We start from the raw sequence: 102,018 nt of genomic DNA on the forward strand, positions 1-102,018 counted from the left end.
GTTTTGACTTTATAATTGGTTTCAAATGAGTGTAGAGTAATAAATCATGAAGTGTCATAAAATTTGCCTGAATTTCGGTGTCGTCATGGGCGTAGGCAAATGGACGGATGTCAACTTCGTCGTCAAAAATTGATGTACCTCAAAATATCATATTTTGGATATTTTGTTATAACCAATTTTATTTAATTTTTCGATAGCCGTAGTAAAACAACATAAATCTCGCTTCATAAAATATGCCGTAGAAGATGTAGCAGAAAAGTATAAAGTAACTGTGCTACGCCTACCGCCATATCATTGCGAATTAAATCCAATAGAACTTATATGGGCACAAGTTAAAGGATATGTTGCAAGGCACAATACCACATTTAAAATGAAAGATGTCAAGGTATTGTTTGATCAAGCCATTATGGAAATCACATCAGAAAACTGGCAAAAAGCAATCCAGCATGTTTTAAAAGAGGAAGATAAAATGTGGGAACTGGACAACTTGGTCGATCAGGTGGTTGACCCTATAATTATAACACCAGGGGATGATGACAGTTCTTCGGATGAAGACTATAGTGATGTAGAATTGTAATAACGTATCCAGTAAAGTTTTTGTAGTTTTTGTGAATAAATTGATTTAAACTCCCCACAAGTGTTTCAATATGTAAAGTTCATTCGTGTGTGTTTGTGAGTATTTCCCGATTTCGGTTCGTATATATTTTATTGTTACATTTTATATTTTTTTAATAACACTGTTCTGCTGTATTACATTTTTAGTTCCTTTAATATGATTTTTAAAAATGCATATTCTTTTGTCAAATAACCCACTAGCGCGCCTCTGGCTCAGTGTTTATCTGTCGATAACAATGGACTAATCCCTTAAAACAGGGTGATACCTACCTGCTCTTTATGAAACGACAGAATTTTGCAATGCGGACGGAATTTATTGACGGATTATTGACGGATTACCCTGTAGCGCTTTTGAATACTTCATGAGATTTTATTACTCTACACTCATTAGAAATAGATTATAACTTTTGTTTGTATTGTGTATTCATTGTTTGTTTGGTGTTATTTTTAGCTTTTGGATTTTATTAAAACTAAGACCTTTGCACTGTGCCCTGATGATGGGACAGATATTGTAAGCCTTACAACCAATAACCTACAATTTAGTACAATAAAAACTACCTAATATTGTGAGAATTCTATACACTATTATTATGGACTCACATTGGCACCTTTTTACCATTCATAAAATTATATTCTAAATCTTCAGGTTTTTGCAGAAGAAAAATTTTTGAATTAGTAGATATTTGTACATACGGCGAATGCCCGTATGAATAATATCTTAATTATACGGATGTGATAAATAAAGTTAAGATACTCCAAAGTTAATTTATCAACAACAAAATTTAAATTACTTTACTAATTTAAATTACGAACTAAACCGTACAACACTCAAAATTTACTCACATTGTCACAAGTTGGTCTCTGTCCATTGTAGGTACTTTTCTCGGGCACTTTCTTTGTTAGATTCACATTGAGATAATTACTCACCCAATATCGGAAATAGGAATTAACACTTGATTTCTTCGTAATATTTTTATTTTATAGTAACATTAAACTAACCTAAGCAAACGGTTTCTGTTTATATAACATTGAATTACAAACCGAATTTTACAATTTTGCCGATCCATTGATTTATATCATGCATTGAAATAATTATGGACAATTAGCCCAGTCTGGTTAAAAAAAAAAGATGGAAAAATGTTTCGCAGATATCTGAAGCTTTTAAGACATAGGTGGGGGATACTAGATGATGAATAGATGAAAAGATACTCCTAGTTTTACCTTGAGTTTTTTTAAGCAATAATTTATGGTCACAATTTGATTTTTTGTCTATAAATTTTTTCCTGTATATTTTAATTTTTTTATTAACTAAATAAAATGGTATTAATACATTTAAACATCAAGGAATTACCATCTTTTAGATTTGTGCGAAATTTGCCCCCGATCAGTCAAATATTTTATAAGTTATTTAATTTGTTTATCCCTGAGGCTAGTTATTTAAACTATTGGGCTTGCCCTATGCATGATGCTAGACACATTCAGCAAATTTCATAGGATTCTTTAAGACTTAGACTATCTCAGAAGTTAAATGTATATTGAGTTTTCTTCGAAATTATTTACAAAATAAACGTTTGAAAAAGGGGTATGTTTTTTACTTATAAACAATTGTAATAACTTCTATATTTTTCAAGCTACAGACTTGTACGTACAACCATTGGATAGCTGGTAAAAAAGCTCACATTAAAAAATAAAAAACCTTCTATGACCAATAGGAACGAAGTTAGTGACTATTTTTAAAAAAATCATATCTCCATTGTTTATAAACATTAAGAAGTAAAATTTGCACAAATTTTAAATGAAAATCTAAACTTTATATTAAAACTTATAGCTATAAAATTTATGTAATTTTTCGAAACGACGGTACTTTCAGATCGACATAGGAAAGTGGAGAGGATATCTGTTTCAGCTCCATTTTTTTTTTCGGCATCGGATCTTCAAATTGCAACACGTAGGAAAAATTTACATTATCTCGGCTTCCTTTGCAGCTGCAAGCCTCTTTTTTTTTATTCTGGGCTCTATATAAATAACTACATAGATTTCACTGGCCGGAAAATATGGGAAAACTCGGAAAAATTGAGTCCATTTGAAATTCACCCTAAATACTTACTTTTTTTTAATTTGCTCGAATAGTCTGTCGCAGTATTAATAATGATGACATAATTTTCACCCCCCATAAATCTCGGAAAATCCAGGAAAATCAACATGTTTTTTCATTTTATATCAATGATGTAATAATACTTATATATTTTATAAATTAAATTGCAGGTAATTTTTTACACATTATATTATATTATAATTATATTATAATTAACAATATTGATTTTTATTATATTTTTCTTACAAATATGATATACAATATTAATCTAATCTGCCTTACTGCTTCGATAAAATAAGTCGATTTTTTCATCACTTGCCTTATTAAATTTTGCAATGTTTATTGAACTTTACTTTTTTTATTTTCTTTACATACATTGCTTTAAAAGTTAAAATTTGGTTCATTTATTCGACTTCACTGTCAGGTCTGAACCTTTTTGTTGCAGGTTGTTTGTCTTCACTTATTAAGTCAGTCTTTCCATACATTAACATATTAATGGGCGATCTTAATGTCAAGGTGGGTAAAGGTAATGTAGGAGAACAAGTAGGAAAATATGGGCTTGGAAACAGAAATGACAGAGGAGATCGATTGATTCAATTTTGCCAAAGTGAAGACTTCGTAATAACAAATACCTTTTTCAAATTATCTCCTCGGCGGTTATATACATGGACATCTCCACAACATACCAAAGAAAAAATAGTGAGAAATCAAATAGACTACATTATGATAGCAAGGAGGTATCATAATGCTGTTAAATGTACTAAGACGTACCCAGGAGCTGATATAGGCTCAGATCATAACCCGGTAGAGGCGAGACCAAAAAAGATTAGAAGACCACACAGAAAGGCACTAGATTTAAATAAACTTAGAAACAAAAATATACGACAAGAAACAGGAGAAGAAATAAATGAAAACCTCCGTTCAGTGCAGCAACAAATTAACGATACAAACAACGTTAAACAAAAATTAAAGTACATAAATACAGCTATACAAACAGCAGAAAAGAAACATCTTACAAAAACAACAACAAAGAATAAGGGCTGGATGACACAAGATATACTAGACTTGATAGAACAAAGAAGAAAGATGAAGAATTACCCAGACAAATACAAAGAAAGAAATAAACACATAAAAACGAGAATAAAAGAAGCCAAAGAGAAGTGGATTAAAGAACAATGTGAAGAAATGGAAACCTATGAGAAAAAGTACGATGCGTTCAATATGCACAAAAAAGTTAAAGAGATAACAGGAAGCATAAAGAAATGCCAAATAGGTAAACTTAAAGACAAAGATGGAAATCTTATTGTAGATCTAGAGAATAAAATAAAAAAAGGACAGAATACCTGAATAAATTATTTGAAGATGATAGAAACAACTTAACTCAGATAATCAATGCAACTGGGCCAGACATATTGAAAGAAGAAGTAGAATACGCAATAAGAAACGCTAAAAATGGAAAAGCAAATGGACCTGATGAAATTCCTACAGAACTGTTGAAGCTTTTGAATGATAAATCCGTAACCATAATATTAAATTTTGCAACGAGGAGCTAAAACAGTTTCCCCTCCACTTTCCTATGTCGATCTTTCGAAAGTAACTTCGTTTCGAAAGGTTTTAAGTTTCGAAAAATTGGATGAATTTTATAGCTATAAAATTCAATATCAAGTTTAGATTTTCATTCAAAATTTGTGCAAATTTTACTTCTTAATGTTTATAAACAATGGAGATATAATTAACAAAAAAAAATGTCGCTAACTTCGTTCCTATTGTTCATAGTAGGTTTACTTTTTTTGTTAAATGTGAGTTTTTTTACCAGCTATTCAATGGTTGTACGTACAAGTCTGTAGCTTGAAAAATATAGAAGTTATTACAATTGTTTATAAGTACAAAACATACCCCTTTTTCAAACGTTTATTTTGTAAATAATTTCGATGAAAACTCAATATTCATTTAACTTCTGAGATAGTATAAGTCTTAAAGAATCCTATGCAATTTGTTAAATGAGTCTAGCATCATTCATAGGGCAAGTTCAATGGTTTAAATAATTAGTCCCAGCGATAAACAAATTGAATTACTCACGCACAAATTTAAAGGACGGTAATTCCTCAATGTTGAAATGTATTAATAACATTTTTTTTTTGTTAATAAAAAAATTAATTAAATTTATAAATTAGTGCAAAAAAACTGCCTTTTTTTGCAAATATCTCCGTAAATTATTTATCAATTTTAATTGAAAAAACCGGAAAATTAAGATATTCTTGATATAAAAAAATGGTATAAATATTGTTTATTTAAATTATAAGGGAAAAAACTTATAGATAAAAAATCAAATTCTGACCATACATTATTGTTTAAAAAAAACGCAAGGTAAAAATAGGAGTATCTTTTTATCTATTCGTCATCTAGTAACCCCCACCTATGTCTTAAAAGCTTCAGATATCTGCGAAACATTTTGCGGTGACATCGATGATTTTTGTATAACCAGACTGGGCTAAATATAATATTTACAATTATTATCAAACATTTTTACTGACCCAAATTGTCTCTTTACCCGATATTACACTCTGATTGTAAATATACAGGGATGAGTGCCTTAAGAACCGGCAAAATAACGCAAAAGATAGAAAACATAATACGTTGTGAAATAAAAAGAGATGCAAGTAGTAGAGGTGAGAAATTATCGATATAAACCTATAATTTACTTTACATTACATTAGATCTATCGAAAGTTTCCCACCTTTAGACGTTAGCTTATGAGCTGATTGACTTCAGTCATAGTAATACGTATCACGTAATGTAAGTAAAAACAGTTCAAGTACGAGTATGTTTTTATCCAAAATTAAAGTATTGATCAATAATAAACTGTGATTTGAGACGTCGCATACACTCTTCTCAATACAGAATTATCATAGCTTGTTATTATGTATTTATCAAATTACTACTAATTAAACTGTTTACTTACATTTGCTTTATTGCCTTCAATCAGTTTTTACTTAATACGAAATTTAAAAAATGTTAATGTTCGACGTCATACTTATAATATTATGACTGAAGTCAACTAGCTAATAAGCTAACGTCTAAAGGTGGGAAACTATCGATAGTGCTAATGTAATGTAATGTAAATTAGAGGTTTCTATCGATAATTTCCCACCTCTACTATTTTCATCTCTTTTTATTTCACAACGTATTATGTTTTCTATCTTTTGCGTTATGTTGCCGGTTCTTAAGGCACTCATCACTGTATGTAAGAGTGTCTATCTACATCCGGCGACATACAACTCTCAGGATAATATGAAAATGCTAGGAAATTAAATTAAACTGGCTAATCCAAACTTGGAAGGTTGATTGCCAAATATATTTCATTTCTTATGTAGTTTCTATAGTAACGTGACAATGATAGTTGAAATATTTTAAACACAAAGAGTGGGTACTATTGGATATTCGTAAACTATATCTACCAGATTTGTTGTTGTTCTCTCAAAAAAAGTCAATAAATTAAAGTTGTTTATTTAATACCTATTATATACGTGACTTGTCTTAAAATCTACTGTTGCGTAGGGTTTAAAATGTTCAAAAATTATAATGCTATTGATCCCTGATTTTAAAAAAGGAGCTGGTAAATATAATGTCTGTACGGGGCCCATTCTTGCATATCTCCCAAGTACGAAGCCGTTTATGATTACAATGCCTTTCTTCCAGTTTTCCATGTACACAAAAGTGTCTTCTGGAGTACCATTAATTGTTAAAGTACCCCTGTACATAGCAGGACCTATGGAGTTTGTTAGTACATTTTTCCAGTTTGATAAATTGTTCGTCCAAGAACTTTTAAATTCTAAAGGATAGATAGTCCAGTCGTATATGTAGTTATTATTAAGTTTAATTCCATTACCTTGCCAAATACCTTTAAACTGTCTATACACACCAACGTTAACTCTGCCCCAATTTTCCACAACTATATCTAAAGTAGCGCCTGTTAAACCTTTAGATGTGAGAGTAATAGTAGAATCTAGTATCCTAGATGTTCCAAAGCCATTTAAATCTGCAGATTTTTGCAACCAAGGGGATACCAGTATCCCGTTCACTAGTACCATTGCTGTGTCACAAATTCTACCTTCTATTTTAAGGACTGCGTTTGCCGGTATATTTAAATTCGTTTTACGATATACTATGTACCCATAACTTTGACCATTACCGTTGTTGATATCAAGTTTTTCCATGGGAATGACGTTTTTTGAATAAGTAGGAGTAATCGACTGAAGCATGTCATATAAAAACATTTCTTGTTCTATTTTTACACTTGCATACGCTGATTTCTTGGGCGCAGCTGGTACGGCAGGAAGAGCAGTTTTAATACGATTATACTGTTCTAGCAACTGTTTCGCTGCCCAATATTTTTCTGTGTAGTCGCCAGATTCATCCAGGGGAGAAACATATTCGTAACTGGATACGATTGAATGGTAATCTAAAATTAAAAAATATATATATATATATATATATATATATACATATATATATATATATATATATATATATTTATAAAATATACTTGTATTTTTACAAAAGTACGTAATAATACGCGAACATTGCTAAACTACCTTAATTTGGATCAAATGATATTCCTAGGGTATGTGGGAAACTTTAAGAGGTACAGCACTAGGTTGGCTTACGGGTGCTTAATATATCCTGATCATATAGTATTAGTAGGAAATACTGAAAGAGATTTAGAACAGTAGTAGCTTTAGGTGCCTAAGATCGGTATTATAGAGTAATCAGGAAATAGATGGAGATTTATGCACTATGTAGAGTTAGAGTGATAGAAAGATTCCCATGCTACTAAAAGGAAAATTCTATAAAACCCCATAATACCTGCTATGATATACGTAACTCAATGTTAAATAGCTAGAAAGAAAAAGGAATAATGAGTGCGTGTGGAGAGAATAACAACACTAAGATGGATAAGTAGAGAGACAACAAATAAAGGCAAAATTAAGAATGAGTATGTTAGAAAAAGAAGGTCAAGAAAGAAGACCTAGTGGAAAAAGCTTAAGTAGGACATGTTGGTAAAATGGATTGATATTGATATATATATATATATATATATATATATATATATATATATATATATATATATTATATATATATATTTATATATATATATATATATATATATATATATATATATGTATATATATACATATATGTATATATATATATACATATATATGTATATATACATATTATAAATATATATGTATATATATATATATATAAATATATATACAGGAAGCAAAAAAAATCGGCATATGAGCATATCATAAGGATACTATTTGATATAGAAAGTAATACTTATTGCAGCGCAGTTTAACTTATTGATAGAAAGAATGGAAGTTGCGGCACAAGAATACGGGAAGAAGAATATATATTAACTCCAAATTCAATAGGGTTTTACCTTCCAAAGAGTATCCTATGTAACAGAATTAAGACTTAATATGTTCGAAATTGTTCATTCAAGAGTTATTGAAAAGACTATGGTCGAAACATCTTGTTTTAGTAAAAATCTATGGGTTTCTTAATAATAACTATAAAATATGAAAGAGGTAATTAAATAAATAGGTAATTTATTTTTCTAATTAAATAATCATTGGGTTACACGATCTGCGCCAAATGTGTACAATTTACATTATTTTAACCGGTTTTTTGCTGACGTCAAGTCAATCTTTCTGTCCTACTTAAGATAGGTATGTTTTTCTCAAGGATACTGGCAAAAATTTTTACTTCAAAAATATATGCCAGAAGTATTTAACTGGCATAGAATTGTTAGAGGTATCTCACTAAAAAAATTTGAAGATCTGTTATTAACAAATTAATAGTATATCAAATAGTCCAAGCAATGAAACTATAGTTCACTCTGAGAAATAAACTAAGAATACAAATATCATCCAATTAATAAAAGATACACGGCAGAAACAACACAATACAAAATCACATAATTTATCTCAAACGAGTTTGAAGTAAAATAACACGCCTGAGGCAAATGATTCTTCTGTATACAGTATTCTTTAATGTCACAATTAGCAGTTGCAAAATAAATAAAAAAAATTAAATCGAATATCATTTAGTAGAAAGCAAAAAATGTGAGTTCTGTATTTCAAGCAAGAAATAACTTTTTTCTATTAATTATACTATGAAACGGTGGATATAAATTTTATAATATTATTTTCCCTTATCTTTAAAATTTACCTGTTTCCCATTCGTCAAATTTTAAATTCTCAGCCCCATTCAAAAATGCAAAATTGGTACCGCCGTGGAACATATAAATGTTAACAGAAGAAGGATATTTTAAGATCTCCTCATAGTTATATCTGAAATTTTCAACACTTTTGTTAGTAGTGTGAGAATCACCCCAGTAGTCGAACCATCCTCCCCAATACTCCATCGTCATCACTGGACGATTAGGTTGGTATGATTTAAGTGTATCTAAGTTTTTCCTAATATCCTGATCAAAGTTTCCAGTCATTAGGAAATTGTTTGGCAACGTCCCGTAGGTACCATGCTGTGGATTGTCCGATGTGACCAACAATTCCACAATACCTGTAAGAAGTAAATAATATTTATACTTAAATAAATATAATAGTATGTTGGCAAGATTATTATACTGGATTAGTACTCTACTAAACTAATATACAACTGATACACCTGGTATCACAGCAAATTTACATAGTCTACTCTTACTTCTTGACATAAGAAGATCACTAATGTATTCTTTAGTGAGTTAAGTATTAATTTCGCTTAAAATAAATATATTTGTATACTATAATTTAAACAAATAACATAACACTAGCGGACCAACTCGACATCGAGTTTTTTAAATGGAATTTTTATTTTGCGAGAAAAATTAAGAGATCAATACAAACAATATAAGCAAGAATATACATAACATTCATCAATAATAATGCAAGTAAAAAGTGTATTAAATATCACGAAATATTTCGTCGAAAACAATGTTTTTTGTTACAATGTTATCATCCAGCAGTTAATTTTGCATGCTGATCACGAATCCGGTGTCAGATTTGCTCTATCTTGACGTTTTATGCGCGTTTCGGGTCACTTCCGGTGTCGAATCGCAACCGGAAGTACATATTTAGATTCGTCTCGACGAGACCTTTCGATCCATATATACATTGTGGGGTCTAAAACTTAAAGTAAATTTTAACTTCGGGTCATCTCAAAACCGGAAGTGAATTTTTGTACCAAAAGTATATCTTGACAATCTCATACGTAATACTAATAATATTCCGAAAAAATATTTTAATTATCTAATATGGTTTTTGAGTACAGTGGTGGACAAGAAAAGGGCTTAGCGTTTTAGTATTTAAGATATTACATTGCTTTAATTTGCCAAATTTTATCGAGACTATCGATAAATGATAGAAACTACAGAAGATTATGTTCGGTTCAACCTCTTGAATACTCGGTTTACTAATCCCAGTCCAAATTGTCTAGTAAATTAAGTAAACTTTCTTTGCTACATTAATTGATTAATTAAATTTTAACCGACTGTAATTGCCCAAGTTGTAGAAAAAAGAAATGTGCATTAATTAATGAATTTTTGGATCCCACAGAGCGTTATGTAGAGCAATGACTGAAGTAACCTCCAATTGATTGCAATTCCAAACTGTTGGTTATAATTTTGAATAGTACTTTTAAGGTGCAGAAAACAGGTGCAGTTTTTCAATTATTTATATTTTTATTGTATCAATTCAATATTTTAGAGTACAAGAGTGAAATATTATGAAAGTATGTACATATAAAAAACTTTTATTATAAGCTATGTTGCATTAAATTTGACCCAGTTTATGCAAAATTGACAATTGAAAGTACAAAAATGTCAATTTTTCGCCATAAAAAAAGTAACTTTTATAAACATTCTTTTTTTGTGCGAAAAGCATTATATTGTAGCTCTTTTAATTATAAATCGAACGAGACTCGTAAGATACGATCGGTCAATCCCTTTTTGAGATACGTTTAATCGATTATAAAAATTCTTAAATATTTATAAATATTGTAGGGCCAGAACTTTTGTTTTTTACGATCTAATTCTAAACGGATTCTTCTTCTTGGTCGATTATATTTTTGTGTAGGAATAAAAATATTTGCTCAAACAATTTTTCTTTTCTTATTTATTGCTTTGAAATAGGGGTGACTTTTTCGTTGTAAATTACCCTACAGCGCTCCCTACACGTTACACACATTTTTAACTTCTTGATTCTTATAGATTAAGTCAAGACAAAGATTAAAAAAACAATTGTTGTTTTTCCATTATTTATTTTGCTTATTATTTCATTACCAAATGCTGACTTATAAGTTTGAATTTGTAAATCTGATCTTTTGAGTTTCTGATACAATTTTTTTTAATTGTTACATTAAATTCATTTAGTCTTTACAAAAAGTATGCCAATATTATTTATAAAATTAGATTACAATATTCATTTAAATATTCAATTACTATATCAGTCTTTTTGGTTTACTTCACACATCATATAGTTGGTTAACCCTATTTAGAGTACTAAAAAAAAAAGATGAACTGTCACACTTTAACCTACAACTACTTGAAGAAGAAAAACAACTATGCCAATTTTACTTCTCAAAAATTTATTAGACACTAAAAAACTATTCCTGTTTGCCAGTTCCTCCTGATTACAAGTGGTGTAGTGCTACACAATACCCCCTTTTAAAGTCAATATCTGTTTTGTCTTTTGAATGTGTTCTGTTTGTCCTTAAGTGGTTTTAATTTAATTGACATCACTATAATTTCTTTTCTGCTCAAATACAGACCAAAATTGGTTTATCTTTAATGAAATAATTACAAGTTGGATTTATTGCACACCAAAATTCTATCTTTAAAAATAAAACATCTATCTTTTAACAGTAATATATACCTCTTGAATAAATATTAATTTAAATAATATAACACATCACACTTAATTTTTAACAAACAATTTACACAATAACTACATTCCTAGTTTAGTTGTTAATATATTTTTCCCCTCAACCACTTTCCCTTAATTCTTTAAGAGTTGCAGTAAAGCCGATGATCACCTGTCACCAGTTTACCATAACAGTTTTTTTAAGTATGTTTTCTCAAACATTTAATAACAATCCGTGTATCGGCATGTAAGTAATATTTATTTATTTAATTTTAATTTTACTAAATTGTTTTTTCACTTAAGTTTTATTTTGTTTTATTTGATCAATTTTAAAGTCATATTTAATAATCACACACATATATTATTGGCATAACTGCTGCATATTCTGTACCATATAGCACCCTGATATTGGTTATTATATTTTCAGCATTTAATTTACCATGTACCGTTGACCTGAAAAGGCGTAGCAAATTATTATAGTATGCGAAACCGGTCGTTGGTTGTAGAATAAATTGATTGTGAGTAAGTTTTATTCTTATTTATTTATTTGAAATGGCCTAATAATATACGGTGGACCACTTAATATACTCCATTCCACGAATATACGACTGTTTTAAATTCGCTTTAAGGTATCGATTTAAATGGTCCAATGTGCTGAATTGTACAAAAGTAAATTCTCCCCATTTTTAAAATACTGTTATGACAAATATAAACCTTAGATTTAAATATGAAGTTATGATATAAATATAGAGTTAATAGTTTATAGAACAGTAATTCAGATTTTGAAGTATATAATTACTATCATTAAGTTTAGTATTGTAAACAATTTTGTTTTTGAACTGAGTTATTTAAACGAAGTGTAACAATACTTAAGTGATCAAATAGTGTAATTTATTTAGTCGAATATTCAATTAGTATTAAAAAAAACAAAAAAACTTACTTATTCTCTTATTCTCCTAATCTCCTAAAACTATCATCAACGATCAGATTCACAGCCATAATCAGTCGGCGATATATGAAACTGTATATAAATTTTCGTTACTTTTTAATACCTGTAACGACTTGTTACTTTAGCTACCAATAGCCGGTATATTATACCCGTTACTTTCGGAACTTTTAAGAGTACATCCCCTCAAAGCAAACAAATTTTTAAAACTAATAAAGTAAAATATTAAATCCTTTTTCTGGTTTCTGAACCATCGTTCTGCCAATTTCTTTTCATTTATATTAAAAATAGTATATTTCTTTTTATTACAGTTGTAGTACCTAATAAAGTAATAAAAGAGTGTAATATCAAAGAAACCCGGCGGCACGCCTCTTTGGTGTTTACATTTCAGGGAAAGATTACCCAAATGTCTGTCATTATATTTATTTATAGTAGCGTTTATGTAAAAATTTTTGTTATTTTAGGATTAAATTTCACAATAAACTGTGCGTCTATCTGAACATCTATTAACTGAAATAATTTTAGTTTAGATGTCATACTAGTAGATCCTTTTTATTGGAATAATGATTAGACCAATTTACCTTCATACTTCTACTTGCACAGTAAAATATTCGTTGTCGAAGTAATCCAAAACAGTCGTATATTCGTGGAATACCCTATAACAGAGGAATGAACACAAACAGAAAAAGTATGGCTTTGAACGTTTAAAAGAAAACAGAGATGTAGGAGAAAGCTACAGATGACAGTCAGAGGAAAACTTATATTAAACAATGACCATCAAAAAGTAAATCAAAGGGGAGCAAAAATAAAAGCAGTAATTTTAAATGGTCAATATATTTGGAAGATAATGAATAAAAAAAACGGGTGTGGCAGTCCAGTGGGACTGCCGGTGGAAGTTACACTTCTATACACGCATTCGCCATTACAATTTTATTTAGGAGTCAATCTGCACAATCATTACATATGTAATTCTATAGGTAAGACATAGCAGAAAGAGAAACATAATTAATAACAACTTATTAACAATGAAGGATTGAATCAATATTTTGATGAAAATGTATATTTTGATTTTCATATATGTATGAAAGAAGTTGAATGCAAAATTTTTTTACACATACTCTGCAGTAAAATTCATTGTTTATTTTGTTATTAATATAATAATACAATACAAATTAAACTGCAATATTCATAAGTATTTAAAAATGACAATAATATACATAAAAAAATATACTACAATACAGTGCAACATAATTCCATATATAATAATACAATACAAATTAAAATGCAATATCCATAAGTATTTAAAAATGACAATAATGTAATAATATTAATAAAAAAGTCCTCCCCGACTGGGAATCGAACCCCGGTCTCCCGCGTGACAGGCGGGGATACTGGCTACTACACTACCGAGGACATGACACAAATGTATTTCAAAATTGACAGTTCTGGATTATACAGTGATTTATTGAGATTATTATTTTGAAATACAAAAGAATAATATAATTATGAACATTTAATAAATAATACAAAACATATCACATAAATAATAATATTAATAAATATATATTTTTATATAACATATATAATATTAAATTATATATACAAAAGGAACATTTTTATATTCGAGAGAGGAAGAGAGAGAAAATATATCTTCTGTCTCTCTCTTACTCATTATCTTACATGTAATGATTTCACAGATTCACTCCCATACAAATTTCCAACGTGGAGCGCGCGTATAGAAGTATAACTTCAAAAGTCAATGAAGAATTTAAAACAATATTAAAGCTAATAATAGAGATAAGATTAAAAATAATAATAAATCCAAGTGAATGCTTAATATTTAAATGGATTTAAAAATAGGAATTCACAAAAACTTTAAAGGGAAATTTAAGACTAAAATAGGAAATATCAGACAAAACCAATATTTATAGAGGGAGAAGATGAAAATATAAATAGATGTTCAACCACAAAAATAAAGGTGAAAAAATAGTTTTAAGAACGAAACAGAAGAAATGGAAGAAGAAACAAATATAGCCAAACAAAGTTACGAGGCCATAATGCCCAAAAACCAAGAAAAGATAAACACCCAGGGGAAAATGTAATTTGTCGTGAAATACTGCAACATGAAAAACAGTTACACGAACAAATTATAGAACTAATTAAAGAAATTTGAATAAAATTAGAAATGGTACACACTTTTTTTTTAAACATTCTATTTTTATACATCGATTATATTGTGACCAATTGACTTATGGTATATATGAATATGATACACCATTGGTAAGCTGTGATTCGTCATATGAAGAAAAAAAAAACAATTAAAAAAGCTATACCTACCTAGGCATTAGGTATACTGTGATATATAGTATAAAAGCCAGAATAATTAAATACCGCTAGCACAATTTGCAAACATTTCAAATTATTGAAAACAAAGCATTACGACAAGGACATCCTATATTCATATTACTTTTCAATTAAGGGAAGAACTTATTCTTGAATACACCAGTAATAATACTGATAAACTATACAAATATAATTTTAAGGGAGGCTTCTCTGCATATGGAAAATACACACCAACTTTTGCCAGCGGGACCTGAACTTTAACAAAATTAATAGAGAAAGAAATGAATATACAAGAACACAAAATGTTAAGAATTTGTAGCAGAAACAAAATACACGGTGTTTGGGGAAGAATTAATACTGATGAATTCCAGAACTTCAGATCTTGTTAAACTAAAGAAAAAAATACTTTACTTATAACAATTATTACTATAAGTGATGGATTCGACCGTTACTTGACGAAAATTTATTTTATATAACAATAAAACACTGAAAACTTTGTTTTCACACTTCCACAAAATTTATAACAATATTTTATCACTACAGCTATTTCGGCAGAGTGGCTTTCTCAAGTGAAGAAAAAGCACTCCAGAAAGGCACTCTGCCGAAACAGCTGGAGTGATAAAATAATATAATAAATTTTGTGGAAGTTTGAAAACAAAGTTTTCAGTGTTTTATTCTTATATAATTATTACTACCAGTCTTGAAATCACAAATAAGTTTTATTGAAACATTAGAGGTAAAAAACTAAAGTAAATGGATGGAATATATTCTCTGCAGATAGTAAAGCAAAACCACTATATATACCAAAAGCCAAAAATTACAAGACGTATTAGAGCGCAAAGAATAATATAATAAGTCATATTTGGAGATACATGGACAATAACATGATAAAAGTAATTTAAGATATGAGATTGTTAAATACTAGATGAACAGAAAGACCAAGAATTAGATGGAAAATAAAATAGACCAGTATCTAAGAAACTGAATTAAAATTTGTACAAATAGTGTCAGAGAGAAGAAAAGATGGAGAGACATTATACACCATTTTCTAACCTGGATCATAAAATATAAATTAATAAAATGTATACCGTAACTAATTCAAATGTATATTGTTTTTATGATTTTTTTATATTTTTATATAACTTCTATAATTTTCTAAGATTCTTAAAAAAGATAACCGTTAAAATGTGGAATATTATAATTTGGTACTCTGCTCCTGTATGGAAAAAGTAGGAACATCAAACTCATCAATCATGTTTATGCCTATTGATCCAATTTATTAAAAGACAAGTTTGCTTACCATTTTTAATCATCAAGTCCTTCAATGTTAACAAATACTGCAGGTCGTGTCGTCCAGAAATAGAATATTCGTTTTCAACTTGAAACATAATAATTGGACCTCCCCTGGTAAATTGAAAAGCAGCCAATATCGGTAAAAGTATATTGAACCATCTTGCCACAAAATTCACATAAGTCGGGTTAGTAGTTCTCATGTCAATATCGTCGTGTCTTAGTAGCCAACTGGGATGTCCACCAAATTCGTACTCAGCGCAAATAAATGGGCCAGATCGAATAATAGTAAACAGATCTTCTTCTTGAGCTGTTTTGAGAAACTCCTGAAGGTGAAGAAAATCTGACATGTCATTACCACTGTCTCCAAAATCAAATTCTCCTAAAATATGCCAATATTGTTTAATAGAGTATTTATTGCTTATAAGGAAAAGCACTTTATTACACAAGATGTAGCTTACATCGAAATAAGCGAAACAGATACGAGGCCTAGAATTAATTGCTCCGAGTTTTTATGTATATATATATATATATATATATATATATATATATATATATATATATATATATATATATATATACTGATTTATAGTATCAGCAATCGGTCAGGAAATAAAACTCTATTTGTTCAGTCTCAATATTTCGTCACGATTTTGTGACTTCTTCAGGAGAAAACTGTAAATTTATTAGAATTATTGATTATTATATGTAAACAAAGTGAATATTTTAATACTTACAACTATAAGAATAAAAATTTAAATTTTTTTAGCATATCTAAATAAATGACATATTTGTTTGATTTTATTTAGGAGTTATGGTAACCGCAATATTTTATAGAGTGAATTCCCATTGTACAATTTGTAGTGAGTCGGTTAAAATAAACAATTACTATGACACTATTATCCATATTATAAAGTGGAAAGATGGAATTAATAGTACAGAATTGAGAAAGAATCAGGAACACCATAAATTGATCTATAAAATGTAATTGATGGTATGTAGTCAGTTAGTGCAATACTGATATTTAGGAATGTAATAAAATTATAGGTACAGTTACTAGAGAATTACTAAGTTTGTGTTTAAATATGATAGATCTTAACATTTAATCGCTCAGAGCTTGAATAGTGACTGCAATCCAGATCGACAAACTTTAAAGAAGTGTGAATATGAAAAAAACGGGTGTGGTAGTCCAGTGGGACTGCCGGTAGAAGTTATACCTCTAAACACGCGTTCGCCGTTAAAAATTTATATAGGAGTCAATCTGCCCAATCATTACATATGTAATGCTATAGGTAAGAGAGAGCAGAAAGAGAAAAAGAATTAGTTATATAGGTATATGGTGCATCGTTTGCTGTATATAAACATTTGACCTGTAATAGGAGTATAGTAAATGAAGGATTGTATCAATATTTTAATGAAAATATATATTTTTATTTTTATATATGTATAAAAGGAGTTGAATGCAAAAAAAAAATTACACATACTCTGCAGTAAAATTCATTGTTTATTTTGTTATTAATATAAAAATTACAATACAATAAATACACTGCAACATAATTCAATATAATAATACAATATAAATTAAAATATAATATTCATAAGTATTTAAAACTGCCAATATACATAACTTACTTTACGAAGATAAAAATAAAAAACGAACAACTCGGATTATGTTGTAAATTTTCATTTTATTTTAAAATTTATGTTTTTTGCTTATACTACATATATATAATAAGATTAACGTGAGGTTTTTAAATATTTCAAAAATAAAAAAGGAAATTCATAATTGGGATTCGAACTCACAACCACCAGCGTATGAACCAAACACGTAAAGGATTTGCCAATTAGATATGACACTAACGGATTTCAAAATTGACAGTTCTTGGTAAAACAGTGATTATTTTGAAATACAAAAGCCTGAAATAATTATAAACGTTTAATTTTAAATAATACAAAACATATCACATAAATAATAATACATATTATATTATATGTAATATTATATATATATATATAATATATATATATAATATATATATATATATATATATATATATATATATATATAATATATATATATATATATATATATATAATATTAAATATATATACAAAAGGAAGATTCTTCTGTCTCTCTCTTACTCATTACATATGTAATGGTTTCACAGATTCACTCTCATGAAAATTTCCAACGCCGACCGTGCGTATAGAAGTATAACTTATATATATATATATATATATATATATATATATATATATATATATATATATATATATATATATATATATATATATATATATATATATATATATATATATATATATATATATATATATATATATATATATATATATATATATATATATATATATATATATATATATAATATTAAATATATATACAAAAGGAACATTTTTATTCTCGAGAGAGGAAGAGAGAGATTCTTCTGTCTCTCTCTTACTCATTACATATGTAATGGTTTCACAGATTCACTCTCATGAAAATTTCCAACGCCGACCGTGCGTATAGAAGTATAACTTCAAAAACTTCTGAGTCATTATTCATATGGTTTTCGGAAATGAGAAGTAAGGGCAGTCCAATGAACCGACCTATTTTACAGGCAAAAGCGCTAGCTTTTCAAAAAAGGTTTGGCGATGGTGATGAACCCTTTACCGCTAGTTCTGGATGGTTAATGCGATGGAAGAACCGATATGGAATTCGACAACTTACTATATCTGGAGAAAAACTTTCAGCAAATGTAACTGAAGTGCCTATTTTTCAAGAAAAAATTTCTAAATTGATTTTGAATGAGGGCCTTTCATCGGATCAAGTCTTTAACTGTGACGAAACAGGCCTGAATTTCAGAATGTTGCTGAGTAAAACCTTAGCTAGTCGGCAGGAAACATTAGCTCCTGGTTATAAGAAATGTAAAGATCGAGTTACAGTTCTAGCATGTGCTAATTCTGCAGGAAGTTTGAAATTAAAACCAGTCGTAATCGGTAAGCCTAAAAAGCCACGTGCTTTCAAAAACACTAATGTGGACACCTTCCCCAGCATATATAGGAATCAGAAAAACGCATGGATGGACTCGCATATTTTCAAAAATTGGTTTTTTGATGATTTTGTTCCGATTGTTGAAGCTTTTCTGAAGAAAAAAAATTTTCTCCCCAAGGCCATTCTTGTTCTTGACAACGCTCGATCTTATCCAGATGATGATGAACTAGTGAGCAATGGTATTAGAGCCATATTTTTACCACCTAATGTTACTTCCCTTATCCAGCCGCTTGATCAAGGTGTACTTGAAACTTTTAAACGAAATTACAAAAAGATACTGCTAAAAATGATACTGGAGAAATTAGAGGAAGGTCTAAGTGTCACTAATGCTCTAAAACTCATCACACTGAAAGATGTTGTTTACTGGTGCTCAGAGGTCTAGGATAACGTTAGAGATGACACGATCAGAAGGTCATGGCGCAAACTTTTTGGTATTGATGAACGGGCAGCTGCTCTCAGAAAGCAACCGAGTTCTGAAATCGAAGAGCTTGTGGTTCTTGGCAGTCAACTCCCAGTGCCTGAGCTCATTAACGCAGCCGACATTGCAGAATGGATCAACGGAGATGAGGAGCAAGCGCTGACTGATGACGTAATTATTGAAATCCTGAATACGCCAGAAAATGATGACAAGTAAGTTTTTTATTTTATTGTCTCCCAAATTAATAACCATTGTACTGTAAAATTAATCTGTCGAATATTTTTTACAGAGTTATTGTACACATTTTACACTTCATTAAACTTTAAATTCACAAACCAAAACTTATTTTATACACGTGATAAACTGCTGAAAGCGCTAAAAGCTAAATTATTTTTACAGTGAGGAATGTGATGAGCTCAGTGATCGGATCTCTCACTCAGACGGCCTACGCTCTATCGATGCAGCACTGGCCTATATTGAGCAGCAAGATGATGCTACAACAAATGATTTATTATGGCTGCGGCGCTGGCGTAACAAGGCAGCCAGCAGAAGAAGCAATAACCTTACGCAAAAAACAATCAAAGACTTCTTTGTTAAAAATGATAAATGTTAAAAATGATAATTGATTCACATGTAGTATATTTGAGATTAAAGTGTTTTAAGGTTATGTATTATTAAATGTGTTTTATACCAAAACAATGTGTGTTTGTCCCAATTTTTATGTTAACCTAACAATCGACTTTCGTTATTGTTTTGCAACATTTCTGAACGTACTGTATATGGTATGGTAATATAAATACATTTATTTGTTTCTTACAATTTTTAAAATGTTTCTTGTATTTATAAACTGTATTGTATATATATATATATATATATATATATATATATATATATATATTGTTGTGGTATTCAAAATTGAAGGGTAAAAATATTAAATGTACGATGAAATCAATATTTCAGAGATTATAGAAAATAAAAAAATACTCCGAGCTGCCTGGAATTAACCAAAGGTAATCTTAGTCATAAATAATCTTTTGTATAAATATAACAATGAATAGAAGTTAACGATGGTTTTTCCCCATAAGCCGGATTTGCGCCATTGCATTCGAAGAAGAGCATTGAAGACACTAAATTGCAATATCTTGTTTAATATTGCCAATTACATAGGAGGCTGCTGAGAACTGATAGTTCATTTTGCATGGAACAAGGAATTGGACAACTCAAGGCAGAGGAAGCGTTTCAACGGGAGAAACATTCATAATAATATATTAAATTTGAGAATTTTGGGTAAAAAAATATTATATCATATTAGTAACGTGTGAATAAGTTGTCGATAGTCGAAGGAGATCAAATTTGTTCTGAGAGGGGACACGGAGCTGTGGAGAGAATTGGATAATTCATACAAATTTTTCTTGGTACAATCGTTATATCAAAATTGCATTAGGAAGGACACTGAATACTATTTGATTTGTTTATGTAGAATAATAAGCTATATCTTAGATTGAAGTTGTGTTATATTATCCATGCATTATTGAAGGTTCACGTACGTAGAACGAATTTTGTTTGATAAACATTGTATGCTAATAATTTTTGGAGGTATTTTAATCAGTTTATTTACATCAGCTGTATAGATATTGAAGCACGAGTAAAACCTGAGATAACAAAATTGAAAGGTGTGATATAAATCATCAATCAAAAATTTTAATAATGTTTTATATATATATATATATATATATATATATATATATATATATATATATATATATATATATATAATAAGTTTTAAAATTAAAATTCTAGATATCACAATAATATATATATATATATATATATATATATATATATATATATATATATATATATATATATATATATATATACATTTATATAAATATATATATATATATATATATATATATATATATATATGTATATGTATATATACATAATATATATAAATACATATATATATATATATATATATATATATATATATATATATATATATATATATATAGGTATATAAGAAAAAAGAAGTACTTGTGACTCGTTTGGAAAAAATATATAAATATGTTTTTTATGGGTTGGAGTCAATAAAAGGACTATTGGTAAACTATTCTTTATGTCAAGCTTTCAATTGTGTTTACAATCTTTATCAAGAGCTTCTAAAAAAAATACAAATAATCTTACAAAGTGAAACTAGAAAAATAAATTTTAACTCACCAAATAAAATTAGTTTTGTTAGTAAATCTAAACTGCTAAACATCTTAAAAACTATGTTAAAAAATATCTAATGAATGTTTCTCTAAATTTAGTAATTTTAAAAACTTTTTTAACAAAAATAGTTGAATTTATAAATAAGTTAGAATAGTGACCAATTACAAATAAGCCTCAATGTCATGAATGCCAACTTACAATTTTCATTTTTGACAATTATATTGCCAAAAATAAAATTTTGTTTAAAAAATTCTTTTTTATTTAGTAATAAAAAAGAAGATTTATTCATCATTGATAGATGTCTAAATGTAACAAGTAACAAATGTAATGAATAAACTATAGAGAAATAATATAATTATAAATTTTGCTTAGATTTTGAATTTCCTAGCTTTTGTTTAAATTATTATCACTTCTGCTAATACAAACCATTTCTAAAAAAGTCCTTTTGAATTTATTACTTTCATTACATATGTAATGACAGGTTAATTTTTTGATTGAAGGTGGAATTTTTGACATTTTTATGGTATTGTCGAATATTTTACTTTCACTCCTAAGCATTTTTTAATAGCAATAAGGGTCAAATAAAATATCGTTTGAAAGCCCTTGCAATTTCTAGTACACTAGTCTTTCAGTTTTTAAATTTCGTCCAGTATTTTATTTAATTTATTAAAAACAATAATAATTTTGAAAATTATTATTTTTAACTAGTTACATACTTCTTAGTTGATCAAATGTACAAACTGATGACCTCCGGCTTCCATACAATGATAAAGGTTTTGTTCGAAACCTTCTCTCACATTCCGAAGCATTTATGGAGTGATTCGTCGGCATTCGTTGATAATGCGTTGACGTTAATAATTTTAAAAATGCGGGTGGTGATTTATAGATTTGACTTTTTAGGTATCCCCACAAAAAGAAATCTGGGGGAGGTAAATCTAGTAACCAAGGAGCCCATTCGATGCTGCCTCTCCTCCCAATCCAATGGCGTTGAAAATTTTCGTCCAAATATTGACGAACAAGTAAAGCATAATACGGTGGTACACCGTCCTGTTGAAAAGTCAAACGATCTTTATTATATTGTTGATCACTTTTAATAATTTCAGTTAAGACAGGAGTAATTATTTTTTCCAGTAATTGTAAATACATTTTGCCAGTCAAATTGTTAGGTATAAAGAACGGCCCCACTAGTTGATCACCCAAAATACCAGTCCATTCATTTAATTTTTGCGGTTACTGTGTATGCACCTCGTGGAAAATCCTGGGGTTAAATCAGAGCAATACGAACAATAACGGTAATTGTAACTATTTACAGTTCCGTTTAATAAAAAAAGTGCATTCATCGGAGAAGCAAATACTAAAGAGAAACTGACGATCGGTCACGGCTCGCTCACTCATTATTATTTCACAAAACTGTAAACGGCGGCGGCGGTCTTAATCAATCTCATTAAAAATTCTGCATTAAGCCATTGATTATAAACCACCCAATGGGTGGTTTATAATCAATGATTAAGCGTATTTGATATGGACGGAATTTGTTCTTCTTCAAAATGTTTTGGATGCTAATTCGTTTGATTCTATATATAGCTGTTAGTTGCCTCGTACTTAACATGGGGTCTAGGTGAACATGTCCTAACACTGCTACTTCACTAGCTAGCTTCGTTAACTGATGTTTATCTTGATCTCGTTTATTAACTTGCTGAGCGGTCATATTGGCAGATGTATTGTTATAAATGATAATAAACCATGGTAATAAACTTTCAAATACTACAACTGATATCACAAGAGAATCCTATAATTTCACGTTGTTTATCAGTTCGTATCATATCATTTACGTAGTGCGACAAAAAAAACAGAACAAAAATTACGAAAAGAAAGAAATTAAAAGCTAAAGAATTGGCGTACGTAATTAACTTATTAAGCAGGTATATACAATTAAAAGTTTAAATTTTTTTTATTTTTAAATAGATAAGTATTACACCGAATTGAAAAATTTAAAGACTAATATATAGGGAATTGCATAAACTTCTAAAATATATCTTATTTAACCCTTATTGCCATTAACAAATGTTCGGTTGATTTTTACCCCGTCTTAAGGGTGAAAGTAAAATAATCGAAATTACTTTCGACTTAACTGATAATACCCTTGTTTCGTTTTTGTTTGGGAACCCTGTATATGTGTATATATATATATATATATATATATATATATATATATATATATATATATATATATATATATATATGTATATTTCACTATTTAAATTTATTATTTATAGGCAAAAGACGGTCCTGCAATGACACAGTAGTTTCGTTGATTTTCGCTTCGTAATAAACTTTAAATAATTGGGAAATTACAAGTTAGAAAATTCAACAAAGTTCAAAAATAAGAGTTAAAAGTTAAGTGCATACAGGTGATAGTAGTGAATAAAAGAAATACCATCAGACAAGTAAGATATAACCATTTTAAATAATTTTAACAAGTTTTGAGTAAATAAATAATTGTGTGGGTCCGAGGGGTCGACCCGCTTGAGCATTCCTACGCGTTTTTTTGGTTTCTGGGCAGATAAAAAAGTAATTAGTGCCGACAAAAATTAAATATTAAAATAAAAGCCTCATAAGTTTATTACAAAAATCCAGATCCGGCCTTAGAATAAATCAGTTTAACGTTAAGATTAGAATTAAATTAAATTAAAAGAATAAATATTAATTGTTATTGTAATAAAAAAGTTTAATTAATATAGGAAAATACTATATTGGTGTATATTAATATAGAAAATATATATTAATATAGAAGGTAACAAAATCGAATGAACAGCAAAAGAAATAAACCAGAACACGATAACTCATCCGACGAGGAGGAAGCCTTCAAAAGAAGCAAAGCTACGGTAAGAACACCTCCAAAGGATAACATAAAAAATCGCGAAATGGAAGAACTAAAGAAACTACTAGAAGAAATAAATAAGGAGATTAAAACGGAAATAAAAGAGCTGAAAACAGAAATGAAGGAAGAAAATAAGGAGATTAGAAGATATATAAATGAAGTTAAAGAAGAGATAAAACTAAATAATGAAGAAATAAAAATCATAAAGCTGGAAATAGAAAGGGTGAAGGAAGAATGGACAAAAGAGAAAGAAGAACTGAAAAGAGAAAACGAACTAACCAAAACCGATAACAAAAAGATAACGGAAGAATTAAATGATCTAAAACACTCATTGGAAAGATTAGACAAAGAAAGAAAGAAGAATATAATCATTAGTGGAGCAATAATAGACTCTGAAGACCCAAAAACATTAAAAGAAGGAATGACTACTATGTTAGAAAATCATCTTGAAGTCAAAACTAATATTAAAAGAGCACAAAAAATAGGCACAAAAACATGCTTAATTGAACTAGAAAGCGAAGAAGAAAAAACAACAATCTTAAGAAACAAATACAAACTTAAGAATGTGAAGACCAAAAAATATGGATTACAGAGGATCTCACAAAAGGAGAGAGAGAGAAAATGAAAGCTTTAAGAGATAAAGCAAGAGAAATGAGGGAAAATGGTCAAAATAGGATACAATAAAATCACAGTAGACGGCAAGGAATGGAGATGGTGCTATAAAGAAGAAAAAGTAGTGGAAATAGAGAGTTCAAAAAACTACCAGAGCAACATAAAAAGAACCAAGGAGAGGTCAAGCAACGAATAGAGAAAGAAGAATTACAAAATAAACCGGACAATGATGATAAATGTTTAGTTTTAAGTAGTAATAGGAATAGGATTAGAAATGTAAATGATAAGTATGCCATTAGAAATATGACTTGTGATAGGAATATGGGTATTAGGCTTACTAACAGTAGTGATAATATTATAGCTAGGGGGAATATCAAAAATGGGCATAGCATTAGTAATGAAGGTAGGGAAAAATTAAATATTAGCATTAGAAATAAAAACGGTAATAAAATAAATAACGGATATAATGTTAATACAAAAACCAGGAAGCATGAAATCAACGTTAACACCAATAATGGAGAAGAAGAATACAGTAATAAGGAAATACATCTTAACAAGACAAATCATATAGGAATAGCGACATTGAATGTGACATCTCTGACCGGCAAGGAAATAGAAGCTACGGAAGAAATGGAAAAAATGAACGTACAAATAATGGGAAAGGGAGAGAAAAAAAAGATAGGGAAAGGACACATCAATATCAATGAGAAATATAGTCTTTATTATTCCGGAGTACCACAGGGTCATAGAGCAAAAGAAGGAGTCGGTATAATAGTTAATAAAAGAATAGAATCAAGAATAACAAACTACGAAGCAGTATCATCTAGAATAATCACAGCCCAAATAGAACTAAAAGACAAGATAGGAATAATACAAATATACGGACCAACAGAAGATAATGAAGAAGAGATAATGATAGAATTCTACAACGAACTCCAAAACGGATTAGACAAATTAAGAGAGACAAGAGAAAAAATAATAATCTTAGGCGATTGGAATTCAAGAGTAGGTAAGGATATTAACAGGGGATTAGGATGCATTGTACAATATGGGGAAGACACATTAAATAGAAATGGAATTAAAATGCTGGAATTCTCCCAAACCAATGACCTGATAATAGGAAACACATTCAATGAACAAACCATTAACGACAAATATACATTTGTGGCTGAAGAGAGAAATGCGAAAAGCTTAATCGACTATATAGTCTATACGAGAAACCTAGAACAAAATATAAAAACATCTTAACGGAAAAGGAACCCAAACTGTCTACACAACACAGGATGGTCACTGCAAAACTGGAGGATGAAAAAATGGAGGAAGTGGAAGGAGAAGAGTAGAAGAAAGTAAATGTAAACAAACTAAAGATAAAAAGTGTGCGAGAATTTTACACGGAGGAAACTAACAAAAGACTGAGACAAATAGAGTGCCAAAAAGAAACATGGACAATGGAAGAAAGATGGAATACATACAGTGAAGTATTAAAGACAACAGCAACTGAAGTGTGTGGAATCAAAAAATATAATAAACAGTTAAATAGGACAAGATGGTCGAATAAAGAAGTGAAGACAGAAATAAAAAAGAAGAAAATAGCATGGAAAAAATACATCGAAACGGGATTAGAAGAAGATAAAGAAAAATACTATAGGCAGAGACGATTGGCAAAAAAGACAGTCACACAAGCAAAAGCAAAAACATGAAAAGAATTTGGAGAAGAACTTCAGGAAGAATATATAACAAATAATAGAAACTTTTGGACGACAATACGACACATAAGGCAGGGAAAACGAAAGGAAATAAACGCAGTAAGAGATACTTCAAACCAAATACAAATAAGCCCAGAACAAATAGCTAGGGTATGGAAAGAATATTATGAGAAAAAATTTGATACCGAAGTGATAAAGGAAGACAATATAATCTATGAAGGCGTAGAAAACACAGAGCCAGAGCAAATAAGTAGAGAAGAAGTAATAGAAGGATTATCAAATATAAAAATAGGCAAGGCAGGTGGAGATGATGAAATTGAACCGAAAATGGTAAAATACATGGGAGAAGAAGGAATAAACTGGCTATGGAAAATATATAAAGAGGCGTGGGAAACAAAAAAGAATTTTTAAACAAAATTTTATTTTTGGTAATATAATTGTCAAAAGTAAAAATTTTAACTTGGCATTTATGACATTGACGCTTATTTGTAATTGGTCGCTACTTTTATTTATAAATTCAATTGTTTTTGTGTTAAGAAAATGTTTTCAAAATTATATTAAAATTTCAGAGAAGCATTTATTAGATAAGGACATTTTTGTATAAATTCTTTTTGAAATGTATTTGCAGCAATTTTGTTAACCAAACTAATTTTATTTGGTGAGTTAACAAAAAATTTTTCTTTCTAGTTCAACCTTGTAAGATATTTTGTTTTTTTTTAGCAGCTCTTGATAATAATTGTAAACACAATTGAAAGCTCGAGATAATAAATAGTTAACCAATAGCCCCTTTTATTGACTCCAACCCATCCAAAACATTTATATATATATATATATATATATATATATATATATATATATATATATATATATATATATATATATATATAAATATATATATATTTATTTATATATATATATTTTCTCCCAGCGTATGAAGTGAGCCACATATCAAAAGAAACTGCGGTTGAAGTGAGGTCCTGTACAAAGTGAGGTCCAGTATATGGACCTCACTTGGTCAATCAATGTAAGACTTTTTCGTAGACATGTACTGATGGCAAAAACTGTTTTTTTACAAAAAAAAGTGGGACCTCATTTTGTATGGTCCACATCAATTTTTAGTTCAGAGATTTTCCGCATAGAGGCGCTGACTTTGGCGTATATTTTCTAACCATGTATATTCTATGCCCTGTTGAATAACATACGATACACATAGTGAGGACCATACAACTGGCAACATCTGTTCAACCTATTTTAAAACAGTGGACCGTCGAATAAATTCAAATAGTACAAAAATGTATAATACTTTAATCCTTTTTGAGAGCGTAGGCGCAAAATTTCGGTCGAATTATTTTTAACCGCATTTATTTTTTTCGAATCGTGAGAAAACTAATAAGTAGATATTTTAAAAAAATTTAAACTCAGAATAAAAGACTACAGTATTGCCGAGGGCAGAAAGTCCCTTATAATAAACAAAAAGTTTCTTTTGAATGATATATTTAAAATAAAAAATCAGACTAAAATTTTTTTCACCTCTGTGACTTATTAAAATAAATATTATAGAAGTTCTCAGGGACTTTCGATCATAGATAATACAGTAATATTTCATTCTGCGTTTAAATTTTTCAAAAATACTTAATAGTTTCCTCAGGATTCGAAAAAAATGAACGCATTTAAAAACATTTCGAGCGAAATTTTGCGCCTGTGTTCTCAGAAAGGCTTAAAATAATATACATTCTTGTAATCTTGTAATCAAAAGCTTTTAAATAAGGTGTCACATGATGTACTTTCCTATTTAGAAAATCAAAGTTATGGCTGTCACCTGAAATTTTCTTTTATAGAAACCTTTACAAAATTTGCAAGGTAAATAGGATGATATTGTTGCTGGTTCTAGTTCTCCCAATAAAGGTTTTCGCACAGGGACAACACGATCATTGGTACAACTTTTTAGAAAATTTCCCTTGCTTCTGAGTTTATTAAAAAGTATTTTTCTTTTTTTATTACCAACTGAACATGACAAAATTTCTTGAACTTCAATCTCGGCTTCATGATGTCTGGTAATATGTCGAGAAAATTTAAGAACTTCTGTATCGCAAAGAAATCAATAGTCTTTTTTATTACATAATCTTTTTTCTTTTGATCTCATTACCTAAAAAAATGGTAAAAACAGAAAATGTTTTTGATAAATAATAAACATTAAGCATTTCAGAAACTTTAAAATATTTATGCAAAAAGTTAATTGTATTGTACAGGGTGAGTCAAATTAGATGCAAAGTATGGGGATCTCGTAAACGGTAAAACATAGGGAGAAGGGTAAACTGGGGCAAAGTTGCGTAATCAAAAGCGCAATAATTTGACACTAAAAAATCAAGGATATCTTAAGCCGTTTTGAAAAAATTCGCAAAAAACCAAAATTTTGCAATTCGGTTTTTATTTATTTTTGGAGTTATTAACAGACTAAGAACAAAACACTTTTTCATTGTCGCTTCTAATGCTCTATTAAACCGTTATAAAAATTTTTATATTCGACGTTTCGTCTTTTTGGAACCATCATCAACTTCATTTTTTCCCATAGTACTAAATTCAGTTTTCTGCAGATTTGATATTATCTTTTTATTAGAAATTCAACGATATATAAAACTTTATTGCTAGAAAACGTTTCGATGCCATAACACTTTATGACTATAAGGACTTTATAGTAGACCTTATTTAGTGAAAAAAAGTTTATATAAACATAGGTTGTATAATGCTTTTTTTCTGAGATACAGGGTCATAAAGTATAAATATTTTTTTAGTTTTTTGCATATATCTCAAAAATGGTATCTACAATTGACCAATTTTACAATTATTAAAGCGGCATCCAAACTTGTCTAAAATACAAATAAACTCATCTTATTATCAATCAGTGGTGTACATTGGGGTTACTAGTTGCACAATTTTAAATAGAACTTCTACGCCACTGCATATTTGGCAACATTTCTAAATTTTATTAAATTCTCAATCAATTTTACATAAAAAATGCCTGTTGTAAAAATGTCGTATCTCTTTTAGTTTTTGAGAAAAACAGCAGTTAATCGTTCTTTGCAGATATTTTTTTAAATGTAAAAATTCATCAATAAGAATATTATGATTTTTACTATTAACTTCTATGAACAGCCAATATTAAAAACGATAAATTTTAGCATTAAAAAAAACACTGCAAAGAATGATTAACTGCTGTTTTTCTCAAAAACTAAAAAGATACGATATTTAAACAACAGGAACTTTTCATGGAGATTTATAGAAATATTGCCAAATATGCAGTGGCCTAGGAGTTCTATTTAAAATAGTGCAACTATTAACCTCAGTGCACGTCACTGATTGATAATGTTATGAGTTTATTTATGTTTTCGATAAGTTTGAATGGCCCTTTAATAACTGTAAAATTAGAAGTCAATTGTAAATACTATTTTTGAGATATTTGCGAAAAACTAAAAAATGATTTATATGTTATCACCCCGTATCTCAGAAACAAAGCATTATACGACCTTTGTTTATATGAAATTTTTTTCACTAAATGAGGTCTAGTGTAAAATCATACTTCAAAAAAACAGACTCACCCTGTGTATTATTTTTCCATTTAATTTCACTGAAGATGGTTTTATGAAGTCGAAACGTTGTCTAACAATAAAGTTGATGATGGTTTCAAAAAGACGAAAGGTCGAATATAAAATTTTTTATAACGGTTTAATAGAGCATTAAAAGCGACAATGAAAAAGTGTACAAAAGCAAATGCAGACAACCCCTATTCCCTATTTAAAAATAAGAGGAGAGGGAAGTGGAACGGTGGGGTTTCGTTATTTCCTTAAAATATAATAAATACTGCCAAATATCGAAGTGGACTGTTTTCCTTGGCCCACATTGTAACACATAATATTGCAATATAAATTTCGCATTCCTGAACTATCACTGTATCCTCCATTTTGATTATTATTTTTCTCAACTAATGCCATTTTCAAAATTCTTGATTTCCTATCCATCTTTAATGTAAATTATTGAAAAATATAAAACTATTTCTTTGAGCTAGTCTCCGACAAGTCTACCGTGATTTGATGCTTAGGTACTAAAATGTTATAAAATTAACAAACACTACGAGCAAGAACAAAGCGAAATCCTTCTTATAACTACAAGTTATACTGAAACATCTAAACAATCATTCTTACTGTGTTATACAGAAAAAGGCGGTAGAAACCACTAATCTCATATTTATCGACAACACTGTAGGGTCCTCACTTGATGAGCTGTAAGGAAATATACACGTAAAGTTGTCCTCTCTTTGTGTGCATAACTAAAAAATATATACAGTCTCACTTTAACAGCTGCATATAATGGCCTCACTTGGGTGGCAATATACTTGAACAATACGGGACACATACACGTAATTTTTTTTGTGTATATTGCTCATTTTTCAATTGCTATTTACTTGTCAAGGTCACTATGAAGAGTTGAATCGATTATGTCTACGTTTTCTACCGGTCCTCACTAAGTGCGTGTATTGTCAGGACCTCACTTTGATATCTGTGCATAATTATATATATATATATATATATATATATATATATATATTTAAATATATATATATATATATATATATATATATATAAATATATATAAATATATATAAATATATATAAATATATTAAGGAGGGAACTTTGTTGGAAACATTTAGTTCTAGTTTTAAATATAGAGTTTAAATTGTAAGCCGGAAATAAATATAAATAAATATTGTGAAATAAATTAGTGAATATCGTAATAAAGACTTTAATACACTTGTAAGTGTTATAAATGTAAAACATTTGATAATAAATAAAGACAATAAATTAGATTAATAAAAATACTACAGTGGTGTCCAGAAGTGAATATATAAAATAAATTGTGAAAATGACTACGATTTATGAGCTCACAGTTACGAATTTAAGAAGACATCTCGAGGATAGAGAATTAGTTTCTACCGGAAAAAAGGCTGATTTAGTCCAACGACTAAAGCACGCTTTGGAGGAAGAGGGTTTAGACCCGGAAACTTATATATTAAAAGATAAGCATTCAACTGTCATCTCGTCGATTTCGAAAGTTTCTAGTGACATCGCATCATTAGAGAACAAAGTTTTCGGCGACATCGCCGGAAACCGTCCATACTGTTATAGTTGCTGACATCAAAGAGGATGTTATATTAGGGATGGACGTAATGAATATGCATGGATTCCAATTGGATTTTAAGAATAAGGTAATCAAAGTTGGCAACGAGGAGGTATTTCCTCATCCATATGATGACAGCACTATGCAAGCAGCCATTAAAGAAGATACAGTCGTGCCTGCGAGAAGTGAAACGATCATAGTAGCGCGGCTACAAGGAATTGTGGACGAAGAAACACCTGTTATTATGGAGCCTTGGAACCATGACGACGAGGTTGGCCGTGGAATCATAATTGGAGAGGAATTGGTGACTTCGGCTAAAGAAATTCCTGTGAGACTTATTAATGTCAATGACTACCCAGTGACCATCAAGAAAGAGACAAAAGTAGAAGCTTGTGTACCTGTGACATCCATAATCCGTCAGGCGACAACATCTGATAATTCCAACGACAAATTCGACCAAATGGTTGCAGTTGCGGGACGGTCTCTAAATCAGATGAAAGGAAATTAAGGAATTTATTCGGCAGTACCGTGATATTTTCGTACCGAAAGGAGAAAAGACAAAAAGAACAACTTAAGCGGTAAGAACAACTACGGTTTAGCATAAAATTGATACTAGTAATGCTAAGCTAATTCGTCAAACAGCCCGACGATTACCACAGGCGAAAAGAGAGGAAGCTAAAACAATTGTTCAGGAAATAAAGAAAAACGGGGTGATAGAACCTTCTACGAGCCCATGGGTCTCTTCGGTGATCCTGGTTAAGAAGAAAGAGGGAACGACGAGGTTCTGTGTGGATTACCGTTTGCTGAACAACGTTACCAAGAAAGATAGTTATCCTCTGCCTCCGATCGACGACACATTGGACACATTGGCTGGAAGTAAATTGTTTTCTACTTTGGATTTAAAGTCTGGATACTGGCAGGTAGAAACGGACCCAGTAGATAAAGAGAAGATAGCCTTTACCACAGAATCTTGATTGTGGCAATTTAACGTTAAGCCATTTGAACTCTGTAATGCTCCTGCGACATTTTGGAGGCTTATGGAAAATGTATTGAGGGGGTTATCTTGGAAAACATGCCTGGTTTATCTAGATGACATTATCGTCTTGTGGGACATATTTGAAAAACATCTGAAGAATTTAGAAAAAGTTTTTAATCGACTTAAAGCTGCCCAGTTGATGTTAAACCCCAAGAAGTGCCAGCTATTTCACGGTAAAGTCAATTATTTGGGTCATACAGTTAGTAAAGAAGGAGTGGCCGTGGATAAGGGAAAAATCGATTCCATTAAGGAATGGCCAGAACCAACGGACAAACATCAAGTGAGAAGTTTTCTTGGACCATGTACTTACTACCGGAGGTTTATTAACAAGTTTGCAGATATCGGTAAGCCATTAACGCGACTTATAGAGGAAGCAGGAGATTACCGCTGGGATACAGACTGCCAAAATGCCTTTGAGACCTTACAAAAGCATTTAATCACAGCACCAATTTTAGGTTATCCACTGCCAGAAGGAGAGTTCTTCTTGTGTGTACAGATGAAAGTAATTTGGGAATAGGAGGAGTGCTATTTCAGATTCAAGGAGAACAGGAACGAGTCCTTGGATATTTTAGTAAAGTTCTTTCAAAACATGAGCGGAAATATTGCGTTACAAGAAGAGAACTTCTAGCAGTAGTGAAATCAGTAGAGCACTTCTATCAATACTTCTATGGAAGGAAGTTTTTAATCCGAACCGACCATGCCGCCCTTAAGTGGTTGATCCAGTATAAGAATCTAGAGGGTCAGATAGGGAGATGGATCGAACGACTCCAAGAATAGGATTTCAAGATTGAGCATCGGGCCGGAGTTAGCCACAGAAACGCTGATTCTCTTTCCAGAAGGCCATGCCCAGCACAGTATTCCCACTGCAACAAAATGGAATCCAAGGAAGCAGCAGTGCTAAGAACAACGATGGTCAACGACGATTGGGCGCCTACTAATATAAGGGAAGAACAAGATAGAGATCCAGTTATACAGAAAATTCTAAAATGGAAAGAGGAAAATCGTCGACCACCTTGGAAAGAAATATCAAATTTTTTTACAACTGGAAGTAGTAAAAGAGGGCCCAGTTGCCGATACCAGCATACCGTTCCATTTCCAGTCCCGACAAGGTTCCAGGAGGAACCATTTTTTAAGAGGGGGGCAATGTTACGATAAATGTGAGTCATACCCTAAGCTGTAAATTGGGTCCCCGGTTATACCTGCTATTGGAACTTTCCAAATAAGGATCGAATAATGCACCGGCGTTCCGATCGAAGCCGGCAGAAACTTCTAGATAAACAAATCAGGTGTAAAACGGACGATTTGAGATTTAAAAAGGACAGTCGAAAACAAGTGTCGATTAATAAATTGTTCGCGCGTCTATTTAAATTGTAATCGGTGTAAATGTTTTAAATAAATTATATAAGTGTAAATAAATTCATATTTAAGTGTTTCTATGTAGAATAAATAAATAAATGTATGTAAATAAACTCATAAAGTGTTGTAAAGTGTAGAACATTTTTGTAATAAATAAAGTTAAAAAATTAAATTTATAAAAACAGTTCAATATACTAATATAATTATTACTAAATAAAATAAAAAAAGTGTATGCATATACACATAAGTAGACTTCGGCAAATATGCAAATAAAAATGTAGAAAATATGCGCATAAATATGCACGTGTTTACCCGAAAATATGCAAATATTTTACAAAATATGCATACAAATAAATAAAAAAATCGTAAAATAGTAACAATTTTATTTAAAAAAAAAGTATACATAAAAAAAAGTGTACATAACTAAATATTTCCTACTATTCATTAAGATTTACATTTATTTTAAGTAACTACATCATTTTTAAGTATGAATAAACTTATTTAGAATTATGGTAACAATAAATGACCAAGTGGTGTTCAAAATTTTCTAACAAAAACTTGTGGCTTCTGTCTGAGTACATATATTTATATATGGAAAAACTTCGTTCAACATCAACTGATGTAACGGGAGCATTTTTCAAACTAACCAAAACATTTGGTTCTAAATTAATTGTTTCCGAAATATTTCCAGCTAGAACACTGACTACTTCAGAAAGAATATGGTAACCTTTATTTTTTTCCATAGTAGCTTCAAATTTTTTTAAAATATCTTTTCCAATATTACCTCTAACGTTCCGACAACATGACGCAAATTCTTTTATTAATGCTGTACTTTCTAACAATGACAGTTTTGGTGATTCTAACTGAGTAATTGTTTTTTGAACAAAACTAAAATTTGATTTTATAAATGAAAGTTCTTGTTGAAGCAAGTTACTCTGAAAAGTTTGTTTAGAATCCAAAAGAGATTGGGAACTTTCATCTGTTAACGTATCAATTATGTTCGTTATTTTAACAAAATGATCTGCATAAAAATTAGCTGCTTCTAACCATGTTCCCCATCGCGTTAAAATAGGTTGTGGTGGAAGAGGAATGTTAGGTAGCATTTCTTTATAAAGTTGAATTCTTATAGGAGATTTAAGAAATACTTTTTTGACACTGGATATCATGGTATTTACAAGAGGAAACTTTTTTCGTATTTCCTCTGCAACTCTGTTTAATCCATGCGCTACACAAGTAACATGTATTAAATCTGGGAAAAATATTTTTAAATTTTGTCCTGCTTTCACCATATAAGGAGCAGCATCCGATAAAATAAGCAGTAATTTATTAGAAGGAATAGTTGTCGGAAGAAAAAAAGTTGCTAATGTTTCTTGTATAAAACGCGAAATTGTTAAAGCATTTGTTTTCTCAAGTTGCTGGCATGAAATAAGATGAGATTTTGGTAAGGTATCTTCTTTAAGAACACCAATCAATAAATGAGCAATATACTTTCCTGAGGAATCAGTGGTTTCGTCTACAGATATGTAAAAATAATTATCTGCAATTTCTTCCTTAATATTAATTAACACCGCCGAGTATAGCCCGTTCACATTATTTCTTCTTAGAGACCGATCACTTGGAACATTAAGTTTGCAATATTTTTTTAGAATCGAACTAAAATTTACATTTGCTAATTTTGAAAGCGGTATGTTTGCAGACACTAATGCGCTACACAAGTCTTCATTAAAAGTTTCTTGCTCATCTAATTTTTTTGAAGTAGATTGGAAACATTTAGCCATTGAAGTTTGATGTTTTCCTCCTATTTTTCCTTTTTTTGCAATGTGTGAAGCAGTTCTCACATGTTGGTCTATCTGAAATTTCTTCTCACATGCTCTCTATAAATAAAAATAAAAACCTTTATTTTAACCCAACCTTTAAAATATAAAAATATACAAGGTGTTTTTGGTTAATCAAATAACTGGTTTGGAAAAAAAAACACTCGCTAAGTGTTTTAAATGCAGTATTAATCCACAAATTAGTTTTTGTTACTAACCATTAGTACATCATATAACTTATTTTAAAATTCAACAAAAGTTTTTTTTTGTTAATTCAATTACAATAAAAATAATTGTGTTTTAGAATAGCTGACTTCATAAAAAAAAGTAAAGGTGAAAAATTTTTCTAAATACACACCATTGTATTGTACCATGGACAATTTTTTCTCACTAAAGGAAGCTATCTTTCATTTAAAAACAACCTACGAGTACTAAATTTAAAGTAAATACGTTTATTGGTTTTAAAGTTATTGTTGTTATTAACTAAAAGAATTTAATTTTTTTTAATTTTAACACCCTGTATCTCGAAAAGTAAATAAGTTTAACCCCTCATTAACTATATCGTTTTGTTCAATTTTTCGAGAAGTATCTACAGTCAAACGTTGTAAGTGTCATTTGGAAACACCCTGTATGTATGAAATATTAGATATTTAATAGAAAATATTAGATACTTACAATTTTGCCACAGACTGAACAGTAGATTTTTCCCATATCCATAGACAGCTCTTTATAAGGTTTAATCCAAGTTGAAGCACTGGTTGTTTTAGGCATTATAAAATCACAATCTTCCTTTTTGTTACGCACAACGAGTGTTTACGCTTTGAATATCAAAACAAAAATGATTTACAAATCTGAGCATCAAATTAGAAATGTTTAGGTACCTAATTCAATAAACTGGGAGATTTTGGAAAATCCCTAAATTAGGAACAAAACTATTAGCCGTTTACCTGCTGTTAAGATACAATAAATTGTAGATAGATTTGGGGATTAGATCATAAAATGCAAATGAGAGAACCCTTAGCGATTATCCAATAACTGAATACCTCAGTGACCGAGACTTTCTAAGAATGTTAAGGGCTACTTAAATTGATCTTCTTTGAAATTGTAAATGTTTTGTACCTGTAGAGATTACGTACTTAGATCATTTCTTGATTAAAATGACTACAAAATTTTATACAAGAATTGAAATAAATTGGTATGTTTAAAAATTTTCAAATACAGTATAAAAATCTGAACTTTTATGCACTTTATGCAAACTTTTATACAAATATGCCAAAATATGAAATATTTGCATAAAATATGCACAATATGCAAAATATGCAATATGCATATTTGCCTACATATAAGTCTACACGTAAGTGTACATATACAAGTGTACACATACATAAGTGTATAATCTACACTAATAATTGCTAGTACAAAACTGTTTTTTTTTTTAGAAAAACCTCATAAAATCCCTATAACTGAATCAAACAGAAAAAGAACATTATAGCAAGCAAAAACAAATATCAGGAAAAACAGGGATACTCACTTCTCGTCCAGGGACCCATCAGGACATTTTGTTTAAGACATTACTATTTTAGCAATAGGTCACGGAAAGAAAAGTGAATAACAATTGGGTTAAAACAAAGGTTAACGAGCTTAGCTAAGATTGACTACAGACACACATTTGCACTATATATAAATTTAATCAGACAATCATAGACTTTTTTATTGTTAGTAGCCATTAGGTTATTTTTATTTGATGTAGAGGAAATATTTACAGAGTTTGCAAGTTGTTTAAAAGAGTTCCTGAATGCTGAAGATATTTGGAACACTTAAAAAAGATGTGGTTAAGATCTTGCTCTTGACAAGTTTCGCATAAGTCTGAATTGTATATTTTGATTTGAGCAAGATGAGCAGGATAACAAGCGTGGCCAAATCTTAATCTTAATAAAGTTGTTGTATATTTACGGGCGGTATTGAAATTTTTAAACCATCTGAAATTAGGAATGTGTGGTTGTATATACACGTATTGTGTTGTTGAGCGGTCGCAAAAAGTTTGCCAGGAAGTATTCCAACGATCTGTTTAATTTCTTTTAGAGATAAAAAAAGCATCAAGAACACAAATTATCTCATCTGATAAAATTTCAGCTGTCTAGGTTATTACGGCAATGGAATCAACATACTCATTATGTTTTATACCAACATGAGCTTTTACCCAAATAAAATTCGTAGTTTTATTTTTATTTTTAAGGTTGACAAGCATGTTCTTAATTTGGTAAATGAAAGGATTAGAATTATAATTGGGTAACTTTGTATTTTTAAGAGATAATAAGACTGACAATGAATCGGATATTATTAAAACTGCATTATTGTTTAAACATGTCGAAATATTTCAATGCTTCAAGAATTGTAAGTGCTTCAGCACTAAAAATTGAGCAATTGAGGGGTAGTTTGAACATTTTTTCTGTTGATTTGGATGGAATGTAGAAAGCACATCCGGTCCCTTCCGATATTTTGGATTCATCTGTATAGATTACAGTTGCTTTGGACCATTTTTTATATAAGAATTTAAGATGCATGAATCTAATAATGGATTACTATTATAATATGTTGGTATGTGTATATCAGCTTCATTAAAAAATGCGAAATAGTCGTTAATATCAAAGTTGCTAATACTGTTGCTATACTTATTGTTACACATGGCTCTAAAGGCCGTGCAAAGGGTTGGTGAATTTTTTTGAGTCTAGTAACTGTTTGTTAGATCATCTGTATTTAGTGAGCTTATGCCAGAATATAAGGAATTGTTGATATATGAAATTTTAACTACAAATTTTTCACTTAGATAATCTCGTCTAAAATTTAAAGAACGTTCTAAAGCTTCAACATGCAATGGAGCTATTGGAGTAGACTTCATTGCTCCCATACAGGTACGTAGAACAGTCCGTTGAAATACATCAATTTTATTTAAAATTTGTTTATTTGCTGATCCATAAAGTATACATCCATAGTCCAGAATGGATCTGATATAAGATTTGTAAAAATACAAAGCTGTTTCTACGTCAGCACCCCACAAAGTCTTAGAAATTGATTTTAAAAAATTGAGACCTTTATTGCTTTTGTCAAGCATGTACTCGATTTGTATTTTCCATGTTAACTTTTGATCTAGAAACATACCTAGATATTTTATTGACTTACAGAAATTTAAACTTTGGTCATTTAATAAAATCGTATTTATTTTAGGAATATTATGTCGTGAAAAAATATACACATTTGATTTATTCGTGGATAAATTAAAACCATTTTCACAAAACCAGTTTGAGAAATGTTCATGTAATTTTCTTAAGATTGTAAGGAAGGGTTCATATTTAGTCCTTTCTGTATAGACTAGGAAGTCATCAGCATATTGGATTGTTTTATACTTGTATATACATTGTGATACTTGGTATATTAAGGCTATGAAAATCAGCAGTTTAAAGATTAAAAAGAAAAGGGCTTAAGACTGATCCCTGGGGTAATCCCCAACTATTATAACGTGGTCCAAGAAATTAATTTTATAGTTTCTAACGTATAAGCGTCTATTAGTGTAGAAATTAATTATAGTTTGCGCCAGATTTGTGGGTATTTGAAATTGATTTGATCATTTTGTCTATTAATCGAGGTAAACACACACTGTCATAAGCACCTTCTACATCTAGAGATAAGGTATTCAAATAGTTATTTCTTTTAAAAAGTCGAAGAGTAGAGGAGCAGAAAATGTTTTGCTACTTGAACGTAATTTTCAAAATTATTGTTTTTTTTTTGTAATTTATTAAAGTTAATTTTTGTTGTTTGACAATATTGTCACAATCAATATTTCACCAAGCAGGTGGGTGCCGTTTACATTTATAAGGTTTATATTGGGGTATAGCTGCTACTGCGACCGTATTATTAATGAAGGAGGAGTACTGTTCAGTTAGATTATCCGAGTGAATGTTGTTCGTATCGTGCAAAGTCTGAATAGTCGAGGTATATAACGCCCAATTGGCTTTTTTAATATTCCATTTATTTTTAGGTGATATTTCATTTTCAATAATTGCAAAAATAAATTCTATAAAGATGATATAGTGATTTTATCCTAGGGTATCAGAGATGACATTCCAAGATGTCTTGTTAACTAGTTCAGGTGAACAAAAGGTTACATCAATAGCTGAACCCCGTTGATCAGGACGTCTTAAAATTGTAGGTTCTCCATTGTTTAAAACAGTTAAATTTAAATCATCTGCGACATTTATTAGTTGTGATCCTGTGGTATCATTATTATGACAGCCCCATATAGAGTGGTGTGCATTAAAGTCACCACCTATAATTAAAGGCCTATCAAACTGTTCAAAAATTTTTACCCAATCGTCATATATTGTTTGTATTTTTGGAGGTTTATAGATACAAAATACAGTTCCGTCTAAGCTTTTAACGAGAGTAGACGTATTTACGATAAGTATAGTGGTGAAGACAAAGTTTATTTTGTGAAATGGAAGTAGTTAGAAAGGAGATTGATGATCCTGGTGGAACAACTATATCATTATCTGGTGAGTCGTTTCCAATAACAAACAATTATAAAAATGATAATGAAGTTACGCCACTGGATTCCACAGAATCTGCACATTATAGGAGAATAGAAACGACGCAATACAATATTATAAATAGAGGGACTTTTCAATTAATATAACTTTTGCTTCATATATTTTGCTAGTAAACTTTTGCTACTTAACTTTTGCTTCATAGTTTTTGTTTCATAACTTTTGTTTGTTAATTTTTGTAAATTTGTAAATAAAATAATTTTTAAAAACTCCGTTTCAAAACACAAAGTTATAATTGGCGCAGTCAGTAGGATACGTGCGGATCGGGAAAGAACATTTTACACATCAAGTGATAAAACTTTTTCGGTTTTTGGTGTTTCAACATCGTAGTGCGTATCCAAATCGAACCTCTACCCTACAGTGGTATCAACGAGAAGAAGCAGAGTTCCAGAGTTAGCAAAAGTTCGGAGAAGAGAAGCAGGTGCTCCAGATAACTGTAAGTGCCTTTCCTTTTCGCCTTTCCTTTCATACATTTGTGAGGATAGATAGATTAATTTTTGAATTTTTGAATACGAATTTGAATTTTTTGAATAAGAATACTGATATTTTTTATCCATTTTAATACATATTTATGTTATTGAAAATATTTATTTTTATTGAATAATTTTTTGAAATATTTAAAATCTTTGAAACATATTTATATTGCGTATATATATTTTTTTTATAAAACATAATTTTATACAATTTTGTGAGATATTTTGACAAATAATTTTGTCTGAAAATATGGCTACTGCAACTCAAACTCAAACTCCCCTTAACTGGGACTTTCTCAAATCAAAATTAAAAAATATTAAACCCTATGACGGAGATTCCAATACTCTCAACAAATTTATCTTTAGATGCAACGAACTAATACAAACATATTCTACATATAACGATCCAGATTTAAATAAACACATTTTGGAATGCATACAAGATAAACTAGTTGGAAAAGCAGAAGCACTAGTAGGAAATCGTATGGAACTAACGACATGGAGTAGTATAAAGAGAGCATTAGAACAATGCTTCGCAGATAGACGTGATTTAGACTGCTTAATGCAAGAACTAACACGAAATAAACCATTTAAAAATGAAACACTCCATAATTTTGGAACAAGAATACAATTATTAAAAAGCAATGTAGCTCAAAGAATAAGTAACGATACTAGTATAGAGCATGCAGATAAACTATGCCAAATTAACCATTGTGTAAAATCGCACTGAACACTTTTATTGCAGGATGTACAGGTGTTCTTAAAAATAATATGCACCCTAAGAAACCCAGTTCTCTTGAAGATGCCATTGCATATGTCGACGAGTTTCATAATTTTGAAAATTTATATGGACATTCTAGTAATAATTTTCCAAAAAACAATCATAATTTTAAGTCACACAATTCCTTTAATCCATCTTGCAGGCCAAATCAACCTAGCAACCATTATCGTCCCCAAAATTCTAACCCCACACATCAATATCAAACAAATCCAAATTTTACTTATCAAAATCAAAACCCTTTAAATTCTAACTTTTTATATCGAAGTTAAGGTTATCAAAACCAAAATTCTCTAGCACCCCAACATTCTCAGAATCATTTCACATCTCAGAATCGTTCCACAAACTTCCGACCAGAAAGTAATGTATTCAGGCCCAACCGAATTCCTAATGATCGGTTACCTAAGCCACAACCTATGTCAATAGCATCCAGAAACACATTAAATTCAAACGCTAGATCAAATCCCAATAAATACAATAATTATCGGAGAAATTATTTCCCTAGACGAATTCCTGATACTATAGCTGAGGAGCTATACACAAATAATTATCAAAACGAAAATAATAATCCAAGAGAACCACAACATGAACGAGTAAATAGCTATTTTAGAAATTCTGAGTACGATTTACCACAAAACGGTCAAGGTGACCAAAATTTTCAGATAGATGCCTCGGAAAGGAAACAGTCAATATAGAAATAAATTCGAATAATCCCCTACCATATATTGAAGTAGGAAATTCAAAAATAAAATTGCTAATTGATACCGGTAGTGCCAGGTCTTTGCTACGACCAAGTATCGCCGAAAAATGTTTTCCTTATTGCATATACCAGTTAAATGTAGATATTATAACTGCTCTTTATACTAAGACTATTAAATATCAAGCTGAAATACCAGCATTTCCAGAATTCAGAAGTAACTTTTATATTCATTATATCTTACATGATTTTCACGAATATTTTGATGGAATCTTAGGATTAGAAGATATGATGAGAATGAACTTAGTTATAGATTTTACTAATAAACGACTGTATAATAACAATGTTACGATACCGATTAAATTTAGAGGACCAATGGATATTAAATTTGAATTTAATATAGGTGCACAAGAAAGAATGCTTTATCCTCTTCCTGTCAGTATACCTAATGGAGAAATAATGATTGAAGAAACATATTTAGAAGAAGTTTATGTACCTGAAACATTAACAGTAGCAAAAAATGGCTATGCTATAATGGAAATAATAAACACAAAAGACAAACCTTTGAAGATAACTTTACTAAGACCAATAGACGTATACCCCTTTGAAAACGCAAATTATGAATTATACAACTTCAATTATTTTAACAAAAAACCTAATGAGAAATGTAATAAGAGAAACAAAATAGACTTAGGAAACCTTATAAGGACAGACCACATGAATTCAGAAGAAAGAGAAAATATAATTAAGCTATGTAGAGAATTTTCAGATATATTCCTAAAAGCAGGAGATCCCTTGACATTTACTTCCAATGTCAGACACATCATAAAAACTACAGACGAAGTTCCTATACATTGTAGATCTTATAGATATCCTTACTGCCACAAAGAAGAAGTTCGAAGGCAAATTCAAGAAATGTTAGAAAAAGGAATCATAAGGTCATCATGTTCACCTTGGAGTTCACCCATATGGATAGTGAATAAGAAATTAGATGCATCAGGCAAGAAAAAATACCGTCTAGTCATAGATTATCGAAAGCTTAATGAAAAAACAATTTCTGATAGGTATCCAATTCCACATATTACAGAAATTTTGGATAAATTAGGAAGAGCACAATATTTTAGCACATTAGATTTGGCCAGCGGATTCCACCAAATCGAAATGGATCCAAAATCTGTAGAAAAAACAGCATTCAGCGTAGACAACGGTCATTATGAATTTCTAAGAATGCCTTTTGGTCTCAAAAATTCGCCGTCAACATTCCAACGGGTAATGGACGAAGTACTAAAAGATTTGCAAAACAAAATATGCATGGTCTACATGGATGATATAATTATATTTAGTACTAGCTTACAAGAACATATTCAAAATTTAAAACTAGTATTTCATAAACTACGAGAAGCACGTTTAAAAATTCAACTAGATAAATGTGAGTTTCTACAGAAAGAAGTTGAATTTCTTGGTCACGTTGTTACACCAGAAGGAATTAAACCCAATAAAAACAAAATACTAGCTATACAGAATTTTCCAATTCCAAGAACACAAAAACAAATTAAATCTTTTCTAGGTCTTTTAGGATATTATCGCAAATTTATAAAGAACTTCGCTAAAATAACAAAACCGTTAACAGTTTGCCTGAAGAAAGACCATAAAATAGAACACACAAAAGAATTTATCGATTGCTTTAATACTTGCAAAAATTTGTTAATATCAGAACCAATTCTGGCCTACCCAGATTTTAACAAAAAATTTGAAATAATGACAGACGCATCCAAATATGCCAATGGGGCAGTATTATCACAGGATGGACATCCTATTTCATATGCGTCAAGGACCCTAAATTCAGCAGAGATAAACTATTCTACTATAGAGAAAGAGTTATTAGCTATAGTATGGAGTTGCAAATACTTTAGACCATACTTATTTGGAAGAGAATTTATAATTTTTACAGACCATAAACCACTGCAATGGTTGTTTTCATTGAAAGAACCTAATTCACGACTAGTGAGATGGCGGTTACAACTCGAAGAATTTGATTATAAAATTAAGTACCAAAAAGGAACCCTTAATAAAGTTGCGGATTGTCTTTCACGAATAGACACCGATAATGAAATAAATGTACTAGAATCTGAATCTTTGTGTGTAAATCTTGATGACATAGATGATGTAATACAAAAAGAAATAGAAAATTTATCAGTTCCAAATCAAGAAATTACAGATCAATTGTTTGATCGAAATGACTTTTATCTTCCTGAGTTAAGCAATGAAGAAATTTCTGAAACGTTAGATGACAAGAATAAACAAGAAAAAAGAATAAACATAATATCGGATATACAAATCAGACCCCCAAATGTTAACCCAAGTGGAAATGAAGATACTGATGAAAATACAGTACATACTTCAGCTGAAAATCCAATTCTTAGTATACCAATCACAGACCGAGCCTTGAATTTATACAAAAATCAAATATTATTAACTTGTGGAGAAATCAATGAAATAAAAACTAAAACACAAAAGATATTTGAGAACACAAGACTATTTGCTATTTTACCTCAAAGAGATATGCAAAAAGGAATCATAAATTTTGTTAAAGATTATATAGACCCAAGAAAATTATATGCCTTGTATTTTAGACCACCACTATCACCTGAAACATTTGTAGTTGCATTGCAAAATTACTTCAAAAATTCTGCATTTAAATTTGTGCACTGTACAAAAATATTAGATGATATTGAGACTACCGATGAACAAAAAGAAAAACTTAACTATTATCATGTTTACAAAAAAGGACATCGTGGTATAAATGAGCTAAAAATGTCAATGAGTTCACGATACTACTGGCCTAATATGTCAGAAGATATAGAACAGTATGTCAACAATTGTCAAGTTTGTTTAAAAAATAAATATGATAGAGACCCACCAGTCATTAAATTTAATCTTACACCAACAACCTTACACCAATTGATGCATTTTCTCGATACGGACAAGCATATCAAATTCCTAGTATTAGTGGAATTTCAATAGTCGATGGTTTGTTAAACAATATCACACATCATGGATTACCCTATAAAATAACAACTGACTCCGGTACTGAATTCACAAACTATGACTTAGAAGATTTTTGTAAATTACATAAAATAGAATTACATTTTACTACTCCTAAGAACAGCAATTCGAATTCTCCGGTAGAACGTTTTCATTCTTCTTTAATAGAACATTTTAGATGCCTTAGAGAAACAAATAAAGACATGTCAGTGGAACAATTAATGAAACATTGCATATTATCATATAATAATTCAATTCATTCTGTTACTAAATTTAAGCCATTTGAAATGATTAAAGGACATATAAATAATCCAGACCCATTCGACAATAATGATCATTTAATTTTATCACAATATGTGCAGAATCATAAAATATCTTGTAAAATATTATACGATAAAATACATGAACGAAATGCAAACGTAAAATACCAACAAATAGAAAAACGCAATTTAACGAGGTCAGACCCACACGATTACACAAATGAAAACAAAGCATACATTAAAAGTGGGAGTCGCAACAAAGCACTTCCTAAGTTTAAAGAGACAACTATTGTCAACGATCGTGGCTTGTTGTTGGAAACAGATAAAGGATTGTATCATAAAAGCACAGTTCGCAAACCCAGATCTAATAAAAGAAACTTTTTGTAGGTTCAACAAAATGAAGAAAATAATCGTCTTGATTCTGATACAGATGATATACCAGACGTCCCACCAGGTTAGAGTTGACATCGACATTAATATAACACCTCTTGAAAACCTTTTACTCCCAATTAAATTAGGCACGTGTAGATTAATTTATAGTAAACATACATTTATCCATTATATAAACTTAACAGAAATAGTTAGACAAGTAGAATCTCTTAAAGTTAATTTTCAAATAATAAAAACTAATGTAGTGAAAGTTAATGCCTCAAATCCTATTTCATATCATGGATTGGCAGAAAACATGTTAGAAAGAACAGAAGTTTTAATTAATACATTAGAGAAAAAATTAGAAAACATCTATCCCCATATTCGATCAAAAAGAGGCCTAATTGATGGCCTAGGTAAAGTTAATAAATACTTATTTGGAAATTTAGATTCAGAAGACGGAGATAGATATGATAAAGCAATAGAATTACTGGAAAATAATCAGAAACAAATTATTCATGAAACGAACTTACAAATATCTTTATACAAAAAACTAATTGATCATTATAACAAATCTCTAGAAATACTTTGGCAAAACCAAGAAAAACTGCAACATAACTTACAGAAGTTCCAATTAGAAATTCAAAGTACTATAAACAGTTTGGGAAATTATATTACTTTTCAAGGTACCATAAGTCAGATAAATTTAGATTGTCAGAATATGATAGATTTTATTGAAAATATAGCAAATGGAATTATGTTTTCAAAATTAAACACATTACATAGTTCAATTATTTCGAGTCAGGAAATTCAGGATATGATTAAATATTTGCACAGTATTTACCAACCTTCTCAAATTCCAAAATTTATAAATATTTTAACGTATTACATGCTATTAGGGACACAAGTAACTTTTTCAAGTTCAAAATTGATCTTTGCTACTCACATTCCTATCCTAAAACCAACTGTCCTTGATTTTTACCATATTTACCCAATAATTCAAAAGAACAAGATGTTCACTCCCACATACCCTTATTTGGCACGAACCTCTGACGAGACGTACCTACAGAAAGAAGAATGTCCCATTTTAGAAGAAACATACTATTTCAAAGAAGATACCATACTACAAGACAATTGCACCTTGCGTTTCCTCAATGGTCAAAGTTCAACCCAATGCTTTACCACAGAAGTCACTCTCCAAGAATCCATTATCGAACAAGTAACTAATAATGAAGTATTGATAATGCCATCGACATCAGAACGAGTCCAATCAAAGTGCAAGAGAGACCAAATTTTCGAAGTACACAGTCCATCTCTCATCAGTATACCAGAAGATGGTGAAGTGATAATCAATCAACTGAAATTCAATAATAATATCAAAATTCATAGAGGGAAAGCTCTAATTTTACCAAAAATAAAATATTTTTCGACAGAAAATATACAAAAATTCCAGAGCCATAATATTACCAAAATTGAATTTGAAAATCTTTACGCAATTAATAATATGGCCAAACAATTAGTACCAATTAGAGGAACAAATATTCCTTCGCATACGACTCCATTGGTGACCATCTCAGTCATAGCAGTTATTCTAATCTTGATCATTCTGTATATTATTAAACAAAGAAGATCAAAGCAACGGAACGAGCGTGATATAGAATTACAAGAAGATTCCGGCATTGAAGAAGATTCCACAAACCAGCATCCCAAAAATAACTCCGTTATTTTTCGGACTCAGTGAGGGAGGAGTTACGCCACTGGATTCCACAGAATCTGCACATTATAGGAGAATAGAAACGACGCAATACAATATTATAAATAGAGGGACTTTTCAATTAATATAACTTTTTTTTTTTTTTATTTAGAAATTACAGCCGCATCCACCATAATGGTTATTAGCGGCGGCTACAGAATTACAAAATTAGAGTTTATAAAATATTCCTATAGATTTTAAGAAATTTACGATATTAATGACAGAAAAATTAGTGCCTAATAAATTACTTAAACTGTTAGGTATGTTAAATGTAAGACGAAAATGGGCAAATCTATGACATTCAATTAATAAATGGTTAACGGTTATTTGTACATTACATGTTTCACAAATAGGTAGATCACTTTTGGACAGTAAATATGAGTGAGTAAGTCTCGTGTGTCCAATTCGTAATCTAGTTATCACCAATTGTTCTCTTCTGTTCCTGGTTGAGGGTTGCCAAGCTGTAACGTCATTTTTAATTTGCTTCAGTGATGTTTGAGAAGATTGCCATTCGTTTTTCCACTTGCACAAAACTCGATTTTTTATAAAAGCTTTTATATCACTCGCGGTATTTCGATTCTCGGCTTTTTCTATATCGGCACATTTAGCAATTTCACTCGCGCACTGGTCCGCACTTTCGTTGCCAGCAATGCCAATGTGGGATGGAATCCATATAAATCTGATACTCCTAGAATTTTCTTGAGCCTTCATGAGTTCTAGTTTTATCTGTTTCTCAAGGGGACCTTTAGGATAGATCTGTTTAAGGGTTTGAAGGGCGCTTAGTGAGTCACTTAAGATAACAGAGTTAGGAATGTTATTAGAATTTATATGCATGATAGCTTTAAACATTGCATAGAGCTCAGCGGAGAAAATCGAAAAGAAGGTTGGAAGACGAAATTGATATGTATCGCTTAAAGTAACGAATGCAGCACCTACTCCTTTATCACACTTAGATGCATCTGTAAAGATTTTATAGCTATGTTCGTAATGCTGACGGAGAATTAGATCTAGATTATTCTTAATCTCTGCGTAACAGTTAATATGTTTGTTGTATTGGGTTAGACAAGTATTTAAAGTTGGGGTATTAATTATCCAAGGAGGGGGGCTTTTAATATTGATTGGAAAGGTATTTGGGAATTCTATATTAAGACATCTCAGGTAACACCGTACTCGCTCATAGTAAGGCTTATGTTTGGTACTATTGGTAAAGAGATTTATATATTTATTAGTGAACGTATTATTAAATAGAGGTTTGTTTACATTTGAGGCTATTGACGTTGCGTGTGAAAGTGTTAAGGAAATTCGGCGGTGATATAATGAAGGCTCCCCACTTTCAGAATATAAACTTTCCACCGGTGACGTTCGAAATGCGCCAAGAGAGAGTCTAAGTGCTGTGTTGTGAATAGAGTCTAGTTGTTTTAACAATGTGGGGGAAGCAGAGGCGTAAGCGATTGATCCATAATCAATTTTTGATCTAATTAGAGTTCTGTAGATTGTAAGTAAGGTAGAGAGGTCAGAGCCCCAAAATCTATTTGACAGTGTTCTCATTAGGTTAAGTTTCTTATGACAAGTCGAAACTAATTGTCTAATATGTTCTTTCCAAGTCAGTTGATTATCAAACCACATACCTAAGAATTTTACACATGATTTGAAGGATAGCGATGTATTGAAAAACTTGAGAGTGGGATTATTTAAGAAGTTCTTTTTTGAGAATACCATACCAACGGTTTTTGTAACCGAGAATTGAAAACCAGTATCGCGAGACCACTTTTCGAGTTTTTGTAAGAAAGTTTGCAAAATTGTTGAAGTTAAATTAATATCTTTGCCTTTTACGTAAACCACCAAGTCATCTGCATATAAACGTGATTTTAAAGGTTTTTTGAGGTTCTTGATTATGTCATTAATAACAATTAAGAAAAGTGTAGGACTAATAATTGAGCCTTGAGGGATACCGTTTTCTTCCTCCTGCATTTCGGAATAGAAGTTGTTAACTCTTACACGAAAAGATCTGTTTTCCAGAAAGTTCTTGATAAAATGAAGGCAATTTCCACGAATGTTCCATGACTGTAACTTTTTTAAAATGTTGAATCTCCAACATGTATTAAATGCTTTTCTCAAGTCAAAAAATACTGCGATACAATGCTGTTTTGTTGCCAGAGATTCGTGAATATCACTTTCCAGGTCCAATATGTTGTCTATACCGGATCGGTTTTGTCGGAAACCATTTTGTTCGTTTATAAGTAAGTTCGAATTTTCTAGATGCCAAATCAGCCTTGAGTTAATAATTTTTTCTAGTAGCTTGCCCATTGCACAGGTTAGGCTTATCGGTCTATAGGAATTGGGGTCTAGACGAGATTTTTGGCTTATAAGAAATGGGAGAATGATAGATTTTGACCAAACAGATGGGTACTGGTGTCGCTGCCAAATGAAGTTAAATAATTGAAGCACGTAATTTTTAGCGGAAGTAGGTAGGTGCTTTAAGAAAATACTTGGGATATCGTCAGGCCCAGGACTTGTTTCTTTTAGATCGTTCAGTGAGTTGTTTAGTTCTTGTAACGTGAGAGGAGCGTTTAATGGAATGTTATAGTTTTCTAAATACAGGTTAGACCTTTCGGCCTCTAGTTTATTTTCCAGAAATACAGGGTCAAAATTTTCATTGGAAGACATTTCTCTGTAGTTTTTAGCTAATGTATTAACAATTTCAAGAGGAGAGGTGACAATTTGATTACCTATTTTGAGACTAGATATTGGGGATGACTCCTTTATACCAGAAATTTTACGTATTTTCTTCCATACTTCTCTTACAGGAGTGGAGCTGTTAATGCTAGAGACATATTGGGCCCAACTGGATTTTTTTGTTTGATTTATTAAACGTTGAGCTCTGGCCTTCATTTTTTTGTAGTTAATTTTATTTTCGAGTGTTTTATGCTTCTTAAATCTATTAAAAGCTGTTTTGCTGGCACGTACTGCTTCGTTACACTCCGAATTCCACCAAGGCACAGAAACATGATTTTTAATGGGCTTTGTTTTGCCGATAAAGAGCTCCGCACTCTGCAGAATGACACTATTAAAAGTACCTAAAGAATCGTTAATATTATCATTCAGTATAAGACTCTCCAAAGCCTTATCTATATAATTTTCAAAATCGATCCACTTAGCCGAATTTATATTCCATTTGGGCAAGAAGGATATTGGACAAGGCTGACCTGAGAGATTCTCAATGGTAATAGGGTGATGGTCGCTACCATAAGTATACTCGAGAACATTCCAAGAGAGACGCGGAGCAAGACCTGGATCACAGAAGCTTAAATCTATCACGGACGATTCTCCAGTGCAGATGTTAAATCTTGTAGGTGAACCATCATTTAGAAAATTTAATTGAAGATCCTGCATTACCTTTTCTAAAAGTTTTCCTCTGTGATCAGTACGCTTAGATCCCCAAATAAAGTTATGACCGTTAAAATCACCTACGATGATTCGAGGAGAGGGTATCTGTTCGATAAGGCTTTTTAAATCTTCATATGTAGCTGAAGAACTAGATGGAAGGTAAATGTTACAAATAAAAATTGGAACGGGAGCGGTGATCTCTATAACTATAGTTTCAATGTTACTATTGACAGGAAAAACATTTGCAACCAAAGATTTTTTGACAAGTGTCATAACACCACCTGAAGAGAAATTATTGTCATGTACTCTTTTCTATCTTTTCTAAAAATGTTAAAATATTTGGAATTATAGTTTTTTTGGGGGTTTAAATTTGTTTCTTGGAGACATATTATTTCGGTAGAGAATTCAGAAATAAGTTTTTGTAAGGTTGGGAGTCGATGGAAAAATCCATCTATATTCCATTGCAGTAGTTTAGTGAATTGTATTATATACGAAAAATATGAATTTACGGGTTAACCTGAGATGACTCGCCCTCGGATTCAGAGATGTCGTTACCCAAGTGTCGGAGGATTTTCTTTCTTAAGAAGGTGATATATCGTTTGGTTGATCTATCTTTTAATTGCGGATGAACTTTAGTTAACATATGAACTAATCCCAAAAGGTCAGAAGTAAACTCTTGAGTTATGTTCGAAGGATCTTGCACGCCGCTAACATTGCTTAGAAGTAGATTTAATTGGTCAAAATTGAGAACAAATGTGGGTAAATGATTTTGGATAAAATCTTTGGCAGGTTCAAGGTCATATGATTTTGTTGATTTTACGCATGTATGCTCCTCGTTGCTTTTAACTTTCTTGGCTCTTGGTTTGGATGTGGGTACAGCAAATGATTTTTCTGTATGAGTTGTTTCTGGAGACGTAAGAACATCATTGATACTACGTTTTGGCTGAAGATCGATATTGATTACTTTGCAGCTTTCCAAGGTGTTAACTTCTTCTTGACCATTGGGATTGCTCAGATTATTTGCTAATTTTTCTTGGACGGAAATTTGTTCGTTTGATATGGATGTTGATGCAGGTTGAGGCATGATGTCAGGGGTGAAAGAAGTAGTAGATTGACTGTTATTAGAATCAATTAAATTTGTTGTTGATTCTAGTTTATCGGGACAGTTGGTGGCGATATGTCCAGACTTTTTGCAGTTATAACAGGCCATAGTTTCTTGAGATAAGAATATTCGATATGTTGTATTATCGAAGTCTAAGGTGAATGAGTCGGGTAAGGAGATATTATGGGGACTGACATATATTTGTCTTCTGAAACTTAAAATATGATTATATTCCGGAAGGGTGGAACTTATTTTCAGAAAAGTGACAGGAGAGACCATATTAAGTCCAATACTTTGAAGATAATCAACTAACAGGCTGTGTGGTATTGTTGGACATACGTTTGAAAAAACAATACGTTCCGCTGGTGAGATTAATCTTCTAGCTTGTACAATATTGTTCTGGATTTGTATGTGTCCATGGTTTTGCATGAATTCGTACACGATTTTTTTGTTTGCAAGGTACATGCAAATCCGATTATTGGATAGTCGGGAGGAAAATATAATATTTTTGGGATGAATTAGGTTACCCAAAGGAATTAAGTAATCTTGCAGTCGAGTATTTTCTAAAGCGCTGAAGACAATTGCTTGGTGTTTTGAGGGAAATTGTGTAGAAGCTGCTGATGAATAGGTTTTATTGGTATTTGTCTGTAATTGCGATACTTGTGGTATATTAGAGAGACTCTGAATATTAGGTTCCATTTTTGATTTTAACACGGAACATGTGTTTAAAAATAATACGGACCTGCCTAGTAATCAAACAGGTAGTAAAACTGGAATAATATTTCTTGAGTCGTATCTTATTGATAATTGTTAAATTAAAAATCAACCAAAAACTGGTTGATCACGTTATATTAATGAAAACTAATATGATGTGTTCATTTACTGGTGTTTCATGTAATTGTCACTTAACTATTTATAAATAAACTGTTATAATTACTGCATAAAATTTGCAAATTTGTTGAGACCAAAATAAACACGCCTTTCGGTGGCTCATTCAGGGCCGAACTCTAATATAACTTTTGCTTCATATATTTTGCTAGTAAACTTTTGCTACTTAACTTTTGCTTCATAGTTTTTGTTTCATAACTTTTGTTTGTTAATTTTTGTAAATTTGTAAATAAAATAATTTTTAAAAACTCCGTTTCAAAACACAAAGTTATAATTATGATCCGAGTCTTATCAGAAAACATTACGATAAAAACATACGATACCGGTTGTGTGACACTGGCCCATTCGTTGTGTATGTAGAGTCTATCGATACAAATATCGGTAAATTACATCCGATAAGAGTTGGACATTATTTACATACAAATAATTTTAAAAATAATATTACTGAAATTAAATCTATTGGTAGGAATAAAATTAAGGTAATTTTAAATAATGCTTCTTCTTCTAATAACATTGTAAGTGGCGACTTTTTAGAAGCCAACAATTTAATTGCTTATATACCACGGTTTTTTGTGGAACGTCGAGGTTTAATACGTTCAATTGATACAGGGTTTACCGAAACATATCTACTGGAAAAACTTAAAAGTGAGAATCCAAATAGTAATAGTAAAAAATAAAACGACTAAATCGTAGTCACTACAGAAACAAATGAAACAAAACTAGTACCTAGACAATTTGTATGTATAACATTTATCGGAGCTTCTTTACCAAAAGAAGTCATAAGTAATAGTTGCATTTTTCCAGTGAAATCGTACATGTATCCTGTTATACAGTGTCAGAAATGCTTAAGATATGGACATAATATGACACAACAATGTAATGGGAAAGAGCGTTGTAAAAACTGTGGTGAAAATCATAATAATAAGGACTGCTCTGTGGGAACTAAATGTTTATACTGTGGTCAGCAACATTCGGCACTATCAAGAGAATGCTCAGAATATATTAAACAACGTAAAATTAAGGAAATTATGGCAATAAAAAATATCTCATTTCAGGAAGCTGAAAAAGTTCACAGCAATCCAAATTATTATTCAAACATATTAACTAATAATAGATTTTCGTTACTAGCTATAATGATTCTAGTAGATATAATGATTCTAGTAGTTTTCCTCCGCTACCTTTCAAAAATGTTAATGTACCTTCAGTGTGCAGTATCCCTAAACCGAGAGTTGTGAGAAGAAATTCCACATCAAGTGAATCTTTTAAAAAAAGAAAACTGAATCAGAGCGATTATATTGATAATGAAAGAGTTGAGAAAAGTACAGCCAGTTCGTCAATCTTACCAAATCCTTACAGGGATGAGTTTATGAGACAAATAAAAAATAGTTAAAGGTATTAATAATATAATATTCAGCTTTCTCTCTGATGTTTGAAATTGCAGAGATTATATAGACAATGATCAAAATGTAATTAAAAAACATATTTGAAATCTATTGGAAAATTTATCCACATCCAATGGATCATAACAGTTCAAACAATTTAAATATAATTCAATGGAATAGTCGTTCTACTGTATCTAATGCACAATATTTTAAACAATTTCTGTATTCGAATGCTATTGATATTGCAATTTTATCTGAAACATGTTATACATGATACCAAATTATTAGAAAAGATCGTCAAGATCGTAGATTTGGAGGTGTAGCTATATTTTTAGGCCTACGGATAAATAAGTATAAGATATTGGATATTATAAATGTTGGAACATTGGAAATGTGTGGTGTAAACATTGATTTTAATGGCAGAATAATTAATATAATCTCATTATATAAACATGACAAGAATATAAGCATCCGAGAATGGGAACGGTTTTTTAATTGGTGTTCCTCACTCGAAGGAGAGACGGTACTAGGAGGTGACTTCAACGCCCATCATGCGGTATGTGGTTCTCCAAAAAATGATACTGATGGCAATAGAATAATTGATGCATTAACTGATATGGATTTAATATTTCTAAATGATGGTTCGGCGACTAGAATTACCCCTCCAAACTCTACAAAATCAGCTGTAGACTTAACGCTAATAACTCCTGAACTAATTGCACTAGCACATTGGCAAACATTGGGTAGAACTCTTGGATCTGATCATTATATTATTTCCATCAAGTTGAATATTGATGTACCCTCTTCTGTTGTCTTTTCAACAAGGAAATGGAAATTAGAGAAGGCCAACTGGGAATTGTTTCATAGCACTCTTGAAATGGAACTGAAGAATGTTGTATACTCTGAAAACTGTAATGAAATGACATTTAATCTGAATAGAGCAATTAATACAAGCAGCGAAGCTTCTATCCCCCAAAACGTACCCTTCAGTCCTAAACATAGACAAAAATCAATTTGGTGGGATGATGAATGTAATACACAGATACAGCTTAAGAAGAATGCTCTTAACGCATCTACACTGAATACCTTTCTTAAATATAAAAAGATAAAAGCTACAACTAAAAAAATGTTTAAACACAAAGCCATAACAACATGGATTAAATTTTGCTCCAGTCTTAACTCTAGTTGCCCATCAACTCAAATATGGAAGATGGTAACAAATTAAACAACAAAAACGCAAACATCAAACATGCTCCTTCCCCAGTTGCAAAAGATATTCTTCAGAAGTTATGTCCACCATTTGTTGACAAATATATTCCTTACATTACTTTACATCCAGAAGAACATTATTTATTAAAAGAAATAACATCATCTGAACTGAGATATGCTATCAAGATGCTAAAAGACTACTACTACATATTTATAACTATTTTACAAACTGGAATACCCCCTTACAAATTTATTGATTGCTTTGTTATATTAATTCTGAAACCGGGAAAAGACAAAGATAATCTGGAATCATATAGACCAATAACATTATTGTCATGCATTTTTAAAACATTTGAAAGAATTCTAAAATTGAGAATGGAAATTTGGTTAAGGCGGCATAATATTCTACCAGCAACACAATATGGATATAAACAAGGCTATGGAACCACGGATGCAGTAGTTCGTCTGACTACAGATGTACAAATTGGTTTTTCTAATTCCATGACAACGTGCATTGTTTATTGACATAAAAAGTGCATATGAGAATATTGATTTATATATACTCTGTGATAAATTTGTGTTTCTTTTCATTCCAAAATCGATAGCACATTTACTATCAAATCTATACAAAGACAGAAGTGTATCAATAAGAGTAGGTCACAATATTATTGGACCCAAGATCACATCAAAAGGTATTCCACAGGGAGCTGTTTTAAGTCCACTTCTTTTTAATTTGTACACATACCATTTGCACAATTTATGGTCTCCCAATATTGTTTGCTTACAATATGCTGATAATATTGTCATCTACTCACATAAGAAAACGTACAGTGAAAGCACTACTGAACTCAAACATATTATGTACAACTTGGATAATTGGACTTGGTTAAATGGATTCAATATTTCGTACCAAAAATGTGCCGTAGTATTTTTTTCAAGAAAACACCCTATTAAACATCATGCTGTAAGCTTACATGGCAATGATATTCCAATTGTTTCGGAATTTAGATATCTTGGTGTCGTACTTGACAGAAAATTGCTTTGGACTCAACATATTAATTATACAATTGGTCGCTGCGAAAAAGATATTAATTTTCTTAAAATGGTGTGTAAGAGATCGTGGGGTGCAGATCAAAACATTGCATTGAATTTTTATCAAGCCTATATAAGATCTATAATAGATTTCTGTTGTGTGCTATATGGGTCAGCTAGCATAACCAATTTATGTAAACTTGATAGAATCCAATTTAAAGCTCTAAGGATTGTGTTAGGATTGATGAAAAGCACTCCAAATGACGCCACCCTAGCTCTAGCATCGGAAAACCCCTTTCTCGTTGCGCAGAGAATATCTAGCAAGCAAATATTTCCTAAACCAACATTATCGTGGCACTTATAATGCAAAAATAATTAATGAATTAAATACAGCTGATTTAACATCTACATACTTCATTAAAAAAAACTTTCCACCACTTGCAAGAGCAATTAAGTATAACTTGCAACGAACTGAAGTTAATAAATTCACCTTGTAATCTTATCTGGGAATCGTTGGATATACCATATCTAACAAGTGTTCTAGCTACAAATATTATTATCCCTAAATACCAAAACGAATTTTGCTATACTACTCTTAAAGAAATCTTAAGTGGCTATTCAGATCATATTGTGATCTATACAGACGGGTCAAAATCACCAACATGTACAACCAGTGCTTACTTTGTACCAAAAATGAAGATTAAAAAATCATTTATTTTAAATAATCAATCCAGCATTTTTTCTGCTGAAGCATGTGCTATATACAAAGCCCTTGAATTGTGCTGTGAAAACCAGTGGAACAAAATTGTCATATGCAGTGATTCACTGTCAGTATTACACTCCTTGCAAAACTTTAAATTCACAATAAATAGCAATATATTCATATGAGAAATTTTTCAACAGTTAGTTAAACTATCAGATCCATATGGTACTAAATTTCTATGGGTTAAGGGACACCCAGATATTGTTGGCAATACTATTGCTGATTCTATAGCTAAAAATCCATTACAGCACCCACATATGGTGATAGAAGAATTTAACACATGTGACCTACTTGCCTATATCAAACAACATATTAAATTTAAACGGGACAGACAATGGATTCAGTTTGGTGAAAGCAGGGGCACTAATTTATACAAATTACAACCAACAGTAGATGTAAAACAATTTTACAAAGATGTCACACTAAGCAGAAACACAGTGTCAACTGTCTTAAGATTAAAAGTAGATCATGGATGTTTTCCGAAACATCTACACAAAATAGGAGTTCTCCCAACAGACCGATGTGAGTTTGGAACTAGTATAGCTGATTTAAATCACATATTCTTCAACTGCCCACTACATCGTAATACAACCACGTGGCTGCTAAAAGAATTAATAAAAGAGGGTTTAAGTACACCATTAATCGTCAATCTTCTATTAAGTGAAGACAATATAAAAATCTTTAAAATAAAATAAAATATTTTCATTCTAATTTTTGTGTACCAAAATTGCCACACCAGCATAGCCATTATTTCTCTCATTGCGGATTATATTGTAACCACTAAAACTATATTGTTGATTTATTACTATATTTTTAAACCAAGTTTCGCTAATAAATGCAATGTCGATATTTTTATCAAAAAGAAATTGTACTATTTTTGTTAGCCATTACAGAAGATTTGATTAGTTTTTAAAAGTATCCTCCAATGATTGTTCTATACTACTTGTAATTACGTTAATATCAATAGGTTGTCTGTGGTTACTTGAAATTATTTTATTGGCAAAGTCCATGATAAAAATCGATAAATTGCTAGCTATACTACTTTTTTTATTTCCAAACTAGAGTAGTTTGGTTTATTTGAATTTATTGTCAGAGGTTGTGAATGTCCAAAGGTGAATGGCAATAATGGTTTTTGGACAGGTGATTGGATAGTAGGAGAGTTTGATTTTCTCTTCTTTTTGGTTGGAGATCTAGCACTCGCATGAGTGTGTTGGGAAAAGGAATTATTTTGATTGCCATTGAAATTTGTAGTTCTGGAAACATTTTATCATAGTTTGTTAGCGGTGAAAAGGAGTTGAGACTTACTAAACTGGATAAGGAATTTTCAGTTCTTGGGCTTCTTTAAATGAGGTTTTTTGCTCTATCATTATATTTTTAATTTTTTTTGATTGTCATAAGAGGGACACTTTTTTGAGATAGATACGTGATCTCTGATTTTACAGTGTATACAAAAAATCAAATTTTTATCACAATTGTGTTTATCATCTTTATTTTCACCGCAATTTATACAACTTTCTTGAGTACAGTTACACTGTTTAGATACGTGCCCATATCTTAAACATTTGTAACACTGGGTTACTCTTCCTACAAATTGTTCAACCCAAAAAAAAAACTCGATTAAAAGCTATGCGATTTGGTAAAATAATCCCTTCAAAAGTAACAATAGATTTTTTAGGTACAAATTCCACTGTTTTGTCTTCTTTTTGGACTTCCCAATTTAACCTATATATGTTAGTAACGCGTGAGTCTGATTCGATATTTTCCATGAGATAATTGATATCATAACAAGTACCAACGTTTCTTATTCACCCTTTATTTTCCAGTAAATGGTAAGGTATAAATGCTCTTAAATTTTCTGATTTCAGTATTGGATGTTTTACTAAATTATTTGCCTCTAGAAGTGATTTTAATAAAACCTTAATCCGGTTTCGGCTTATACTTTTAATTTCCAAAATGCTTTTAAGATTAAATTTTTTAAAAAGAACATGACCAACAGTCATTGGATACAATGTACCTAAATTATTATTGTCGGTACTTTCTATATATACCCAAATATTTTGCACATTGTACTTATCAGAGAGGAGATTGAATGTTTTCGGTTCCAACTGCTTCGCTGTTTTGTGGAGATCACTATCCTTACTAGATTTATTATTAATATTATTAAAAGTTAAATTCGAATCACTGTTATTCATGTCAGTATCTGTCGTCATAAAAGACGTCCCTTGTTTATTTTTTTCCCCATCGGGGACCGGTATTATTTTGTATTAATTATCAGTATACACTTTTTAATTTTGTCTAATATGTAAAAAGTTAAATACAAACACCAAGTAATTAGGAACCAGCTCGACTTTTAAACGAAATTAAAATGTCTGACTCGGTCAACAGACCGATCGATACTGACTATATATATATTATATATATATATATATATACATATATATATATATATATATATATATATATATATATATACATATATATATATATATATATATATATATATATATATATATATATATATATATAAGTGTAATATCATACCCTTATTCATGTGAAGAGATAGCAGTTTGAATTCGTCTAAAAAGAGTTTATTATCGTTAAAATTCTACAATATAAATTATTAACAATAATAACATAACTAAAATAACTTAACAAATTATACAAACCTAAAAAGAGAATCAAGAACAATGCTATTTCTTACGCCATTAAGTAATTTGACAATTGTACCATACAATTTACAATATGTCAATGTCAATAAAACTTAAACAGTCATACAACCTAAAACTTTAAATAACTAAAAATAACTAAGCCCTGCTGTTTCACTTAAAATAAACATGGTTTACTTTTACATCCCCCTACCAAAAAGGTATGATAAACCATCTAAGTATATGGTTTATCACAAGGCATCAATTTTGAAATATGGAAATAATTCATATCATTATTTTTGTATCCAATATCTACTTCATATAATGTATTTGAAATTTGTTTTTTTATTTGAAATGGACCTACTCTTACTTCGTCAAGTTTTTTTCTATTTAGTTTTGATTTATTTTCTACATATGCCCAATCTCCCTCTTTGAATTCATAGGATTTTCTATTTTTGTCATACAGTTTTTTATTATATTCATGATGTCGTACCGAATTTTTATAGGCTATTTCTTTATCTTTTGATACATTTGTTGTCTCACACAGTTCCTCGGGAACAATCGGATCTGCTTTTCCAAAAAGCAAATATTCTGGGCTATATCCGGTTACGGAATGATCTGTTTTATTGTATTCCTCTATACATTCTTCAGCTATTTTTGTCCATGCTCGAATTCTAGTTTCATTTTGTTTGCATCTTATTCTGTTAACTAATGTCTGATTAAGTCTTTCATTTAATCCATTCGAGAATGGACAGTCTACTGCTGTAAAAATTAATTGAATATTTAAATGTTTCATATGATTTCTAAATATTTTGGAATTAATTCCTGGATACTGATCTGTTAATAATGTTTTTATGGGGTGTTTATCTTGAATTTTGGCGATTAATTTTATGAAATCATCTGTGGTCTGATTTTTAGAAGTAACTGCAAACGCATATCTGGTGAAGTGATCTACAAGTAAGTGGAGGTATTTTTTTGTCGAACGATTGCCACCAAATCCTCCTATTGTATCTAAGGACATTATCTGAAAAGGTTCTTTTGCTGGACCCAATTGTGACAGAAGACCATATTTTGGACCGATTCTTGTTTTATTTTTACAGCAGATCTCGCATTTTTGACAGATATCCTTTGCTAGTGAATCTATATTCTTAATGTAGTAAAAATTTCTAATTTTGTTTGTTACTTTACCAGCACAAATATGACCATAAAATTTGTGAACTTTTGTTATTAACTCTTTTCCAAAATCTTTGGATAAAATTATTCTTTTTTCATTCTTCCTTAATTTATAAAATATATCTTGGTTCAAAATTGTTCCTCTCATTGTATCTATAACTTGTCGATTATTATTTTGGTCTTGTTTTATCTCAGTTAATGTGACTAGGTTTACTGTTCTTATAAATGTTTCTGCATTTTTCATATTTTCCAACACTGGGTTTCTAGAAAGGCAGTCTGCTTCTACATTTTCTTTTCCAGGTTCATATTTAATGTCGAAGTCAAATTGTGAAAGAAAATGTGTCATATCTCCTAATTCTTCATCTGGTCTTGTACGAAGTTCTCTTCCCTCAAGGGGTTTATGATCAGTAATAACGAGAAATTTTCTTCCCATTAGCCAGTATTGCCAAAATTTTATTGCTTCTTTAATTGCCAGGCATTCTAAAAAAATAGCCTTTTTATTTTTTTGATATTTGTTCAATTTTTTTGAAAAGTATGCTACGGGTTTCATTTCTCCATCTCTTTGTTTTTGTTTCAGAACCGCACCAATTCCTAGAACACTAGCATCTGTATATATAGTTGTAGGAGCATTTGGGTTAAAAATGGCTAGTATAGGTTCAGAACAGAGGATATTCTTTGCCCTATCAAAAGCTGTTTGGCAGCTTAAAGACCAGTGGAATTTGATATCTTTTCTAAGTAAATTATGTAGTGGCTCTAATAACCTAGCTGAATCTTTTATATATTTGTGGTAAAAATTTACTTTTCCCAAAAACTGTCGTACTTTTTTTCTCGTGTCTGGTGCTGGAAAATCTCTGATCGATATTAAATTATCATGTAACGGACGAACTGAATTGTGTCCCACAATGTGTCCCAAATATTTAACCTCTTCTCTTGCAAAATTACATTTTAGAAGTTTGAGCCTAAATCCCTCTTCAATAATTGCTTTCATAAGTCTTTCTATATGGTCTAAGTGTTCTTCAAATGATAATGAGAATATTAAAATGTCATCTATGTAGTTTATACAAAATGAATTTAAATTATGCTTCCTGATAATATTACTTAAAATTCTTTGAAATATTGCGGGAGATGTTTTAAGCCCAAAAGGTAAGCATTTCCATTGCCAATGACCACTTTGGGTAACGAAGGCTGTCTTGTATTTATCTTTTATCCGAACTGGAATACACCAAAAAGCAGAATTTATATCTAAAGTAGTAAAGAACCTAGCATTCCTTGTTTTGGTCAAAATCTCGTCAATTAAAGGAAAAGGTTGGGGTTCAGGAATAATTAATTTGTTTAACTCACGAAAGTCAATGCACAATCTTGTTTTAGATCCTTCATCTTTTTTAAAAGCCAATGTAACAGGTGCTGCAAAAGGTGAAGATGATTCTTCTATTAAATTTGCTTTTAATAATTGTCCTATTTGAAATTCTATCTCTTTTTGGTCTTCTATCGAGCATCTATAGGGTCTTTTTGCAACAAATTTATGTTCTAAAAGTTTAATTTGAGCTTCATTATTTTGAACCTGCCCAATGTCAAATTTATGTTTTGCAAAAATATTGTCATATTTATTTAGTAATATTTCTATTTTATTTTTCTGATATGGCAATAAATGTTGTAATTTTGCTTCAAAAAGTTCTGTGGGAATTCCCTCATTAAAGTTTATGGAGTATTCTGTAATATTAATATTATAATTAAATTTTTCGATTTTTTCTTCAATTTTTCCGTATAATCTTTGATAAATCTCTAAATCAAAATCTTGTTTCATTTGAAAATTTAAAATAGAATCTAATCCGAGTAGAATATCGTACTCAAAATATTCATCATTAATTACAAAAAGATTAATATTTTTCTCAATTTTATTAATTTTCAGTTTTGCAATTAGTTTTCCTGTAAAATTTGTTCTGCCATTTATCGTTTTAAACATATTCCTATCTTCTTGAATATCTAATCCTAACTTTCTTGCCACCTCCGAATTCAGAAGAGTAACATTTGAGCCTGGGTCATAAACTCCACATAATTCTTTATTATTTAGGAATACTTTTAATTTGATCAATGGCAGCAAATCTAGTTTTTTTGTTCAGTTACTGTTTCATTTAATGTCTCCTGTATAGCAATATTATTGATATATTTAATATCATTTGATTTGTTTTCTTTTGTTACCTTTTTATCTTTTTGCTTTAAACGGCATATTGCCTCTGGATGAAACCTCTCAGGGAATCCTTTTCTATCACAATATTGACAAGTAGTTTTCTGTTCTTCTGGTATTATAGTAGATTTTTGATAAAAATTTGGTTTTGTCTCCAATTTATTCTTCTTTTTTATAACTAAACTTTCCAATTTTCGTAATTCACCTACCAATTTTTCCATTGTTGTAACGTCAGCTCTATTAATATTATCTTGTATATAAATTGGCAAATTTGTTACAATTAAATCAATTAGTATATCAATGGGAAAATCATTCTTTATATTTAGCAATAAATTTTCTTTACGAAACGCATAATCAACAATACTACCACCTATATACCTAAAAGAATAAGCTTGCCTATGATTATGCCAACCTGTTTCACAAAAACTATCTAAAAAATTAATTTTCCATACCTCAAAACTGTTATCTAAGCCTAATGTTATTATTTTTGATTCAAACCATTCTTTTGCTATTCCATCAAGAAACAAACGTAGAATCAAAATCTTGTCTTCATCAGCAACCACCTCACATCGCAAACATTCTGATTCGAAGGTCTTGAGCCATGAATTCATTGGAACATTATTTCCATCAAAATTTCGAAGTACAAAATCATCTTTTATTTTTTTTAAATTTTTCTTTTCAACTTTAGGTAAATTTGTGTCATTAAATTTCTGGAGCAACTCAGCAAATGATGGAAATTGTTCAGCTGTTTCTATCTTCTCATACACTGGTAATAAGGTCTGTTGTAAGTACTCACTTTGATAAACCACATCACCATCTGAATCAAAATAAATCTCCTTCAAATTGTCTTCTAATGCTATAGTACATGTTCTAAAGGATCCTCTTGTTTTCATAGATGCTAATATATTCTTCACTTTTTTCAGATGAAATAGTTCAGAATGATCAATTTGAAGTTGTTTTTCAAAGGGGATTTCATAATAAAAACGGGACCCTGTTGGCTGCAGCCACTTAAATTTATATACATTTTTCTTACTATCACTACTGTTTGCTTCTATAGCCATGCAAATTCTCATTGATGTAAAATTCATTCTTAAATATCGTTTTATCCAAATAACGGCTTGGAAATTTATAGTTATCACTATATTTTTTTTATCAGCTTAAGTTCTTGATTTATAAGTGTAATATCATACCCTTATTCATGTGAAGAGATAGCAGTTTGAATTCGTCTAAAAAGAGTTTATTATCGTTAAAATTCTACAATATAAATTATTAACAATAATAACATAACTAAAATAACTTAACAAATTATACAAACCTAAAAAGAGAATCAAGAACAATGCTATTTCTTACGCCATTAAGTAATTTGACAATTGTACCATACAATTTACAATATGTCAATGTCAATAAAACTTAAACAGTCATACAACCTAAAACTTTAAATAACTAAAAATAACTAAGCCCTGCTGTTTCACTTAAAATAAACATAGGTTTACTTTTACATATATATATATATATATATATATATATATATATATATATATATATATAAGAATAAGAAAAAAGAAGTACTTGTGACTCGTTTGGAACAAATATATAACTGTTTTGGATGGGTTGGAGTCAATAAAAGGGCTATTGGTTAACTATTTTTTTATTCTCGAGCTTTCAATGGTGTTTACAATTATTATCAAGAGCTAAAAAAGACAAAATACTTACAAGGTTGAACTAAAAAGAAAAAACAATTTTTGTTAACTTACCAAATAAAAATTAGTTTAGTAAGTAAAAATTACTGCTAATACATCTTCAAAATATTTAATATAAAAATGCTTTAATCCAATAAATGTTTCTCCGAAAAATTTTTATAATTTTGAAAACATTTTTTTAATACAAAAATAATTGAATTTATAAATAAGTTCAAATAGCAACCAATTACAAATAGCCTCAATGTCATAAATGCCAACATAAAATTTTTATTTTTGACAATTATATTGCCAAAAGTAAAATTTCGTTTAAACATTTTTTTTGTTTAATAACAAAAAGAAGAAGATTTATTCACCGTTGACAGATGTCTGAAAGAATGTCTATTCTTATCTACACTAAATCTTATCTTAAATTACTATATACATTTTGTTTATAATGATATTTTAAAATTTTATTCCGATGGATCTTTTTATTTATTTTTTTCTTTGGTTGGGAAAGAAAAAGTATGACAATATATACTTATATATATATATATATATATATATATATATATATATATATATATATATATATACATATAATATATATATAAATATATATATATATATATATACATATATATATATATATATATATATATATATATATATATATATATATATATATATATATTATATATCGTCGGTGCAATGCCACACCCACGAATGTGGCGTGATTGCACCGACGATAATGTGACAGACACTTACGTGTTTGTGGCGGTGTGGATTTTGGATTTAGTTTACATTCGTTTTATTGTTTCTACTAGACATTTCTCAGTTTTGTGTGTAAAAATGAACGCCCACACGGCTAAAATATTTGAAAACTTGAGACAGTCACGTCTGGATTCAGCAAAAGAAAATGAACAGAAGGTAGGTAGATGTTAACATGCCCTTATGGAAATAACATTTTGGTGATTGGCTGGGAGAAATAAGAATTTCGAAGGCAAGATTGCAGAATAACGTATCATTAAAAAAAATTGCAGTTAACGCAAAAGCTAAATTTTTTCGAGGGCAATCGCATAAAAAAAAATAGTTTTTTACAAGTTCCGCTTGCAAAAGAAATGTAATACGGAAAAAAATAATTTCTTATTTTTTTTTGCAAAATTTTCCAAAAAAATATAGGAGGTACTGCACTTTAGCCGTCCATTTGGCAACTAGTTTTACTATAAAGTTTGCTCTTTTTTTAGTATTTGAAAGGCCAGATTGATTTGACTAATGTAGGTTTTTTTCTACTAGATACCAAAGAAAATTAATGGAGAATGCAATACTAAACGGAACATCAGACGTTTCTGCTTCTATACCAAATAATGAAAGAATACTGTGTCCATCGGTTTCAGAGAACCAACTAGAAGGTACTGCCAATTTATCATACATTTTTACATTACTGATAAGTACAACAAAGAATTTGTTTTAGCGCAATCTTTAGTAGAGATTGTTGGTAGCTCCAGTAGGGAACCGACCTTCGATTGCGAACTGGCTTCAAACAAGAGAAGCCTTTCTGACTCTTCATCAGATATCTATAATCCCGAAGAGGACTCAACTTCTAGTAGTTCTTCCTGCTCTTCTTGTTCGAGCTCTAGCGATTCAACATGAGAATCAGAGGATCAAAATGAAATAACGGACAATAAATTGGAAATTTAGAAAGGTGTGACGCTAACTTACAATTATTCTAAACCTATTTTTCTTTCTTTTAAGGTGGAGGCCCTAAGAGGAAGAAGAAAAACATAAACGCTTGGAAGAAAAACATAAGGAAACAAAAAAGATTAAAAGGAGAGTCTTATGTTTGTTCTAGAAGTAAAGAGAGACCAGCACGTCCCATGTTGCAATCCCCGTGTTCTAGTACAGCAAACCACAAATGTGATACTTTAATCAACGAGGAACACCGACGCAAAATTTATAATGAATTCCGCCAAATGATTTCGGTGGATAATCAACGAGTTTTCTTAAATAGTCATATTGATAAACAAAAGAAAAAGAGAATCACTAGAAACATTGAAAATTCAAGAAGAACGTATACCATGAATTACTCGTTTACTGTCAATGGGGAAAAAAGGCAAGTATGCCGGGCCTTTTTTATGGCTACACTGAATGTAACAGATGCATTTATGCGCGGAGCTGTGGCAAAGCTTTCTTCTAGCTGCATAGTTGAAAGAGAAAATCGCGGAAAACATGTCCCACATAATAAATACAGCGATAGAGCACATACTATCATTTCCAGCGGTGGAGTCGCATTACTGTAGGACCTCTAGTACCAAAAGGTATTTGGATTCTGCACTAAACGTCTCTATTATGCACAAATTGTACAAATTAAAGTGCTCAGAATTAAATGTCCATCCAGTTTCTTTCGAAAAATATCGACGAGTGTTAAGAACTTATAACTTGGGGTTCCATAAACCCAAAAAAGACCACTGTAAAAAGTGCTTAAAATATACGAATTTGACAGAGGAGGAAAAAATAACACACGAACAGGCTCATCACGAACACATGCTAAGGAAGCAATTAGCTCGTGAGGCTAGAGACGAAGACAAAGAAATTTCAAAGAATAATCCAGAGGTACTATCGTTTAACTTTGACCTCGAAGCAGTGCTGACGACTCCAAAGGGTCCAACAGGACAAATATTTTACCTACGAAAATTGGCTATTTACAACCTGACTCTCTACAACTTAGGGAATCAGGACGGAATCTGTTACCTTTGGGACGAAACCCAAGGAAAAAGGGGGTCAAACGAGATATCCTCGTGTATTTACAATTACATTATCAATCAACCAACCATTACTGAGGTTCAAATGATGTCGGACGGGTGTGGCGGGCAACAAAGAAATTCACATTTTGCTGCTATGTGCTTAAAACTTCTTACGGATCATACTAATTTAAAAACTATTGATCACAAGTTTTTTGAAACAGTGCATACCGAGATAGAGTGTGATTCACTCCACTCGAAAATCGAACAAAAATCAAAATATGTCCCTGTTTATTCACCAGAAGGTTGGGCTCAGATAATAAGAAATGCTCGAACACATCCACGTCCATTTGAAGTCAGACTCATAATGTTTGATGACGTCTTTGATTTCAAGTCCTTTGGAATACAGAACTATACATTGAACCAAATTCCTTGGCAACAAGTTTGCTGGTTACGATACATTAAAACCGATGCCATGGTGACAATGTCCTATAAAAAAAATTTTGGAGATGAATTTCAACAAGTAAACTGCATGAAAAGTCGTGGTCGACCCAAAAACGTTGACTTGAAGAAAGCTTATAATAAGCAGTTGCCAATTGCGATTGCTAAATATAAAGATCTGCAGAAAATGTGTAATGATTTAACAATTCCAAAGAACCTACCTTGTACAATATTAGGCAACTGAGGATATCTCTGATTAAATAAGTTTGCTATATTCAGTGGGTCTCAGTTAAATATTTCATTTTTATTTCTGCAAGAAATTAGCTTTTAATTAGGAATTTATTATTTTATTGTAAAATGTCAACACACCAACAACTGATTAATAACAATCCGCATTATTTACCGATTTAATTTAATTAGCAGACTATCTAGACAGTTTTTACCTATTCACGACAAAAAATGTTAACAAGGTTACTACACAGAAATTTTTCCCAATATACCGACACTTCGAGTAGAAGTGTATTGTCTGTATTTAGCTAATTTAAAATAATACCATAACACGTGATAAATTATTAATTTCAAAATTTCACCTTGTATTATTTATTATAGACCCTACATGATATAGTTCGTTGAAATCAGGTTGTTAAGAATATTTTAAAAGCATAAAAATATACAGGGTGTTTCATTAAAAATAAGGATTATGGACTATGCCAGACTTACGTGGATCACTTTTTACATTTAAATTTATGTTTAAAAAGCGCACATTTAAATTTAACGTAAAGTTAACGTGTCCCAGAGTTTTTTATTATTTTCTATAATAAGGACACAAACAATTTTATTCCATAAGTGGTTTCCACATTGCATATATAATTAACTTACTGGGGCCTAATAATGAGGCAAATATTGTAAGTCTTGAAACCGATAGCCCAAAATTTACCATCATTAAATAATAAAAACTACTTCAGATTGTGAGTATCGACTTATTTCCCATATACTGGTATTATGGACTCACATTGGCAACCATTTTATCTATTAGCAATTACTGGAGATAGTGGACAGACAGTTGCGGCACCATTTATTGGTCTGTAAAATTGATTTTGAAAGATGAACTAAGTGTTAACCATTGGCCAATGGTTGTGTTGGGCAGTTATATGCACTGTACGTAGAGGAGTTTATGAATTTTGAGTAGGACATATATTCGAGGTATTCTAGAAGACTTTTTACGAGGAATTAGAAATTGTTTTATGTCAACAGGACAGAACAGGTTTTATTGATGATGGCTTTTGTTGCTTTTCTTTAGATAGGTTGTTCGATTATTAGGAATTGGTCTATAGTCTGGAGTATTAATGGGATTTGGGAATTTATTAACGTAAAAAGAAGTTTTTAGGATATGTTGCAATTTCCTGTATCGGCGGGAAGAATGACTAGATTTGGATTTGACTAAAGTTCTTTCGGGGCTTTTTTCTCAGATTGGCTAATGATCGGAGTAGAGGGTTTTGAGTTTCTAAGAACTCGAGCGATGTCTTGTCTAGTTATTTCAACATCTTCGGAAGGCTAACTGGAGATGGATTTTTCAGTTTTTTTCAAAGTGGTATCAGAAAAAAACTAAGCCACTGTAGTGGGTTTCAAAGCCGTATATTTTGGAATTTGTTCGGCAAATAGATGCGCTAATTTGCGCTTCTGAGTTTTAGTCTTAGATTCAAAAGCGTTTAGGGCTGTCTGTGTGTTGATATGGTCGAAACTCTCCCATAATATAGGATGTATATTGAAATACTGAATAGATGACCAGATATTCAGCGTAAAGCTACAAGACTGGCATACGGTCGTGTAAGACCTAACTATGAAGATAGATTATCCATGGCTCATCTTACGACATTCAAGCAGCGACGTCTTCGAAGTGATCTAATTATGTCCTTCCGTATTTTAAAACATAACTTTGGGAACCTAAGCACCATATTCACTTTGAATCAAGACGAAAGATTAAGAGGTCATCGATACAAATTGAAAAGGGAACAAACTACTGCAAGGTCCAGGGTGAACTTCTTGACAAATAGAATCTTTAATATCTGGAACAATTTGGATCAAGACACCATATCGGCAACTAGTGTTAACATCTTTAAAAATAAACTTGATAGTGGTTTATTTTATTTATAGGATTTTTTTTTCTTTGACAGCATTATTTATTTATTTATTTATTGTCTCACCATTCAACTTTTGTATCATATACTTAATTGTTTATGTTTACTTAACTTTATAATTGGTATTAGTTTTATAAGGATGTTTTTTATTTTTGATTTTTGGGCATAATAGGAGCTCGCTCCTCTGCCCTTATTTGTAATATAATAATAATAATAATAATAATAATATTGAAAATATTGATAATTGTGACATCCAATTTTTGTTTAGTGGAATGAATAGTTCTTTAAAGAAGCGCAAAACTGATCTTTCTAAGAATTTGAAAATAGAAGAAGAAGAAGAAGTATGGTGTTTGAGTTTTAGAAATTCGGGAATGACTTTATGGTTTCGACAGGCTTTAAGGAATGTTAAATCACAAAGAAGACGATTCTTACATAGCAGCATATTGCTATATGATTTAGTGAGCTGGTAAAATTCCTTCCCATAGAGGAGAACAAGAAGGTTTCGAAAGATTTCCGTGGTGAGTAAAATTTAACTTAAAGCTAAAATTAATACCATTACAAAAATAAATATTAAACTCAACAGGCTTTCGGATTGAACCGCGTCGATTATCACTGGGCCGAACTTTCTATATCCTTTTTGATGTCTTCTTCAGAGCTTACGAGGTCTTAGTCTCAGCCTCTTGAATGTTTAAAACTATTTTTATTACTTTTATTGACTACGCCACACGCTAATGTAGTGACTATCAATTTAGTATGTATGATTAGATAAGGGGACTTTCTCGAAAATTAAAATTTTATTTGAATCAAAGATAATAATATCAAAGAACAGTTCCAAAGTACGATTACACTTAAAATAAATAACCGTATGGATACAGATAAAGGTTTAAATAATAAATAAATAAAAATAATTATAATACATTCATTGACGAAGTTTGTATGTTTTTTAGTATGTATTGTATGAGATTGAGGGGATTTCTCATAGGTTATTTTTTTTGTTAATAGATAATAATATCAAACAGGTGATTCAAAGTACAATTACAGTATTGAAATAAACAACGGAACATATGGATATAGATAAAGATATAAATTATAAACAAATAAAAGTATTTTCATATAAGAAATTCCTCCTTTTCAATTAAGGTCGGCGATATGGCATTTTTTTCTCTTGAGGATACTAAGGAATATCACTTAATATAGTCTAAGCACTGAACCCTACAGGGTCATTGGTACAGGGACCATCTAGGCGGCATATTTTATGGTTAATTAATTGCTGTTGATCGGTATATTATCCAATCCCAAAAAACTACCATATCATACCCTAGTTCAAAACACACTCTTGAAAAACCGAGATATCAACCAAAAAGCGAACCGCAAGAAATTTATTGCTAATTTATTGTCAAAGTTTTACGCCAAGAAATAATTTATTGCTGCAACCTTTTCCGAGAAACAATGATTATGCTAACTTTATGGTAAAGTGAGCATAGCCATAGCTATATCCCGGCAAGTTTTATTTGAGTTATTGCGCCAGAAAAAAAAATACTCGAAATCAGGCTAGATCAGACAAGTAAGACTTACGCTAAGCTAAAATATTTAAATAGGATTAAAATAAATAAAACTCGATTCGATACAGTAGGTTGTATATTCTGTATTTTTAAATTTTAAATTCTTCTTCTTCCTACAGTGCCGACTACACAATGAAGGTTTGCTATAACCATTGCAAATTCGTCTCTTTTCTCTGCTTTCTTAAAACCGTATGTGTGTTTAACCCCGTCCGGTCACGAATGTAACCAGGATATTTGTCGTTTACCAAGACCCCTTTTTTCTTTGATTTTACCATTCATAATCAGCTGCAACAACTCGTACTTATCATTTCTAATTATTGTAACATACAAACGCCACTTGTGTAATATGGAAATAGATACCACGGTTGGGCTGTGGAGAAGTGTGCCTAATGGAAGATGGTAAATGATCTGATTCTTGGCAACACGGTTACACAAACAACGATACTGTGGATCTGGAGTTAAACGTTGGATTCTTAGGAAAAGATGAGATAAATAGGCCTATAATCTTTTGTAAACGGAATTAGTAGGATTTCCTTCGAATTCGGAAATAAGGTTTTCGATTTCGGAAAAGATAAGTCTGATTTGGCTCTATTTTTTTTTTTCGAAGATAAGGATATTTTCCGTGAGATCGATGATTGAAGTAGCTTTAAAAGGGCATTTTTAGAATTTCTTTTTTTTTTCGAGAAGAGGTCTATTCGTTTTATTACCTCTGATTTTTAGTTCGTAGTTGATTTGGTTCATGTTTAGGATCGAGATAATAGAAGACCCTACTTTATTTTATTTTTAAACTCGCTGTTTACTTGTAGTTTTTAAAAAAAATGTATAGCTTAAGCCTTTATGTGGGAAAACGAAAGAAAATCGGGCCCCTTAACGTTGGACGATAATTAATTTGTGTAACATATATAGGCCACTTAATTGTGTAATATGTAAACAGCTAACATGTTTGGGCTGTGGAGAAGTGTGTCTAATGACATATGGTAAATGTTCTGATCTTTGGGAGCATGGTTACATAAATAACGGTACTAAGATCCAGGTTTTAGTCTGATAGAAGTGTCTTGGTCAGGGTTAGACATTTCAATGCATGTTTCCATCATCCACTTTTCCTTAGCCTGTTTTATTTTGTTCCTCTATGTTCACAAGGGTTTTTGTTTATACATTTTCTGTTTTGTTCCATGATTTTTAGTATTTCTTGAGTCATCCAAGGTTTTCGATTTTCTTCTTTCTTTTCTAGAGTTTCGTTTTGTGTCTTTGTAACAGAATCTTTAGTTTTGCTCCAAATAATGTTCAAATTCTTAGTGTTTTTCATTTCTAATGTTAATCTTTTCATTTCTTAATTTGTATAAGTTGAAGCCTCAGCACGTATATCTTAAGCAACTGAGTATTCACCTTAGAATTTTTGAATTTTATTATCTTTTTTACCCTCAGTTTTATTTTTAAGACAAGGAGGTTATGGTCTGATGGGACATCTGCTTCAGGGTGTCTTAATGCTATAATGAAATATCTAAATCTTAGATTGGTTAGTATAAAGTCGATCTGATTTCTAATCCAACTTTGTTCATTATCCGGTGGTGACCTCTAGGTATACAGTCTACGGGATGGTAATCAACACCATGTGCATAATCGTCAGGTTTTCTTCTTGACAAAATTGAGCCAATCTGTCGCCTCTAGCATTTTTTTCTTAAACCATAATCACTTATATTATTGTCCTCCCGGTCTTTTCCTATCTTTGTATTTAAATCGCCCATTATTATTGTTATTTCTTCCATTCTGGTGTATTATAAAAGTCGTACTATAAAAAAAGTTTTTCATAAAAATGTTCTATTTCTACATATGTTTAAGCATATACTTGCACTATATTAACGTTTACTGGATTATTTGTACTACTGCTTACTAATACTACCCCGTATCTTTAATAACAGCATTCTATCCGGAAAGAGAACAAAATTTACCACGGTTATTTGGATTCTCCGGGAGATAATTATCCCAACTCTGTATAGATGGTTCTTGGATTTCCAGAGTAATATATCGTTTTATCCATGACCAATGTTTTACCGGAACCATGTTAGCGCATTTCGCTTATGCCTAATATTTCTAGGTTCAGTCTATTCATTTCCTTGATCGTGTTGTGCATCTTTCCTTGTTCGAACAAGCTCCTCATAATCGATGTCCCAAAATTTAAAAAGGATTTGTTTTCTATTTATTTATTTGACATATTCGGATGGGTCATCCTCGCGGGGATTCTTAGCACCCCTCGACCATTAAAAGTCTGGGGAAATCTGACGATTTTTAATGTAGTGGTTTGCTGTTATCTTCTACATCTCTAGGCCGTTGACCACCTATAGATTTATCCGCCTTTGTTTTTCTCAACCCTAGGACAAAAAGTACCCTACTACTTACTAACATGCGCGAAGCTGTTAGTCAGTTAGTGGGATATTGCTTATACCGGCAGTCACTCCATGAATGAGAATGTATTAGAAAGAAATATAGTGAAATTTTAAATAATATTTTTAAAATTAAATAAAGTAATTTTATTATTTACGTTCTCTTAATATCCTCAGAAATATTCATAAAGGCATACAGAAAAACAGATTATAACATAGGTGCTGTAATGTTGAGGTGTACCGCCTTTATAGGTAACCTAGTATTGGTAGGTCCATCAAAATGAACAGGCTGCGGTGGCTAGGCCACTTAGAGAGAATGAACGAGATAAAACTATCAAAACGCATTTATAACCAAAGACCACATGGAGTGAGGAGAAGTGGCAGGCTCAGAACACGATTTAAAGACAGGTAGAAGACAACTTACGAGTGTTAAAAGTACGGAATTGGGAAACCAATGCGAAGGATAGGAAGTAATGGAAGCTGATCCTAGAACAGGCCAAGACCCACTATGGGTTGTAGAGCCAATGATAAATTTTTTATTTATCATATATTATTTATTTATATATTTTAATAAAATTAATTAATTTAAGTTTACATATTGTATAACGGAATCCGCTCGTGGCGTAAATGGACTCTTCCAACTGTTTACTATGACGGCTATTTCGTAAAAATCCATATTTAATATGTGTTGCTTTAGAAATCTCTTTAAGGGTATAGATATGAAAATTCAACTTAAAATGTTTTACTTCTAACTGTTTTTGTCACACACTTTAATACAATAGTCGAACTGATAATATAATTGTAAAAATCTAACATTGCATTTACATGAAATTATTATAAACCAAAAAGTGTTAATGTTAAATATCTAAACAGACAATTCAATATTGTTATTAATTGGATGACATTTACGATAACTTTTAAATTTTGATCGTTCAAGAATCGTTATGAGTCGAATTCTAGTATCGATCTTTTATTTTTCTGTTTGTTTACTACATCTTTATTGACAGATATTCTATTAATTTTTTACTTTTCATTTAATGTCTCATTTTGTTAGTTCTTTTTTATGCACTTTTTAATTAAAACTTGCTTAAAATAAATCTATGATAACTAGACAGGAATAATTGATATAGAGTAAGTGAATCGATATAAAGACCGCTATTTCGAGGCGATGCTTCCGTGACGCTCGGATCAGCATTTAACTATAGAGAAAAAATAATAAATCGTTAGTATAGAAGCTTCGCTTCAAAAATTGTTAAAATAAATAAATAAAGTTTGTTAATCGATGATAGTAGAAAAATCGTGAAATTAAAAAATTAAAAAAAAATAAAATTACTTTATTTAATTTTAAAAATATTTAAAATTTAAAAATATAGAGAAACTAGTATGAAGCTTCGCGCTAGTCTACAATAGCGCCTACTTTACCAGTTTTTATTTGGAAAACTAAGATTCTTGATATAAATTTTTAGATTAAGGTTAACAAAATCTTAAATATGTCTTGCTGAACGGATTACAGACCTGCACCTTAAAAACAATTATAAGTCTGAATAAATTAGAAGCCTTTTAGACCTAGCTTTATCCACGTATTTTTAAAATATCATGGACTTTAAGAGTGCGCAACAAATAGGTCCTGCGAAGAGTCAACGGTGACAGAGATCCTAACAAACTAACAATCGAATTAAGAAAGACGGCGTACTTATGCCAACTATTGAGTAATTCAAAGTACGTAGTTAACTACAAAGTATTCCTCAGTTAATAATAAAAGGTCATATAGACAGAAAAAGAAAAAAATATAGGAAAAGCTATCATGGTTATGTAACATTAGAAACTGGAATTCGGTAAACTCTCTTATATATTAAAAAACTACAAAAATCCCAGGCAAGAGTGGCATGCATGGTAAAGAAAAATATCGTCATTAAAGTAAGGAATTGGATATATTTTAATGATTATTTACATACTTAGAGTTGATATAGAAATGGGTACAAAGGAAGCAATTACAAACTTAATTATATGCTAAGCAACTGATGAAGATGCAACAGAAAATGAAAAAAAATGTTTTAGGGTAAACTGCAATAAATAATAAATTATGGCACAGCGAAAATAGTAATCACAAGAGATTTGAATGCTAGAGTGTAAAAAGAAGTAGAAAATTAAATGATGTTATAAGACCATATGAGAGGGCAAAATCAACAATAATAAAAATCTATTACTTGAATTTTGTTTAGACAATAACTTGAATATCATTAATACAGATTTACAACACAAAAAGATTATAAGATCGCAAGAGGAGTCATATCAAGAAACAAATAGTTATTTATTGGCTATACTTTAGTGTAAAATACAGAACGGAGCTGGATAAGAGACGTAAGGGTGAGAAGAAGATATGAAATAGGCAGTGATCACCATCTACTGGAAACTACATTTAAAAGCAAATGAATAGAAATACAAAACACGGAAGACAAGAATAAGAAATACAAGAAAATAATTAAAATATATAAACTAAGCAAAGAATCAACAAAAACAGAGAATATAAAAATACTATGATAAATATAGCCAAACCAGTATGTCGGACTATGACAAATAATAGGATAGAGTAACAGACACCATGGTGGAATAAGGAGGTAAAAATTGAAATTAAAGAAAAGAAGAAATTATGTAAAGAACACCTACAAGACAAAAGCAACAAAAATATGAAAGATACAAAATACAGAATATAAAAGCTAAAGAAATAGTCAAAAATGAGAAAAATTAAAAGCTGAAAAAGAAATAAAACTAAAACAAATAATGACCAAGAACGGAACAATATTGGATAAGAATATAGCAGAGATATTACAAAATAAGGACAAATCTTGACAAGAAGTAACACCATGGACGTATAAACACAGATGTGTTTATACGTCCATGAGTAACACAAATAGCGAAAAACAGAAAAGCATGAAGCTATCAATTATCGAAAGCTAGAATCACCTCCCCCGACGCGTAAGGTTAGAAGTGGAACGATTATAATGATGATGATAAAATTAGAAATAGTCTCAGTTCTCAGTATCCCAAAATGAAGGTCTTCACATATCGTGTACTATAGGTTCTCACAAACTCTCAAACATGGACACTTACCCAAGGTAGAGAACATAGAAAAGATAGTAAAAACACAACGATCAATAGAAAAGGAAATAATAATCAAATTATTAGATAGAGAAAGAAATAACTAGATTCGTAACAAAATCAAAGTAAAAGATATTTTAACTCAAGTTCAAAAACTTTAACAGAAATTTGCTGGTTATACTCTCAGACATTAAAGACGACAGATTAAACTAAATAATTATACACTTAACACCATGGAACTACAAAAAACAAAGAGGAATACTATAACTTAGATAGTCAGATGACAGATTAGATGGCCAGATGACATAAAACAACCTAGTGAACCGAGATGGATGCAAATAGTACTGGATAGAAAATAATGGAGGAAAAAGGGGAAGGCCTATGTCCAAAGATACATGTTATCCATATACACCAGTCTATCTGTGAAAAAATCATTGATTTCACGTAAAAAACCGTATACAGATATTTGAAGGTTCTAAAACCTGAAATTTTGTGAGGGATAGCTGATGAAAAATCCGTGAAAATGTAGAGCTGATTTTGCTTTAATTTTTTTTATTTAACAATCTTAAAAAGTGAAGAAAATATTTTTGTCCATAAACTGTTTCTTATACTTATAGATCATAAAAAGTTATTCAATTCGTTCATGTTGGAGAGCGATTATTTAAGTATTCTATAAATCGCAATCAATTCTTAGGGCTTTATTGTTAAAGTTGTTAAGGTTTTTAAATTTAAGTTTAAACCACTTTATACTTGTCGTTTTGATTTTGCCGAAAATTGTTCTTAAAATATAAATTAAACAAATTATTTTGTTTTGTTACTTGGGAATTGAAGAATTATTCTAATAGTTTAATTTTATTTGACTCTCTTATAATGAGAATTAAGATATATTATATTAGTAATAATAAAATGAAAAGGGATATAATTGATTTTTAAAAGATGATCATACCCTATCATGACAGGAAAATTCTCTTGTTATTAATTACAGTGTAAGTGAGAAAAGTCAACAAAAAAATTAATGATACTAATTCGACTATTCGACTATTCGACTAATACTTACTAGTATCTGACTTACATTTAGTTAACTTTCAATATTCATATCCAATTTTAATTTGCTATGAATCTTCGATATATTATTACCAGCTTACTAATATTAATATTTCATTTTTAGTGACCTTATTTTAATAGACAGAAATTTGGTAAGCAGTTTGTTTCGTTTAGCAAAAGTTTTCAGGACTACAGATGGATATGTCCATTGAACTCTATATCCGTTATACCATGCGTGTTTAAATATATGAGATCTGTCAAATTCTCTATTTTTTTTATAATATTGGTTGTCAGTATAAGGGGAATTAATAGAACTCTTATTTAAAAACTATCAGAAAATGAACCGAGACAAGGAGAGCAGACCAACTGTTAAGAATGGCTCAAAACAGAGAGGGTGTTACCATGTTAATCACCAAGGTCAAGTGGTCTAGATAAGGCATGCAAGAAGAAGAAGAAGAAGAGTGACGTTTACTTATTCTAATATTTAATGGCCTCAAAGTTTCATGTCTTTGTTCTTTCCTGTTCGTTGTTGGGTTTGGTTTTAAATCAAATAGATCTCAATGTATTTGTTGTTTGAAGTTGTCTTATGATGTTATGTTGTAATGTATTTCCATTTATGATTTTCTGAGAATATTTTCACGAATGGCATCGATATTTTTCTCGAATCGGTTCTTGTAAATGTTTTAGGATCTTGTTTAATATTGTGTTGTTCCTTTTTCTCTATTCTGTAAAATTCCTTATTTCTAAACAACAGAGGATTTTATAGTACCACACAAGTAGTATTTTCCTTAAAATAAGTAGGTAATATTTTATCTATCGTATAAAATTTTATTAGTCTACTTTTTAATATTTATATTATAGTTTAAATTATTATTTAAATTTATGTTATGTTTGTCATGTGTTCTGTATACTTTGGGTTCATATCCAGTATCCACGTTAAATATTGAACTATCTATACATAAAATTATGTATATAATTAGTAAAAGATTTAGTGTTTTATTAGTTTTCTATTCAAGAAATCTTTAGAAAAAGATATTGTACTATACCTGATCTCGGTTCGTGAAGATTCCATGGAATATACGTTTCTACAGTATTAAGGCCAGCAGCTCTCATTTTTTTCAACCTATCTCTCCAATATGCCCTTGGTACTCGAAAATAGTGCATCGCTCCACTGTAGACGACAATTTCTTTATTGTTTAGGGTGAAAGTGGGCCTATCTGCATTAAGCCCTTGACTAATACCTTCGGACGTGTAGTACCCATAGTTGGTGGGTAAACCAGCCGTTGCGTTTACACTGGCTAAAGACATTATTGTACATTGTGTATTGGCTCGTGTCAAGTATTTATATGTTATTGATTATTTATCTTATCGTTTAAAAAGGAATTAAGAGTTTTATTTTTTAAGCATTGTCATTTATTAATGCTTATATCTGGCATAAATATTACTTAAGCGTACTTAAAATTTATTGTTAATGTTTAAGTACTTATATGTATTTACTTACCTACAAACAAAATAACTTTACTAAATAAAAGTTGAATTTAGATTGGTACTTCGATCATAAAACTGTAATAAAATACAATAATTAAAAATAATGACATTAAAGATATTTTTTAAAGGTTTATTGGATTCAAGATACTTACCTATGTTAAGATGATTAAGGAATTAGGGAAATCTAATGCCCAAAATCTTTCAATCAATCCCAACATGTAAGAATCAAACGCAACATATATCTAGATATATTTCTCAGGAGACTAAATTATCTACTATCAAAATTAATATATTAAAAAATGTCTATCTTATTGATTCTGGAGATCTCGCGTACGAAAATACGCCGTACGACAAGACCTCGCGTACGAAATCCAATAAAAAATGCCAAAGGTAATACAACATAAGTTTCCTAAATAAAAACGGAAAACTTATGGAATTAGGGAAAGAGCTATCGAAAATAAAATGGTAAATAGTGTTATGAACAGAGAATACAACTTAAATAGGGAAATATACTATACAATAATTATTATAACAAAGACAATAGTAGCAACGGAGTAGGGATCGTAGTAGATATTTAGAGACATATATTAAAAATAAACTAAACGTCACAAAAGATAATGCAAATATTCATATAAATCCCTCTCCTCAAAGTCCCTCAAAAAAAAATAACAGTTTTTCAAAAGTCACTGCTGAATTTATTTGTAAATAAATCAATTATCCTCATACCGTGACACCAACTGTACAGTTTTTAAATAAAACGAGCGGTTCTTAATTTATATAAATATATTTATAAGTTTACAGCACGAAAAAAGTTTATCAACTAAAAACTTCAATCATAGTTACTTTATATACCTATATATATATATATATATATATATATATATATATATATATATATATATATATATATATATATACATATACGCATATATATACATATATGTATATATATATATATATATATATATATATATATATATATATATATATATATATATATATATATACATCATACTATCATTTTCGCATCGATACATTATGCTTTTACCATCAATTTAGCATCGTCTTGCAAAGTAGCATCTGTATATCGACGCTACTTTACAAGACCTTCATAACTTTTTTCCTGTACTTGTTACAAGAATTTTAACCATCTCATTGATTAGAGTGTTGATACCGTGTTGATATTTTAAAATATCCGCTTTCTCTTTTTATCCCTTACTGAGTTATATAAGTTTATTCCAGAAAATGTTTGAGTCTAAAATGATGGTACAGTGAAAATATTATAATATATATTAAGAAGTAAATTTAAGAATATATATATATATATATATATATATATATATATATATATATATATATATATATATATATATTCTTTTCATCCACAAATCATTCTGGCATCATGGTTGGTTAAAAGTAACGGGATATGATTTATTGCAACTACCTATGGTATCTTTGCTCCAATTGGTCCAGTCGCGACGTACAGCCCCTCAAATGATAGGATTTAACCAATAAAATACAATAAGACAGATAAATCAAATATAGCAGCATGTCAAAAAGGCCTTAATTATATATCTTTGTTTCTATAAGTCCAATCGTGACGTACTGTATCTCAAATGACAGGATTTAACGAATTGAAAACAATGAAATAAAAAAATTTAATACAGCAACATGTCAAAAGGGCCGTAGTCACGTATCTTCGGTCCTATTAGTCCAATCGTGACGTATAGTACCTCTAATGATAGGATTTAACATAGAGAATACAATGGGATACAAAAATCAAATACAGAACAATGTCAAAAGGGCCTTAGTTGTGTATCTTTAGTTCTATTAGTCCAATCATGACGTACAGTACCTCAAATTAAAGGATTTAACAAATAAAATACAATGGGGTATAAAAATTAAATAAAGTAGCATGTCAAATGGCCTTAGTTATGTATTTTCGGTCCTATTAGTCCAATCATGACGTACGATACCTCAAATGATAGAATTTAACTAATAGAATACAATGAGATAGAAATCAAATACAGCAAAATAATAAAAGGGCCTTAGTTACGTATCTTCGTTTTTATTAGCCCAATCGTGACGTACAGTACCTCAAATGATAGGATTTAACCAATCGAATACAATAAGATAGAAAAATAAAATACATCAGCTTATCAAAAGGGCCTTAGTTATGTATCTGCGGTCCTATTAGTCCAATCGTGACGTACAGTACCTCAAATGGTAACATTTAACCAATAGAATACTACGACGTAGAAATCAAATACATCAACACGTCAAAAGGACCCTAGGTATATATCTTTGCTCCTATATATGTTATGTCAAAAGAGCCTTAGTTGCGTATCTCGGGTCCTATAGGTCTAATCAGGATATATGGAGCCTAAAATGATAGGATTTAACGAAGATAATACGATAGTGGAGAGAAATTCAACATGGCTGCATCTAATAACACCTTAAACTGGCAGCAATAAAACGAATTTACGCACAGAGGTATGTGGCATATTGCGTGACAGGATTTAGCGAATACCATACGATTACGTCATACATCTCTTTGCATACGTCCACTTTTAGTTAACTACTTAGTATGTATTCCGTACTTAGCTTTACGGTGTTGAGGCATGGACTCTTAAACAGAAGAATGTTACAAATCTTGAAAGCTTTGAGATGTGGTGCTACTACCGTATACTAAAAATAAGTTGAGTGGATAGAATTACAAATGAAGGGGTAATACGTAGAATACATAACGATCCAGAAGTTATACTGAATATAAAAAAGAGAAAACTTAAACACTTTGGCCACCTGATGAGTTAGTGATGTGTGAATTATTCAAAACAGCAGTAAATAAAATTAGAATCGCCCTAATGATATCCAATCTCCGATAGGAGAGGCACTCAAAGAAGAAAATATGAAACACTCGAAAAATCTCCAACGTTCACTGTTAAACATATTCCTCCCGTTCACTGCACACATTTACTGCTCCTTGACGCTGTGACGAGAATGAGATAGGATTTAACAAATAAAATGACAGAAAACTAAACAAGACAGTGTGTCAAACGTGGAATGCGTCGTAGAACGTGAAATAGCGTCAAATTATATGATGGCCATAGACGTTTCTTTAATACCCAGCAAACGACTCGCTTTGTAAAGTTACATAGGCAGGATGTGTGCGAGAAAAAGTCGATCATTCGTTTTATAATCCAAAGGGGACCATAAAATATTCAACGTTAAAATGTGACATAATGTAACGTTATGACAAATCTTTTTTCTCCCGCACGGGTGCATGCCTGTGTACCTATGCAAGGGGAGTCGTGCATAACCTTTAAGTTGATCGTAATACATAACTGCAACAACAAGTATGTTGACGGTTTGGGTTAGTATATACAGTGCATTCCGTACGTTTTTTAAACATGATTAGGAAATTGTTGACTGGAGGCTATTAAAGAAGTTCTTAAAATTTTTGCGAGTCACCCCCTTTTCTGTAAATGGAGTGAATATTGTTATCCGTTTAATTTTTTCCCCAGTTGAATAATTCCTGCTGGTATTTGGTCTAAGCTTACTTCTTTTCGCCATTTAAGCTGTTTCATAGCTAATTCTACTTCCTCTTTATAGTACCCTGTTCACCTGGCAATTTCGGACTATTTCATCTCTTATAACATAAAACAGTTATTTCAGATATCTTTATCGCGTTTCCTTTTTTTATGCATGTATATGCTGCCGTTTTCATCTTTTACTATTTCATATGGAGCTACACGATTAACAATTCCAAATCAAGAAAACACAAGTAACACTCCGAATTATATTATACAACTAATAGTCGAAAAATGAAGAGCAAGAGTTAGATGACCAAGAAGCCGAAATCTTAATGACGAACACAAAAATATAATCGACTAATCAGACAATTAAGATCAGCGCTACATGACGCACGCAATGCCACATTTGAACACTACATTAGTACATTGTCTAAAGAAGATCATTCAGTACGGATACCAACAAAAACACTTAAAGAGACCTGAACAACACAACCCACAAATTAAGAAAGATGACGTTAGTTGAGGAAGATCAGACCAGGAAAAAATGTCAACATTTTCAGAATACCAGATAATAATAATCAAGCAATAGAACACTGAAAACTTTTGTTTTTAACTGTACGCCCGTCGTGAATGACATACCATTTTTTAAATAAGACTTAATATTGCACTTTTTTAGTGTATTTATTTCATGTTTCAAGATAATTCTTTTAGGAATATATTTATTTATAACATACGGTCTCATGGTCTTATTACGGCTTTCAGATTATACGACATAAATGTATCTTGTACCGCACTGCTAATTAAGAATTATGTTTGTAATGCGATAAGAGGTCCGGATATACGAGACACTAGTGACTTATGCCGCACTGATAAAAATCCGACAGGAATCTGCATTTCTATAAAAAAAAATAGATTAATTTGTTTTGTGTATTAATTTAGTTTAGGTCGAACAAGAGTTGCAGTAAAAGATTTTTCTAAATATAGAGTGTAAACCATATTTCCAATGCTTTATGAAAGAGAACCAGTTTATAATATTCTGGACGACGTAATAACATCTTATTTTAGAATATTGGTCGATGAATTGAAATCATTGTTCAAGAAACGAATTATTCATGTGCAGATGTTTTACTCTAAAAACATTTAAAACTAAAATCTCGATTAAAAAAGTTGCACTCAGTTACTCTCGATGAAATTTAACCCCATTATTGATTTTACGAGTGATAAAATGGGTCGACAAAAGACCAGTTTTAATCCTTGCAACATTTGTATCTTGGTTTAATCAAATAAAAAGAAAAATTATAGACAAGTACTAAAACCACAAATTATTCTCGATTATAACTTGGTGAAAAAGAGTGTTGATTTTAGTGATCAAGTGGCTTCTTACCAAAGCCCAATACGCAAAATTCTGAAGTGGTACCGGAAAGTGGCAATGGAATTAATATTTAATACCGCAGTAGTCAATGCTTAGTTGCTAAATAATAGAAAACGTAAAAAAAGCGACAACCTATCCTTGAGTTCAGACTAGAGTTCGCGAAGGCATTTACAAATAAAGAAATGTTGTAACCCTCATGACCAGTTACACCCAAAAATACCATCTAAGGCAAAGCGATGTAGATAATACAAAGAGAAGAAAGTGTGCAAGATGTTACAAAGTTTTAAGAAGAAGCATGACTAGTAGAAAGGCCGATAGAAAAGTTAAAAAAGTTAAGACATACTCTGAAGAATGTGATGGCAAAACTGAAATATATCTAGTGTGCTTCAATGAAGCACATTAAAAAACAATTTTACTTATACAGGAACTATTATTGAGTAAAAACGTATTGTGGCTCAAGTGGCCTTATAGTATTGGAAGTCGTAAGTTGATAGTTTCCAGTAGAACGTTTTTATTGTTAATTACCTCCGTAAAAGTGAGTTATAGTATTTATAAAGAAATGGATGTAAATAATATGCCTTCGACATATAAAAAAGGTAGATGTGAACATAAACGTAGATTGACCACTGCTGAATTACAATCATTGTTAGAAGCATCGGGCGAGGACGATGTGGATTAAATGAATGGTGGAAGTGACTGACAAAATACTTGCACAAAGTCGTTCAGAAAAATCGAGGATTGCGTTTTGGAAAGAGACAACACAAACAGAATTTAAGACTTTTCTCGAGCTTATGTTCCATATGGGGACAATTAAAATGAACCGTCTGCATGACTACTGGAAAAGTATAGGTAACTATAATAGTGTTGACTTGACTAGACAATTGTTCATAGCCCATATGAAGAAATAACCGAATCCTCACTTGTCAAAGAAACTAAAAAAACGTTAAGTGGTCTAAAAACTAAAAAGTCCCCTATTCAAACTGGTTTTTAATAAAAAATTTAATAATATGTTAAAAGTTTTTTTAATATACCCTAAAACTGAAAGCGCAAAGAATCGATTTCAAGTTACAAAATACTTATAGTCATACGAGTTTGGACAAGTACAGTTGTTTAAATAATTGCTTTCTGTGATAAACAAATTGAATAAATTGTAAAATATTTTTTGATCTGCTTGATATTTAGCACACTTTAATAACTCATCAATTGCCATGATTTCAAGTAGCTATATTATCTGTCGTTAGTCACAAAACAAAGTTATTAACATTTATAAATTACTACAAACATATAATATCTTAGAGTTTATGGTTTTTTGGAATTATCTCAATTATTTATGTATTTAAATTTGGTATTTCTCTACATAGAAAACTTTTTATGGTCTACAACTTTTATTTAAATTATTTTTCTTTAGAATGTATACAAAACGTTTTATAAGCAAAATTTTTTATTTTGCCTTTTAAGATTGTTTAAGAAAACAAAGCAAAATCAACTGTACGTCTTTACGAATTTTTCGTCGGCTACCCCTCGTACTATTTAGAATTTAAATTTCTGTAAGATTTTTTAAAACTATTTAGCGAGGTTCCGTTAACTACTTTCTTATGGTATGGTCAAAGTCAAATATTATTTTTTTATGTGATTATGCCACAATTATTGGACGATATTGAGATGAAAATTACATTTTTAATTGACTAATATTTAACGATACGATTTCCAATATTTAACCTTGTTTATTGTACAAATTATGTAAAAATGTGTATACACATTTTGTACAAAAAACGTTTTTTGAGAACGATTTCCTGAATTGAAATCAAAATGTTAAACATTAAATAATTAAAAATGTGATTCTCATCCCAATCACAACCAATATTTTTGACCTAATCCCATAAAAATCTAATATTTATCTTAAACTATTCACTGATAGCTTCGATTAAACAGCTTGGAAATTGAAATATGTAAAATATTCCTCTACACAACTCTCTGGGAAAAAATATCTAAATTGAATAAATATAACAACTGAACGTTGATATAAAAAAACTAGGTGGTTGACCCCAGCCGGTCGGAAGGTAGTTTCAATGTCTTCATTTGAACTTGACCCAAAACCGATCGATATTTTTATATTTTCAAATATTATTTAAGTATTAACACTGGCAACATCTATTGGCTTTAAAATGATACCAAATACAGTAATTTTACCTCCCAATGTTAAAATGATGGTTTGATGTAAAAAATTTAATTTATAAAAAAATCGGATTATTGAAAAACCGACAACGGTGCCAAGCCTACAAAGGTGCACTAAACGAACATACACGACTTATAAATAGAAAATGATAGCATTTCTTGGTGATGCTAAATGACTGCAACGTGAAAAGAGCTTAAAACGATAGTGGGATGTATATATATATAAATATATCAAAATTTTTAACCTTAAAAGCGAGAATCATTCGTGAAGCCATCGAGATCGAAAAAAGGCCGAACAGTTTAAACACGCGCGATGATGCTAAACGACTGCCGGCAACATGGCGACCGTTGCTGCAGCGACCCCCCACCCCAACCCACACCGCTCAGGCCACGTAAGCGCATACCGTTCCCGCGCATACGGATGGTATAAAAGCAGCCACACAGGGTAAGACCGGTTGTCACTCGACACTGAGGAGTAGGCAGATTGACACCTCAGTGCCGAGAGACAGTTCTTGTATTTATACAGAACACGATACTGGTACGTCTCGAGTGAGGGTAGTAGGCAGATTGAGACCCCGAACTCGAACGGAACCGTATTATCCCTCTTGAAAATGTCTCCAAAATGGGAGCCGAAACGTCGAGTTTTAAATTCTCAAAGCGGTTCTTCCCGATAACTCTCAAAAATTTTCATTTATCTGACCGCGGAAACTTATCCGAACATATTCATATATATATATATATATATATATATATATATATATATATATATATATATATATACACAAGTTATTATGTACTAGAATATTCTGGAGTAGTCCACCTCTATCCTTTACATTACAAGCACATCGAGAATGCCAACGATTGAATATTCCAGATCCATACTTCTAAGAACTGTGACACGTAACCGTATCGGAGATAGGCTATTTCGTTACAATATTTACGAATTACCTAAAAGAGGAGAATCTATTTGCGAAATGCACCAAAAAATGCAGATTCTTTGAATTTACAGTATGTTTCAGTCTAAAAAATGGCTAACATGACCTTGTTATTAGAAAAAAAACAGAAAAAATAGAAGAAAAATCATTCTTCATTTAGATACAGCTGGGATTATGTGCTAAAAACATAGGAAAAATATCAAAAGAGAGGTTTTCTCGTATTTTGAGTAGTTCTGATCTGAAAACTGCAAACCAAAATCATTAGATTTAATACATAAACACAATAATAACACCTACCTATTGAGACCTTAACAGATTTCGTGTTGCCAATCTCTGTTTCTTATTTTCAAGTTCACAGTGGTATCATAATTATATTGATTTAATTTTCAATTTGTTAATAATTGTTATTTTTCATCATACTAAATAATAAATAAATACATCTTCATACCGTGATGTGTCGGTGGTGTATACACTACCAAAATTTTAATTTTCGCGGTTTTCTGTCTAGCCTTCCACCTGTGGTACTCGTTAATTCGCAGTGCAAATCAACGATGCCAGCGGCAGGCCGCATTGTTCGTCGTGGAATATGTTTCGCTCTGACATAATTATATGGTAAATAATAATGTACGTTAGCGAGATTAAACTGTATTGAAGCGTTCGAAATGTAGTGTGTCAGAAGGTTGTTTAGATTTCCAGGGGTAGACCATATTACAAATGGAAAGATCTTAAGAAGATCTAATACCTAAAAAAATTTTAAACATCGTTAAACACCAAAAGATATTATATCAAGGCCTTTTTTTAAGAGGAGAGAAATACTTATAATCTTTTAAAGACCATTTTCACATAAAACATTGAAGGTTGGAGTGGACTAGGTTCAGAAACATAAGAAACTGTTGCGACATACCTGATAGCAGTACAATAATATGAGCAAAAAAGGATGTCTACACATAATCCAATCAGAATGAACGTGCCTACATGCTGCATATCGTAAGGCATCAGAAGTAGAAGAATAAGAATGGTTAGATAACTACACCAACAAGCCAAAAAAATGGTTCAATATAAATTACAAAAAAACAAAAATAGTGACAAATAAAAGAGAATAATGAGCTGACAATGTTATTATTAAAAATTAACTAAATCGAGATGAGAGTCGTTTAGCAACGCAACGGTCTGCTGCAATTGCAGACACAGCATCAGAAAGAAATAATTTCGAAGCCTATATACCTCGAAAACAATTCGAGATACGAGTACGAGATAATTCTACCAGCTGGCAGAAATTTACCTGAAAGAAAACCGGTCAGACGATGACCCAGATTTACCTTCTAGTATAAATAAGAGGGATTCTCCTGAATTCTAGGCCAGTTGTGTTTTCATATATAATAATGGATTTTTCATTGAAGGAGTCAGTGAATAGTTGAAGACCCGCGCCTGCGATTTTAATTGTAGCGTTCGTATAAAATAAATTATGTATTATTAAGTGGTTAAATAAATTGTTATAAATTATCGTGCTTTTTAATAAATAAAATAGAACAATATATAAATAATTATAAATAAATAAAAGACATTACAGTGGTACAGAAATGTGATATTTGTAAATTGTGAAAATGACGACGATTTATGAGCTGACAGTGACTAATTTAAGAAGACATCTCGAAGACAGAGAATTAGCTTCTACCGGAAAAAATGCTGAGTTAGTCCAACGACTAAAGAACACTTTGCTAGAAGAAGGACTAGATCCAGAGACTTATATATTTGAAGATGCTGTCATCTCGTCGATTTCGAAATTAGAGAACAAAGTTTCTGGCGATATTTCGAAAGTTTCTGGTGACATTGCATCATTAGAGAACAAAGTTTCCGGTGACATCGCATCATTAGAGAACAAAGTTTCTGGTGACATCGCATCATTAGAGAACAAAGTTTCTGACGATATTTCGAAAGTTTCTTCTGATGTAGCCAAAGTTTCTGGTGACATTGCGTCATTAGAAAACAAAGTTTCTAACGAGATTTCGTCCCTGGAAAGCAAAGTTTCGGCTAACATCTCTTCGGAAATCTCTAAAGTAACTTCTGAGATGTCTGGCCTCGACGATAGAATATCTTCGTTAAAAAACCAAGTGGCTGCCGATATGTCGGCCTTCGAAGAAAAGATGAAAGAGATGGAAAGGAAGATGGAGGAAACAGGGACAGCAGAGAGAGGTAACAATCCGATTACAGTGGAGATAAAAGAAGACGAGACGAAATGTAAGTTGGAGACACGGCCGAAATTTGAAGGAAGTGGAGGTTCTATTCATGTTAAAGTCCCAACTTTCGACGGAAAATCATCATGGAACAAGTACATGAAACAGTTCGAATCAGCCGCAAGAGCGAATGGATGGTCTGAAAAATAAAAGGCTGTAAACCTGACTATCGCTCTTCGAGGATATGCCTTAGATGTGCTTCAGACCATAGCCGTAGAGGAGACCGATGATTTCGAACAACTGAAGAAGAGGTTAAATATGCGATATGGCCACGAACATTTGGAGCATGTATATCAGTCGCAGCTTAAAAATCGTAGACAGAAGAAAGATGAGGCTCTTCAAGAATATGAGGTAGATATTGCCAGATTAGTACGATATGCTTATCCAACAGCTCCCGAAGACATGATGGAAAAATTGGCCGTTCAAACGTTTATTGATGGTCTTCGTGATCATGAAATGCAGAGAACACTGCGATTAGCTCGTCACAAGACGCTGGTTGATGTCCTATCCGCCGCCCTCGAATACGAGTCAGCTACGCAGGCCTCTGGCGGGTACAGTAAACTTAGGACTGTAAAAGAGGAAGGAGATGAAGATAAACTTGACCAGCTCGTTAATATGATGAAAAGAATGACATACAAGAAAACGAAAACCATCAGATGCTGGAATTGTGGCGAAATAGGACACGTACGAAGCTCCTGTAAGCACCCTAGGTACGACGCAAATCAAGAAACTCACCAGCAGGAAAACTAGAACGGGTTGGCCTTAGGGGGGCAGCTTCGACCCAGAACTTTTCCAAAGACCCTCTTATACTAATAGCTTCTTTGAAATGTCGTGAAGATAGTGTATATGTAGATGGAGAAATAAATGGTAAAAAGCATACGTTGTTGGTGGATACCGGAGCGACCAGAACCATTATACGCCTAACAGTTATAAACAACCGTAAGAAACTGTTACCAACGAGGTTGCGACTTCGGACCGCTACAGGTGAAAATGCCAACATTCATGGAGAAATCCAGATCATCATCATCATATAACGGGGGTCCTACGGCGATTGCCGCTTCCCGCATTTCAGCCTCCATCTTTTCCTATCTCTCCAATCTCCCTCTTCTAAGCCTCTAGATTGCATTGTTTTTGTAATTTGTCTTCTCCAGGAATTTGGTGGTCTTCCCCTTTTCCTTCTTTCTGGCGGAACATACATTAAGGCTTTCTTTGGCCACCGCTCCTCCTCCATTCTCATCACGTGACCATACCATTGTAATTGCCTTCCTTGTATTCTATCTGAAAGAGTATCTCTAATTCCTGTACGGTTTCGTATTTCCTCATTCCTGATTCTTTCCATTCTCGATACTCGACATGACCTTCTAAGATAATCCATTTCCACAACGTCTACTTTATCTCGTTCATTCTTTGTCATCGTCCAACATTCGGCACCATATGTGGTAATTGGTTCTACAATTGCTCTGTATACGCGAAGTTTGGTATGCATCTTTATTTTATTAGACCACAGTAATGAATTCAGTATTCGGATGCATTTTTTCCCTTGGGTTATTCGGTTTTGGAGAAAATATCTGGAGAAATCCAGATACAATTAGGAATTGGAGCAGAAAAGTTCGTCCATACTGTTATAGTTGCTGACATCGAAGAGGATGTTATATTAGGAATGGACGTAATGAATACACATGGATTCCAATTGGATTTTAAGAATAAGGTAACCAAAGTTGGTAACGAGGAGGTATTTCTTCATCCACATGATGACAACACTATGCAAGCAGCCGTTAAAGAAGATACAGTCGTGCCTGCGAGAAGTGAAATAATCATAGTAGCGCGGCTACAGGGAATTTTGGACGAAGGGACACCCATTATGATGGAGCCTTGGAACCATGACGACGAGGTTGGCCGAGGAATCATAATTGGAAAGGAATTGGTGTCTGCGGCTAAAGAAATCCCTGTGAGACTTATCAATGTCAATGACTACCCAGTGACCATCAAGAAAGAGACAAAAGTAGGAACTTGTGTACCTGTGACATCCATAATCCGTCAGACGACAACATCTGATAATTCCAACGACAAATTCCGAGCACCGGGCCGGAGTTAGCCACAGAAACGCTGATTCTCTTTCCAGAAGGCCATGCCCAGCAGAGTGTTCCCACTGCAACAAAACGGAATCCAAGGAAGCAGCAGTGCTAAGAACGACGATTGTCAACGACGACTGGACGCCTACTAAGATAAGGGAAGAACAAGAGAGAGATCCAGTTATACAGAAAATCCGAAAATGGAAAGAGGAAAACCGTCGACCACCTTGGCAGGAAATATCAAACCTATGCTCAGTAATTAAGACGTATTGGGCCCAGTGGGACTCATTTATCATCGAAGATGGCTTGCTCAAACGAGTCCTGGAAAATGATGACGGTTCGGAGAAGAGAAGACAGTTGGTGATCCCAAAGAGCAGAATAGCCGAAGTACTTCGTCAGTTACACGACAGTCCATCGGGAGGGCATTTTGGTGTAAGGAAAACCCTTCAGCGAATTCGGGAACGGTTTTATTGGATGAACAGTTCCGACGATGTAAAAGACTGGTGTAAGAAATGTACTATTTGTGCCACGAGTAACGGGCCTTGCCGAAAAAGGAGAGCTCCTATGAGACAATATAATGTTGGAAGCTCGTTTGAAAGAATAGCTTTGGACATCGCTGGGCCATTTCCAGAAAGTGAAAATGGAGGCAAGTACATGTTGGTAGTAATGGATTACTTCACTAAGTGGGTCGAGATTTACGCACTTCCAGACCAGAAGGCCGCCACCGTTGCAGATAAGTTGATCCAAGAATATATCAGCCGATTTGGAGTGCCTTTGGAGATCCATAGTGACCAAGGCAGGAACTTCGAAAGCGATATATTCCAAGGAATATGTGATAGACTAGGCATGAAGAAAACAAGAACTACCGCGTATCATCCGCAATCGGATGGTATGGTAGAACGGATGAATAGGACAGTTGGCAAGTATTTGACAAAGACGGTGTCCAATCATCAGCGAGACTGGGACCAATATCTTCCGTTCTTCACAATGGCCTACAGATCTGCTGTTAACGAATCAACGGGCCAGACACCAGCCAGAGTCCTATTCGGACGCGAAATGCGACTACCTTGTGATCTAGAGTTTGGGTGTCGACCTGGAGAAGATGTAGCAGGCGAAGATTATGTGATCGAATTACGAAGAAGAATGGACAATGTACATGTGTTGGTCCGTTCCCACCTTCAGATCGCTAGCGACCGAATGAAGAAACGGTACGATACACAAGCCGAAAAGGGTTGCTTTAAGAAGAACGGTCTGGCTGTATAATCCCAAGAAGCGAAAAGGTTGTTCTCCCAAATTGCAGCAGTTTTGGGAAGGCCCATACTTAATTATGGAGAAGATCAACGATGTCATCTACCGAATAAGCAAGATTCCGAGGGGAAAGCCGATGATAGTACACCATAACCGGCTGGCGTCTTTCGATGGTGACCACGACGTAGATGAAGAAGTGGAAGTAAACCAAGTCCAAGACGTGTCTGACCTCACGTTTGAGGAATTCATGGGTGCCTATGGAGGTACCGGTAAAGCAAGACATGGTGTTACCACTGAAGAAAAGCAAGATCTACTCGCGCTCCCCGATGACTACTCGCTGGCCCTTACCATCCCGGCCAGTATCAAAGACGCACCAGGGTTGGCATCCGTCTTTCGAAGGAAGTTTGGTCGAGTTGCAGAACTTCAATGCCAGGTGCCAGCTCCCGGTAAAACCTTGAAACTCCAAAATGCATCACGTTACCTTTTCTACCTGGTAAAAAAGACACTGCCCGTGACCAACCTACCTACCGAGATGTATGGGAAGCCTTACTTCAATTGAGAGAGCACGTACTAGAGTCCGACGTGCAAAAGTTAGCCATGCCAAAGTTGGAGTGCCGCCAATTAGATTGGAGGGTTATCCGAAATATGGTGGAGGAGATCTTTAAAGACACCAAAGTCCAGGTGTTAGTCTGTTGCAATCCGCATAGTTACTGGTGCGGAGAGAAAACCGTCCCTTGTCATTTTTATACAACTGGAAGTTGTAAAAGAGGGTCCAGTTGCCGATACCATCATACCGTTCCAGTTCTAGTCCCGACAAGGTTCCATGAGGAACCATCTTTTGAGAGGGGGGCAATGTTACGTAAAAATATGAGTCATATTAAAAACCTGTAAACATGTTTTTTATTCACTAATATGTTGTAGATTGTACGAGATAATTCTACCAGCTGGCAGAAATTTACCTGAAAGAAAACCGGTCAGACGATGACCCAGATTTACCTTCTAGTATAAATCACAGGGATTCTCCTGAATTCTAGGCCAGTTGTGTTTTCATATATAATAATGGATTTTTCATTGAAGGAGTCAGTGAATAGTTGAAGACCCGCGCCCGCGATTTTAATTGTAGCGTTCGTATAAAATAAATTATGTATTATTAAGTGGTTAAATAAATTGTTATAAATTATCGTGCTGTTTAATAAATAAAATAGAACAATAAATAAATAATTATAAATAAATAAAAGACATTACAGTACCTATCACCTAAAAGTTATTAAGAAATCTATATAAAACAATTTATTCAGAAATGCCTATTATTGTACCTAATTAAAAACGAAGTAACTGTAGGAAATAAAAAAAAAGCAAGATCACTAAAGATGTTTATTAATGTATGCTTAAAAAAAGGGCACTTAACATAGTAGATGTATTTTTAAATCCTTTAAAACATTAAAACGTTATATTAGAATAAAGTTATATACCTATGTAGTATGTAAACAACATAAATTTTCTTCCCCTTAAATAAGTTCTTTTTACACGTTCAGTTTAGTGATAAGAAGGTCACGAACGATCCGTTCACCTCATCTTTTCGAAGACCCGTGATTGATACAATCACATTCTGTGACCCTATCGTTCTAATGACCCTATGAATCATGTCTATGAACGACGCTGTCTAGTGTTTACGAAACGAACTGTGTGATCGCGACACGTTGCTCGGTCAAATTAATGCATGAACTGCGAACCGCAAATGATCGTTCAGATGCTGATTTCAGTTTCCCAGAACGGCGAAACCCTTTAAGCTACGGTTTGTTAGAATAGTGCGCGGCGCACGGCATACACGTACAGCAGAATCTGTTGTACGCGACTCACGGCAATAGGAATTAGTTTCACGTTTATTCTCTCAAAGGTTGTACGTTTAGAAAAATGAATTCTCGCAAACTTAAAGCAATAATTTTATTACTTCAAGAAGAGGAGGAAGAAGAAGAGTTGATAATGTCAATTCTAACTAAAAGAAATAAAAATGTAAACAAAATTTTTTCATGTCGTAATACAGAAGGTGCCTTTAAATTAACAGTCGAAAGAAGATTGTTTCAAAACGAGGAAAAATTTCGAGAATATTTTAGACTTTCCAGGGATTTATTTGAAACTGTCTTACAATTTATGAGGAATGATATTACTAAAAATTCCTACAACAGAAGACAACATTTCGATTCCTGCAGAAGAAAAATTAAGCATCACTTTGAGGTAAGTTTTTTTATTTAGAGAAAATATAAAAATACACGTGTTTAAGAACAACAAATAAAACTTCTTAAAATGTAAAGTAAATAAGTATTAATGTAATCTTAAATTTCTAAATTGCTATTATATGATCCTGGCGAAAATACATACCACTGCACGCTTTGAGATCGTATATTGGTTTCCAAAGAACTTTCATCAAAAGCATTTGTTAGGCAAGGAACAAATTCATATAATGCAGGTGTAGAAACTTAAGGATAAATATTGGAAGTATCTCTCCGTATATTGCAATCGGACACTACCGATGAATTTAATTCTTTTGCAGCCAGTTCAATTTCGTATCGCGAAACAATGTTCATAACTTCTGCTTTTAGTTTTGCTTTTTCAATGGTGGGCAATTTGGCTACTGTGGCTGCAACACTTTAAGAAAACATAATAAAACTATATATATATATATATATATATATATATATATATATATATATATATATATATATATATATATAATGAACCAGAAGTATTTGCTGACAACGTAAGGAAGTAAACGTTAAATAGTGGGTTTGCAGCAATAAAAAATGAAACGTGTACTCTTTTAAATTTTTATTCCAAGCTTTCGGACATTGGCTATGTCCTTCATCGGGGAGCTACAAATGTGATGAATAAATTGTTGGCGTTGGTATAATTAATTAAAAAATTCACTACTTACAAACTTAATGAGGTTGTATCAACGAAGATGTATTATAATGTTGATAAAATTTATCATAGTCTCTCATCTTTTTTAATATATAAAACCTATTTTTATGTTTAAAAATTTTAAAAATTACTGTACATCCAAAAACACTTAATTATTCTAAATAAATACATGACATTATTCTGACAAAATTCTTTTAAATGTCAATTGATAAATTATTGTTTGTGTTATTATTGCATTTATCTAGTAGTAACAAATAGGAGAACATTTCATTTAGATGACCAATATCTGTTCTATGATTCATTGCATTATTATTTTGGCAAATGTAGGCCATTTCAAGAAAAAGTCTTTTGGTGGAGTTACTTTCCTGTTCTACTACTTTGATGTTATTATAATCTATCTGATGTCCATTTTTAAATACATGTTCACCCAATGCACTTTTTTCAGGATGCAGTCTATTATCTAACTTGTGGGATGTAATGCGGTATTTAAGGCATCTTGATGTTTGACCATAGTATACTTGTTCACATGATCCGCACGGTATACAGTAAACAACATCCGTTAAAGACAAGAGTTCGGATTGGTCTTTAAGTTTAGAAAAAACTTTGTTAACTGTTAGTACCGTTTTATGTGCAATTTTGATATTATTAATTGATGAAAAAATTCTACTTAGTTTCTGTCCAATGTCCTTAATGTATGGAAGAGATACATATCTAATTGCAGTTTGTTTTGGTAAAGGATCTACAGGTCCAATTCTATCTTGTGATACAGACAGATTTTCTTCGTTTCTTAAATGACTAGTTAAATTTTGTGGAGTGTTAAACAAAATTTTCTTTAGTAGTATACTTGGGTATGAGTTTTCAATGAATAAGTTATAAAGGATTTTTAGATTTTTTGTATGGAAAGCGGTATCGCTGATTTTAAGGACACGATTTTTCATTTCTTTAACTAAATTAAGTTTCATTGAATATTTATGGTATGACCAATAATTTAGATATTTGCCTGAACTAAGAGGTTTTCTATACCAATCAACCAGTAAATGGGTACCTTTTCGTATTAATTTGGTATCTACAAAAGGTACTGAACCTGTAGTATCTTCACATTCTAATGTGAATTGAATGTAGGGGTTGTAACTATTGAAATACCAAAGTATATCATTTATCCCTGTGCTTGGTAATGCTAATATTATGTTATCAACATATTTTTTTATAAAATGTAATTTATAAGGTAGGACAAGGATGATGGTGTCTAATATGTGGTCCATTACATAACAGGAAATTATTGGTGATATAGGGTTCCCCATAGGTGTACCAAAAGTTTGTTTGTAAAATTTGTTGTTAAATGAAAAATAATTGTTTTCGAACAGAAAAGTTAACTACCAAATTTTATTGTCTACCAAAGGAACATAAAACCCCATTATCTGTTAGACCCATTTTAGCCTCTATTGGCACACCTACAGAAAATATTGCTAACTACTTAACAGATATTTTAACGAATGCATATAATTGTGATAATGAATACTATATTAAAGACTCATTTCAAGTTAATCAATTATTTAATAACATACAATTGCCAGAAGGCTACGTGATTGCAAGCCTAGATGTAGTATCCTTATTTAGCAAGGTTTATCTAGATATATGTACACTTGCCATTAGTAATAAATGGGAGATTATTGCTCAACATTGACACATTGATAAGGACACATTTTTCAAACTGTTAACTTTTCATGTATATATATATATATATATATATATATATATATATATATATATATATATATATATATATATATATAGTTTTATTATGTTTTCTGAAAGTGTTGCAGCCACAGTAGCCAAATTTCCCACCATTGAAAAAGCAAAAATAAAAGCAGAAGTTATGAACATTGTTTCGCGATACGAAATTGAACTGGCTGCAAAAGAATTAAATTCATCGGTCGTGTCCGATTGCAATATACGGAGAGATACTTATCGTATGCTTCATATTTATATACCTGAACCGAGCAAAGAACAAATGAAAACCAATGTGAAAGATTTCTATTATTTGTGGAATTACCCAAACTGCTGTGCTTCAGTTGACAGAAAACATATAACAATTCGTTGTCCAAATAATGCGGGATCACTATTTTTCAATTATAAAAACTATCATTTAGTTGTACTTTTAGCTATTGTTGATGAAAAATACAGATTCGTAGCAATTGATGTAGGGTTTTACGGCCGAGAAGGAGATTCAGGTATATTTGCAAAATCAGTTATAAAACAGAAAATAAATAATGGAAGTTTCAACATTCCATCCCCAAGCAATATACCTGACACAAATATTATACAACCACACGTAATTTTAGGAGATGAAACATTTAGTTTAACAACAACTATGATGAAACCCTATCCGCAAAACCAATCAACACACGATAAAACAAAAGCTGTTCAAAACAAAAGACATTCCAGAGCTAGAAGGACATCAGAAAATGCATTTAGCATATTGTGTCAGTATTTTAGAATATTTTATACTCCTATAGCCGTTTCTCCAGATGTCGCGGACAATATTATTGTTTCGGCCTGTATATTACATAATATGCTCCAAAATTCCAAAATTTCATATCCATGTGAAAATTCAAACAGTTCACCGGAGTTTCCAAAAGAAAATATGATGGCATTAATACCCACATCTGACAGAAGATCTGCCTTTGAAGCTTTCAACGTCAGAGATCAATTCAAAACATATTTTAATAGTGTTCAGGGATCTGTAGGATGACAAGACAAAACAGTGCCACGTGTTAAATAATAACGATAAACTTTATTTTGTACCAACATTATTTTATTATAATGTATGCTTCAGTTTAGTAAATAATATCAATTTAATAAAAATGACTTTTTCATTTACGTTGTTAAATAAAAAAAGGTCAAATCATGTAAACTTATTAGTGTTTAAATAAATTTCGTTTTTCTATATTGTCTACCACCTTCAAACAAACTTCAAATAACGTAGCTAAGTAATTACACTTTTGGTTCATTTCTTCCGCTATTTTTAACCATATATTGTTCTTAATAATGTTATCTCTGAAACATTTACTTTTCACCTGATATATTGGAGGATTCTCCCTTACTAAATCCACTAGTCTTTCATCTTCCTCGGAAGAAAATTTAGTAGACATCACTTAATTAGTACAGTAATAATAACTATATAAAAATAGAATTATAATTTCGGTATAATAGATTTTTACGCTGTGAGTTCAGCTGAACGTTTGCGTCCAAATCAAACCATAGTTGACCACGGTTAGTAGACTTACTACGGTTGCCTCTTCCGACTGGTGTGGGGATGCTTGAGTTACGTCACCAGAGTACACAAGAATACAAAACCCATTTATTCGCGATTGAAACTGAATGTAGAGGGCAGGTCGTTTGCAGTGTTGATTGGTTGAAGGGGAAGAATTACGTCACGAGAGTACAGTTTCGGGCTTAATGTTCATTGGTTAGACGGAAGAGGCAACCGTAGTAAGTCTACGAACCGTGGCAGTTGACTCCAGCGCACACCGTCGACTTACACGGCTATCGCTCTGCAGTGCGCTCAGCTCAGCAGAACCTAACAAACCGTTATCATAGAGAACCATTTCTTTGATTTTAACAAACGTGCGCGGCGTTCGACTGACTGTGAGTTATGCGTCGCTCACTGTTCTAACAAACCCTAGCTTTAGAGCTCTTGTTAACGACAACGGTCAACGGGCGTTTTTGAAACCGTCCCGTTGGCCGTTGCTCAGTGTCTTTCAGGTTCGTATGAATGTTTGTTCACGCAACGGCAACCAATCCGTTGGTTAACTTTTCACCGTCTACATATCCAGTCCCCCTCGGCAAGACGTTCGTCGGGCCGGTGCAGTAAACCCTCAGTGAACCATTTTAGTTCATGCAAGTGTGTTGACGGCGTTGGACGAGTATCCGTTGTTTCAATAAATTTCTGTCTTTGTTGCCGCTAAAATATGGATTTTGATATGGAGATTTTAATAAGTGTGGTCGAAAATCGACCTGTGTTGTGGGATAAAACTACGGAAGGCTATAAAAATAAGCAGCTCATATTTTAATTTAATTTAATCAGCGTTTTAATTTATAATGTACTATTCCTAACAATTTGCGGAAAGTTTCTTGGCCCATTCGGAAGTAATTGAAGAATTTTGATTCGTCTTTTTTCAATTCTTCGTAAAGTTTATGGAAAGCACCATACTTTTCTCTTTCTAACAAAATAGGATGTATTCATATTTTTCTTTTACGCTTTTCACGTTTCTTCTGCATTTTTTTATACAAATAATACGCTAGTATAACTTTTTGCTTTGACGACAATATGATATAACATATATTGCGTGCACTAGTTACTTTAAAACTGACGATATTTCAAGGGCTCTTGTTAACGAACGTTTTTTTTAACGGGTAGCGGGCCGATGCTTAACGGGTACCCGTGTCGACGGTTCATAAATTCCAAGGGATATGCGTCCGTGACAGTATGGAATCTCCGAAATATCGTCAGTTTTAAAATAACAAGGGCACGCAATACATGTTATATCAGGTTGTCGTCAAAGCAAAAAATTATACTAGCATATTATTTGTTTAAAAAAATGCAAAAGAAATTTTGTTAGAAAAAGAAAAGTATGGCGTTTTCCATACACTTTACGAAGAATTAAAAAAAGACGAAACAAAATTCTTCAATTACTTCCGAATGGATCAAGAAACATTCCACAAATTGTTAGT

At 31.4% G+C, this 102,018-nt stretch overlaps 2 protein-coding genes across 2 annotated transcripts; both read right to left on the reverse strand.

Annotated features, from left to right (window-relative positions):
* Window positions 1–6,201: 6,201 nt before the first annotated feature.
* On the reverse strand, window positions 6,202–80,634 carry LOC140439761 (beta-galactosidase-1-like protein 3). Its single transcript, XM_072529903.1, has 4 exons — window positions 80,355–80,634; window positions 16,227–16,598; window positions 8,951–9,301; window positions 6,202–7,172 (listed from the first exon to the last, which is right to left on the reverse strand). The coding sequence occupies exons 1-4, from the start codon at window positions 80,614–80,616 to the stop codon at window positions 6,220–6,222; spliced, it is 1,938 nt and encodes a 645-aa protein (XP_072386004.1). The 5' UTR covers window positions 80,617–80,634; the 3' UTR covers window positions 6,202–6,219.
* On the reverse strand, window positions 57,590–65,720 carry LOC140438019 (uncharacterized). Its single transcript, XM_072527738.1, has 3 exons — window positions 65,542–65,720; window positions 64,241–65,452; window positions 57,590–57,817 (listed from the first exon to the last, which is right to left on the reverse strand). The coding sequence occupies exons 2-3, from the start codon at window positions 65,312–65,314 to the stop codon at window positions 57,590–57,592; spliced, it is 1,302 nt and encodes a 433-aa protein (XP_072383839.1). The 5' UTR covers window positions 65,315–65,452; window positions 65,542–65,720.
* Window positions 80,635–102,018: the final 21,384 nt, after the last annotated feature.

This window comes from Diabrotica undecimpunctata, chromosome 4 (genome assembly GCF_040954645.1).
Source record: "Diabrotica undecimpunctata isolate CICGRU chromosome 4, icDiaUnde3, whole genome shotgun sequence".
Classification (NCBI taxonomy): Eukaryota; Metazoa; Arthropoda; class Insecta; order Coleoptera; family Chrysomelidae; genus Diabrotica; species Diabrotica undecimpunctata.

Excerpts from the sequence above, each read along its gene's own strand:
- LOC140438019 (XM_072527738.1), bottom strand. The coding sequence starts at position 65,314 with ATGAATTTTACATCAATGAGAATTTGCATGGCTATAGAAGCAAACAGT. Across the intron at positions 57,818-64,240 it reads TAAAGCAAAAAGATAAAAAG|TGCCACGATAATGTTGGTTT; the intron begins GTAACAAAAGAA and ends TTGCATTATAAG.
- LOC140439761 (XM_072529903.1), bottom strand. The coding sequence starts at position 80,616 with ATGTCTTTAGCCAGTGTAAACGCAACGGCTGGTTTACCCACCAACTAT. Across the intron at positions 9,302-16,226 it reads GGACTTGATGATTAAAAATG|GTATTGTGGAATTGTTGGTC; the intron begins GTAAGCAAACTT and ends TACTTCTTACAG. Across the intron at positions 7,173-8,950 it reads ATTTGACGAATGGGAAACAG|ATTACCATTCAATCGTATCC; the intron begins GTAAATTTTAAA and ends TTTTAATTTTAG.